At 39.7% G+C, this 144179-nt stretch overlaps 4 protein-coding genes and 1 long non-coding RNA gene across 9 annotated transcripts; 4 read left to right on the top strand and 1 right to left on the bottom strand.

Annotated features, from left to right (window-relative positions):
• Positions 1–28007: 28007 nt before the first annotated feature.
• Positions 28008–124255, top strand: frmpd3 (FERM and PDZ domain containing 3). 4 transcript variants are annotated; one of them, XM_075481187.1, is made up of 18 exons: positions 28008–28324; positions 28417–28537; positions 77982–78075; positions 106358–106470; positions 106559–106713; positions 106818–106920; positions 107212–107257; positions 107819–107923; positions 110695–110802; positions 112486–112617; positions 113268–113387; positions 114741–114877; positions 115404–115530; positions 115886–115975; positions 116179–116358; positions 116583–116718; positions 117370–118260; positions 118938–124255. In XM_075481187.1, exons 4-18 carry the CDS (start codon positions 106430–106432, stop codon positions 121754–121756), a joined length of 5190 nt encoding a protein of 1729 aa, XP_075337302.1. In that variant the 5' UTR covers positions 28008–28324; positions 28417–28537; positions 77982–78075; positions 106358–106429; the 3' UTR covers positions 121757–124255. The 4 variants fall into 4 exon arrangements, with proteins under 4 accessions (XP_075337302.1, XP_075337300.1, XP_075337301.1 ...); XM_075481185.1 differs by having other exon boundaries at positions 116550–116718; XM_075481186.1 differs by lacking the exon at positions 77982–78075 and having other exon boundaries at positions 116550–116718.
• On the bottom strand, positions 34946–36464 carry LOC142397252 (uncharacterized). Its single transcript, XR_012772687.1, has 4 exons — positions 36309–36464; positions 35685–35850; positions 35338–35523; positions 34946–35251 (listed from the first exon to the last, which is right to left on the bottom strand). It is a non-coding gene; the product is annotated as an uncharacterized LOC142397252 (long non-coding RNA).
• A 2726-nt stretch (positions 124256–126981) lies between the features above and the next one.
• prps1b (phosphoribosyl pyrophosphate synthetase 1B) lies at positions 126982–131117 on the top strand. Of its 2 annotated transcripts, none has more exons than XM_075481184.1 (7): positions 126982–127314; positions 127731–127914; positions 128441–128539; positions 129093–129217; positions 129322–129495; positions 129631–129790; positions 129993–131117. In XM_075481184.1, exons 1-7 carry the CDS (start codon positions 127193–127195, stop codon positions 130083–130085), a joined length of 957 nt encoding a protein of 318 aa, XP_075337299.1. In that variant the 5' UTR covers positions 126982–127192; the 3' UTR covers positions 130086–131117. The 2 variants fall into 2 exon arrangements, with proteins under 2 accessions (XP_075337299.1, XP_075337297.1); XM_075481182.1 differs by having other exon boundaries at positions 127731–127920.
• Positions 131118–133463: 2346 nt separating this feature from the next.
• LOC142397251 (solute carrier family 25 member 53-like) lies at positions 133464–138313 on the top strand. The gene is made up of 2 exons (XM_075480595.1): positions 133464–133692; positions 136289–138313. The coding sequence occupies exon 2, from the start codon at positions 136296–136298 to the stop codon at positions 137175–137177; it is 882 nt and encodes a 293-aa protein (XP_075336710.1). The 5' UTR covers positions 133464–133692; positions 136289–136295; the 3' UTR covers positions 137178–138313.
• Positions 138314–139562: 1249 nt separating this feature from the next.
• tmsb1 (thymosin beta 1) lies at positions 139563–143286 on the top strand. Its single transcript, XM_075481181.1, has 3 exons — positions 139563–139666; positions 140615–140729; positions 142839–143286. Exons 2-3 carry the CDS (start codon positions 140627–140629, stop codon positions 142880–142882), a joined length of 147 nt encoding a protein of 48 aa, XP_075337296.1. The 5' UTR covers positions 139563–139666; positions 140615–140626; the 3' UTR covers positions 142883–143286.
• Positions 143287–144179: the final 893 nt, after the last annotated feature.

The following is a 144179-nucleotide window of genomic DNA, read 5'->3' as shown; positions in this document are numbered from 1 at the left end:
TCAAGGAGTAGACGAATGCTGGTAATTGATTGACTTGCGAACATTAAAGTTTGAAGGTGGAATCAAAAGAGCAGTTCAAGAAAACTCCGAAAAAGTCAATTCCAGTTCTATACGGGCACATTTTAAGTATATATGTTTATATCATTTTATATATCTGCTTAGAACTCTTTGGAGTTATCCGAGACCTCAGTATAAAGACAGTTTGAGAAGAAAATTCAAATTCGTTTATGTATTGACCACAGGGGATTATTATTAAGAGGTCACAGCGAAGCTGATAAATACACGTCAGCATTTGTTGCATTGGTCAAGAAACCATATCACAAGGCTTGTAGGGAAAACACATTTTGTATTCCATATATTGCCGACACCAACATCTCCTGAAAAATTAAGTCTAAATGAAAGAAATTGATAATTTAAAACTGTGAAGATTTGAACGGTGACTGACACAAAACTTTGATCGACTGACTTGGTGTGAGTGTGTGGGACCGGTCTCTGTTTGTCTGTCAATGTGTGTGAAATCCTGCTATTTTATGTGAATCTAAAAAAAAGAAGAAAAGAAAAAGTTCTGACTCATATCATCCCTTGACTTTTGAGTAGTCGTAGTATTTTAAGTTACACTCAGATTTGCTTCATTGTTATAATTTGCTTCATTGTTATAATTTGCTTAATTGTTATAGTTGCCACATTAATAACTTGGGGAGATAAGGTGTTGTTGCAGTAATGTGCTGTGATTTTTAAACGCTGTGTGTTTATTTCTTTAAGATTCTGTATTTTCGTTGAGTGCATCTTGTTATTAGTGAATTATTGAATACTGCTGTGATTGGTGTTAAGTTTCTAAAGTTCTATTTTCAACAGGCGAGTGAAGGTGTTTTGGATTTCAGGGGGACAGAGAGTGCTGCGCGCTCACGCGGCTGGTGAGGAGGCGCGCCTCTGTCCTTGACAGTTTTCTGCTGCTTCAAATGTTCGTGCGTAATCACATTTTCTTTCCTTGTGTCTTCCAGGGGCACTTTATGGTTGAACTGTAATAATTATTAGTTTTCTTTAGGTAATGTGCTAATTGCGGAGTTGTTATCAGTCGAGTGATGAGGGTTTCGCAATTCTAGAGGAGAGGTTCTGTCTCTAGTCCATTTGAATGTGACATTCCTGATAAAGAAAGTTTTTCGCTTATGCATTGTTTCTGTATCTTTTGGTCTGTATTTTCCCTGTCCACAGCGTGTTAAATTGTGTTTCTTTCTCTTTCTTAACAAATGCCATTTTGAGGTGAAGAATAGTGCAACTGTTATTTCTGTGTTTGGTTTGTATTTTTTTCCCTGTCCAGCTGGAAAGTTTGTATTTCCTCCTCTTTCTTAACTTGTAACAAAAAGTGTGACAAACGCCATTTTGAGTTGGGGTGTGGTTCAATTGTTATGTCTGGTTCAATTGTTATGCTTGGGAGGAGTTAGGAACAGTCTGGGAAGTAGACTTAGTGGTGTGTTCATATTTGGTTGGTTACAATTCACGTGGTTCGCTGGAGGCGGGCTTAGAGGTGTGTTCATATTTTATTGGTTAGAAGTTACGTGTCTCAGACGTGTTTCATTGGAGATAGATTTAGAGGTGTGTTCAGATTTCATTGGTCAAAAAATATTTTTATTTCATTGGTCAGAATTGACGTAGCTGTGACGTGCATTGGATCATCTGGATTGGTGGGAGACATTGGCCCTCATTTATCAAACTTGCGTAAGACGAAAAACGTGCGTAGGTCGTGTGTACGTTCTTTTCTGCGCAAAGGTTGGCATTTATCAAATCCATCGTGAGCGCAGGAAAGATGAAATCGCCACGACAGGTCTGAGGCCGGTGTACGCACTTTTCCATTTTGACTTGCGGTGACTGCAATAGCATACATAAACAGCAGCGTCACTAGTGCGTGCCTCAGGAGTCGCAACAAATCCCTAGGTTAAAATTACAGACTTATCACTTTAAAGAAGGCCCATGTTTTATTTGACTTCAACATAAATATAAACATAAACGCAAATTAAATAAATTAAACAAGTACAACTCCGTAATTGGAAGAGTGATGGCTCATTATTCAACCGCGCACCCTCACACCGAACAGGAGAGGCGCTTTAACACTGCGCATACGCGCACGCGTGCCACTGTGGAGAGGTGTATAGGGCTCCTAAAGCTGGATCTGTCTCTCGGCTGCGGGGGGAACCCTATACGCCCGAAAAGGTATGCAATATTATTATTGCATGCGGGGATCTCCATAACATTGCCCCAAAAAAATGGAGTGCCATTTCCAGATGTACATCCAGAGGACCCCGCACCCAGAGATCCCTACCACCAGCCTGCACAGCCAAGAGCGCTCAGGAGGAGAGAGGAACGTATTCAGCTATTCTGACTTTTGGTAAGCATTCTGTTATTCAAGGAAAAAAGAAAGGAGAACAACGATTTCTTTCAGCATTTATTCTGTGACTTCAGTGTTTCATTTATGTCTTTCAATGTACTGTCGATAGATTGCATGGTGTGTGTTAAAGCCATCATCCACTTCACGATCTCTGTTTGTCTTTCTAGGACCCCTGTGGTCAACACGGCTGGCCGGTGTGACGCTGCAGACCGGGGGGCAGGGGCAGGGGCAGAGGCAGAGGCTTCGGATGTTGACAGGGCCGCGTATTCGTCGCGCGGGTCAGGTTGCCCGGATGCCCGGATGCCACTTCGGATTCATCTGTGAATGAAAATTATTAGTTTGATTAGGAACCTCATTTGTGTTGAATATTAAAGCAACTGTTTTATTTAAACATCTTGGGTGTGCAGTCATTCTTACCATTCTCGAGCTCTGACATGGGCGCATCAGTGTCAAGTTTCCCTGGCACGCCCGATGAGGACGTAGCTCCGATCAGGCCAGCCACCCTCTCCTCCAAGGCACTCAAATCCAACCCCCCCCCCCCGTTTGTGACATGCTGCGTCGGACAGCTGCGACCTTCGTTTTTTGGCCAATTTCATATCGGACCACTTCTTCCTGATCTTATTGGAGAAAAAGTAAAACATCGTTCAATTTTAGATTTCATTTAATCTGGAGTTTATCACATTTTATTGACCATCACAGTAGAGGAAAATACATAACTCGTCCGGTCTGCGATTTACATAGCCAACGCTGTTCACAGCCGTCCCAGCTGTCAACAGAGTTGACAGCGTTTCTTTGCCGCCTTTCGTCTATCCATGTCGCAAACTCTAGAGGTGCGGCCTCTCAACCCCCTTTTGTAGAAGGCGTGGTTAGGATCATTACGATGGATTTCGGCCGCCGGATTTATCAACAGCCGCTCGGTTTTACGATGGGATTGGTCAGAAATACAATTAGCATTGATTAGCAACAGCAATAAGGCAAATATTGGTTTAAATCTTAATTAGCAATAGGTTAGCATTTATTAGCAAAAGCTAGGAAGCTAACAGCAATTGGCATTGGTTAGCAAACATCAACATTAGCAATAATAGTAACCGAACTCCAAACTAGAAGTCAAAAAGCTAAAGTAGCCTAACGTTGAATTAACATTGGTTTAATTTAAAAAAAAAAAAAAAAAAAAAAAAAAAAACAACCTAGAGCATAAGCTTTTAAAGCTAACATAGGCTAACCTTAACAGTAGCATTGACAATATCCAATCCAATAATTAGCTGCATCTAAGCTAAATTTAGCCGAGCATTAAATTAGCATTGATTAGAGTTAAATAATTAGTTAATTTAAATTGACTTTCAAAAAAAAAAAAAAAAAAGGGGGAATAAGAATAATGAATAAGGAAAATTTAGAAAATAAATAAGTAAATAAAAAGAAAAAGTCAAAAGTCAATAGAAGGGAACTAACTAGGTGAAACAATGGATGTAACACCAACAATAACCATCAGCGCCAAACATCCTGAACATTCCAAAGATATTAAAAAGATATCTCTAAAATGGGAAAAACGAACAAAAAATAACGTCTCACCCTGGCCAAAAGGTGGCACTTTCAATGTAACTACCTGTAAGATTATGGAACAAAGGATTAAAGCTTACAAACCAAAGGACAAAAGCAAAAAGAGACAGGAAAAAAGAGAGCTTGAATTAAAAGTTTTACATTTCTTTGAAAATGCAGAGCTATATCCAACACTGCCAGGAGCAGTAAACATACAAGGAGATTCTGAAATAAAAGATCACAAAATATCTCATGAACGTCCAGAACCACAAATAGCTACATCAAGCAGTCATGGAGCTCCTGAGCCAGACGCCGTCTGTAATTCAGATCAGGCAAGGGGACAGCTCCCACAATATCAAAAATCACCAGAACTGGCATCTCCAGTTCAAAAGGCATCTTCTGAAGAACATAAGAGTCCAACAGCGTCAGCACCGAGTTTGATAGAAATGACGCAGAGACAGTATGTGCCGTGCCAGACGCTCGTCTGGCTGGCTGGTTGCCAGACTGCCGGACATTCACACAGGTGCAAGTAGATGGATAAGAGCTTTTGAACAAGAGACTGTGCATAAACTGTTGTCTGTGGGACACATTAAGGCAGTGTGGGCACTGTGTTTTGGAACTTCTACCATGGAGGGCATTTTGAGACACAGTGAGAATGACTGGATGTTAAGCCACCGAGCTGATGGAACTGACTTTAATGCATATCGAGCTGCACTCTGGAGAGCGTTACGAGCTGAGTTTCCTGTAAGAGTGGACCTCAAAGCATTAAAGGGGGAGCCACTGTCAGGAACAGAGAGTCCAGCTGTGTACATTGCACAACAATTGAGGAAATGGAGACAGGAGTCTGAGGGGGGAATCGAGAAGAGCCCAGCTTGGGTGACATTGTTCAGAGTTTCCATCAAAGAGGCTCTGCCTGCCCCAGTTCAGGGGAGGCTGGAGGATGTGGTGGGGTTGAATTCAATGTCACATGGACAATTCCGAGACCACGTGGTGCATGCAGTAAACAAATACAGAAAAGAACTGAAACGGAAGGAGCAGGAAGAGGATATGCAAAGGGAACTTGCACGGTTGCAGTTAGAAGAACTGCAAGCGAAGCAAGAAGTACGAAATGAGGCCATGACAGCGGGGGCCGCTGAACAGCCATCACAGGGGCAAGTCCATCGTCGACCCTGTCAAAGGTCAAGAAGAGGTGCACCTGGAGGACGAAGGTCCTCGGGGGCATGTTGGGCCTGTGGCGAGAGGGGACACTTTGTTTACAGCTGTCCAAGGGCACCGAGAAATCCGAGTGTTCGGCAGGACCGTGGCCAGTCCCTGCGGGGCGGAGCAAGTGGCCCGGCAGGTTCAAGGCGTTCCTCTGGCAGAGGAATCCCAGTATTGGTTTACATTAACATATAGAGGTAAGAAGTACACTTACATCAGACGTACTCAAAAGGGTTTAAAAACCGCCCTCAGGGGTGTCATTACTACAGAACAAAACAAAGTTTTTAAGTTAAATGTGTCACGATTACTAAGTTTCTAAAACTTGAATTTAAATATGTCACTATTACTATTACAAAACTATGACTAAGTTTCTAAAACTTAAATGTAAATAGGTCACTGTTACTAGAACAAAACAAAACAAAGTTTCTGAATTTAAAATTTAAATGGGCCACTATTACGAAGTTCTAAAATTTAAACGGAACAAAGTTTCTAATTTAAATTTTAGCATTGATAGCCTAAATTAGAGTATCTATTTATCCCATAGGGAATTACTGATATCTCTCCATCCCACTTGGAGGGAGTAAGAAAAGCGCCATGTCCAAAATAAATAAATAAATAACTAATGAATAAATAAATAAAATTAAAATACAACAAGTATGATCTTCTTTTGGGAGGATTATGCAATAAAATGCGCTTCCTCTGGAAGGAATCATGAAAAATCCACAGATCAAAGGTTGAAAGCACAACTGGAGAGGACAACCGAGGCTAAGTTAGCCTTTGAAAATTTGAAACGAAATTAGCAAAAGTTATCCAAAACGGCCAACACGAGTCTATGAGAAGCCATTTTTCTTATATGTCTCCAATAAAAACCATAAGATTTCAGAACTAATAAATCAGAGTAGGTATGTTGTGACTCGGACAGGATGTTTGCAGGTTGTGCATCTTTTGACACGTCCAGATGTGAATACAGCAGGGTACTACATCGGGATCAGCGGATGTCATTCCACGTGAGTTTGAAGGAGAACCACATGAGCGTGTGTCAGAAGCTGTGAGATACATTAAACTGAGACCTGACTTAGAAGCAACTTCACTTGTGCAGGCTGATGTCACTTATGTTGTGTATGGTTCATGGTGTGAGACCATTTGGGTGATCATGCAGGTTTTGCAGTTGTGAAACAAGAAGGTGGAGAACTTTGTGACGGTGAAAGCTGAGAAGTGTGAACAGCATATTGGATAAATAGTCGTAAAAAAATTTTTTGGTAAGAGAATTGATTCATCTGTTTGTCATTCCATCAGAGATTAGCTCAAATAATGGTTAAGTGTTGGTTAGAAAAGTGCAAGAGGCATTCTGCAGCAGCTGCGAATCAAGCAGCGCTGTGGGGCCGTTTATCATCCACAGAGTCAAGGGATGGTTGAGAGGATCAAAGGAACCTGGAAAGGGAAATTGAATTGAATCTGTGCTTCAACTAAACTAACTAGATGCTTTGCTGCTTGCACTAATGAGCTTTCGTATGCAGACTCATAGAGTCACGCCCTAACACCGCATTAAATGCTAACGGGTCGACCCATGCCGGCACCTCAGTTGAGAGGTTCCTTTAAAGGGCCCCCACTTGAGCAGGTGCAAACAGAGTGGACAGCTTACATGAAGCAACTAACTGCAATCCACAGAACAATCTATCTACAGGAGGAGTCCAGAGACTTGAGTCTCGAACAGCTGGTTGAGAGGCCAGTGGTGCCAGGCGACCAGGTGCACATCGAAGTGTTCCGAAGGAAGTGGCTTGAGCCAAGACGGAAAGGACCGTACACAATGGTGCGAGCAACGTCAACAGCAGTTCAAGTGGAAGGTATCAACACATGGTACCATTTGAATCACTGCACTAAGGTTCGGACTAAAGACACAGACGGAGTCGAGTCCGAGGGAAAGGATTAACAAAAGGAAGAGGTTAAGATTTCTGACACTGTGAGCATCCAGGTGTGGGTGTTGGCCGACAGCATGGGCTCAGGAGAACGAAGCCTGGAGATGTTGGACGGGATCCCGCAGACAGGAGAGGCTGGAAGGGTCCCGTGATGAAGCCACCCCGCAGGGAAGTAGCCAGCCTGGGTCAGATGAGTATGATGCAACAATACACACCCACTCAGACCATGCCACGCCACAAACTTTGCCAGCAATACACACTAGAGCTAGTCGTGAAGAGGTATCTGCTAAGCTTGAATTTAAGTACGTGGGAATAAAGGGTGAGGAAGTGTGAGGAAGGATGAGTAAGTATGAGTAAGTAGGGGTAAGTGTGAGGAGGGGTGGATCATGGGTCCGGTGGAGGAGACGACCAAATCACCGCCTCCGGACGCCACAACGAAGGGACGATCTGGGGAGATCATGTCAGATTGGGTCAGAAGAAGTTGTTCACAATGGTTGTAAGAACAGAAAGATTTCTCGTGGAAGGCTAGGGGGATTTGATACCATTAGCACTACAGGACAGAATAATCATGTTAACCCAAGAACAGACGGAGTGTACATGCACAGGTAAAGTCAGGAAAACAGTGTAACTGTGGAAAATGGGTTAAGGCAGCACAGGACATGTGGTATAGATGGGCATGGTACACTACGAGAGAACTGACAGCGACGGAGTGTCTCATATGCGCAGACGCTCCAGGAGCATTGCCTGTTGTTGTTCCAGAGCCACACACCTTCAGGGACTGTGCGGTGGTCCAGCAACGGGAATGCAGGAAAGGTAGGTTCACATCGGAGGAGGATAAATGGTTATTGTTTCCTATGTGTGGTATTAAGTGTAGATTGATGTTTGGGACAAATAAATTACATAATTGTTTTCAAAATAAGGAAGGGCCACAAATTGGAGTCTTCTTGTGCGGAATTTAATCATAGTACATCACAGGATGGGCCTCCCACTGATAATAGAGTAGATGACGATGGTGAGTTTGAATGCTTTTGGAACTCACGTAAGTAGTACTACTGTTAAATGAAACCAATATGTATTAGGATTTATTTATTTGGATCAATAATGTGGAAATATAGAAATTATCATTTTAACGCTATATCTTTTTGGGGATCAGACACACCCGGTAGCTGAGAGTTACTGGATGTGTGGAGATGATGTTTTGTTAAATGTGGTACCCAACAGGTGGATAGGTCTTTGGGCACTGGTGAGGAGGAAGACATCAGTTGTGTTAGTGTAGGACAAGGTAAACGGGATGCAAGGTTTGGATGTGGAAAAAGGGAGAGTTAAAGATCTAGTGGTGACTACATCAGGGATAAGCACGTTTACTTGGATGCAACAGGGGAGCCGAGAGGGATTCCTTTTGAGCTCAAACTACGCAGTGAGATTGCAGCTGGATTTGAGTCGTGGATCATATTTAACAAAATGGTGAGTGGATTAATTACATATAATACAACCAACAGAGAATTCTTAACTACACGAGTGAAGGGTTTGCAGGCTTTGGAGAACAACTACATGAGACGAGTATGATGGCTTGGTAGAACAGGCAAGGTTTAGAATGGATATTAGAAGGGAAAAGGGTGTGTGCCAGATGGTTGGGAAAAATGGTGTGCATTTATACCCGGGAACACTGCAGCTCATGGAACGGTTACAACGGCCGTGAAGAAGATCAGAGAATGGAGAGAGGAGCTGACGTGTGATGCTGGTGGAGGTGAACGGTGGTGGACTGGTCTGTTTGGGAGTTTGGGAGAAGGGGGAGCGATGACAGTTAAAGTGGGAATAGCAAGATTGTTGATAGTGATAATGGTCTCCCTATTGGTGTGTTGCATTATACCCATTCTGAGAAGGTGTTTGCTGCAAGTGATGTTCAAACAAACAGGGGAAGGAATCTGGAGGCAGATGACCATGCGAGACCAGGTCTGAGGACCAACGCATGGGAGAGCGGGTCAACGAATGAAGGTTACCAACGGACGGTTCACATGATTCTTTCCTCGGGTGTGGAACCAAGTATAGTCTGACAGGGAGAAGAGATGCTGAAGATCTCTTTGATTGGGAGTGACGTACTGGCGACCTCTCCTCCCAGAGTTAGCTTAGCAGTTCCAGACCCAGCCGGACGGATGTTCGGCCAGAAGCAGACGACACCAGAGTACGGGAGATGGGACGGGGCTGGAAAGCTGCATTACATTGCATTTTATTACTATTGTTGTGTGATAATCCATAATTTTATGTATTGTACTTGATACAAAACGGTGATTAACTGATTTGATGGTGGTGTATTCAGTCTATGTGTATTATCAATCAGAACTGATCACTAATATGTGCATTGCCAGTTGTGTCAGTCAACTGTTCGGAGTGCGACCTTGGTAAAGTGGTCGGTCGCCAAGTGGGGTGGGGCCGTAGGAGAGTTTTCCCAAGATAAGAACATGAGTTACGAAAGTAGCAGCCGGTGGGTTTTTCGCACCTATGCACTGCGAACAGTGGACAAGTGTGATGGCAATGTAAAACTTGTAGTGTTGTTGAATTCAATATCGTTTAATTTAATTTAATCATTTAATGTGATTCGAGTACACATATATATATTCCTTTTCATTTATTCAAAATGGTCCCGTTGATTGATATTGTAGAATTATTAGGATGATTTAGTGTTGATTATGTTAATTAATTCTTAATTAACTATGTGGGATGATTTTCTTTCATTTTAGATTATTTCTTTATTAAATCACTGATAAGTGATTTCAGGGGGGACTATGTGGGAGAAGGATGTCATGACATTCTCATGACTTCTGGCCTAGTTACATCCTGTGCCTTGTTGACTGGTTCATATGAATATTGTTGATAGTTAGAATGAGCGTGTTTATGATAAACTGCGAAAGCTAGGCGCCTCCAGAGAGGGCCACGTACACTTGTTATGATAAAACGGTATAAAAGGGTGTCACAAGATGAGCTCGTCGGACATTTTGTACATTCTGTATGCATATTTGCTGTGACAGTTTGTTCAACAAACTCCCCAATGGACGGCTGACCAACGCGTGATTCGACTCATTTTCTCCACAACACTGCTCATTCAGGTGGATTCGAGTTCCCGAAAAAATGGGAACTCCACCCACTTTGTCGGGAAGCAATCAACTTTGAGCAGCGCCAACGGCCCAGGGTAGAGGCGTGTTCAAGGTTGTGACGTGGTTGAACTGCCACTCAACCCATGGATTGTACACGGAAGCGCTTCATTCAATATCAACATGGAGCAGCGTCAAGCTTTTGACACTGCTGTAGATGCTGTAATGAAAGTGTTCGACGGGAGATTCTCGTTAAAAATCGAGCAAAGAACAGCCCTTGAATCATTTCTTGACAGGAAAGACGTTTTCGCCTTGCTCCCTACTGGCTTTGGTAAGAGTTTAATCTACCAGTTAGCCCCGCTGGTAGCTAAATCATACGTCAGAGGAAAGAGTGGTGTGATTGGCTTAAGCTTAGGCACAGCCTTTTCTGGCCACAACCAGTAGCAACCCGAGGGAGGCGGGTTGACCAGGCCATTTCGAATCGTATTCGTTATGGTCTTGGTCAGACCAGAATCTCGAAGAGATTTGAAAGTCTATGTTAATCAGGCTAGCTGTAGAGGGTGCTCAGGACTTTGTGCTGCCGCCACATAACCGCTGTTGCACACGGGCAGAGTTGTATCCTATAGGTAAAGTAGACGTGTAGCAAATTTCATATTTAGTAGACTCCCTTCAACTCACCTCCCATGCTTAAAGTGTAACAGGTGTAAAGGGGTATTTCATGACAACTCTCACAAATTATAGTTGAGTGGGAGGGCTACATTGAGCTATGATTTTATATGCATTTCAATTCATTTTAACGACATTTAAAAAAAATGTTTTTGTTTTTTTCAATGTCATCATTAAAACATTGACAGATGGAACATTTTGTTGGTTCAGTATTACACTCCTTAGTATCTTTCTGGGTAAGTAAATACACTGTTAAATAGTATTTGAATACATATTATAATGTTCCCTGGTTGAAATTACCACAGTGGCAGATTCAGATCTTTCCAATTTTATTAGTTCAAATTATTTACAGTTTAACATAGTAATAGCTAAAAGTATACTACTATTGGCACAGTTGATTGCATAAAATGTACAGGAAACATGGTTGCTTTGAGTTCAAAGAGAGGTGATGCAAATGTTGTTTTTTTTAAAAGAAAACCTGTTCGTCTTGTCTCATTAGCTGCCTGGCTCAAACATTTTTGAAAGCTCAGAGTCGTCTCTCAAATGGTGCTTTCACACAGGCTTTTGATGGTGTTTGTCAGACCCCTGCTGCCGATTTATCCTCTAACAGAAAGTTCAGCCAGTATTTGTCAGGATAAAATCTGAATTCTTCTTTGCAAGGGTGCCAACTGTAATCAGTTACAACCAGACCTACTGTCTTTCTCACAAAAGGAAGAGGGTGCAAGATTGTTTGATGCATTGTGTAGGTTAAAAAAGACCTTTAAATTGATCTGGGACCAAAGATCTAAGGAGCCCAAGCCTCTGCGCTAACAGCCCTATTTTGTGTCTGTCTAATGTGCTGCTTGAAGTCTCTGAGGATATTTTTAGATGAATTCCCGTGTCAATAACAAGTCAAGTCCTTAACACGCCTGAGCAAAGACCTATTCAGAGAGCTGTCCTGTGTTGTCTGTGAATGTGGACATCATGGACAGACTTTCTTTTAAAAGACATGCGCTCAGCAATATTCTTTTATCAGTTTGGTGCACAACACTTCATGATTGCTCTTTCTTACTTGTTGGGATTTGGTGGATATCTATAAAGATTTGAACAAAGCCCAGTTGGGAAACACCATGGATGCTTTAACACAACACAAAAGAGCTATCTTTCCTATAAAAGCTCCTTTTGAGCTTCTGCAAGAAATACTGGCCTTTGTGAAACTACCCTTAAGGACTTCTGTGGATCATACACAACTCAAATATATGCATGTGGCAAAGGACAATTACATATTGTTGTTGAATTAAACTGCAGAAGTAACAGTCTACATGTCCAAATGAAAACATGTTATGGCCAATGTTACATGTTTTTTAGAGGTTGTAATGTAGTACATGGAGTGACTCCAAAGATTTAGAGGGAGTACATTTGAGTTTCAAATCATTAAAAGACCTTTTTCCCTTTTTGATCTCTTTGTTTTGTGTTTTTATCATTTGTGGACATTAGGTTTTTTCCACTAAAGGATTGTTTTTTGCGTTCACTCTCGCAGCATTTACAACCTTTAGATTTTAATTTTCAAAGTCACCAAGAAAATTGAATTGGAGAATTTTCATACACCTTTTCAGTCAGTGAAAATTCAATTTTCAATATTCCTTTTGCAAATTCTTCCTCTTACATCTCAATAAGAGGAAGAAGCATGGATGGAATGTCTATTTTTTTTCTTCTTGAGGCCAAGCGTTTTTACTTCAGGCCTCACAATATCCAAACAGTCAGTCTATAGCAATACAGCTGGCTATCATGTCAGTTCAGGCTGAGGTCAATGTGGATATCAACAGTCTTTTTTCTCATTCTGGTTTCATTGCTCAGCCACTCATGAAATCCAATTGATGCAGCGAAGCATCAACTCCAGGCTGTGCAACACATGACCCCTGAAAATTATGAACTGGATGTAGTGGATCGACATCTGTGTATCTAAATCTGAAGTGCAAATTTGACAGATGAATGCAGTATGGACTGTATATATGGGCTGTGCGTGTTGTACACCACATGGATCAGGAGAGATCAAAGGGTTAATTGACTGTCCAGCCTGACTGCTGTTAAGATCAAACACTTTCAAGTCTTATGATCACAATCAGCCCCTTCTTTGTCTAAGCTGAGGATAGATCATTTCTGGCAAGGTCACTGCAGACACTGCTGGGGATTTGTTATATCTTTTGTGGGTTCCTGTTGGTACCAATGTGTGTCAGCGTGTTAGTGTGCATGAAACTAAACTGTCATTCTGTCCTGAGTGTTAAGGTGGCCCAGTCATAGCACATCTGTTGGTCTTTAAGCAAGCAGGTCTTCTGTTCACTTTTTACATTTCTAAAAGTGATGTATTGTTTTCTCTTATAACTTTGGAGACAGCCCGTTTTACTGGAATATAACTGTAGTGTAAGTTGCAGTCTTGTTTCCTAATATTTATTTGTTAGTTTAACTGAACTCAGCGATGTAGATGTTTATTTCACAGCTCACACACAAGGTATCACCAAAAGGTTTAAACAATAATTCTGTGATTCAGCTTAATTGTATCTAATCCTACTAGCCATTAAAACTCAGTATCATTTTCATTTTTCTTGACTGTCAATGCATGGCATAGGCTTCTCTCTTTGTTACTTGCTTGATGAAAGCAGCGGTTGAACATAAAATTTGGAAAGTATAGAAAATTGCTGGCACATTTTGCTGGCTGGCATACACTCAAATCAAATCAATATCAAATTATCTTGAATAAAATGCATCATAATTTTAGTATTGTTAGTACTATTAGAATAATCAATAGTATAAAACTAATACATCTATATGTTTGTCACTTATGCAAATAGAATTTGTCAGACTGCAAGAGCAAAGAGGTAAGAAATTATTGATTTATACACCAAACAATGCAAACCAGTGCATTAAATTATTTTCACTGTCAGATCTATGTGATTGTCTTTGTTGCTCTGTCTCCTTGTTCACTTACGAAAACTGCTCAGAGTGTGTCCAACTCAAGTTCCAATAAATGACATCAAATTCTGCTCGAACACAGCATCGTCATGATTGGTTCAACTGACAATTGATACAAGTGAGAAGAGAGGTAAACTTTTTGATCACTCATCATGCCAATGCTCCAATTGTAATGAGCAAGGTAAGCAAGGTATCTGCATCACCATCATCAACAGGAATGTTCTATGTGAAAATTATGACATGCAGCACCATACGCAAATTGTATTCAGATGCAACTATACTGGAAAATCTAATTTATGTGATAATGATGATTTTATTTCAGAGCCTAATGTACTCTAGCTTATGCAGACATTTGCAATACAGTTAGCGTAAAGCAACAGTGAGAATGCTTCAAATAATGATTAATGACGCATTTGGAATCTTGCTCAATAACCCAAGTTGGACAAGTGCAAGAAGGACTGCTTCCACCTTTCCTGTTGTATTAATGTGTGCTAATCATAGTACTGAGCACTGTTGGCTAGATACACTAGATATTTCTATTGGTTGTGTAACTCTCTGCGGTGTAGACTTTGTATTGTTTTAATATTCTATGTATTCTATGTTTTTTGGTTTTCCTCTCCTAAATCACTTGATTTCTGCTGTCATTTTACAAGTTTCAACTCCACATTAGCAAACCCTTGCCACTACATAAACTTGTTTCCACTCAGTCAGTCCCACTTGTATTGTACATGTGTAGCTGTGTGTTTGTGAGAATTTATTATTATCATATGAAACTGCAATAGGCTGTCAGTTCTGCTGCATTTACGGGCCATTTGCTTTTACAAAAAAATGAAAATAAAAAGAGGTTTGCAGTGTGCTTGCTTTGTGCTCAGCAATGAGAGATCGTCAGATCAAAACACCAAATGTAGCACCGTAAGAGGTTGTAGGCTATGGGTTGATGTGATATTACTTGAGCTGTCAACTCTGTATCTCCATAGAGCTACAACGTGACAAAAATAAAGAAGGGATTAATTCAAAGTCAAATTTATTTGTATAGCACATTTCATGTACAAAACTATTTAAAGTGCTTTACATAAAATAAAAGCATTGCAGCGGGGAGAAAGAAATAAAATAGTTAAAATTAAATTAAAATTATTAAAAACAAGCAAACAGTCTAGATAAATTTAAAGATACCGTGCAGATTTCATGCATAGACACATGAGAAAAGAAATGTTTTTAACCTGGATTTCAATTCAAATTTAAATAAAGAAAGGAAATACTACCAAATAAAATACCAACAAAAAAAAGCCTGCTGCTATATTATTACTTTGGGTTCAATTCATCTGACCTTACACATCATTACAAAATGTTCCCTGAAAAACCTGCAAATAAAAGATGCAAACATAAAATGTCGCCCTGACACAAATATTAAGATCTATAAAATCAATTCAGTATCCATCCATCCATCATCTTCCGCTTGTCCGGGGGTCGGGTCGCGGGGGCAGCAGCTTTAGCAGAGGAACCCAGACGTCCCCATCCCTGGCCACTTCCTCCAGCTCTTCTGGGGGGACCCCGAGGCGTTCCCAGGCCAGCCGAGAAACATAGTCTCTGGGTCTTCCCCGGGGCCTCCTCCCAGTGGGACGGGCCCGGAACACCTCACCAGGGAGGCGTCCAGGAGGCATCCTAACCAGATGCCCGAGCCACCTCATCTGACTCCTCTCGATGCGGAGGAGCAGCGGTTCTACTCTGAGCCCCTCCCGGATGACCGAGCTTCTTACCCTATCTCTAAGGGAGAGCCCGGACACCCTGCGGAGGAAACTCATTTCGGCCGCTTGTATTCGCGATCTCGTTCTTTCGGTCACTACCCACAGCTCGTGACCATAGGTGAGGGTAGGAACATAGATTGACCGGTAAATCGAGAGCTTCGCCTTCTGGCTCAGCTCCTTCTTCACCACGACGGGCCAGTGCAGAGCCCGCATCACTGCAGACGCCGCACCGATCCGTCTGTCAATCCCCTGTTCCATTCGTCCCTCACTCGTGAACAAGACCCCGAGATACTTGAACTCCTCCACTTGGGGAAGGATCTCATTCCCGACCCGGAGAGGGCATTCCACCCTTTTCTGGCCGAGTATCAGTATGATCTTTTTATATCATGTAATCAGATGATATCAGTATCATCATACTATAACAAACTGATGCAATATATTCCCAAATAGCTCTTCTCAAGTTTCCATTTTAGAACTTTGTACCTTAAAGATTTGTAAATAAAAAAATACCTTTTTTTATTGTGATGTCATCCTTGGCCTTTGTCCATGGAGCCCTGCTGGGTTCATTTCATGGTATGTGTTGAAACCACTGCACCAGGCTGCTTCAGATCAGCCTGAGGCAATTAACATCTGGTGTATAGTTTTTTTTTTTCTCCATAATCTGCGCAAACCTTGCAGGCTTCTCATTGAATATCCTTCTTCGCACCAAAACCTGGGAGATTTAACTGTAAAACTTCTCGGTAATATTACAAGCTGTCTAAACAGGGATTGTTTACAGACAGGGAGGAAGCAGACTTTTAGCCTTTGAAGATGACAGGTTCTATGATATGAGCACTTCTGATGTTCTTAAAAGACTTTTTCGTCATTATCAATGTAGAAAAGAAACTGGAAACACTGAGCCCCATTTTTGATGCAGCAAAAACACAATTTGTTGGTTAATGTGGGTCATGTGAACAGTGAAAATTCTTGTGTTCTGTTTGTGATAAATTGTTTAATTTCCATCCATATCCGGGGAAATTTTAAAACCTGTCTGAACATACTTTATGTCTGGACAGGCTGTGAGAGAAAAAGACACAAACACACTTTGTACTACATTTAGGCTACATAATCACCATCATTATCTTCCAACATATTGATTCACTTTGATGGGCTCAGGTCCATGAAGCTTTGGCTGCATGCAGGAGACATGTTGTCTGACAAGAACAGATATAATCTTCACCATATGCATCTGTTTGAGTAGTAGAAAATTGGCTAAGGCAGATGAATGGAATGAATAAAGATCATCCCCATCTGACTGTATGACAGCTGAGGTAACAGAATGTTTGTATGTCAGCAAAGTTTAACAGAATGCTAACTACTCACATGACTGCAACATTCTTTGCAGATAGGCCATCCTTAGCTGAGAAAATCTAACGAAATACAGCGACACCTGACAAATGTTCTAGCTCCTGTTTGGCATGTCTCCCCCAAAAAAAGCTTGGCACATTTACAAAGATGCTAAGGTTTAAGTTATGTGCTGCTAACAGTAGTTTTGAGAGCTATTAAACTAAATACATCACAAAAAATCTGCTGACAATAGCTGCTAAGAACAGTTGAGTCGAGCACCTACGGCTGAAATGCAGTAATAGTATGGACCCCAGAGTTGCTGTCAGTCTTCATTTCCAAAAAGATCAACACCCTCCAGTCCTTCTGCCTTATTCCACCCTTATGAAGAAGTAGCAGGTGTGATGATATAACCCGGCTGCTCCCTTGGTCTTCAAGAAGCTGCTAACCCTTCACTTTTGAGATGTAGTCCAGCAATGATGTTGAAGGTCACTTTATTCATATCTATTTAGTTCCCCTGAGAGCAGCTGTGGATCAACCTGAAGGGGCAGATGCTGGACTTCTTTCACTAAAGCCTTGTAGCTGTGTAGGAATTAGACATCTTCTGTCAGCTCCTCCTCTGTAACTCTCACTACTTGATCAAAACTCTTTTTAACTTTATTAACAAGCTCCAGTTTGTCCTGTCAAGGTTTCAGGGATCTCTGGATCTCCTTATTGCAATTCTGTGCAACCTCAATGAATAGTCTGTAGTCAGTGTGTGAGGCCTGCTGATGTGGTACACTGACTACTGATAATCCACGCAGGGGAATTTAGGTTTCTCTGTGTGGAGATGGCAGCAGTCTGAACACAAACTTGTGGCATATTCTCCAAAATCATTCTTTAAATCCGGCTCATTCTTATGAAAACTTCTTGTACAAGTGGACATAAATTAGCTTCTTTCTCTCACCATCTGTTCTACAAACAATAGTCGCAGAAGCTGTGGCTATATGCTAGAAGGACAGAACTGTTAATGATTTCAAGCAAAAGAGACATTTCTCTCTGGTAGGATTTCTTCTCAGAAAACCTGAAAACACACCAGACAGAACTGTCAGAAATACTTCAACTAACTCATGTAATAACTTCAGTAAAATGTCATTTTCCTGAAGCCTGCAATTTTACCTTTTGTGGTCTTTATCTTTTAAATGCACTCCCATGGTCCAACATGTGCCACACTAGTGAGTACCATGACGGAAAAATGGAAAAATATTTTAAACTTAGGCCTAAGGTGATTCACAGGTCTCATACAGCCGAAAACCAGAACTCAAATCCATCGATCCATTCTCCCATAGTGTCATTTTTCAACATAAGGTGTGTTTTGTGTGCATGTAGAAGCCTTCTTTAATAAAACAGCGTATTTCAAAGCTTAACCTCACCCTAACCCAGCGGTTTCATGAACCTGACCAAGAGCATTTAATGCCTTACCAAGTATCAGTGGGTTGACTGTATGAAAATGGATTAAAATCCAAGTAAAAAAATAGTGATCCAAAGGTTGTCTTGAACACAAGTCCAAGTTCCTGCATCCTGCATCCTGCAACTATCCTCCACACATCTGGCCTACATATGAGGCAAAACAGTCTCACTGCAACACGTGAAATGATAAAGAAAATTAATCTACTGACTCTTGTTTATAGACAAAAAACAATGGTGGTATGGCTGGTGCATTCATTAGGCCTGATTCACACGTATGTTGTTCAGGTGTCAAGGTTCTCGTCTTTCATTCACTTTGAATGAGGCGATATCTTGCATTACCAAATTGAATTCTGGGTCCATTGCTTTGCTTTGCAAACATAGCTTGCTGTGGGAAGCTGAGACCAGTTCAGTTTTTTCCAAGCAACAAGCTATGTGCCAAACAATTAAATGACCTTACTGACCACATGTCTGATCTTGTTACTGATTATTGCTACAAAAAGCATTAAAGCATTGCGTCCTGCCTAGGTGATGCAAATGACCACCAGCCAGTTTCAGGAAGGAAACAAGAATATGGAGTTCCCTATACAACTAAAAAATTATGCCAAATTGGGATCCTGAAAGTTAAAAACCAATGGCTCATGACCAAAATTCTGTATGTGACCAGCCAAGAATGAGACAGTGTATTTGTGGAGAGGTTGAATGGGTAGAAAGTTTTAACACCCACATTTTTTGATCTGCACAGAGGGGAGTTTAGTTATTTTGTTGCAGCCTGCAGTCATTTACTTGTGACTCACTGAAAGTACAAAGTGAAGCGTATCATAGATTTATCAATACCTGCCCTGGTACCATCAGATGATTGCAAGGGATTAATAACTGCATGAGGTGTTATGTATTGTTAAAGCACCTGTGGATAATAATGATTATAATCATCACCTCCTTTTATTAACAGAGCAGTGAAGACTAATTTACCACAGTTCATGGGGGGTTGGAAAAGAGGCAGGTTATGCCTCGGAAAGGCGTTAAGTACATTTTTTTTCCCTGTTTGTGCTGCACATTGGGAAAACATACTCAGAAGAATAGCAGAGCAACTTTGTTCCTCGCTTGTTTTGTCAAAGCTCAAAAGGAGATGTGTTGTAAAGGGCTCGGAGGTTGCGGACTCTAGGGACTCTGTGTCATTGATTATACTTCAGAACGTAATTGCAGACAACATGTGGACTTGTTTTTGAAAGTGATAAAACATTCTGGGCTTTGATAAGGACTTTATTAAAATTTGTACTGATGGCCTTATCAGAAAGTTTGACCTTATACCCTTCATTAATGAATGACACTGAAGACTTGAAGTTTATTTAAACTGAGACAGCAACGGGCTTTTATCTACATAATGTAGTGCAAAGGAAAGACCAAAGAAACATCTTGTGTAATTCTGATTTGTGTTGCTTTTCCAGCAGCAACAACAGTGTAACGCTTGTGCAGAATCACATTCAAACAGGACCCATGTGACTGTGTACATGTGAATTTATAGTTAGCAGTGCATTTGTATTACAGAGATCTGTCATGAATGAAGTACTGAGAGGGAATTACCATCTGTTAGTCCTCTGCCAACATCTAATATAATAGTAATCGTCTTCTTCATGCATAATTACTCACACATTCTCCTAAAGCCTGATTCTTCCCTGCAGCATTGCCTCAGTGCACTCTAAAAAGCCTGAATTAGTAGTAGAATACAGAGTTAGATTAACACATCCATGTTTTAGGAATACCTTTCAAGGGCAGACCTCAGGCATGACGTTTTTTCCCCTGAGGGATCAGGTCAGGATTTTCTTAAGGCTACACTGAGCTCAGCTTTGGGATGAATTACAAAGGGCAAACCATGAATGAATTTTAAACAGTTGTTAATTTAGTTTATTCACATCCATGAATAAACTAAATGAATTAATAAGTATAAAATCCAAGCAACTCATATGGGCTGTGGTCGGTCATGTGTTGATATGTTGTAGAGTGAGTGGGGTGATGACGGAAACCTGAAGCAGAAGAGTGACAGATTGCTTACACTACACTTTCAGTCCAGTCACATAATGCTGGAACCACAGCTGTCTGCAGGCTGATCCTCCTGTCAGAGGAGTTTTTCAAGTACTTGCTTGGTTGTACTAGCTAAAAAATAACAACACCCTAAGAAAAAGGTTGTGGAAGCCTGTAACAGAGTTATTAAGAGAGTTATCAAGACTTCCAAATGATTTGCAACAGATTAACACACTGACAAGAAAATATTACACAAGTGTGGTAGATTTTGAAAAGTCTGCTTCATTTCATAACAGGATCCATGGGTAACTTTTATGGATTTTGGCTTCAAAATACACACATCTAAGACAGAAATTGCTCATACATGGGGAAAAGAAACAACTACTATTTCTGATCATGGAACCACTCGCCAGCCCTTTTGGAATGATATGCTTTTAAAAAAACTAGAAAGGGTTATGCATTGATATTTTTGTTGAAGATCATTTTACTCACACCTTTTTTTTTTTTCAAAATAGGTAAAATGCTTGTCCAAATACATCACAGCTAATAGTTTTTGAGAAGTACATTTATTATTTCACATGGCTGTTTGTCCAGATATATTCTTTCTTTCATTGTCAGTGGTCTTTCACGTCAATTGGGCTATCAACTGTTTTTTACGGCTGTTTCAACATGAGTGTTGGTTCCACCCTGAAAGAATGAAGCAGAGCCAGACAAAGGGAAAGGAAATGAGGTGTCCACCTAAAGACAGCAACATGATAAGATAAATATATGAAAAGATGAGACAGAAAAAAAGGAAAAGATGAAAGAGTTGTTTAGATCTCTCTTCCTGAACTGTGTAATTGTCCTTGCTTTCCTCTCTCTGTCTTGTTATTTCTCTCTCTGTTGATTCCAGAGGCCTTTCCTCCTATCTCCAGATATTCACTCTTCTTCATTTTATCCTTTACTGCTTCGTTCTTCAATTCCTGAGGCTGTCAGAGCATAACAGACAGCATGCTCCAAGAACAAAACACAGCGCACTGTCAGTGAAACTGAGCCTCAACAATTCACCACATCTCTGTCTCATTTTCTTTTCTTTCCTTTTTCTAATCAAATGCCCCACTTCTTTTTCAGCTCATTTTGGAGCGTTGTCACACTGCTGGGTTTTGAGATTTATTCATCTCTTCTCCACTCTTCTCTGCTCTGCATGCTGGGAGTTGTGTTTTGGACGTTTTAGCATTTTGCATTCTGTAACTGTTATAATTCATTTAGAAGCCTGTCATTTGGGATGAAGGTTTGCCTCCCCTGTCTATCTGACATGGTGTTCAAGTTTTGGCTGACCCTCGGTAGCACCTGGAGCAGATTCTCCAGGCTATTGGAGAACAAATTGGTCATGAAAATACACAGGCCCTTGGATGAATGAAGCCTTTTTAAAAGCAGAGCATTTGGTTTATAAGCTGGTTGAGAAAGGGATAACAGTGGATTGCCTGTCTGTAGCTTACAGCAACTTCCTGTTGTTTATACTGACAGCATGGTGAGCTAACTGAGTGAGTGAGTGATGTTGTAGTTGGTGAGGCTGTGGGTCCCGCTCCATCAGTACAAAGTGAAAAGGAGGAAGATGATGTCTCAATTTTCCTAACACTGTGACACAAGACAATCATCAGTGCTACATAAAAAATAAAACCCCCAGAAAGATTAATGATTTTCTGGATGACACAAATGACAGACAAAATGTGGAAATTGCAGAGTTGTTCTCCTGATGTTGTCACATTTTCAATTCTGTAATCAAAGTTGGAGGGACAGCAGGATATGAGATTTCAGTTAAAAAAAAAAATTGACCAAAGCAAGTAAAGGAAAAGAAAAGAGAAGCTGCTCTAAATGCAAAACATCAAAGGATGGGTGGGAAATGAAAGGGGGTTTATTCTTGGAAAGGGATTGTAATTGAAGAAACACAAAGCTAGCTGATAATAAAATTGATCTGAACTGGAGAAGACATGTATTTTAAAGTCATGGCACAAAATGTAGTGCAGGTGTAGCAATTCCTTTATAACAGCATTTGAACTTAACAAGCATTTCTCATTATGAAGTACAGGAAGAAAAATTCAAAATATGTACAGGCCACCACCAGAGTCCCGAAGTCATGTTTGTGCTTATAATTCTGGATCTGAGTGAATAAAATTGTTCAACAAAATTGATTCATCCATCCATTTACTAGACCTAATTCAGAGTCGTGGGGGGGCTGGAGCCTTTCCTTGCTGGCACTGGGCGAGTGGCAGGGTACACCAGTCCATCACTGGGCCACACAGAAACAAACGAGACAAACAAACATGGACGCTCACACTCAATCCTAGGGTCAATTTATAGAATATCCAATTAATCTGACAGTTCTTTGGATGGTCAGGATATATACATACGGGGAAAACATACGAACTCCACACAGAAAGGCCCCTGCTGGGATTCAAACCAGGAACTCTCTTGCTGTGAGGTGACGGTGCTAACCACCACTGTGCAGCCCACAACAAAATAAATGATTAATTGAAACAGTCAACTTAGTTGCAGTAGCCTCTAAGGGTTGGATTGTACTGCAGAACCAAAAGAAGACTAATGAAACAGATCCAACCTGAACTTCACCTCTATCAAGCGTTGTGGTAGAAAATCATTTTACTGATTTATGGAAAAAAAACCTAACAAAACAGGCCGCCAATATGCTTAGAATAAAATCCCAGAGGGCAAAGTAAATGCAGTCAGGTTAAACAGGATTTAGATAAACCAAATTTTTGATAATTGATTAGGACGATAGCATAATTTATTGGTTTCTCATATTGTGGAGCAGCAACAGCAGTCATCATAGATAGATAGATAAATACTTTATTCATCCCAATTTGGGAAATTGTTTTGTTGCAGCAGCATACAGTAAACAGTAAAATATATGAAAACAATTAAAGTAGTAAAAACAAGCAAATAGATTAGAATAAAAGAAATATAAAATAAAATAAAATAAAAATAGTGAATAAACATTCGCTATGTACATATCTACAGTATGAAGAGGTTTTCTTTTTTTTTTGTTATTGTTTTTTAGGAGAGAGTTCAAGCCTATTGAGCTTGAAGTTCTCTTCCAGCCAGAGGGGAGGTGTTGAAGATGGTGATGGCTGCTGGTAGGAAGGATTTCCTGAATTGGTCCTTGTGACAGCGGAGCTGGATGAGCCTGTTGGAAAAGGAGCTCCGCTGTCCAACCAGCAGCTGTTGGAGAGGATGGGTGGGGTTATCCATGATGGATAACAGTTTGTTCAGTGTCCTCCTCTCCACCACAGATTCAAATGAGTCCAGTTTGCAGCCGATGACAGAACCAGCCTTCTTAATGAGTTTATTAAGCCTGCTGGTGTCACCGGCTCTGATGCTGTTCCCCCAGCAGACCACAGCGAAGAAGAGTGCACTGGCAACAACAGACTGATAGAACATCTCCAACATCTTGCTGCACACGTTGAAGGATCTCAGCTTCCTTAGAAAATAGAGTCGGCTCATACCCTTCTTGTAGACAGCATCGGTTTTGGTCCTCCAGTTCAGTCCGTTGTCTAGGTGCACTCCCAGGTACTTGTAGTCCTCCACCACTGCAACGTCCTCTCCCAGAACGCACAGAGGCTTTGGAGCCGTCCTCCTCCTTCTGAAGTCAATGACTATCTCTCTAGTCTTTGCCACATTCAGAAGCAGGTGATTTCTGCCAGACCAATCCACAAAATCCTCAAAACATACACCCAACAACTACAGAGTCATCCGAAAACTTCTGCAAGTAGCATGACTCTGAGTTGTATTTAAAGTCTGTGGTGTACAAGGTAAACAGGAAAGGAGACAGCACAGTCCCCTGAGGAGCTCCTGTACTGCCAACCACCACATCAGACAGAACACCGCCCAGCCGGACATACTGTGGTCTGTCTGTCAGGTAGTTGGCAATCCAGGAGATGATGGATGTGTCGACCCCCATGACCTGCAGTTTGTCCCTCAGTAGACCTGGCCGGATCATGTTGAATGCACTCGAAAAATCAAAGAATGTGATTCTCAGAGTGCAACCCGATCCATCCAGGTACGAGTGAGCACGCTGCAGCAGGTAAACAACAGCATCATCCACCCCCAGGTGAGGCTGGTAGGCAAACTGTAGAGGGTCAAGGGAAGAAGCCACCTGCGGTCTAAAATGCGTCAAGACCAGTCTCTCCAGCACCTTCATCACATGAGATGTGAGAGCTACTGGTCGGTAATCATTGAGTCCAGAAGGAGTAGTCTTCTTCGGGACAGGAACCACGCAGGAACCACCATCATTGCTCTAGTACACCCTCGAAATTATTCTTATTGCGACTTCACACGTTCAATGAGAAAGAGATCTATCGATCTTTGTCGATCTATTTTTAGAGTCAATGGAGATTGATGAAAAACACTTTCTAACATTAGCCTAGTTGTGAGAGGCAGGTTTAAAAAAAAATAATCAGGATCTCCTGTCAGCAATCTGCCAAACATAGACAAGAAACTGTGTTGCAGAGCTTTAAAGATTTCAAGCTTTAAAGATTCAGATGTTACATAGCAGGATCAACAGTGGGAATGAGAATAATAATAAAGCTTAAGTGCAAATTGGGACACATAAATTAGCACAGGAGGCGTCGTAGTATGTCCTCTATCTATGCTCTGTAAAGTAAGACTACAGCCTTGTGAAACAAATTAAACTCATTGATAGGACCTTAACAACTAACTCAACAGAGACAAGAGGTATGGCGCCAAAGTATAAACAGGAACTATTCAGCATGGAGGACTGACACTAACTATAAAGCTGTTATACTTCAGGAACTCCCTAAGTTTGGTGAAGCACAGGATGCATCTCTGGAATTATTCCCTTTGAAATGTCAGCTGCTGTCAGCTCATCTCAGCAGGTTGAGCTTTGGTTATTGATGGACTTCCTCCAGAGTTTTACAAAAGATTCTGACCTGGAGCCTACCTGGGAAATACTAACATGAAGTCTTTTATAGACTGTTTAGACTCCAGCATGATGCCCCTGAGCTGTATGAAAGCTGTCTTCACAAAAAAAGAGATCAAATATCATGCTTTGATTCTCTGTACAGTATACAATGTTGTTGAAAAATGTTACTAATGTTATCTAACTGTATTCCAGAAGTCACAATTATGGGAAATTTGTTTTTGGTTTACAGCATAAATAACCTGTCAAAGTTTTAAGACAAGGGTGAGGGATCAGTGTGTGTAGGTCAAGGAAAGGAATTTAGTGTGGATCAGTCATTAGTTAAAACACTGCAAGTTTTTTTGATTTGGAAAAAAAAGTGAATTTTGTGGATGTGGATGTGAGAAGGGTTCTCGTAGCATCCATGCTGACAGCTGTAAGACTTGGGGAAGTGGAAAGTGCTCCGATGCTCAGCCATGAAATTCGCTTTAAGTTGTTGTGTCTCCCGGAGAGGTTTTTGCAGGTGGTTTTAGGTGCGAGTGGCATGGTGGTGTGGTGGTTAGCACTGTCAGCTCACCGCAAGAAGGCTCACATTGTGACTGTGAGCATTGTTGCACTGATGTTTTTCTCTTTGTTACACCTGTGACCTCTCCAGGGTGTACCCCTCGTCTCGTCTTATGACAGGCGGGATAGACGTTTCCTGTTTGCGATCTACACGTTACCACTTTTGTGCATTTCTGGAAATATGCTTAACTGGCAGAGACGTTGTGTAGAGGAAGGATGGGCGTTTTAAATATGTATGTGTTTTGTGTTCAGCTATAATAACGTTCTCTCCCCTCCTCTCTTTAGTGTTGAGGTGTAATATATCAGTCCCCTGAGCATTCAGGGAGGCAGGCAGCCGACGAAGGCTGTAGATTCTGCAGGAGTGTTGATATACGGATCGCCGGAGGAGATCCTCAGCTGCTATTTAAGTGTTTTCTCCTCTTCTATGTATGTTTGCCCGTGTGAGTCTAAGCTGTGTGTGCTCTCGTGAAGATAAAGGTTAATAAAAGAGAGAAAATACTTTAAAATTCTAATTTCGCAGAACTGTTTTGCCCCTTTATTTGGAGGCAGGAGTAAGTATTTTTTCTTGATTTATTTATTTATCATGTTGTCTCTCTTCATGCGATTTATGCCCAGCGCACGAGAGAGCAGGGATTCTTCCAAATCCTCCTCCATGATCGCTGCTTTCATGACCTTTTGAACTGCTGCAAACTGAACTGGAAGTAAATAAAGTAATAAATAACACTTTGCGATATATCGCGCAGATTTTTTTTTTTCCAATCCATGTACCCTTAGGGGCTCAGTAAATAAGAGCAAAATACAAACATAAGGATAAAAAAGATCAACAAGTTAAATAAAAGCACTATGAAGGAGGAATGTTTTTAGTTTAGGGAGTTTGAATCCTGGATAAAAAATGGTTCAATGGGAGTTGAGCCTGAAAACCAAAGCCTCTGTCTCCCATTCTGATCATGGAAATGCTATTAATAACAAGCAGGTCAGCAAAAAAAAAACTTCACCGACAGTGACGTGCTTTGTCGGTTAATATGATACATAAAATGAGATCTTTAAGAAATAACGAAAGTATGGAATTTCTAAGATAGTATGAAGCTTGGCCATTGAGGGCTTAGTACGTGATAAGAAGAATCTTAAATTCTTTTCTAAGAAATTAAAAATGAAAAAACGTGTTCTCTGTGTGGTCCCACTCAGTATTATGGCTGCAGCGTTTTGGATCAATTGAAAGATTTTTGAAGAGTTGTTTAGACACCTTGTTACACGATCCATGTCCCCTTGTCTTGGGGTGGTGTGGTAGTTAGCACCATAACCTCCAAGCAAGACATTTCCTGGTTTATTTCTCAGCTGGGGCCCTTCTCTTTGGAGTTTGCATGTTCTAGAAATGACAGATAAAAGGAACAATGGAGGTCAAGTGCACCATTCTACTGTGGAGGAACACCTACCTGAAAAAGATCTTTGTGGAACAAAATTAAAATGTGATCTCACAGGAATAAGTCTGATACATTTTGGGAAGAAGTCATGTGGTTAAAACAGAATATTTGTATATGTATTATATGGAGAAAAAAGTGTGCAGAATTGTATTAAATGAGCACCTCTCTAACTGTTATGAGCTGAATAGCAGCTGATCAATCATTCATTAGCACAGGGAACATTTCACTGTTTGAGGAAAGAATGGTTTAAATTGAATACAAGAAAACCCTGAAAGCAAATAATAAAAGTCTTAAATAAAAACTGAAATGAAAAGAGAATGTTTTCATTCCAGGATAATAATGAACTTACCTCAAGCAGCACGAGCTGATAGTCCTGCTGCCATGATACAAGGACTGACAATGTTGGACTCTCAAACTTTTGTGTCAGAGTCTCCTTTTGTTTTTTGAAACGGTAAACGATGGTAAGAATAATCAAAGAATTCATTTAATGTTTTTGATTTATATTTTTTTATTACTCAATTAGATTTTCACAGGGTCATGAATTTTGACAAAGGGTCCCCAAACGTTTGCATGCTACTGTGATTAAAAGGCACACTTTGCATTTGTATATCTCATCCTTTGTTTCTTTCTCTCTGCAAGTCTCACACAGAGAGAGACTGGTGCAGATTCAAATGACTCATTAACTCAGCTTTGCATTTGCGATTGATTGATACCAATAGCAGGAGGGGGAAAAAAAACCCTTTCCTATAGTCGCTCTTTCTATCGTCCATCCTCTGCTCCAACATACACACACACACACACACGTCTCCCTCTCTCTCTTCCTCTCTCACACAGCCTCAGCATCTCGGAGCTGCTGGCAGCGTTAACAGTGAGGGAATGGACTCTGTTTCCACATACAGCACAGAGAGGAGCCGGCACTGACTTGCAAACACACAAACACGTACACGCTCACACACAAACGCAGGGACAGAACAGGAGGTGGACAGAGACTCCAGCTGTAGCATGTCCACTGACTGCAGTCAGACATGTAGAAGGAGGAGCTGCTCTGCTTGCCGTTCCATCTCCGTTCCAGTCCTCTAAGCACCTCCCATCCCCGCTGAATGCCCGCTCCCTGGCTCTGCGGTTGATGAGGGGCTGGCTGGAATGACCCGGGTAAGTAGGAGACACAAGGAGATGCACTAGATGGGGCTGCCGTCAGGAAGGACTCTCTGATCCTTGATCATTCCTCTTCTCCACACTGACAGATAGACAGAAGAGCTCTGATCTGCCATACAGATGCATGCCCATATAGGAGGGCACAGCTGTATAGACCAAGGGTCTTCAACAAGCACAGCTTGAGAGGAGGACCACCACAGATACACGCAGGTAAGAGGCAGCACTGCTGGGGCTTCTCTGTTGGATTTCTATCCATACTGATTTGCACAGATGTGAAGAAATCTGTATTGTGTCTCCTGAGATCACTTCATTTCTTTGATTCTCATCTGTGTTCAACAATTGTTTGATTATTCACTGAAGGTTTTACAGTGTGTCATGTGTGTGCATGCCTACTGTGCTACATGGTCATTGATTAGAAAGGAGATGGATATGTGGATGAGCGCTATGGCAGCATGATAATGGAATATGTCTCCTGGAGGACATGCTCTGATATCCATCATGTGTCTGGGGAATGTCAGTGGGAATGAAGACGGAACAAAACGAAGGTAGTAGGACAGAGGAGAAAGAAGAAAAGACTGTACAGTGACTGAAAGTCAGTGATATTTGATATAATTCATTAGAGGGCCATGTTATTTTTCACTGGTTATTTCTATCTTATTTCCACATTATGTATTTGGCCAGTTTCAGATTAAAGTCTAAAGACTTTATTTCATGATGTGGCAGTGTAGCTACGAGAGCTTCTGGTGAGGAAATGTTGTGAAAATAAAAGCTTCGGGAGACTCTGCAGAAATGGTGCTCATTGAAGTTGGAGAACTGGAATAGCCCAAGGGTATAAATGTGGTGCTAGAGTAAGCCAAGAAGGATGAAAGTTGAGTTAGAAACCTGTAGGCAAAAATGAAACCATGATTTGCTGCATAATTAAACTGAACGGTTGCAGACAGAGAAAACAAATGTTGGACCTGTAAGAGGTTTATACAGAGGATGCAAATAAAAATGCACCATGTTACTGTAAGTAAAATGCTACTGCATCCTTGATACATTTAAGTTGCCACCCCTGAAAACAAGGGAAGATGTCAGTTTACAAACTTTGCCATTTGAGTATGTTTATTCCAAACCCCCCCACGAACACAAGTTGCATGACTTTTAAATGGTTATGGTGCTTTACTTTCTCTGTGCAGCCCCAAAGAGTATTCAGAGATCGGCTCTGGCAAACATGCTTATGCAGAGGTGCCGGTGGCTCAAAGAGATGAGCTGTCCAGTGCCGTTGCATGGAGCATACATCACTGAACACAGGGCCCTGGACCCAAGAGGAATCAACAAAAAGAAATCCATTACTTAGATGACCAGGCTCCCCTGATCTCATCACATGGGTGGGCAAGTTATAGAAATAGTGGATAGAGGCAAATGAAGGGAATGAGAACACCAAGGTAGGCTGGCTGGCTGACAGACAAGAAGAAAACTCTCTCATCAAGGCTATTATTAATTCCAGAGGCTGAGCATTCCAAACATGTCAAGAAATATCAGTGTTTTTGTTTGCACTGTGTGTTTTTTTTAAGGGACGTTGATTTAGAAGTTTATTTTAAAAGCTATACTGCAAGATCTGTCTAAATGTCACAGGTCGACACTGCATGTGGTTTGATGGAGTGGATGTGTGAGGTTGATTAGGAGATATTTTGCAGAAATCCATGTGTAAGTTGATTGTGGGAGTTTTTGAGACTAAATACGCAAGCATCACTAGTGTCAAGGATTTGAATTTAGCTTTGGTCAATAATTGATATTCTGAGTTTCAAAATATATAAGATACCATTAAAAGCGCGTCATTATTTCGGTGATCTCGCAGCACATTGTACTTTCAGAGGCGCCTGCTATTTTATCTTCTCTGTCAACTTCTGCTTAGTCATTAGAGAGAGAGCTGAACAGCCCCAAGGTTGCAGGGTAGAACAAATTAACACATTTTGTGGTGCAGCCCTTGCCCAAGTTCATAAACTTGCCAACTTCTCATTATAAGGTTCATTGATATGTCCAGAATACCATGACTGCCATCAGTAAATACCAAGCCTAGACATGCTTCCAAAATCCAATCAGCATCAAGGTGACGAGGTCTTATGCACATGTAGGGAGAATGAGTTGGAACAGGCTGGTAGCTCTGCAGACACACATAAGAGCACAGTATAAAAACAGAGCTGGCCTTAGATAAAACCTACAGATAACATCAGTTACAGCAGAGAACATTTGAGGGGAAAGTACATACATGATTTCCATCTTATCCACATGTTATTTTTTTTAATTGCTAAGCAGTAGTGTGTAGCTCTGTTTCAAGATGTACGATGAGCACTTTTTTAGATGCACTTAAATAGGCACACTAACACTGACTGCTTTCCCTGTTAGAGCTAATTTTCAAACTAAGCTTTGATTTCATTCTTCATATTGGGCAAATTCATTTCAGTTAAGGAATTAAAGCCACTTGATATTGAAGGATGGGACTAGAGATATTTTATGTTTCTGTGACGGTCATTAAATCTGATGAAAAGACCAATGAAGAGATCTTGCAAACAAGAAGATTCCATGTCTGTGCACCCTCAGTCTGATGAAGCTTTTGCCTCGTGTCATTGAAATCTACTTTTGCATTTGGTGTAATGTGTTTACTTTAATTGCATTTTGCCTAATAAATGACATCCGCCACGTGCAGATGTATCCTGGAGGTAAAAAAAATGTAGTCATGAAAGGATATCAAGTTAAACTGTATTGTAACTGTTTACTGGGCACACACCAGGGTTTTATCAGCCATTGTAAGTGTAATGCTGTAATGAAGATGCAATTGCATGGATTTCAGTGAGTTGAATTTGACTCGATAGAATTACTTTTAGTCTATTCAGACTGGAACTATATTGTTTATACTGTTCTGGTTATCTTTTTTAAAACCTCTATATTTTACAGTTGTGAACAAAGTTGCATATAGAGCAAATGAGTAATAAACTTTGTGAATCAGATTCCTATCATGCCATGTTTGTTTCTAAGGTACTTTGAGAGAAGTTTCTCATTTTTTTGTCTTCGGTTTTTAGTACCATTCCTGAGGATGGCAGATCCTGATACCAAAGCATTATATATAACCAAGGGAGTAACTTTGATTTTGACATTGGTGGGGACATAAAAGTGCATTTTTTTTTTTTTTTTTGCATTACCAATCATAAGTTAATGGCATGCAGATACTATATGTTAACGAGCCATCCTAATTTTTAGGGAGTTGGTCTTTAAATCACAGGGTTGCAAGCTCAAATCCCACGATTAGGCTACCTCTGTTTACACCTGGAGTGACCTTGAGCAAAACAACTAACCCATGCAGTCTCATTATTGGTTATATGTAACCAATAATGTGTTCTTATAAGTCGCTTTGGATAAAAAAAAAAGTCAGCTAAGTGTTATGCAATGTAACTCATATAATGCAGGGTATCTGCACATTTTTTAATCAACAAATTTAAAGACTTTTAAGACCTTTTTAAGACCTCTAAGAATAAAAATTAAGACCATTACCACGGCAAAAATATATATAAAAACTACACTCTAGGCTGTTCGGTGTTGAAAAAAAGTCCAGTGTGAAATGTGTGCTTCAGTGATACTGAATCAGTGTGTCAACATGATCGCATAAGATTTGAACGCACAAGGGAACACCACACACTACAGGACAATCGTGCCCAATTGTCACACCTCTGCGAAGGAGCATGTTTTCGCTGCCATTTGTCTGTCTGTTTGTCTGAGGCTCTGAGCAAAATAAATCCATAATTTAACCTAATTTTCGAGTTATGTCTACTGTGTTTTTACAACTAGCAAACAAACGATTTTACTACCCAAGTTAACTTAAACCAGAACTTTGGACAACTCACGTGAAGCACAGACTGGTTTATGCAATAGTCAGCTGTCCATATATGGACAGTGACTTTGCAGCATAAACCACACGACAAAATCAAATTTCCTTCGGGATTAATAAAGTATCTCCAATATAATCAAATAAATAAAAACGAGCACAGACCGCTCATACAGTCAATGGCACGTAGCCTACCCATAGAAAAAATACACACTCTCACACACATCATACAACCTGACTATCGATTGCTAACAACCATGATCAGTAACCTACACAAACCCAGACACATAATGGCTCGGCGGCCAGCAATCGGATAAACCAATGAAGTGAATCAATCCTGTGAAAGAATGAAAACAAGTGAATGAAACCTGCACTCACCCATTATGACGTTAACTCTGCACCTCCATAATCTTGCCCCTGCTCAGCCAACACCTTGACGTCAGGTATGTTTGGTAACGTTACTGCGGCTAGCATTAGCAACTAGGCTGCTAGGCTTGCTAAATCGGTAAACATTAGGCTACAGAAGAAAGCTAGTCTTTTTAGCTACGTTATATTATCATCTTTCTTCTCGGCTATAAGTTAACCTTTGTTTACGGCCACTGGCCCTAACCTGACGCGCTAGCTATCAAATCACCGGAAGTTTTCACCGGAAGTACTGGCGCACACACAAAACGTCAGCGGTCGCCATATTGTGCACAGAGCGATAGAAAATCGTCTCTCCAGACATATCTTTCTTTCATTTCGCCCAGATGAAATTTAATGCCACTCTTCGAAAATCGGCGAAATTTAATACATTTTAAGACCTTAAAAAAAGTATTTTTTATTTAAGACTTTTTAATACTTTTTAAGGATCCGCGGAGACCCTGAGTAGGCAAGAGAGTCTGGCTGCAGACCTGCACTGTCAGGACCCACAGACCTGCACTGTCAGGACCCTGTTGGAGACCAGAGAGTCTCTATTATGAGGAGAGGGAAAACTGGCGGCTATTTCCGGGTGGTACTGCACTCTAGGGGCGCCAACGAAGCAGTGCTGAGCACGCCGAACTCTATGGTGGTACTATGAAATCCACCTTAGATCCAGCCATTGCTTTGGATATAATTTTTTATATTTTTTCATTTTAATTTTCCTAAAGCCAGGATAAATTATCCTTTCAAACGGCACTTGGTTTGATTTTTTTAGACTCACTAGATTTGTTTAAAATACACATTTATTGTCAGTATTGCATCCCGAGTGACGTCACGCATGTGGCATCACTTTACGGCATGGTCAGTCCTAGCGCTGAGCTAGCAGAGAGGGGTTAGCTCAAATAGTTACAGATTTCAGCACAGCCCTTTTACATACTCTCTGACTAGCCTCTGGTTTAGCTTTGGTTGTTGTTAGCGGCACCAGGTTAGCACTCTGGCACAGTGGACGAGTGCCGTAAAGCAGCCGGTCGTAATCAGCCGTGCGTTCTTCAGATTCCGTTAGCTAGATGCTAGCGGATACTGACTCGCAAATGCCAGACCTGTAAGAAAACAGAAAGCTATAACTCCCAGGTTATTGTACTTTCGATATAAATCCACATCCCTCTGTCAGAAATCACAGTATTATTTTCAGGTTTCAGCCGCTAGCGGGGACATTTTTTGAGTTATTAGCGCCAGCCCTACGGAAAATGGTCATTCTGCACTCGCTCACCAGCGCCCCCAGAGAAAATCAACTGAACTGCAGCCAAATTTTTATAATGGGGCGAATAGGAAGTGGAACGGCTGTCTGTAAAAGGGCTGTGTTGGAGACCGTCACCTGCACTGTGAGGACCGGAAGTGCACTGTGAGGACCGGAAGTTGATTCGAAGCCTTTCAAAATAAAAGCGTGTGTTTCGGAAGCACGTATTTTTAAACGATTTTAAACGCTATATTTTTCAAGAGGTCCTCACAAATGAATTAATTAGTTAACAGTACGACATAAAATCTATCAACTCCCGGTCTATTGTTTTTATTTGTATTGTAAACTTTTGTTTGGTCACTGCACACATTTTCTCTTAGGCTCATATTCATAAGCCAACATCTCACAAGATGCCACAGGCCTATACTGTACATTTTATTGTGTACTATAGAGTAAGTCACTGCTATTTCATTATTATTTCATTTTGACTTTATCGCACTGGTCTTTATATATATATTTGTTTCAATTAGTTTTTCTGTTGTATTATTCTGTATTTTTATCCTTAACCACCATAAATTTCATGTTTGGTTCTATGTCTATGCCAATTATGTTCTTTTTTTTTGTTACTTTGTTTATTGGTAGACTTGTACAACATATACAATTTCATCATCATCATCAAAATAAATAAATATATATATATATATATATATATATATATATATATATATATATATATATATATATATATATTTTTCCCTTTCTTCTTTCTCTTCCTCCAGTTCACAGTGTATGCCCATACACGACTACAGTTATTTTCCATTATATTTCAACATACCACCATATAAACTTTTTTTTTTTTTAATCACACAAATATACACAAATGACACTAGACAGTTGACGCATAGACAAACACATAAGCATACAAGAAAATGGGGCAGAGAGAGAGAGAAAAAGTAAGAGATAGAGAGAGACGGCTGCTGGAACACCTTAGTACCACTAAATAGTACCCTAACTCTTGATATCTACAGTATAATCTTAGTCAAATTATTAAGGGATCAATGAGAAAACATAAAAAGCACACCAACTCACAACATGATCAAATGTTCTGTAGTGTTTATTCAGTCAAACATTCACAATATGACAAAAAATCTTTGTTTTTGTCGACTACCTGTTCACAAAATATCAACATGTCGTTAATATTGTGAAATATCATTTTGAAAGGCTCCAGGATCGCTTCTCTTTCATCCTCGTCCAGTTCTTCGTTCCACAACCTCCCATACTGTAGAGCAGCCTCTGCCTGTTCCTCTTCCCCCATGCCCAGAACGTCAGGCAGGTCCACTCTGGCAGACAACAGTGGTTTGTTGGCCTCAGCCCACTCTGCTGCATGTCTGCAATTTTGAAGAATGCGATCTTCAACCGAGTCCTATGGAAAAGACAGAAAGAAAGATGTCTGTACTATAGCTGCCACACCAACAGTATCTGACCAATAGATACTGTGCAAAAGCTTACGCCTTCCACTGGTGTGTCCACATCAGCAAGTCTGGCTCTCTTGGAGACCTCTGCCTGCTGCTCTTCTTCCTGAGTACTCAACTATTAATATGAATACATGCATTATACATACTTTATACTCTTACCTGAATTTGTAGTCCAGTTTTCTCTGTCCAGTTGCCAGGATTTAGTGACTGGGATAGGTTTCTAAAAGACAGAAAGTGAGGTGTCAGATGTTCTTTACTGCAACCTACATTCCCTTCATTTTCCTTTTACCCTTTTACAAACCAAACCACAACCTGCCAGAAGTTAGTAGCGTTGGCTAATACTTATGAGTACAAACAAACAGACAAATACATTATGCTTACCTTTAAATAAAATGCCACCTTTTGTATGTGCCTCTAAGTGGCTCTGCAGCTTGGACAATTTTGCTGGTTTAAATTGTAGGCACAGAGGGCAGTGAAACAGTTTGCAACATGACGTGCAGCGTTCGATTTTGGGCGTAGTGCCGGCGGTTGTTATTGAAATATGCATCTGTAAGAGACAAATAATGTCGTGATAAGTAAAACTAAATTATATATATATATATATATATATATATATATATAAATGGCGCATTTAAGTGAGCACTATCGATACGATAGACAACGCTAAAGACTAGCCAAAAGTAAAAAAACCTGATTCTTTAAAATTAATATAACTTTACAGTATATAGTTATTGAAATATGCATCTGTAAGAGACAAATAATGTCGTAATAAGTCAAACAAAATTAAACAAGTCAGCACTATCGATACGAAAAATGGCACATTTAAGTGAGCACTATCGATACGATTACAACGCTGAAGACTAGCCAAAAGTTTAAAAAAACCCTGATTCTTTAAAATTAATATAACTTTAGAGTATATAGTGTGCAACGTAACGTTAAGGTGAATAAAGACTGTTTCTGTTTCTTCGTATGAAAGAAAGTTGTTTTCACTCGACTTTTACTCACCTCGTCGTCTCCACAGTTCAAATGGGGAACGAAAAATACGTGCTCCTCGCTTGTCGCTTCGGGTCCTCACAGTGCAGGTGACGTCACAGTGCATGTCTCCAACTAAGGGTCCTGACAGTGCAGGTCATGGGTCCTGACAGTGCAGGTCTGCAGCCAGACGCCTCTCTGAGTAGGGGGCTGAATATTGGTAGGGACGTGACCCTAGCGTCCCTACCCAAAATTACGCCCTTGTATATAACTGAACATTACAGGTAAAACACAATCAAGATCAACGGTGCAGCTTGTGACTGGTTTAAGACACACTTATCTGATATATTCCAGTTTCTACATGTAAATAATGGGTTTTCTACACATAGTAGAGTTAGTTACGGAGTTGCGTAAGGTTCTGGACCGGGAAGCATACTGGTATCCTTATATATGCTTCTTTGAAGCAGGAAATATTGCCTACATATTCATTGTTATGCCGATGACACCCAGTTCTATTCATCAATGAAACATGAGGAAACCAATCAGATTCTGAAGTAACAGGCTTGTCTTAAGAGACATTAAGGCCTTTATGACCTACTAAAATCAGACAAAACTAAGATAGCTGTTATTGTCAGAGATTCACTATCTAGTTGAATTGAATGGCATTACCTTAGTTTTTCAATACTGTGAGGAACCTTTGAGTTATTTTTGACCAAGATTTTACTTTTAGCACACATATTAAAGAGGTCTCTAGACCAGCAATCATTAATGTGCTGCATTAACCAGCTGAGAGGCTGCAATAATTTAGACCTTTTAGCTTTCCAGCACATATCTTTTCTATCAGCTCCACGTCTTGGTGCTAAATGCTGGCAGGATGCATTAGGCGATATGAGATAATTTTACACCAATGAGGACTAATTTTTGAATGAATATGTTGATTTGAGCTACTAAATGACTTAATATATTACATAGTGTCCCTTTAAGTTCAGAAGGTTTGGGCTATATTTGACTGTATAACTATAAAAAATAAAGATTCTATAATTCTTTAAACAATGTTGCAGTTATGATTCAATTATTGCCATTTTTACTGGAGGCTGGCAAATATAGAGTATGGTTTTAAATCTGGAAGAGTATTTTGCACATGCTAGATAAGTTAACTGGTAACTTTTAACGTAGCTGTCGGTGTGAGGATGAGCATAGCTGGTCCCTCTGATCTGTACTCAGCTTTTCGCCCAATTGCATTCGGCTAGGCTTCAGCTCTCGAGATTAGCCCATGAACAAGATAAGCCGATATGGCTAATGGATGGATTGATTTTTAGTCAAGCAAGGACAAGCATTGGTTGAATGCTAACACTGATCCAACATTTATATTTAGTTCCATAGACCGACAGACCGACAGCTAGATGAATCATTCTTTCTATTAATTTTTAGTTTGGCAGGATGGTAAAGTAAATCATACCACCTCCCTGTGTGTCACGCTCACACTCTTTTTTTTGTGGTCACCCCTGACAACCAGCTGTTTCTGGTGCTGTATCTCAGGGCCATCTAACCAAGCGGGAGACCAGACATGAGGCACGCACACAAGACAGATAAAAACAACCACAATAATAAAGTGGAAGTGTTGCTGAAGTGATAAATATTTGAGCAATGACAGGCATATTAATTGGTCTTCAGTGCCAGCAGATTTCTGAGAATCATGCAATGTGCTCTGCAGGAGAGCAGTGCAGTGAGAAGTCATTACTTAAATTGGCCAGGATCCCAAACTATCAACTGAAGAAAAGACGAAAAAATATATCTATATATATATATATATGGTGATAATCTGAAGAAAAGGCAAAAACAACAACCACTTTTCAAACACTGCTTTGTGTGTGCACAATATACTGCGCGTGTGCGCTGTTGCCGGCTTTTAGCCACAGTGGGTTTGATAATGTATCCTGAAATCCTTTCCACATGAATGCAGCTACACTTTAACATTAGCATTCAGCTCCAAGCAGTTCCTAGCCTGCAAACATACTCACACCACGGCTGCAGCCTGGACCAGAAAAAGCTCTGCATTAAAATAAAGCACTGTGCTTCAGGTACTAATGGGGCATGAGGTCCAGTCAGAAACATTCCAAGGTGTGAAAGCCTTATCGGAAAACAAGGCACAGCTGACTTTCCTGTAAAAGTTTGCTGACTCATCCATCCACCCTGACCTCACCTCTGCACGAACTTTGTCTTTCTGCGAGAATCATTTTCCTCCATACTTGGATCAAAATTACCAATGCTACCTCAGGGTTCTGACATTTGAACGTTACCATGCATCATTATGTGGCACTTCTGACATAAAAATTAATTTCAGTTTCTTTCAGCTAGAGCATGGGCTCTAATGTCTTGTTCTTAACCACATTTTCTCCGTGATGTTGTGTTTGTTTCAGAGCCATACATGTTGATGCGTTCCTCTTTAACTGTCAGCACATGCAGCGGGAAATAGTTACAAGAATCAAGATAAACCATCAAGGAATGAAATCTCACTTTGCTCTTGCTGGAAAAACTCTTAAGGTCAACACTTTAGGGCCGCGTATGCATCGTGGGGTAAAAACAGTGTGATGAAAATGCTCAGGGACATGAATGGTTTGGTAAGTATGTGCACTCTTTGGGGACATATTTGGATTTTCACACACGCATTAGCTGTATAACTTTGCATGTTTTACTCAAAAAAGCACACGTGAAGGCACAATCGTTACCGATAGCATTGTTTTTTCTTTATTTTTTTTATGGTACAAGCATGCTGCAGCTGAGCAGCGGAAGCTAATTGCTTGATTAACTATGGTTTTATGTTCCTGTCTCTGTCACCATGGTCTTCCAAAAGATGCGACAAAATATGCATAGCAATTCATGGTTGGGCAGAAAACGCCCATCCAGTCCACCTTGTGACTGTCTGCACAAATGTGTTTCTGTAGCTACACAAAGAAAAGAGATGGCTGCAGACTTTCAGGCAGCACCTCTCTTTCACCTGAGGATATTACATTGTTGTGTTTGCTTTTTGGCACTTTTCATTTATCAACAGCGATGATAGATGGAATAGATTTGTGTCCTGTGTAGAAACCCCTCTTTGCAGGTGAGGACAGTTTTAGAAAATAAGTAAGAGGAGAGGCTGTATACAGAGCAAAAAGTGGTGGGTAGAAATGGTGCTTGCGGGTAGTGAGGACATCAGAGAGGTCGACCAGTGAAGAGCCATCAGGAGTTTTTCTCTTTGTCCACGTGTGGAAATCTAAAATGAACTAAATCTTTCAGCATAGTAGGTTTTTCACCAGAGAAATGGGACACATACTTGAAAACAGAAATATTTACTGAATATTTCAAAAGATTTTAATGGATTTCTCTTTCTGTCTTTTGCTCCCCTTCAATCCTCCACATCTCTAGTTTCTCTTGTGTTGTTACTTCCTCTTCATAAAATCTAGTTTACATGATGTCTAAATACAATGATGGTATACTGTCGTTGAGGGACAAGTCACTAGAAAATTCATCTCAGAGACTTGGCATGGTTACAGTCTTACCTTATTAAACCAGGTTCCCAGATATGGATAAAGTTTGGTACTTGACTAAAAGAAATGTCTAAAGGATAACTTTACTGACACAAGGTTTTAATATGGGACGAGGTTTAAATCCACATTTGGGAAACCGAGACTCTGGGTATTAAATGGAGCTTTGGTTCTATACAAATGTAATTTCATGTTCATTGTAGTTTTTTTTTCTTTTTTACACATGAACCAAAACAATTGTGAGTATTTTGCCATCTGTCTTCACATAGTATATGGAAAAGAGTTTCTCATCAACATACAAATGCAATATTTTCCTTAATTCTCATGCAAGTTAGAGAAACAGGCTGGAGACAACAACAAGGATATGGAGTAAAAGATGATTGATGATGTTTAGTTCTTTCCTCGCAAAGGAGAAAAGAATGTGCGCAGTGTAGGAGAGTACAGCTGATTTTCAGTATTTTGAGAATAAAATATAGTCACTGTAATCCGACATATAAAACAACCTTGTCTTACTTTAGACAAAGCTCACAAATCAGGAGATATTTTAACTGTCAGACAGATGGAAGCTCTAAAGATGCATTTCCTAGTACGGATCATAACTGAATGTGGGGTATTAGCTAACGAGCTTTCAGACACAACGCTGAATCACACTCAATTCAGATGTGGCTCTGTGAAGTGGAACCATCACATCAGCAGTAGAGGCAGAAGCTCTCTCAGATTCCTCTGAATCAAGGCCCTTAGTGACCCCCCTGCTGCTTGAATTGCAAAAGGCGGCACTTCTGACAAGTCTGGAATTAAATACATTATTTTCTGTCTGGACCTAGTCCTGAAGATTTCAAACCTCTTGGTTGTTCGTGAGATGGATGTTTGATCCTCTGTGTTCAAAGGATCAAACATACAGCATGTGACATGTGAACTGCAACAAGAAGATATGAGCAGAGGTATTTCTCAGGAGATATTTGCTCTGTTTTAAGCAAAACAACCTCCTGTTTAAAGAGAAACTTCAACTATATATGTAGAGAAAAATAGCTCACTTTCTTTTTTCCTACAGTTTCATCCTATGATAACGTCTGTAATTTTAGTAAAGCACAAACACAAAAACAGCACCCAAAAAAATGATTCACTAGACAACAGTCCCCTGATGACATGAAATGGAGGTTAAAGGAAACGTGTACGCTCGTGAACAGAGGATCACACAGTATTTCTGCCATGCAGGAAAGAATGTTCTACAAAGTGATTCACATTCTCTGTCAGGATTGCAAGCAAATTTCTCAACTGGGCTTCTCATGCAAGGGGAGAAATCAATTTTCTGAAAGGCTTAAAGGTGTCATGTTTTGGGTTCTCACCATTCTCCAATGTTCTGGTCAGTCAGCCTGCCCTTTGCAAACCTCTCTGCTACCGGTATTTGGATTTTCTGGATTGGTTTTGATTTTTGCTTTTTGCTTTTATGTTTTGGCCCTTCCTTTTAATAAACACTGGATTTTGGACATTATCTATCCATTACAAGGACATTTCCCTTCATATTGTATAATAAGTACATTTATGCACAGTGCAAAACATAATGTTAAATCAGAGGTCAATGTTTTATGTTGTGTATTGTTTCGTTTGGGGCTGCATTTTACTTGACATAATCCCTAAAATCACACTTTTTAATTTTCAAACCTAAGCATTATTCTTTTTTTATACCCAAGCTTATCCTTGTATTATTTTCATTTTGTTTTATTCCCAAACCTTTCCGATTGTGAGAGATAGCATCGTAGTGTGTCTGTAAAATGTGAAAGAACTGGAGAAAGGACCAAATGGGGCAGTCCACAGATTAACCCCACACGTATGCAAAACATAGACATGGCCACAATTTCTAAAGGCAAACACTGGTGTTTTCCAACTTCTTCCACTGTGGACCAATGTAGCTAGTACAGGATCTGTTGCAAGATTGTATTGATTATACTGTAAAACTGCACTTGATTAATGGGTAGTACTGCCCCATGTCAGGATTGTTAAGTATTTACAGTGGTTTATAATGAAAACTGCATTTGACGCTGTGCTCTGGTTATATCTGCACACTGAACTGGCTTTTTTTTTCTTCTGTGCACCGAAACAGGATGTTAAAACAGAGTACGGGGACTGGAATCCACAGTAAGCTTGAATCTAAAAAGCAAATGATTGATGTGGAGTGAAAGGACAAATACTATCTTCTGTTTGGGTTTTAGTATTACAAATTACGGGTTGTTTCTTCTCACCCTGGCACTTCTCATAGAATGTTCCTAAATAAAAGAAAATAGTCAAGACAGCATCTGTATTTATTTTATGTGTTGTTTTATTTAGGTAATTAAATGACTGAATTCACTCAACACTTGGCATTGTTTGCTGTCTGCATTCTGCAAACTGATTAAACAACTATACTCATTACACTCATAATTAAAGAGTGCCATGATATAAGGCAAAGCCAGAACAACAATGCTAACCTCAGAGAAATGATTTCTGTTATGTTTAAACATCGTTGCCTCGAAAAAAGCAGCTAATGATAGGGAAAACTGAGGGAATCTCTCCTGGTACCTCTGATTTGTTGGTGCAAATAAGTCTCAGGATTCCTCTCAATCTTCTGTTGGTGTCTTTCTGTTGAGATTTGAAGGGTTCTTTGATGTGCACGCTGCTCACTCCCTGAAGCAGTGCAATCCAAAGATAAAACCTTTCCCTCATAATACCTTGCTTCACTTCAAAGGTCTGAAAATGAAACACACAGATGTGTATATGTGAGGTTTGCGTGTGAAAATTAACAGAACTATTAACACAATCACTGAAGTATTGTTTTTTTTTCTTTCTAAATGAATGAAATGCAGAACGGAAAGAAACTACAAAATAGTAACACTTCAGTTTATTGTGTAAGGATCTAAAACATACTGCCCAGATTATGCCCAGTGCGACAATGCCGGTCATTACATTCATAGTTTTTAAGGTTGTTATAATATTCAAGACATGACTATAAATTTTTCCCTTCTCAGCTTCAGAATCACGGACAATAGAATATAGAGCTTTAATTTTACGTACACTGTTTGTTGAATCTTTGTCAAATTTAAGGATAAGGAGTGTGAATGAGTCTAATACTGCTCATGGGCAAATCAAAGACCCTGAAATTTCTCTATTAGTAATGTTGTCCTTACGTTTGTCACTAGTGTGAAGTGGATATCAGTTGGAAAATGTGAATGTAATATACTGAATTTTTGTACAACAGTCTGAGAACAAAACCTGATGACAGTTTTGGGCTCTTAGCTTATCTTGCCATCCTTGTCCTTCCCTTGTTAGAGTATTGGATTCTTCTTAGATTTTCCAAATCACAGTCAAGACTTCAAGTTATGCATCGGTGGCCAAGAAACAGTAGGTCAGACCACCTAACGTCTTCCGCTACGGATGGATTTAGATCTGATGGCAATCAGTGTGATAGGTCCTACAGATCAGCAAGTTATTTTGTTTTGCTGACATTACTTGTCTTTGGTCATTCATACAGACTAACTGGCATGGCACAGCTCTAGTATGTGTTTTCAAATGAGAGAATCTCTAGAATAATGTGTTTTGCTTTGCCAGATCTTCCTTATATGCACACCCGGCAAATCCTTTTTTCCCCGATTACTCCCACTGCTGGCCATGGGGTGCTTTAATTACGCAGAACAGTGGAGTGAAATTGTCATGGTCTATGGATTTTGTTTAGTTTTGCTTTGTCTTTTGGTTTCTGGAGATGTTGACCCATGATGGCGATCATGTTCCTCTGATTTAATCGGGTTATTCCTGGTTTCTTGGTGTTCTTTTCCTTTGTTCAGCTCCTATTGTACATTTAGTTATATTTGCTTAAGTTCTTGCTTTAGTTTGTGGTGCCTTCTTTCTTGTATGTTGCATTTAATCTTTGTTTTAGTCTGTTTCAGAGTGGTTTTCTGTGCTACCTGTCATTAATTCGTAGATGTCTTCAGTTGCCTTTGTCTTGACTCCATGTTTCCACCTGCTCCCTGCGCTCCTTTCTCATCTGCATCCACTCATCTAATGGTAAGGTTTACAGAGATGTTGACCACTCTTGTACAGTTAATGCCCACAATTTTTTTTAATTGAATCCTCTTTATTTTTAGTTACGTCTTACATGAGATTCTTACCCTCACTTGAATGTCTTTAAATTCCCCACTTCAGGTTGCGACCAGCAAACACACAGTATTGTAGTTTCATCTCTGTTTATCGTTGTATTCCTTTTTACTTTGTTTTTTTGTTTTTTTCTCATACCTGCTCAGAAATTGGGCTCTCACTAGAATTTTCACTTTTTGATCTCCGTCTATATAAAGATCCTCGAAGCTGGTTGTGGTTAACATGGTAAAACAGGATGTTTTTAGTAAACGTTCAATAACAATGTGGTTTCACATCGATGTGGATGTTTTACGAAACCCCATCATAGCCAAAACAAAAACTAAAGCCTTTAATGATGCTTTTGTCACTGCAATTAGATATCATAATGCATCACTAGATGACTATGTGGAAAACAAATATGGATTTAAACATGTTACAGATAGCTTCAGTGTGAGAATCTTGGTGTCTTGCAAAATATATTAACATTTTTTCATTATGTTAATGGATTTTTTGTGATCCTGTTTTGCATTTCCCATTGACGCATATTTGCTCTTGTAAATTGGTTCTAAACATAATTTCTAGGAGAAAGAATTTCAATCCATTCCTCTATTTACATATATATATGCTGCTTGTCTTGGCCAATGATTGAAAAAGTAGCATAGTCTTTAAGCTATGATGTATTTATTTTGCTACAAGGCTTTTTGTGCATCAAGTTGTAAATATGCTGAGAATTAATATTCTGCAGTCCAGAACAGTCCAGCCACACACTGTGATTCACCTACAGATTTTTATGCTTCTTTGTACAAAGCCCTGTTAGATTCTGCTGTCAGCACAGCATGCCTATGAACAAACATGAGCTCAACAAACAGCTCAGATTTGTAGTTGGAAGCTAATATATCAGAATCTATTTAAATTAGGCTGATTGCTTATGAAACTGAGTAGTTTTGAAAACCACATAGACATGACTTTATTTTCAGCCGCAGTCCGTTTCAGGGGTTGTAGGTCTGTTGCTGTGGCATGCATACAACATTTGTACTTACAGCTGGAGCCGCCCACAAGGAGTTATTACTATAAAAAACACGCACACACAGATGCATACTTACAAACAGAAAAGCTTTACCAACACCATGATTGTGTGCGGTGGTACATTCATTCTCTTTAGAAGAGCCTAATTTGAAATTTTAATGGACTCACTCTTTCAGAAAAATAGAGAAATAGCTTCACTGAATGCTTATGAGCCCCAAACCTTCCTTCCCATAACTTGATTTCTACAACCCTTAGGGAAAGATGCAGCCCAGACCGAACATTTAATGTAATTGGACATACTAAATGTAGTATTATGCGGAACATGTCCTCACACAAATAGCACTCCGAAATGCAGGAATGACTGACTTGTGCTGAAATCTCAATGTCGTCCATCTGTCTAGATATGTATTCCTCATAAGCATTTTTTTTTTGTTTTTATGAATCTAAAATCTTTGTTTTTATGAATCTAAAATTTTGACTTATTTTTCAAGCGGTGCATAACTGATCATTGCAAGTTCCTTCAGGTAAAAAAATACATTTCTGTATTATACATATGTAAATCTATCTATCTATCTATCTATCTATCTATCTATCTATCTATCTATCTATCTATCTATCTATCTATCTATCTATCTAATCCTTATTTCTAAAGCACTTTTCATACAAAAAAGAAGCAACACAAAGTGCTTTACATAGCCAATAAAATAAAAATTAAAAGCACTCCACTTTACATTACATTACATTACGGTCATTTTGCAGACGCTTTTAACCAAAGCGACTTACAATAAGTGCGTTCAACATCGGTAGCCAAAAGAACTTCAGGTCACAAGAAATCATAAGTGCATTTCCTTCCAATACCAAACAGCTAAGAGCAAAACATCCAATTCCCCAAACCACAAGTCCTACATAGACACACACACGCATGCACACAAATATACACAGGATGATGTTCTCTAAAATATATACATATATATATATATATATATATACACACATTAATGCTTTATTGATTTTTTTTTTTTACTTCATTGATGTTTCTAATAATGTCCCAAGCATTTCAGTCAGGTTGAGGTCATTGCAACACTTTGATCTTGATTCTTTTCTTTTTCAGACATTCTGTTGTAGATTTGCTGCTCTGTTTGGTGTCATCGTCTTGTCCCATGACCCAGCTTCACCCAGGCTTTAGCTGTCAGACAGATGGACTCATATTTGATTCCTCAATACTTTAGCATGCAGAGGATGTTCATAGTCAACTCAAAGACTGCAAAGTCCCCAGTTCTTGTCGCTGCTAAACAAACAAATCACCACCCTATACACCACCATGCTGTAGTCAACTGTATGTGCTGATATGTTGTGTTTGTCTTTTACCAAACATGGCTCTGTGCCTTATGGTGAAACATCTTCACTTTGATCTAGTACAACGAACATTCTTCCAGAAGTTTTGTCTTTACAGACCTAAGCTATCCTGCCATAGCCTTTTTAGAGAGAAGAGGCTTTCTGCTGCAAACCCTTTTGTTCTGGGTGGACTTTCTGAGATATCCACTTCTGAAAAGATTGGCAGCAGTCTTAAATTGTTTCCACTTATGAAAAAATCTTTCTCACAATACAATGGTTGACTAAATTGTTTCGAAATAGCCTTAGGACTCTACCCAGATTGATAAACAACAATAATTGCTACTCTTAGAAATTGCCTTTCTTTCCTCCTTGTGTTAGTACACACATGCTCCAGACCACCAACTGCCAAAACTTCTGCTCTTATATAAACGGTCCCACTTGCTGATGATTGATTAATCAAGTGTTCAACAGCACCTGGCTGCTACTTAAACTTCATTAAGACCTCTTGCCTAATATTGAATATCCTCCTCATGCCCCCAAAAGAGGTCTAACCAGTCAGAGCTTGGCCGAGGTACTTTTGGGGGTGTTCTACAGTGTCTGGTTCTGGGACGTTAGCAGTAGATCATCTGGGCCACGGATTGCGGCATGGGTTCTTTATGGATTTAGTCTTAATTCCCACTATTCAGTTCCCAATGAATAGATCTCTTTCCCAGCAGAATATTGCATTGTAATAAGAGGAGCAGTGTTACTAACTTTAAGTTTCAGTGGTTTTAATGTTGTGGCTAATTAGTGTATGTGTCCCAAATGAAATAGTTGCAAGGCTGACATCTATAGTTTGACTGCACAGATTTACAATATTTAGATATTCAGTTGACCAACTGAACACTGTGACTGGTTTTGCTTACTGTAGTTATTCGTAGTATTTATACAGGCCATTAAGAAATTCTTCCCTAATGCGCTTTCTGTGCAAGCGATGATCCGCAAAATCCACTGCCCTCATTAAGTTTAGAAATGTATTCCAAAGTTAATTTGAAGCAGTGTGAAGCTTAATCAATGTGAATTAGTCAGATGCAGAGGGCATCTGGTTAAAGTCTTATTAGTGTGAAATCCCCTTTTTGTGTGTCCTGCAAAACTTCCTTGCAGCAAAGGCAAAGAAATAGGAGCATGAAGTTTGTACTAAAAAGACTGTAAGCCCTTCGTCTGATTAACTGCGAGAGACAAAGCCTCATATAAATGCAAGATAACGTTTGGCGAGCACTTTTGCACAAAAAGAGCACTCTGTGACATTTATTCTCCTTTGCTTTGGCTTATATCTTTTAAAAGGATAGATATTTCTAATGTTTATGTCTTTATATTCAAATCCATGAACATTTACTTGCTATTTACAGCAAATTTGAATTTCTTAATTATTCAAGCAAATTGCTTGGAAGTAGTAAGTACATTTGTCTGCATAATCACTTTCACATAGCTTGCTGGTCACAGTCCATCCATCCATCCATTTTCTTTACCCGCTTAATCCGTCATTCGGGTCGCGGGGGGGCTGGAGCCTATCCCAGTGGTCATCGGGTGAGAGGTGGGGTACATCCTGGACAGGCCGCCAGTCCATCAAAGGGCCACACAGAGACAAACGAGACAAAAAAAACCACACACACACTCACACTCACTCCTAGGGACAATTTTAGAGACACCAATTAACGTAACATGCATGTTTTTGGACAGTGGGAGGAAGCCGGAGTACCCGGAGAGAACCCACGCATACACAGGGAGAACATGCAAACTCCACACAGAAAGGCCCCAGCCGGGAGTTGAGCTGGTCAAAGTCGATTTGTTGATTCTAAACAACATCCAAATATGGCATTCAGTTACCAAAGTCAGTCTGATATGTCTGTTACATAAATATCAATATGTGCCAATTTAGCAAATTACCTGCCAGGTGACAACAATGAAACAGAGAGATCATAACCAGGAATGACAAGAAACAGCCTACAGTGTTGCTTTAGTTATGAGTCTGAGTTCAGTGCAACACATGTGGCCGAAATGTCATTGAATACCGAGCCAAAACTGGCACGAGACTCAATGTTGTAATGCAAGCTGTGGACACTCAGTTTCCAAGCATTGGGCTCAGTAACAACCAACTTGACCTACTCTTGCTGAATACTTCTCACTCTTATTCATCATGTAAATAGATTTAGTACGTCCATATGTACCAAGCTATGTCCCTGTGTGGCACAAGGTCACCCACTATCCAACCAACATTGCTGGCGAATGGTTTGCTGTGCACAAGACGAAAGAAATCTGGTCAGTTCTGATGGAGCATGACAGAAAAGTTCTTTTCACTTTGAAGATGGAAAGAGAGACCGTCAGTCACAATATTAGATATAAGATTACATCACAGTGATCATCACAGATCAGTGTCTGATTTCTCCCATGCAAGATTTATTTTTTCCTCTCAGCATTGGAACTTGGTATCCCACTTACGCTGTTCCCCCTGAAGTTTTCCCTGCACTTCACAGGTCTGGGTATACTGTACTGGGGAAAAGTGGATGAACTGGCAGACGACTAGGATAAGAAGATTAGAACCTCTGGTATTTCTAACTAAACTGTTTCAGGTTGTCTATGCTCTCAAATTTGTCAGAGGGAAAGTTTCAAGAAATTCAAGAAAGACATAAGGACTGCAACGTAAATAGACCTAAAAAATGCATGCACACACCCAGATATAGTGTAAGTGTAGTAATGCAGCGATGAGGGTCATCTTCCTCAGATGTCCAATTCCTTCAAACATGACTTGATGATCACTTCCTGGCTGGATGTCTTTATATTGATTTATAAAAAAACTGAATCACAGTTGATCATGTCCAGAAATTTTACAGTCTCCACCTGATCTCAGGTTGTGCTGTTAAGTGGCCGCTGCTGAGATGGAGCTCTCCTCTGGTTAATTAATGGTCTGTAGGTAATGTGGGCAGCACTGTCTTCAGCAGGCAATGGAGCACATTCTCTGGAGAGGGATCATCCTGTAATGAAGGGCACTTAGACCACCTGCCAGGAGACCAGAGCCATGATTAAAAGTCACTCAGAGTTTCCTCTGACTAAAACAGATCCATCACACATGAGCTACTGAGATGTAGTGTGGCAGTAATGCAATATATCCCTCCATTAATATGCTTCCTTCCGGTGTATCTGTATTTCGACTTTGGAAATATAACCACAAAAATGCAGTAAGAAAGCATGTCTGCTTATAATCACATGATTGGTGATGAAGTAACTGTTGTGAAGACTGCAGCACTGATGAATTATGCTTCATCAGGGGTGTTTTCATTCAGCAAGTCCAAGGTGAAAAGTCAGTATTCAGACAGTCTCTGCTAATGGCCTGTCATTCCTGCGAGGAACACAGCAAACAATGGCTCTGTAAAGTCGTATTTCAGAGTGCATGTGTTCCAAGCAACTATGCTGACATCACACGGCACAACAAATGTACTGGAGATGACAAGTGCAGGCACTAATGAAAGGAAAGAGTCAAAATAAAGCAATAATCATGCAAAAGGCTGTAGGGATGTATACATATGAAGCTTTGATTTGAATGTGTAAACTGTAATCAGTTTATAGAGTTTGCTGCAGCAGTGCATGGGGGTTTGCTGCATCTAATTTGTGCAAAAGCACTTTCATCCAGCCGTGTTGTATTATCACAGCTGCTGATTTGCAGGTTTTTGTCTTTCTCTCCAGGAAACACAACAGGATTAATTCTACCTTGAGGGGAAAAAAAAGCCAAAACAGTAGCATACCAACCTCTGTTGCTGTCAAGCCATTTTAATCCATTACACATGGACATTATGCATATGAATTTGCCTTGATTCTAAAGTGATAATAGATTAATCTGTAGACTGATATTGTCTTCGGTCTAATATTTGTATAAGTAAGCTTCTCCACTTTGCAGTGTGGTAGAGATAGTAAAGCTTGTTGACATGTAAAGTGCTGCATCAGCTATTACGGTGTCCTCTTTGTCACAGTCCATGCTTTAGTCAGCATATGAGTTATTGTTCTCATAATTTGCTTGCATTTGCCTAACGGCTTAGAGACTGAATGTATTAATTTCACAATTTCAATTTTGTCTTTGATTTTTCTTTCTCAGTGACAGGGTTTGATTGGTAGGATTTGGCTAAAAAGAAGGACATTTTCTCAAGAATAAGCTGATGAGGTGTTGCTTGCAAGGAGCGGCTAATCAGAGGAACCAGCAAATGTGAGCATCCCTATAAGAGCTGAAGTTCTGGCAGTTTTGTGGTTTGTAGAATTCAGGTATGCGTTTACACAACGCCAAGGAGGAAAGACATCAGCAATGATCATAGAGAAGCAACTCTTGCTGCCCATCAATCTGGGAAGGTTAACAAGGTAATTTCCAAACAATTTGAAGTCCATCATTATACACTGAGAAAGATTATTCACAGCAAACATTCTACAAAAAACATAGTTGCACTGCTTGTGTTTGCAAAGGTGCGTCTGAAAAAAAAACACAATGTTTCCTCAATAATGTCCCTTGAATAGACAAGAACAAAGTGGAGATGATCAGTCGTAATGTAAAGCGTCAAATTTGGAGAAAGCAAAAGCACAGCATATCAGCACAAACAACTCATACTAACTGCCAAGCACGGCGGTGGAAGGCTGATGATTTGGGCTTGTTTTGCAGCCCCAGGAGCAGGCCACCATACAGTCATTTAGTTGACCATCAGCTCCTCTTTAGAACAAGGTAATGCAGGGTCAAATGTGAGGTCATCTGTCTGGCAGCTAAAACTAAACTAAAACTAAAATTTGGGAACAAATCCCAAACACAGCAGCAAATCACCAACAGAATGGCTGAAAAAGAAAAGAACGAAGGTTGGAATTGCCTGGTTAAAGTCCACACCTCAATCCGATTGAAATGCTGTGGAGGAACCTTAACAGAGTGTTACACAAGCAAATGCCTGTGAGCCCCAGTGAACTGGAGCAACGTTTTTAAGAAGAGTGGGCAGAAAATTCCTCCACAACAACGTGAGAGACTGATAACGTTAAATAGGAAATGATTACTTCAGGTTTAAGGTCATTCTACAAGCAACTGAACCGTTGGATGTGCGTCATTTTTCACACACTGCTTCTGCATCTGGCTTAGTTTTTGCTCTATAAATGATAACATGACATGAGCTGTTAATCTGAGATGGAATTTCATTAACCGATAACACAATTTCACATCAAGTTTCAGTCAGTGGCTGTGCTTTTCATTTCACACGATGGATACTGAAACACTGTCAGGAATTTGTAGAGACTCAAATGTCTGTTCTCTGTAACAATTCTATGACCTTATAAAGCTGAAAAATGGTATTTGAACTTTAAAGCGGTGATCTCACTATAAAACCAATTTAGTAGTTGCTGTATAGGTGATTTTGAGAAGAAAATCTGAAGATCCTTATCAACGCCTGTATGAGATTTAGTCCAATGACCAAGTAAACTCTTTCCCTTTTGGTAAATATTGACTCTCCATCTTTTTTAAATGATTGAAAGACAGTTCGAGTTGAAATTGAGGAAAAATGAAGACGAGTTAATGTTGTCAGTGGTAACAAGAAACAGATAAATACTTATCATTTTTTAAATAAGTGCTTTGACATTCGACAGTAGGCAGTTTGTAACGGTGGGAGGGCAGCTCTAAGAAATGTCCAAATATAGGTCTGGTTGTCCATCTGGTGTTGTGATATTTGCAAGAGTTATTTAGAATGGCTAAAAAATTTCATTTTATTTTGTGTCTCAGTTCATGTGACCAGAAAGCATGTGAAATCAGAGGAGGATGGAGAAAGAAAGAACCTACCGAACCGCCATATCTTATTAACTAGATTGTGGTAACACTTTTTATGTGCAGTGTACTGTGCGCCATTTACATCAGTCTCCACATTTCATTCACATGATGTTTTTTGAACATGGTAAGATACAATCCCACCTTAGTATTCAGTTTGTGTTGGCAGCTGGCAATTTCTTGTATATCTTCTGCAATTTGAACATGTGGCCAGTCTGACTTTAGCCAAACGTTTCACTGGGCAGAGGTGCTGCTCCAAGCTAAAAGCTGTAATCTCTCTAAAACTTGCCAAGTGTGGCCAATAACTGTGTGCGTCTCAGGCTCATCAGTCTGCCAGACGGTAAATCAGCCTGGTCTCCTGCAGGAGCCCCGCAGCTTTGCTGCACATCACATGCAGCACTTATACCTTCTTACAGGCTTACCCCTCTGATTGGGGATTTGCTTGCTCTGCAAACCTAAGTATTTAAATGAAAATAATTGAGCGTGTTCACTTTTACCCCCACAGTGGGGAAAGAAAAAAAATACAAAAACCATTTAAATTATTTGTTATGCAGGAACAGATAACAAGCATACATTTCAATCCAGAGGGAACTCTTTCAGCATCTCTGAAAAGGCTGTGTGATTATTTTGAATGCAGCTCCTTTGGTAGCCTTTTATCAGAGCATCAGGGAGAAACTGGCATACATTCCTTGTGTTTCTACCTCTGCTAGATTTTGATGTGTATTTGTTATCAGCTTGTGCCGATGCTTCAATGTGTTCCTGTGTGAGTGCATGTGTTAAGTGGATTTCTTACTGAGCCAAATGCTGGAGTCTGGTATGACGAAAGCTTATAGCTTCAGACAGACAGATGTTCCTCTTCAGATAACGATCTCAGCGTGGAAAATGGCTGTGAGAACAAAGCTATCTCCTGTGATTATGCTCCCCCTATATCCTGAACCTGGGGAATACTTAGTGCACGGTACAGTCAAAACCCAGCTGATTGGAGTCATACAGAGTTAAATGATTAATGCGTTTATAACGGTTTCTATTCTTATACCCACCACAGCAGTGGCTGTTTGAAGCAAAAATCTGTGCGGAGTCACCATTTTATTTGCCTTGTTTTTGCTGCGAATTTTAAAGCCCACTGAGATAAGAGAGTGGGGTATCTGGCTGCTGCCAGAGAAGAGGCTGTTTTTGAAAAGGAGAAACTTCAGAGCTTCGTTTAATCTCCACCGTCTTACCTAAGTTGTCCCATGCAGCTAAGAGAGGAGGACACCAGCATGTGATTACCGATGGCAGCGGCAAGGATGAGACCAAATCCCACAAAGGCCCAGCTGAAGTGACACCAGTTTAATGAAATTTTTTTTTTAAAACTTGCACACCCACATAAAAAGACCGACATACACAAATGCTCCCAGAGTATTTAGCATCTATCGGTCTGTGACTGACAGTTTCAGGGCTGTAAATTAGAGCCATTTTTCTGATAACTAGAGGGGGAAAAGGTGAGGGTTTAGAACATCTTTGCAGGCATCAGCTGACAAGCTGGCCACCACATCTTGATGCATGAAGGAAGGAGCATTAATGTGACTAACTGCCTAAAGGTTTCGGTTGTAATAGGAGACTGCAGGGCTAGGCTGTACTATAAGTGCAGAGAGAACAGAAAATCTCATTATGGAGAGAAAATGTATTCATCTGCGAGAGGCCTGTATGCATTCAAATTGAATCATTCTCTAATATACTGATTATCCTTTAAGAGTATAGATAGTAGCTGATGTTACATGGTAATGGTATTTGTAATTTATTTGTATTTTTAGATCTTAATGATGAGTTGAGGAACGGTGGGAGATTTTTGGAAGAATTTATAAAAGATCAACCAAATTCATAACAACTGAATTTTAATTGTTTCTTTTCTTCTTTCTTTTCTTTTTTTACATTTTCTTTTATAAACAACTATATTGCTCTAAAAAGGGGGAACAAAAAAATACTGTTTATAGTAACATTTTAGTTTTCAAGTATATTTTAGCTTCACTACATTAATCCAACAAACTACAATAAATTACCCTTCATTAGAGAGTGAGTATTTTTTCTTGGATATTGAGTTTAGAACTATAGAACTATAGTTTAGAACTTTCATTTAAAGAAAATGGTAATAAAAAGGTACACTTTTTTGGAAGTACAATCAGATGTACTGGTCTGTTGTTTCTTTTTGAGTCCATCAGATTTAACTCGTGAACCTTCGAAGTTGCCTAAACCTTAACTTGGATTCCATAGGATGAACCTGGAAAACTCAATGCAAACCACTAATGAAATTGCACAATTTAACAGTAAAATGTAATTTGCACCATGTCGAATCAATATTAATGATTCAATATATAACAGTACATCAGTCACAGTGGCTGAAAAAATAGTGCTTTACTATTTTAACTAAATTTAGCATATAATATATGCTCCTTCACTTTTACCAGAATAGGATGTGAAATGCATGAATTTTACATATGATGGAGTCCTGCAGTATCTAAGATTTCACCTTAAGGATCCAAGAATGTCTTCCACCACTGTTTTTTTTTCTCATGAATGTCTTTTGTTCTGGTCAGTGTTTTGTATTATCTGCTTGCATGTTAGAAACATGAGGAGACCATCTAATGATGGGATCATACCAGCCACAGCGCCCATATTTTTCTGCTCAGGTTATGTATGCACTATTGTGACAGAAATCTGTCTACAGACAGACATATAAACACTTGCCACAGTACTCAAAATCCCCTTAGAGGTAGAATATTTTAGCAGATTTGAATGCGTACAGCACAAAGAGAGCTGGATTAGAGAGACATGTACAGTATCTAACAGAGGCTTTAGATGGGAGCAGGGTGTTGTTATTAGCAAATGTCATCTAATGGCCTTTTTTATTGTTTCTCAAACAATGTATCACATAACACGACAAATCTCCTATGCTTTTAATAATTACCATTTATTCTACAAGTATTTTGCACTGTGGTAGAGGGATAGAATGAGAGATGATTCTACAAAAAAGATATTCCTTCATTTGGTGTTTTGATGATATGGTGAAGAGCACTTTGTAACTTACAGTCTAATCATTTTCATACTCATCAAACAATTCAGCGACCCCTCGTGCCCTCTGGACAGAGGTTGTTCTCATCCTGGAAGAAACCTCTTCCTCCTGGACACAAATGCTCCATAATGGAATAAAAGTGATCACTCAGAACAACTTTGTATTGATTTGCATTGACCTTTCATCTTAGGGGACAAGTGTATCCAAACAGTGTTAGCACAATGCTTCACACAGCATAACAGAACCATTGGATTCATTCACTGTAGAAGTTAAGGGTTCAGGTTTTTCCTTTGATTTGTCACCTGAATGGTTTTTTTTCATTTAAATTAAAAGGGTAGCTCCATAATTTAGTCACTGGTCCAAAATGTTAAAGCCAAGAATTTCAGCCCAGCAAATGTGCACAGACTTGACATCCAGAGATTTCTAGTCGCAGCTGAGACTGTGCAGAGTAAAAGGGCATCTCTGATGTATTGACACAGCGTCAGAGCATGACCTGCTTTCTTGCCACTAATCAATGTTCACCTCAACCTTAAACGTTTCCAGTCCCATGTGTGTCAGTTCAATCTGACTGCGTTGACTGACTGGACCATTGAGATTGGAATTTGGGTCTGTACCTTCTTTCGTTCTAATAAGAGGAAAGCTTTGGTGGCCCAGTGCAGGTGCTTTTAATTATCTTGGTTTTATGGCGCTGCGTAAAGCATGACGTTAAAGATGCATTGACAAAGATGCTGATGAGCCAGAAGGGTATGGCGCACAGCTTCGCAACTACGCCACCTCATTTCCTAATCAAAGCCCTTGTGACCTCCTCCCAGTTGTTCACAGAGAATTTATGGCTCTGCAGCATGCAGGCTGAGTTGTTTTGCATATTACCCATCAGCCCCAGGGACAGTAGTATAGTACATTGTTTAGCTCAGTAGCCGCAACTGGGTGAACTTTGCAGGTGAAAACAAGAAAAGAAAGAGCTGTTTCAAGTTTCGCTTTAAAGTTTCTCTACCTGAATGACTGAGAAGACCTTGACTGAGTGTGAATGGAGGGAAACTAGCAGAGAAATGTCAATGAAAGCTCACAGGGGGGTTAGGGATTTCATTCTGGGTTATTTTTTATTACAAGACATGAACCAAATATACTTTTGACATTGTTTTACAAGCCTAAAAATGTTCATAAAAGTATCCACGTTGTCTGAAGCTGTATATTGCTTTCCAAGAAATAATCATCTGTTGTCATTGACTGTGTTTTATCGGTTAATAAGAAGAAATGTGCATGTTAACAGCCAGTCATTAAACACAAACAATTGGAGCTAAGCTTGTAATTAAACCCCCGCTTCAGTGCCCGACTTTCTAACCTGTGCCACTGCCACCCACAAAGACAACCACAGCAAAGCGAGGATTAGAAGTTTTACGACAGCTTTAAAGACAGGCCTCTTTCTTCATTTATTCTAACGGTTAGGCCCTCCTAGCACGCACAGTTTCATTTTAGATGGAGAGCAGCACTCTTTCAGTCATTAAGTCCTCTCTGTGCGTCAGCATGTGAAGATCACTTCAGAGTTATCAAAGAGGATACATCATCTTGTTGAATTGAGAACAATTTCCTGACATGGAAAGCAGAGGCTTCTCTTTACACTGCTGTAACAGTTAGGGGATCATACCTACAGACATCTCTCGCTAAATCTTATCACAGTGTGCTACTGTATTTGTTTCACACATAAAGATAAACGTGAAATATGTAGTGTTAAAAAAGACAGTGGTTCTGCAAACCGTTTCTGTGGCAAAATTTCTTTCCTCACGGTATCATAAAGGTTGCCTCTTGGTTTACATGATACAAGTTATTTCAGAATTCTTGCCTTCCTGTTTTCTCAGTGTGCTTAGACTACATTTCTTTGACCCTCTCTGTGTAATGGCTTTCTCTGGATGAGCAGTACATGGCCTCAAGCTTTCCGGTGGGTCAAACCAGTTTTGATGCAATGCTTTTACCACTTTCTCTTGAGAATTGACTTTTTAAGAGGTCAAAGCAGTGGCCTTTGAAGTATAAAGTATCAAGTTCTAGTTTATGCAACAGAGTTATAATTGGTTGCCTAAGATTACACTTTACTTCTGCACAGTATGTCAGTGGACACATATTCCCAATGGGAAATGGGCCACCGAGAGGTTTGTAGATTTCAAATGCATAATTTATTTTACTCAGGAGTGCATTCAGATGAACTCGAAACTGAATAAACTTAAAAGGAAGTACTTGTACACTAGTTCAGAGGGATACAAAATATGCAACAAGTGAGGCGTGACAGAGAGTAAATACAGTCAGAGGCAAAAACAGACATCTATTTTTAAGTTCTTTTTTCAAATTTTGACCAGCATTTAGGAGATGTGAATAAAAAAAAGGGGGAATGGACTTGCATGGAAAATGTTCCAATAATGCGCAAAATGGTTTATAACCTCGCTTGAGGTGGTTTTTCCCTGTTGTGATGGAGACGTGCATTACAGGGAAAGGAAACAGCTCTGGGAAATTAGTTCTTAACTGTATCAAACAAGCAAACAATTAACTTATGTGACTGACTGGCGTCCTCTTCGATGTGGTATAACATTCCAGATGTTTTCATAGATTTCAATTAAACTGAAAAGGAGCTCTTTCCATTTTCCTCTCGTGGATACAGTTGTTTAGGACAACTACTTCTTGTGTTTAATTACAAACACTACCAGCATAGGCTATACTGCTACCCACTGGTGAAGCTAGCCTAGTTCTTCACTACTTAAACAGTCGAAGGAAACTTGTCTGATTCTCAGTTTTTTCGCAGCTGTTCAAAAGATCCCTTCAGATTTGCTTTGATAGTGAATGCAGACCCGGCTGGTGACTATTGTTTTAAATGACTGTAGAGCTTTTATATTTATGTCATCAGATTCAGAATCTGTATTCATCCAGACTGTAATCTCTACAAGTTGTTGAGTTGTTACCTTACACTCTATTGCTGTTTTTAAACAGACCATTTCACAACATTAGAAATGTGTTAAAAGGCAAATGTCTGCCACCTGCAGCAAGTGTCTTCTTCATTTTCTTGGTGTGCCATGATGAAGAGTCCCACAAAGAGTGACATCACTGCCTTGGAGCCTTTTATTTAGATTCACTGCATTTGTGATAATCATGACATCTTGATCATATTTGTAGATGACTTTCAAATCCCATTAATGCTTAAAAATAAAAGTTTTATGGTGTGTAATGTTATTGTTTAGAATGTGTTAAGTATAGTAAGTGCATCAGCAATTTGAAAAAATCTAAGTCTAAATTCCCTCTTTTAAATTTGCAGACTTGTTGACACCCAAAGCCAAGGGAAGCAGTTTTATCTCTAGTTTTTGTCAGGCTTACTTGTGTTAGCATTAAGAGCTTCAGTTAGTTGCTCTTTCAACTTGCCAGGTGTATTCTCTTTCACCAGAAATGTCGTCACCCTTAATCGATGGCTGAGATCTACTTCCGGTCTGTACACCAGACCAGGAGTAGATTAACAAGCATTTCTCCTTACCCACACGACTTATCTTGATACAGGTTTTCATGTTAATAGCAGGAATGAACAGGGATAATCGGAGACAGAGGTGTCAATCTAAGCTCTGAGATAACTAATATGTGGACTGTGTAGCCTCTGGTTCAGTCAGAATAATCATTTAACTTGAGTGCCGTTCTGTAAATAAAAGCCAAGCTGACTGTTAGTAATAAGAAGCGTTTATGAATTCCTTCCAATTATAAATGCAGATCAGCAATAGCTGATTGTTTCTGTGTGCCTTCTATATTGCAAACCTTTGTTGTAACACCATTGCAAAGTACAGCATGAATAATAGTCATTTTCCCAGCACAGAGTATGTAAGTGGTGGTGGTGCGGAGGCGTATTTTGGGCACTGTTTGACATTAAAAGAGAAAAGGGGAGAGTGCAGCGAAAGACATGATTAGTCACAGGTGTTCTGGCTGCTGACGTAAACTCCTTATGCTGGGCACAGGGTACGTTCATGTAATAAAGGACAGATTCCAGCGCTGAGATGAGTGGGCTGTAAAAGACACTATGAGGTGTGCACTTAGGTAATAGCAAACTAAAATAAAAAAGGGTAGAAAGCATTGACAGTTACTGTTCGTTTAGATGAATATTTTACTGAGAAGGGGCTTTGGAGTATTTTATTTGCATTCACACTTGGTGTAAAGACAATTTCCTGTTTTCTTTGCATTTATTTGAGGAGTTTATTCTGCATAGAACAGCGTCAGAGATGAAAGCAACATGAAGCTGCCAACTGGATGAAAAACTAAGTTTCTCTCTTGGCTCCAAAAAAATCAATGAAAGCAATACCCCTACAGTTGTTTTTATTGGACCATGATTGATAATGCACTATTCTTAAAAAAAAATACAAAAAAAAAAACTGTGGGATGAAGTAATGCTGCACCAAAGCATACAAAAACTTATCAAACACTCACTGTGAACAAGAGATACAGCTCAACATAGAGTACAGCTACAGCACATTTTAATGTTACATTGAAATGTGCTGTTTCAAATGGGACTCACTAATATAAAGAAAAAATTACATAAACAACAGGGACTAATATTTTGAGCACCATGTCTCTTAATGAAAAATGACATCTGTGGTGTATTACATTACTTTTTCATTTCAAATTCTGTCAGATTTGATCCTGATGAAGGATAAAGACTTTTCTGAATAAATCCATGCCACATTCTGTTTCCTAGATTTAAATGGGTTCTCAAAGGGGAACTCCGGGGCATTTGAAGCGCGTTTCCATTGCTAGAGGTTGTCAAATACTGATAGTAGGACACAGAGAGGTGCAAATCTGCGCTCCCTGCTGTTCGCACACCCTGTCATGCGAGGCTAATACGTGGTGGCTAAGGGGCAACTGCTAACCCTTCCACGTAAAACAACAACTTGCACACAGCAGAAACGTCACACCACTTTATAAACCATCCGACAATAAAGTCACAAGCCTTACCATCAAAACCAAATGCATGGTTCTCACATTACTGGCATGGGGACGTTACAAAACAACTTTATAAACAGCATGTAACTCACCCGCTGGTTGTAGGCTCGCGCATGTGAAAGCCCAAAAGAGTCGATGGACGATAATCCCATATACAAAACAATTATTTTCTCTAGAAAAACTGCGTTCAAGTATTTAAAACATTACAACAATACATGCCCAGTAATATTGTTGTAATGTTTTAAATACTTGAGCACAGTTTTTCTAGAGAATATAATTGTTTTGTATATGGGATTATCGTCCATCGACTCTTTTGGGCTTTCACATGCGCGAGCCTACAACCAGCCGGTGAGTTACATGCTGTTTATAAAGTTGTTTTGTAACGTCCCCATGCCAGTAATGTGAGAACCATGCATATGGTTTTGATGGTAAGGCTTGTGACTTTATTGTCGGATGGTTTATAAAGTGGTGTGACGTTTCTGCTGTGTGCAAGTTGTTGTTTTACGTGGAAGGGTTAGCAGTTGCCCCTTAGCCACCACGTATTAGCCTCGCATGACAGGGTGTGCGAACAGCGCGATCTCCACACAGGGAGCGCAGATTTCCACCTCTCTGTGTCCTACTATCAGTATTTGACAACCTCTAGCAATGGAAACGCGCTTCAAATGCCCCGGAGTTCCCCTTTAAGTAATTCAAAATACTACTTGCCTTGAGGTGAGGCACACATATGAGACAGATTTAAACTAGAAGGGCACTTAGAGAGAGTGCAGTCCTCCACAACGGCCAATGCATTATACTGCACTTTTAACGTGAGTGATCCAGATGGACAGCTACATTGATGCCTTCTTCCTTTACCTACAGTCCACCTCCTCAACACATTTCTTCTGCTTGGTGGTTTTTGTGTAAAATGGCTGACAGACAAAAAAGACTAAATACCTTCACAGATGCTGAAGAAAAAGAATCATAATGACTTTTAGTTGCTATTTGAGTCTGTTTAAATCCTGGAATTTATACATGAAATATTTTCCCTTTATGATAATTAATCTAAATATCTTTCTTTATCATATCCAATATCCATCCATCCATCCATCCATTATCTTCCGCTGCTCCGGGGATTGGGTCGCAGGGGCAGCAGCTTGAGCAGCATATCCAATATGTCTATCCAATATATTCAATATCTTATCTGGGACTGGTTCATGGGAAATTCTTGGCAGATATCCCCAGACCTTCCTCTCCCCTCAGAACTCCTCCAGCTCTTCTGGAAGGACACAGAGCCAGCCGAGACATCTAGTCTCTCCACCAAGCCCTGGGTCTGGTGCTGGTGGGACATGTCTTTAGCATGTCCTGGGAGGCGTCCGGAAGGTATTCTATCCAGATGTCCAAACCACATCAACGGGCTCCTTCTGAAGGAAAGGAGTCGCTCACAGATGACGGAGCTACTCACTCTGTCCGTCACTACTAGCTCTTCTAACTGTAATTTTCTTGCATTCTTTTGACAAGGCCTACACCTGTGTTTCTTGAGTTGCCCTCCGGGACCTGTTGGGCCACCCATTGTTACAGGTTATTCTGTCCCTGTGCAGATACAGTGAAAGCTTGATTCACAGTGCTGGCATTAAGTCAGAGTTGTTGCTGGGGCATGTTGAATCGGAACTGTATCACACTGCCAAAGTAACAAGAAGCTTTAGTTGTCATATTCATGTGTTTAATGAAAAAGTACAATTTTACCAGCCGTATTGTTGATGGACAAGCATGCATCCAAAATCTCTGTCAGTTTTTAGACTAACAACAACTACTCATCGTTGGGTCCATACCGGAGTCATGCTGATTTGATTTTCTGTGTCCTCCAAATCCACCTTTGTCATACATTGTGAAAGTGCACAATATCTTTACACAAATAGAAGTGCAAACACTTCTGTAAAAAGAAGAAGGGATGTGGTGAATAAATTCAAGTTTCTTATATTTTTCATATAAAAGTAAAAACTAACCCTTGAGGGACTATTTCACCCGCTGTTTCAATGCGAAACCAACTGAAACTGACATTCACAGTCGCCCTGCTATTGAGCAAGTATCAGGGTACATCCTTAAATGTGTCGCCAGTCCATTGTAGGGCCAACAAAGAAACCAAGAGGACAGAGAACCCTGCATACTCACATACTCCTTTGGTCAATTTAGAATCACCAGTTAATTCAATAAATGTTTTTAGTCTATGCACCTGGAGTATCTAGAGAGAGAGAACCCACACACGTGAAGGGAAATCATGCTAACTCTACACAGAAAGGCCCCATTCTATCACGGGGTGGGTGCAAAGGACTCAATTTCTGGACATACACGCACACAACAGGATATGGCAAAGAGTGTTATTTTTCTTTTAATGTAGCTTGAAGGCGAGAACACCGCAGGATTGATCAGCGTGTGCATTTGCAGACACACCGTAGTTGGGTCTGTGGCAGAGGAGAATAGGACACATGAAGAACAGGCAAAGTTTGGTAAAAAAAAAAGCAAGTTTCAAAGTTTGAGGCTTTGATTACACGACAATACAACGTAGGTTAACAATCAGGCGAAGAGTGGAAGGAGAGTCCAGGTTAAATACTGTCGTAGATTAATGATGGTCAGGCGTGCAGGAGAAACTGGGGCAGCCACGCCCGCTTCTGGCTGGGTACACAGAGATGGTGCTCATGCCCACAGACACACAAGACAGAGGGAGGAGAGAGTAGGAAAGACAGATAAGGTAGAAGGAGGGTCAGCACCTAAGAAGGCAAGGGGACCATAACAGATTCAACCTTCTTTTAATGAAACCTTCCTTTATTGAGACAACAGTGCTAACCCACTCACCCTCACAGTATTTGTGCTTAGCCATTTGCAACCTCTGATCTTGAGTAAGAAAAAAAACGGTATTTACAAAGACTGCATAGCATTATCATAGGATCAGGTGGGCTGTTGGCCCAAACCGAGTCATGAATTACCTTGGTAATTGGTAATAATTTCAAAGATAAGCATGTATCAGGTGTCCCAAGACTGCAGCCAATTCTACCCTATCTCTAAGATGTGCAGGGAATAGGTAATAGGCAATGATCCAACTACGATCTAAAACACACACAAGACTATGTTTTGCTCTGTGAAAAGACTATTCTAATTAGTTGCCCACCTTCCCATTTACTGTTCTCCTTCAGGCTTTATTTCCACTCTGTTCGTTCGGTAATCATGTATGATTGTCCTGGGGTGTAAATATCAAGCTGTAAACTGAATCATCATAATGAGCTTCATATGGACTGTGCTACTGGCCCTCAGGGGACAACATTCTTCTTAAGGTTTGCAATGAGCGTTATTCAAGTTATTTGTAAGTGCGCTGTATTCAAGAGGCCAATGGAGTACACAGTAAGATGAGTTAAATGTTTGTAATTATCAGAATGAGCCATAGAACCAAAGAGTAGGGTGTTTTGTTTTTATCTGTAAAATAATTAAAAAAAAGATACATTTACATGAAATACTGTTTAGCAAACTTTGGCTGAGTGAGTCTGACATTTCCTTCAAACACAAATTAAACTTACTTTTCCGTTATTGCAATATTGGAATCTCATCTCAATCTCAAAGAGAAGCTTTTGCTCCACTGCTGCAGCATCAGTAAGGGGACACCAAGGACTTTGTTTTCAGCCTTATATTGTTTGTCTGTTAGGAAGCAGGACATCTGAACACTTCTTTAGACCATGACCAATGAAACGTGCTTAAGCAAAGCAACATCACAACTATGAGTGTGTGTGTGTGTGTTCACCGCTTCCTATGTTCTTTTTCAAGACCGTCTTATTAGAATAGTTTTGTCATCATTCCTTCAGTGATTTTCTTTTTCAATCAATTCAAAATCAAGCTATGCAGTTGTTTTTTTGATATGGAAACACAATTTACTATAACATGTTTCCAAGCTCTTGTGGCATATTTGATATAGATTGTTATAAATCTTAGAGCAAATGCAGTAACCAAATTTGGATGACATATCAACTGTGAGCAATCTTGCACAATGTAATTGCATTCTGCTTGTAAGTAGCTTTGGTAACACAATAAGTTTGAATTGCATTTCCCCCTGTGTCATAAGTCAGTGTCACAGCTCGGGACACAAACCCACTTCTCATAGATACAGATCATGAAAGATTTGTGGGTAAAAAAAACAAGTAAAATGGTGAACCCAGCAGGGGTAAAGTCCGTGATGGCAGGGGCTGGCAACAGGTAAGAAAATGCAAGTGCAAATAGACTGAAGTAGCAAAGGTAGAGTGCAGAAAAAAAAGGCTAAGGTTATCTGTCAGGAAATGGCTGGGAAGATTAGGACACAACTGGGGATTTGCCAAGGAGTGAATGCAAGTCAGCCTATAAGATTGGGGCTGCAAATGAGAAAGAAGAGAAAAAATTAGTCAGTAAGTGAAGGAATGGGGAGAAATTTGGGGTTACTGCAGAGAAGATGGGAGCGGTAGGGTATGAAATGTTCCATCATTTCAGATCTATTTGCAATGACTGATCAAAACTCCCCACACGTGTGTGTAATACAATAGGAAATGAGCAGGAATTGGGAAGATTAGTTTCATTAAAGCCGTATAAAGCAATTCTACCTTATTTTTTTCTTTTTCAATTTTTGTCCTCTCAAGGACAGAGAAAAAAATACTGAAACCATCATCGGCATATTGTCCCTCATTATAATAAAGGTGTTAGCAAACTGCTGCTTAAACATTCAACAGAGACAGATCATCAAATGTGTTAATCTGAGTCATATAAATGCCAAGTTTCTCTACATGCATTACTGGGCAGGTAGAGCGCATAATAAGTTGGTTGTGCAAAACAGCTGCTGGACACTTAAGTTAGAATATATCAGCTAAGGTAATCATGTCCCTTGTTTCATTTCTTTTTGAGTTGTCCATGTTTGTCAGATTACTTAAGGAACATCTAACCTTGTGTCTTCTCTGATGACAAAAATTGTGCGTAATGACACTAATGAGCTAAAAGAAATTATTTTGAATGGTTTTACAGTGAAATCAGGCATTGGGTTTGGTTGATTAGTCAAAATAGTTAGTTCCTGGGGCGGTCGGTGGCGTAGTGGGTTAAGCAGCCACCCCATGTACAGAGGCTACAGTCCTCGCTGCAGCTTACCCAGTTCGCCTCCCGCACTAAGCGGCCCTGTGCTGCGTGTCTTTCACCTCTCTCTGCCCCCTGCTTCCTGTCTCTTTCCAACTGTCCTCTCATTAAAGGCATAAAAAGCCCCAAAAAATACTTTAAAAAAAAATAATTACTTCCTGTGGCCTTTTTCCCAAGCAATCTTATTCAACCTCGCTGGAAAAAGTCATGAGGTCAAGAAAAAGACGATAGAAGAAAAACCACGCTGAATGAGAATCTGACCACACTTACACAAAGCTGGGGTTCGGGTCTACAGCAGAGAAATTGCTGTGTTAGAAAAATATTACACAAAAAGCACAATAAGTACTATAGCTGCTGCGATCACTTTACAATATTTTCACGAAGGCTTTATAATATAAATCGTATTAGTACTTATCGAGTTTGGCAATTCAAAATCGTGCTCACTTATGCTGCCCACACTCACCAACCCCCATAAATGGACCTCATTTATGTTATGTTCTATTACTTAATGTTTTCATTCATACACAGTTTCTATTTGCTCCTTGGAGTAATTCAATGCATATGCACAAATGAATCCACTCTATTATCCTGCCATTTTCAGGGGTACCTCCGGTACCTGCAGACCAGTCGGCATCTCACTCCCACTGTGAGTAAAGGCTGGCTAAAGAGAACAAGCCCTGGGGATGAACTCTCTTAATTAGCAAGTATTCCTTTTTGTAAAGTGAAGCATGCCACAGCAGAGGGCACAGCAAGAAAAGGCCAACCTGCAGCTTTGCTGTAATAGTGTTGGGTGGTAGAAAGAACATCTAACAGCGAGCTGATCAAAGATAGAACACACCAGTCCATGTGGTACATGTGTGGGAAAACACCAACTAAACAGAATTGTGAGCAGGTCTCCAGAAGGGACACACACGTACCTGCAGTGCAAACCAATAGGATTGCATTAAATTGGAAGAATTTGTCTTTGAAAACGTCTGAACCACTGATATATTACTGAGTCTGGACACTTCAGGTCTGTTATGGATATCCACATTTAAATAGAGTTCTATTTTTATTTTTCCTGTTCTTATGCATCCAGCAGTGACATCAGCCATTGCCAGGTATTATCTAGTAAAAGAACCCAAAGCACCTGCTCTTACAACCACAGAGCCCCCGAAAGCATTCGGATGAATATTGACAACAGGACCTTGAGCAATTACAGGCCTTATCTTCCTTCCTGACAAACAGTCTGCTTCATTATGAGCTTTTAGCTGACACCTTCCCTCAGCCTTCTCTATTGAATCATCACTGCTAATGCAGAAAATGAAACAGCTAAGAGGTTTATTAAATATATTTGAATTGTTTAACCATCATTTTCCTCTTTGTTAGTTCCTTTAAAGATTCCATTAGAGACTGGGTGCAGTGAATGTTAATTGAGGAAAAAACACTGAGTGATGAAGATAAAGAGGATTAAGTAATGCTCTAAAATTCAAAAGATAAAAATGATTCAGAATTCTTACAAATGGATGTCAAATTGATAAAAAAGTAAGTTGTCTATCAAACCTAATTGTATGGAAAAAAAAATCCATAACAGGCATTAAGGTTTTTGATTATTTACTGATCGAGCAATCATTTTCTGTCTGGAACCACCTTGAGTGTACAGAAGACTACATAAAAGCAAACTCCAGCTGGAGTAATTAAACATATAGAGCTGTCTGAAAACAAATGAACTGCATGCCTCGGCTAAAGAGCTGTTGAAAGGATTTATCATGTGTGCAGGAAATGGCTAGCAGAATCATATTTGCCTCTGCCATCTGATGTAATTCCTGTAAAACAGTGGTCAAGAAGACTGGTGCGCTCCTAAAAAGCAAGGTCTGCAGTGATTGATCAGTTCCACAGACCTGACCATCATTTCTCATCAGTATCTGCTCAGATTTTTGTTTAAGTTTATAATGAGGGAAAAGCGACACGAAAACTCCAGATTTCATTGGATGCAAAATTGTTGCATTATGGGAATTCAACATATAATAAGAAATATGCACAAATTTATATTTTTGTTAATGGTGGACCAGCAACTGGTATATGTTGAATTGACTAAATCGTACTTTATCAGTTCTTAAATGGGGAAATTATTTCGGCAACATAATGTGAATATAATAATCTGCTAATAATGTAATGTATACATAAAGATACATATAGCAAAGACAGACAAATACTGTTATAATTCAGAGATGAGGGTTGGGATCAACTTTTTCTTCAGGGGCAAAGGGAATTGAATACAGCTCTTCCACATGCTTCTTTAAACTGAATTCTTATCATTTTTAAAGTATCTTGCTTGTTTAAAGTAATGTTTGCAGTCGGTAGATGATGATAGATCATGTCCATTACAACAGCTCAAAGGGCAACTATTGTTGTCAGTGGTGTCCAACACAGTGTTTTAGTGCTAAACTGTCAACTGGGTCATGTGAGACCCACACACAACAGCAGGTCAACATTTCCACTCAATCACAGACCCACACAATGCTGTACCAGCATTAAAGTCAAAATCATCATGAAGAGTTTGGCAAGTTTGTTCACAGTCCAGCAACTAGGCCTGTGTCTGACTACCATTAAAGGCATACACCACCAAGTAATCTATATTTTACAGCTGATGTCTTCATCTGGAAAGTCTAATTTGTAAAAAAATAATTCAAATTGCACTGGTCCCAAGACCAGATTAAATTGTTAGGGTGCAGTTCAGTTCACAGCCTTTAAAACCAGATACTTCTAGATGAATGGGTCATAAGCTACACTATGTACTGCTAACACCTAATGGAGAGAAACTGTGTTATCTCTGTGTCTTATCCATCTGATACAGTCTTCTTAATCTTCTTCACATCTCCAGCTAATTCTCTCATCTGTTCCTTCTTCAGTCTTTTCATCCTCTTTTCTTTGTCCTCTTGGCTCCCTCTCCCCTTTCCAGTCCTGTCATAAAACCGATGCAATCACACGCCAACCATAATCCTTTTAAAGCTGTCATTTTTCCATGAGATGATTAGATTAAAAAAACATGCTATTTATCAATTTATTGCATATGTATGCCGATCGAACTGGTCGCTTGTTCACTGTTGCCTTGAAAATGGTCATATTTCACTGATTCTTGAGAGTACTGGACATACTGGAGCATGTCAACTCCATCTCTCCGTTATGATACTTTTTATTAAACCATAGTGGATTCAGTGGAAGTATTTTATTGAGACTATGGAGACAACTAGCAATAGCCAAAAAACTAGCTAGCTAACTGCAGTGTTTTTTTCTGCAGAGGGAAAAAACATGCCATTTCGTCAACTCCGTCAGGTTTTATGTCTGACAGGGTTGACATGTAAGCTGACGGAGTTGACAAATCCACCAATAATCGCTTAATGTGCTAATATTATACTATTTTCGAACATAGTAAAGGCTGTGTCTTATCTCCCACTACTTCCACTGGACATTGATTTTGTCTGCACAAGCCAGTGTGTAGATGTTTTCAACATCTGGTTATAGGAACACACACTACACCTTTAAGATTTGACATCAATCATTCAATCAATCAATCATGTTATGTAAATGGACATCTGATTCCATAGTAATATTCAAATACATTTTCATGACTTTTGTATTAAAGGAAAGCCTAGCAGCTGACTTAGAACTGGTGCGGACCAGGGGAATCCAACTGTTTATCAATCGGCCAGATCCGGAGCTGCTCCGGCGTATAGCACATTGGACCTATTCTAGGGTCGGAACCCTGGCCTATCCATTTTCTTGGTTCTTTCCTTTGGTCCAAATCAAAGTTGGTATCAAGGGCCTCTTTTCAATTGAAAGTCGTAACAAAGTTTCTGTAGGTGAACCTGCGGAAGGATCAACTTGTACAGGATCTCCAACGCCAAGTGGATGGGGCCTTGTGGGCCATGCTTTATCCAGCGTCCGGACACGTAGTCTTGATCTGGTCGGCTGGGGCGTTGCGGTTCATGGGACCCCAACTCTGGAAGGTACAGATGGCATAATATGATTATAATATCTCCAAGGTACAAAGGATGGGAGCGACTGCAGCTGTCTGTAGTGGCCTCTTCCCACTCTTCCTCTAACTAAATCAAATTGCCTCTGAGCAATGTCAGTTCTGCCCCCACCTGTGCCTTGGTGTGTTTGGTGGGGGGCCTTCGGATCTTGGGCTGTTCGCCATTCACTAAGCGTATCAGTATCTACTGGATGATGAAGTGGGTAAAGATGGTGGCCCACAGACAACGAGAGTCTTTAAAAACCTCGGAACCAGACCCACTTGGGTGGCTCTGTCCGGTACTTTGATGGGGCCATATCGGCAGGTTGGTCTCCCCCCTCATCCAAGCGGGGTTTGTGGTCCGCCACTGCCTCCGCCCAACTTGTTGTGTCCTTGGATTACAGGTTGCTCGTGGATATCTTTTGCCTAGGCTCTGAATTTCAAAGCTAAGATATTCAGTGAAATGCTGGTAAATGGTGGGAGTAACATGGCTCACTTAAAATGGCGATAGTTATAGTGTTGGAAACAGGGCAATTTGTTATCATTTGAAATGGTGTATTTACAGTTTGTTTATTACAGTTGAATTAAAAATATGTTCAGTATAAGACAAGGAGTTGTTATTTATTAATATTTTGTCACTTCCATCTGTTTAAAAAAGCATTTGTTCCTTAATCAGAAATGCAATTTTGTCAACTCCGTCAGTTTCCCGTCAACACCGTCAGATCTTCATCAGCACCGTCAGATCTATTTTTTTGTAATTTTTTGAGGGGAAAAACTAATACTTTTTTTCCGTTTTTGTTGTTTAAGTAATAAAGGATCATCAGATCTACATCCTCTTGTGTGTTATTCACTTAAGGATTTGTTTTCTTTAGTGGCAAAATAAAAGATAGAGTTTGAAAATGCAATTTTTTAGAAATTTGTGTATTCATAATAGTGTGAAATTAAGCCTTCAGTTTATATATTATATTTGATTGCATATCAGAGTAACTAAACACTATTACAACATCCATCAGAACTTAAGATTCTTGTTGGGCTATTATAATGATATAATTATATACTTTTAGTGTGTCTGACGGAGTTGACACAAATCCAGTTTTTAAGGTAAACATGTGAATTTGTTAGAAATTTTTTTTAACCTCCAGCCTGCACCTTTACATGGTTAAATAGCACATATCTTTATCTACATAAATATATAACTTTAATCAATATAGTGTAAATTTTCAAAAAAGGTTTTTCAGAAAGTGTTTTGTCCCGAATCTAAAGAATCAGGGATTTATAATTAGTAAAACTTCTGTACTGACAGCAGAGCTCTCACTATAAATAGTTATATCTCTCTTTCCTCAACTCACTGTGTACTCAAACCAACTGCTCACCTGCCAGGTAGTGTGAAGAATGGCTACTTGCTAAGACAAAGAGAAACCAACATGTCAGGATGGGGAGATGTGTTTCCGGAACACTGGAATGCATTACTGGGGCTCCGCAGGGTACTGTTTTGGCTCATTTTCTTTTCACCCTGTACACATCGGACTTCAGGTACAACTCAGAATCCTGCCTCATGCAGAAGTATTCTGATGATACAGCTGTTGTGGCATGTGTGCATGGTGGACAGGAGAAGGAGTACAGGGACCTTGTGGAGGCCTTTACTGACTGGACCAAAAATAACTGTTTGCTCCTGAACACCACCAAGACCAAATAGCTGGTGGTGGACTTCAGGATATCTAAAACCCCCCAGTCAGTCTGCATTGATGGAGGGGAGATAGAGACTGTTCAGACCTGCAAATACCTGGAGGTGGTGCTGGATAATAAACTGGAGTGGTCTGCCAACATAGAAGCAGTGTACAGGAGGGGCCAGAGCCGTCTCAGCAAGAAGAGACGGCTCTTCACACATACACACACCAACACTCCAGAAATGTCTGCTGGTCTGGTTTTCTTTATTTTCCTTTCAAGGTTAAAAATCAATGTTTAGGTAAATGAGCTACGGAGCTATAATTACTAATAATGACTACCATGAGACGTCCCATGATGTTACCATAGTAACACTGCAGATGCCATGCTAGTGGGTGTAGTGTTGATATAGATAATGTGTACAATATGCTGCCCATTAATTAAACATGGCAAAGCCTCAAATTTATAGGTAATCAGATGCTCTATATCTGATTTTTCTCCACAATGTGGACAACTCTATTTACTCCAGTTTATTGTTCAGGATAAAATGGACAATATTGGACAATTTTATCCCCCCAGTATCAGATGTATCAGGCTTCTAGAGGGTCACAGAGTTGAGGATGTGTTTGTCACAGGAATAACCCCAGGAGGAGGCAGAGACCTGAAGATGCACACAGATGTTGTTTGCACAGCACAAATAAGCATTTCATATGTGTCGCCAGAAAGAAGGGAGGATGTGAGGAAGGAAAATGGAGACTGAAAAGGACAGATGGCTATTTTCTGTTTGTGGAATATTCGAATCAAATGCTGGGTGGAGGACAGAAGGAAAATGAAATTTAAATGAAGGAGAGAGAAAAATGAGGCGCAAGAGAGTGAGAAAGGTTGCTCAAATGAGGAGGCACACAGGTAAGGAGCCTTCTAAACAATGTTACCACCTAATTCAATAAAGAGGAGTGAAGGTCTATCATTCTCTCTTGAACTCTTTTGAAATCCAACAAAGCAAAGCTTGTACTAATGTGGCTTAGCACCTTCAACAATCAGTTGACTGATCCTGAAGTAAATCAAATTCACTTGACTTGAACAAATTCCCTTTTAGAAGGCAGACATACAGACAAAAGAATCTATTAGATCTATTGAAGAACAGGTTCTAATAAGGAAAATTAAAACATCTATACTGTGGAGATTGTGTGGAGGATGAAAGCAATAAAAAAGAATCACTTAAAGTCAACATACTGCAGAGGTTGTCTACTTCTACAGTGACATTGAAAGCTCTTGAACTGTTACACAACCAATTGTCTTATAACTCTGGTCTCAAATTATTTTGAATAATTCTGCATCTTCTTCATGAGTACCCATGAAATTAAGTAACTGAAATATTTTCTTGGACTAACAATATTTTGGCGGTGATCTGACTATGGTTTAGAGATGTGCTGTCTTGAATAGCATAGTTGTTGTCAGCAAAAAACAGAAATCCCTCCCTCCTCTTAAATCCTTAATTCTTGTCAGATTATATTTTTTTCCCATTTCAGCAAATAAAAAGACATGTCAGTGCTGTTGATAAGTGAAATATGTTGCTGACGCAAATCTTTATACATACTTTAAACAAGCCAACCACAAACTATTGTTATCTGTGGATTATTGAATGTGCCTCAGTGAAAATACATGTGCTCCTTCTTGTTCTAAGTATTTACATGAAAGTTTTTTCCTACTCTTGTCCATTTCTTTGTAAGTGTTCTTTTCACTTTAAGTTAAAAAGCCTTCAGAATTCCTGCACAAACACGTCTGCCTTAAGAGTCCACAGTGGTTTAAAACTCTAATAAGGCTTTGTGGTAGAAGCAGCTCCTGCTCTTGAAACGTTTGAGATTGACAAGTATGAGAATCACCAGTGAGCCCAGTTGGTGTCAACAGAAGCAGAGTATTTCACCCTGTCTCTCTTTAAAACATATGCGATGAAACATCAACAGCACGATTCAATGATTTGTGTGAATAAACACTTCATAAACAGTTTATTGCAACCAGCGGTATCTCCCACTAATGTGTCTATTGCGGCTTTTAGGGTTAAGCTAACTTTGTCCTCCTCAGCTCTGTTATTTGAGAAAAAATTCAATTTACATAAAAAACACATGAATGTTTATGAGGATGACTAGCATGAGCTCCCTACTCCTATTTTTTTCTTGAATCATTTATAATCTTTTCATTTTGACTTGGTGAACACAGAAACTAGCCACCTGAATGTGGGAATTAGATCAGTCACCATTTTCACCTCGGTGTATGTCAACAGAACTTTCCAGCAGTGCAAAGCCATATGGGTTTATCCACTATGTCTAACAGCTATATCCTTGGCCGTTAGGTAACACAACGCGTCAACACATTACAACCCAAAAGCTGTCACAGCCTGAAAGGATATGGGAAGAAGATCTACAAACTGAAGTCTCTTAACATACTCCTACTCACAAAAACAGACCTGCAGCGGTGTGAATGAGCAGAGTCAGGGAAACATAATAAAAGTACTAAAGTGGTATTGTTAAAAAAAACTGCATCCAGGAAATAAAGACAGCAAACAACTAACAACATGGGGGCATAAAGAGAATGAATTGCCTCCAGAGACTCAGACCAGCTGTGATAAGTTAGCTATGCTGGTTCAGGCCATAGAGCACCAATAATTCAGGTGCCAGACAGAGAATAAATTAAACAAAAAATTTAACCAGCCACTTCCCTCCTGACTGGTCTGAAAAGTTTCCTGTTGGTGTGCAGTGCCGCTCTAGGTTGTGTATATGTGTGCCGCAAGTCTCCTATTTACACACAGTGTGAGAACATGGATGTGTGGGTAAACTGAGGATGAAAAGGTCGTCAGGCCTTAGATACAAAAGCTTTTGCTACAACACAGTATCTGCTTGAATGTTGAGTTTAATTAAGTTGATAACTGTGGAATCTGTTGAATTGGAAATATTTTACATACAGTAAAAAAAATATGACAGATCAAATAGTTTTAGGACCCTAATATTTACCCCGAGTGTAAAAATCTTTGGTCAAGGATGAAGAATAGAATTTTCATGTCTCATAATAACATGAAAGAATGTCGGAGAAATACCTTAATTCATGGAAGTATTAGTTGTAACTAAGTTACAGACAAAATCAGCTAAAACATCAATCTGTCAAGGCTGTGTCATATTTTACATTCAAGTTTTATGATTATGTTTAGCCCAACAGACTCTGATGCTGCTCTAAAATAGTGACAAGCTAATTCAACTCTGCTCAGGATTACTTACATTTAATGGACAATGATACCTCTGAATTGCTGGTTTTCTGTGTACCCTAATGTCAGATTTGGTCTTCTCATCAGTAAATTTACAATAAAACGCTTCCATTCCAACTCTGGAGAATCAGAATATCACACCTGGATCACAGCTCCAAAACATAAACTAATGTTTGCAGCACTTTCCTTTGCTTCTCTGCAGTACATCATGATGCAGATTACGTTAGCGGACTCCAGTAAACTGTTTTTTTTTCGTGGTCATTTACTGGCTGCGTCAGTGTGTAATGCATTATGACTGCAGGGAGATAAATCAAAGTCAGGGCATCTTAGGAACCACTATTATATAGGCAGCATAAAACGTGTGTGCTGTGTTTCGCGCCCAAGTACAAAAACACATTTTACAGTTTTTTAAAGGATTGCTTTCCTTTTTCTTTTTTTTTTCTTTCTAATTTACTCTTAATCAATGAAGCCTCATTTAGATGCAGTCTAATATTTAAGAGACCTGGGAGCAACAAACATTTACAAGAAGCCAAATAGCAGACACAACAATACAAACAGTTAATTGAAAAATGTTATGAGATAATAAAGTATTAAACTTAATAAGAGAAATATGTGTCTCAAATATAAAAGCAGTTCTTAATTCATTCCATTTATAGGATGTATAGTACCTAAAACCAATTCTGCCATTTATGCATACAAAGGGAATATCTAAGGTAAAGCAATTACTAGATCAAGGACTATCTTTCCAACACTTCAATGAGAGAAGAGATGTGAAGCAGTTTCGAAGCTTCAGCAGTAGAGCTTTATGAATAAAATGAGATATTCCTTCTCAACTTTTAGGAAGTCCTTTTAACTGTTTGATGCAAAGAGTAATGATGAGTACAAAATTTGTAATTGATGATGAAGTGAAACACACGATGGGATGCAGGATTTATCTGCTGGAGTGCTGATTGGGAAGTGTGATAATGCAGAATATCTTCATAGCCAAAGGCTAGACACACTTATCGCAAATGCTTAAAAGGATGAAGGACTGAATGGAAGACGGATGGAAGGCGTTAGTCTACGGAAGACTGAACACACTTGTGCTGAAGACTGCTAGTTTGGGACACTTCCTGCTCAACTTCCACGATTTTGCCAACTGTCTCACTTGTAATTTCTAACATTTTTCCAGCACCAACCCATAAATTGTTCAGGATAGACGCTCAACTTTCATGGTTAGGGTTGGAATTAATGTGAATACCTAGGTCTACACGTAAAAAAAAAAAAAAAAGTGGTTAGACAACTTTAAAACGTTGACATGGTTACAGTTTACACATTCACATATTCATACATCAAGAATCCCCTCGCGTCACATGAGGCTGCCCGACAGAAAACAACACTGTGACACTACTAGATATGGGCCATGTAGCGTTACTTGATCAAATATAAGGATTTACCAGAAGTTCTCACTGTCTCAATACCCTTAATTAATCTCTGATGTAGGGCACCACCTTCAATGAAGGAAAAACATAGAGTCTTACGATTCTGGTATGTTAAGTTAATGTTTCAATTAATAATCAGTCTCATATCTCGCTACTTTCGTGAATTCTCGTTTGGTTTGACAGACATTACGTAAAGAAAGCATACAACACAAGCTGTGATTACACATATATATAGATAAATGAACTATTTATTAAAACGAAATGACCAAAGACATGAACCTTAAAACAAACAGGAGATGCGTTGAATATGGGTGATTATATACAACACTTAGTGAATTGAAAATAAAATATGGGGAATGGAGAGATACTCAAATAGTTTAGGTTGGCTTACTATTTGAAGCTAAAGACTGACGTCTTGGATTCATTTATCATTCTAATAGTGAAAGTCTCGACACACCCATCTAACCGTCTGTAAGATGAAAAACGGGTCGACCTTACTTTACTGAAGTCCTGTTTGGACAACTCGGAACACAGCAGGTAGTAGCCACGCGGGGTTCGAGTGGATTTCTCTCGGTTCCGCTCTCAGGACCTTCCTTGGTTGTGAATGACTTTCGTGGACTTTGCAGTTGCCTGGGCGGTTGTTTCTTTCCACCGGGAAACGGGAACTTGCTGGTATCAAGGACAGAATGACAAAATCGTCCAAGTGTCAGAGTTGGTCGGTTGCTGACCACTCTGATGAGGTGAACTGAAGTTCACAAAATGTTAACAAAAGGTTACTTGACACTGGCTTTCTTGGTAGGAAAACTATATGATGGCGTGCAGCAGCGGTGGTTAAAACGTGCAACGTAAAAAGACATGGATGACGAGGGACGAACAAAAACACAGAAAGCGTGTTTCTTCAGACTACTTCATTCTGTTTCTATCTTTGTTCGGATTTTCTTCTTCTTCCTCATCTTTCTATCCTGTCTCAGTCTTTTCATCTTCTTCTGCATCGTTCATCCTCTCCGCATCATTCTGAAGACTTGTTCTTCATTCCCTTATCTTCTGTCTCGTTTATCTGGCTCATGGATGTATGGCTTTACTCCATGTTTTACTCTTTCTGCTCTGTCATCTTCAAAAGGGAAGAATCCCAAGTAGATGGGTCGCGGGTTCCGTGGTTTGACTCGCGGAGGCGGGGCGTGACGTAGGCTTACGCTACACTTTCAGCCAATGATATGCCTGAAACAGTTATGACGTCTGCCTAGGTGTATTTGTAAGGCGATCTGTTCTAACGTTTATAGAGATTTTTGGATAAAACAAAGAAACTCTGTTTCTCTATTTCTTCCGTCTCATAAAACATTTGTCTCGATGATTCTGAAAACACCACAACTTGTTAAGATATGCGGATTAAAGATATAACATAGACTTATGATATAAAAACATAAAATAACATATAACATGACATAAACGATGATTATGAGTCTCAAAATTCAGATGAATATCTGTAAAGTTTTGACATATGAATAGCGAACCAAACAATGTTATTTTCCTGTGTTAACAATGGATTACAAAAAGATACAGAAGGGACATTGTTTAACAGTTGGATTACTGCATATAACTTGTCCAGTTTACTGACTCCGTGTGGATTTAACTATTCAACACTACAGACCACTAGGGGGCAATGTGGTTCCATAGGCGGGTTAGTCGATTCTCCAACAAGATCATTTCTTCGTCATATTTTCAGTTACGATCATGAAAATCGTCTTTACATGCACCTCGTGACTTCTCTGAGAACCTGAAAGAACTTGTACAAAGATATCAAACACATTTACTACAGTTTTAAGATTTGGCTGAAAGTGAATCTAAGTAAAGTCATTTCCAGTTCAATTTAGGTATCTGGTTCTCTTATCTGGGGGGAATGAGGGTAAAATGTCAACTTCGATTTATTGGTCCAGATAAGATAGGGAATGGGTTAGTCTCCCATTTCTCCAAAAAGGGTTCTTTGTTTGTTCAGTTGAAGTTGTCGATGCATCTCTCAAGTTTATGGCAAATGTCTGTTAAATGTCTGCTAAATCCACTCCCAAAAGCTTTCATAGGCCAAAGGTGGTTGTAAATTAGGCAATTTCAGTCCCTTTCCTTTGTGTAGACTTCCCACATCTGGTCCTTACCCAGAAAAACATCCCCCACAGGAATGCTTGTATCGTACAAAGGTTTTAAGGTATATTAATTCCACACTGGAACTTGCTACAGCCACGTGGACAAACATGCTTATTACAAGTTTTCTGGTATCAAACCTCTGATATCATTGACTAGATTTAACGGCATGTACTACTTCCCATTTTGCTTGATTTCTGAAATAATCACAAATGGACATTTAATGGTCTGAAACTGCAGGAGAGCATAAGTGGGTTGTTTGGCATTCTCTGACAATAACAAGTAAGGCTATCTTTTCTTATTTGTCTCACAACAGATAAACAACCCACAGTCCTGACGCTGGTGTGTGTTTGTGGCAGTTCCCTGCTTAAAGAAAGATCCTCTCTTCCATCAGTCAGCTTTCAGAGATTGTAAGTGAACCTGCTGCCCTCAATTCGACATATCGAAGCTGTACATGGTTCCTTAGGAAGCCATGTGTTAACATCACGCTTTAAGATTGTTCATATAGTAGCATAGATCTAATCCAATACCTAATCCAAAGCTAAGATGACTGTCAGACAGAATGTGGATCATACAGAACAGATTTCTCAGATTTCCTTTCCTGTCAGTTTAACCTAATAAAAGCAAAAAGAGCCTACTTCTACAAGGATGAAAAGCCAAATCCGTTATCAATTAGGCTCAGACAAAAGCTACATTTTGCTTAAATTCATAACCTCTCTCTCAATGACTAATCATGCTATAATAATCCATTTAAAATTAGTCATTAACAGCAGTGTGTTACCCTCTAACCTTTTAGGTCTTGCTGTCTTCCTTCAAATAAATCCTTTCAGACACTGTGGGCTCTGAAGGAACCCTCTTATTTTACGATATTGCAGTAAAGGTGTGAACAGATGCACAGCAGTAGTGCGTTTGTGTGCGCACGTCCCCTGCAGCTTTTGCTCACATCTGCAATCCTGTATTGATTCCATGCCAGTGAGCAGAGGACCGATGCAGAGTGGGGGCTTCACTGTGACAACCAGGTGCATCAGCTAGTGGCCACTGCCATAACAGGATGAGGGACTATAATAACGTTAAAGGGTGAAAAGTCTGTAGTCAAAACAGTTATCAAATTTACAGCAGTCATAATTAATCATATGGAAATGTATTATAAATGCCATTCTAATGCCATCAGGATTATTGATGTCTTTCCATTTTTGTCTAAAATATTTAAATTTGAAATGGTTTTCTGACATCCATTAGTAACTGTATTAGTACAGTTCAGCAACACTGGATTTAGCAGAAGAGGCAACACTTAATTAGCATATGAAACACAATGTTCAAAAACATTAAAAACATTTTGTGTACTGTATATCCAGATTGCTTCAGTGTTATAATTAAATCATGGACCCACTTATTGTCCTGGCGAGGTTGCCACTTATGCTTGTTAAGACCTCCTCTGTGCTGAATCACTGCCACAAATTTCACCTCACTTTTCAACATGGGTCAGTAGCAGGGAAGATTACAATCAAAACGTTTCCTGTACATCTCATGAGCAAGCTTACGGAGAGCAAGATCTACACTGACAACATCTCTGGGAGCTATTAAAATTTGAACTTGAAATTGAAATTAGGAAAAAATGAATGAACCTTTGTGTTCCCTGAGCCTGCTTCACATAAAGCCTAAGTTTTTACTAGCATTCTCAATGTAACAAGTGGAGCTTTCTAATGTAGCTCAGTCTGTGATTGGTTAGATTTAGACAAGTTGTCACACTTTATTGAAGAGCGGACCCCGGTGCGGCCACAGAGTCAGGAGAAGCAAGTCTTTAGTTTGAACAAAGTTTATTTGTAAACAAAAAACTCTCACAGAGAGAAACCTGGCCTTTTGAGCAGAAAAGTCAGGATCGGAACAAAAAACGGTGGAAATCCAAGAACTGAAAATAATCCACAGAAACACTAAAGGTTAAGGTCCAGGGTTATTAACCAAACAAGCATAACAAAAACATGAACACACTAGCGAAGAATGGCAGAGAAGACCAGAGCTGTGTTCGAAACCGCATACTTCTCCTATTACTCCTACTACTCATACTAACTTTAACTTTTTTTAAGTTCCCGGATGCATACTAAATTCGCCGAAATGTTGGGTATGCACACAGATTCTATAATAGGACAGATACGCCACTCACGGTGCATTTCCGGTTTCCAACGAGGCGATTTTAGTTGCAGTTCCACCCTCTTTCCACGTGGGGCGCCCAATTTTGGAGACCAGAATGAATGGAGTCCTATGGAGCTATACGCCCTTTCGTGCCCTTATCTCAAGATATAATTTTTTCTCTAGTAATTCGAATGTTGTTTTCGAAAGAGGGTGTTTAGAAAATACCCATGGCTGAGTTTTAGATTTTTAGAGCCACTCATTTGCTTAAAAAAAGGATTTGAAGTGTATATGACGTCATACATAGCTGGTCGACCAGCTGTCATTAGCACAATGCTAGCGTGTTGTGGACAACAAGAAGCCAACCTGTAAGAAATCAAAGGGATATATATACTCGTTCAGTAGATTTTTTACTTGAAACCCATGTTGAGCTCTCAGAAACTACATTCAAATCTGAGCGCTCTTGAGGAGACTTAGGTGAAACTGACCATTTGTAGCATCTAGCTCCATTGGGCCCCATTCATTCTGGTCTCCACCGACGCCCCCAGTGGAATTCTGGTGGAACTGCAGCCAAAAAGCCGGTACAATGGGGCTTAATACAGAGTGGCAAGGCTGTTCGTTATAATGGCTGTGGTATGCATCATGAGGTTACTACCACAGCCATTATAACGAACAGCCTTGCCACTCTCTATTAAGCCCCATTGTACCGGCTTTTTGGCTGCAGTTACACCAGAATTCCACTGGGGGCGTCGGTGGAGACCAGAATGAATGGGGCCCAATGGAGCTAGATGCTACAAATGGTCAGTTTCACCTAAGTCTCTTCAAGAGCGCTCAGGTTTGAATGTAGTTTCTGAGAGCTCAACATGGGTTTCAAGTCAAAAATCTACTGAACGAGTACATATATCCCTTTGATTTCTTACAGGTTGGCTTCTTGTTGTCCACCACGCGCTAGCATTGTGCTAATGACAGCTGGTCGACCAGAATTACGACCAGAGGCATCGCTTGACGGCTGGCTCCATACCAAGCGACAACAGAATTAAGATGGACTTTTTCCGCTTATGTTACCACAGCCTAAGAATCTGTGATGTTACCACACATTCTCTCTTACTACAGCTCTTCCTTGAAAACGCTGCTGCCTTTGAGACCAACAACAAGCAGGATTGTTGCCGTAAAGCGGCATCTCCGGTCGTAAGCTATGTATGACGTCATATACACTTCAAATCCTTTTTTTAAGCAAATGAGTGGCTCTAAAAATCTAAAACTCAGCCATGGGTATTTTCTAAACATCCTCTTTCGAAAACAACATCCGAATTACTAGAGAAAAAATTATATCTTGAGATAAGGGCACGAAAGGGCGTATAGCTCCATAGGACTCCATTCATTCTGGTCTCCAAAATTGAGCGCCCCACGTGGAAAAAGGGTGGAACTGCAACCAAAATCGCCTCGTTGGAAACCGGAAATGCACCGTGAGTGGCGTATCTGTACTATTATAGAATCTGTGGTTACTACTTATTCTCAAACTACCCAAGATGCAACGTAACGTGATGTTGCCGATCGTCATTTCCTATCAAAACGGCAGTTTCAAGCTAGCTACAACGAGGGTAGGTTCACTTCCTGTTTTCAAAACAAAAGCACCAATTGTATCGTAATGGCTTTCCCTATGACAAAAGTCAACGGGTATTTTATTTTTGTGAAAATAACCGGAAGTGCGTTGCTCACTACGACTAGCTTTAGTAGCGCCGATTTCGTCAGAACAAAATTGTAAATAGCCGGTATTTTGTCAGATTTTCAACACGTTGAGGATCTAAACGACTACTTTCTTACCTGAAAATGTTTCAAATGTTGCTAAAGTTTACAAAGTTTAGAGCTTAAGCGAAATCAGCTTCAGGCCGGCTGATTTCGGCTCGGGCAGGAGTGAAATGCATTGTGGGTAAACGCTCTGCATACTGTCTGATCGATGAGTATGCCGTATGCAAGTATGTAGTATGTAGTATGTAATATGTAGTATGTAGTATGTAGTATGCGGTTTCGAACATAGCCCAGGTACTTAAACTAATGGGGCAATCAACGGAAGATGGAACACAGGTGAGTCAAGGACCAGGCGTCACAGCAGTGGCTGTGACACAAGTAATTACTTGGTTAGGTTTAGGCACCAAAAATTGTAGTGTCTGCTCTCTTGAATGTATGAATCTACTGTAGTTCACTGAAGCAGCGGTGTTGTCACCAAAGCCCAAGGAAATCCTCAAATGTTCTTTTTCGTAATTTTAACACATTATGCACCTCCACCACATAACACCAGTTACAGTCACTCAATTCATGACGTTCTCTGGGAGTTTTCTTTAGACATAAAGAAAGAAATTGTTCAGTGAGTAGTAGTAGTTTTTCTTGTAAAATGCTTTCGCTTCCCAGATAATGTGCTATTGATGCTGACAAGCTGATGTTTATCACTTATAAGTGCAACAAGTCACATCACAGTTTAGCATTAAAGCAAGATGGCATCTGCTAATTAGCACTAAGTGAGGAGGCTCTATGGAATTATTTTGCAGGTTGTAGCCAAACTAAGCAGCACCAAAGAAACCTTTTCCAACGCAGTCAATTCCTCAGCCCTGTTTGTTTTGTTTGCTGGAACCAGGGGTTGAAATTAATTCTGTGGAGAAATTTCAGACCCAAAAAGCATCCTGTTTGGGAGGTAGTAGCTATAACATGCATCTGTATAATAGCCATTTCACACTTTGAAGTGAAACTAGGCAAGGAATTGAATGAAAAAGAGACTGACCAACTCAAATGCCAGTAGCACAACCAAAAACCTTAACTTTGAGCGGTGAAAGCATTTGACATTTTATTCTAGCTGTGTCCAACAATAACAGTGCCACTTTTACCTCTTGGTGACTGCTGGAGGACAGAAGCCAGTGTCTCTCACCAATTTCACAGAGATTTGGGCAAATTGTGATGAGAGAAGAAGGCCAGAGAGGAATCGGCATGACAAGAAAAGACAGCATAAATTAAATAAAAGCAAAATGCTGCCTGTGATCTGCTAAACGGAATGTAACCTGCTACACAAGCATACGGAAGGTGCTGCTATCATTGGCAGGGAGCAGGTTGTATGGTGATGCTCTAGCTGGAGAATTCTAGGTATTCTTTTGCTCTGCCTTTAAAGATCTCAGGGTTCATGTCAATAAATGCTTGTAGTAAACAGCAGCTCAGGATTCAGGTATGGATTAAGGCTATGATGCAGACATTTATGAACTTTACTGAACTTGATAAAAAAAAAATGAAAAAAAACTGCTGTGGTTGCATTTAATAACCCAGGACTACAAAAAATGTTAAATATGAAATAAAAGCCTCCATTATTAAACTGGCAAGCTAGAAAACATGCTTGTCCATTGAGCTAATGTTACCTGCCCACTAATCACCGCGACAGCCTTGACTTATTGTTTCTTTATGTAGCTTCTTTTTCGACCTGCACGTTTTGCAAACTGAAGTTCACTTCTTGTTAACAACTTGATCATTTATGTAGGCAGATTAAATTAAGTAAGGTATCATTTTTCTTAACTGGGACCCAGTAAAGTCACGGTAAATCTTTGTACATCTATTCTGTGACTTCATTGTATATTGTGTTGGATCTGGGAATTCTGGGTAGCTAATGTAAACGGACTGAAAATTAATAAAGCTAAATGATTTGAATTTTGAGTTAGTTGATTTGAATAAGGTGTTTGAAACTTTAAAAAAAGATACTTAAAGCTTTTTTTGCTGTCAAATATCAAGTATTCTCAAGTCAAAGTTGAGTTCAAAATCTTCTCTGTCCAGTAAGAAGTCATTAAAATTACAACTCAAGTCCAAGTCATTGGACTCAAGTCCACATCTCTGCAGATAATCTATTTTCACGTTATCAGAAATGCTTCACTGACAGCTAATCATTTGTCAGTATAGTTTCATTGTTTTTTTCTGCTTATGATCCCTCCCAAAATGATTCACAGGCAAATCCTGATTATCAGTCATTAATAACGTAGAACTTGCCAGCAAAAGTCAGTCCAAGACATGCCAACGAAAAGTAACTGTTCACACACACGCTACATGCTCTGAGGCTGTAGCCTGACTCAAATCTCTTCAAAAGATTTTCATCTAAGATGAATGTACTTTAATACTATGAAGATGCGTTTGACATTGACTTATGGTCAAAAGTGTCCTTTACTGTTTTGCTACGTTACTTTCGTGGGAACCGACCCAGTACAATGGTTGCTTCAATAAAATTGATTTAGTCTATATTTACTCTGTGGAGATCTCTCTTTCTGACAAGTTGAGTTCTGCTGCAGGACCGCGATGTATTCCCAGCTAAAACCTGACTCCAGACACCCTGTTTAAAGTTCAGTCAGATGAACTCACCACTCAGACTGGTTTTCCTAGTGGGAAGCATTTACCAGATCAAAACCAGCTGACAGCTTGTGAGCCTCGGGTAGCTTTTTCTTACCTTGACACCGAGACCCTTGTCTCATTTTATCCCTAACTCTCTGTGTGAATCTCCTGCACTCAACTGTAGTTTACTATCCACTGCACTATCCACTGCACCTTGCAGTGGAATGTTCTGTGTTAGAGAGCTCACAGAAGTCATCAAACGCAGTGGATTTTCTTATCTCTGGCCCCATGAGCTCATAGGCGCAGAGACCTCACAGATACCTTTTTTTACCTGTTCATATAAAGAGATGCCAGCAACGTTGTGATGCTCACACAGCTGGGCTTATGCCAACATGATACTAGAAGAATAAGAAGAAGAGACAATGTGGTAAACAGTGAAACAGATATTGCTAGTACCAATCAGAGCTGTGTAGTGTGAGATAGCAGATGGTTGTTCATGTGTAATCTGTCCCTCCCTTTGGTAAACTTGGTGAAGTTGACTGAATTTAGACTAGGTCTTTTTGTGAAATGCTGCTCTTGATAATAGTGGGACTTGTGTGCTATAATAAGACAGAGTGTGTGTGATGATACTGCTTATTCATGGCTGTGTGTGTCTTACAAAGTGTACACCAGTGGGTGTGATCGTTTCCAGACTCATGAACACGGTACTTGTCTCCTGTCATGGCACTGTCTGGCATCAAGCCTCTCTGTCTCACTGGGTGACACACCACTCCAATTAATCATCGAAAGGGACCACTAATGAAGTCATTATGTATTCTGAGTTTCATCTTGGTACCCACTTTTCCAAGTTAAGAAGTGACAAACACAGAAAAAATGTAAAAGGCTTAAATACTTAGTAATGAATGAGCAAAATGGTATTTGATAAGGGAAATGTAACCCTGAACATTACGGAGCTGATACGAATTGGTCTACCTCTGCAAGTTAATACAGTTTTCCAGTTTACAGTTTACCACTGTTGTTCATTTTTGTCCTTGTCTTCTTGTTGCTTTTCATTTTAATGGAATCTAAGAACAAAGAGCCGGTGGCCACAAAATCAGAAACGTTATAGTTACAGTAAAAATCCATGAGATATCATAGCCAGATTCTCCGTGCAGGCTGTGCTGTGTAATTTTTTACTGGTTTTAGTGTCGTTTGGTAGTAAAACTGAAATATCCACATAAACAATGAATTGCTGATGGATGAAATAATAAAGTCTTGACTGCATGGAGAATAGGTGTGTGTATACAATGTATTGTGTGTACATACACTTTCATACATATACTTTCATGCACATTCCCTTGTTTCTCAGACTACCAAATGCTATGTCCACGTCAAATGGAGTAGTCTCTACTACTCTGCTCACATTAACATACATTCAGAAATTTCTGGATCTAAAGCCCAATTTCCAAATAGGAAATGCTTTTGAATTTGGGTGAAGAAATGACCAACTGCTGAAGTTTTGAAGGGTTTTCTGATTTTAAATACAGTAAATGTCAATGAGTGACAGATCTAGTCTGCAGGTAGGCTGTTTAGGCACCTGGAATCTTTTATTACAGAGCTGGCTGTTGCAATACACAATGTGGTTTGGAAATGATGTGCTGAAAAAAAGCAAGACCTTCCCTGAAAGAAAAGGCTGCTTCACAACCTCTCTCTCTCTCTCCTTCTCTCTCTAAGATATATATAAATATATATATATATATATATATATATATATATATATATATATATATACATATATATATATATATATATATATATATATATATATATACAGAAATATATACACGTATGTGTTAATGGTGCCTTCAAGTTACCTTTGGAATATGTGTTAATGTACCCCCATACCATCTTGCTGGCGGTGATTATTGAATTGTGTGCTAACACCAAGCTGGATGGTAGCTCTCCTCCTTAAACTGGAGGACACAGAATCCTTGATTTCAAAGAAGAACTTAAATATTTGATTTGTTAAACCACAGGACAATTTCCACTTTTTCTTTAATCCATCTCAAGTTAGTTAGGGCAAGGAGAATTTGGCAAGGCATTTTGTTTGCATATGCTTTTTATTTCTTGCATATGTCTTCTCTTTTTTCCGTTTTAACTTTCATGGACGCAGCAATTAACTGTGTTCACTGAACATGTGTTTTAAGAGTGCTCTGAGCCCATGCTGTGATTCTTATTACAGAATTATATCTGATTTTTACACAATGCAGCCTAGAGGCTTCATGATCATGGCAAATCAGTGCATGTTTTCAGCCTTGTCCCTTCGATACAATGATTTTTTTGGATCCGCTGAATCTTTCTGTGATGATGACACCCTCAAACCATCTGCAATTTTATCTCTAAAATTATTCAAACATCCCCGCTCACTATATTCCATAATATGGTGAAGTCTTGTATTGCCTCAGCTGCATGTTTTTCTACTTTGTTTTTTTTTAATGCTGCTGGCATTGAATCAAAGAGCTTTAGAGCCATCCTTACTTTTCTGAAAACAGTTTTATACAAAATGTGTCATTTGTCACAAACCAAACAGGAGAAATATACAGTATTCCCTCCTGAACGAGCACATGTGGGGGATTGACCGTTCAGAATACTTTTCCCCGTTCACTCGATGATGGAATTCGGCATGCAGTCTTTGTGGGAAACCTTATTCATTAATAGACCTTTAATCCTCTGGCTGCTCTGGGACAACAAAATTAGACCTAACTTGGAAGGTTTAATGTCGATATAACGTGTCTTAATTGGCTATTTTGCATTCATATCACAGTCTTCAAAATTAAATGATTTGTATAAAATGTGTTTTAAATCACAAGCAGCAACACTGAGCCTAAAGCATCAAGGTGCTCAGTTATTCCACAGTACATGAAGCTCAGCCTTGACAAACGTTCTTGGTGGCTCTATTTTCTGTAACTCCTCTGAAGTCAGCAGCTTGACTGCGGGCAAATACTCCCACAAAAACAAGTGCACAAAAAAACACAAACAGGCAGAGAGAAGAGTGGAGGGAGAAGGGAAAAAAACTAGCCAGACAGGTTTGGAGCACAATACAAAGAAGTGAACGATTAGGGCTTGATCTGCTTCTATGCACATAAACAAATCACCACACACACACACACACAGAATGTAACACAAAATTAAAAGTTTTTTCATAGGTTGAGGAGCAGTAATAAGCTTGATATTAAAACAGTTTGTTAATATCAGTAGAGTAAATAAACTAAAATAATTGCTTTGTATACTGATGTAAATCCTATATCAATGCAATAAAAGGCCAATTCCTGGCAATAATTGAGAGTGTGTTTGCAAACATGCATTAACCTCCAGGAAAGCAGGGAGACTTTGACAGATGGAGGCAGAGAGCTTCTGTTCAAGACAAGCAAGTGTATGAGGATGAGGATGTACTCTCGGGGGTTTGTGCAGTGTATCATCTTATGCATAACTTCTCCTCGTTCCTCCTCCCTGAGGCACACAGACGCTACACTGGAGAGACAATACTTTGCTCCTTGATCCACAGGTTGCTATGGTGATTATTGGCCTAAGGAATATGTAAATCACCCTCTGAGTCCACAGGTATTTAAAAAGGTGTGGGAGGCAGTTATTTTCTTTGTAAAAAAATAACAGATTAGGAAAAAAATACTTTTTTACAACTGAGTTACACAAATCTCCCCATCAGAAGCAATTGCAGGCACAAAGCTTGATAATTGTATTTACTTTTACACATATTTAAAATGGTTTTTCAGGAAATATTTGCTCATATCTCATTTATGGCCCCTTTTAAAACATTCAACTTTTCAAAACATGGTTCTCATTTATAAAATGATAAAAAGTTAAGTCCAAAATCTCCTCCGTGTAAAACCTTCAACTTTAACATTGCCCAAGTTGGGACAAATAAAGTTACTTACTTACATGCCTACAACGTGCCTTATGTTGAGACATTTGGTCTGGAATTATCTGCATCTTCATCCGAATGTCTAAAACATGAAAGTTCAAAGGACATGCAAATTATCAGCTGGGGAGGTGTCAAGGTGACACATATCTGTTAATAAATGTGACCCTTTTCAACTATTGTGCCTCTGATTAGATACCACTTTTCAATAAATATCATATATGTGTGTGTTGGTGCTTGTGGGAGTTTGTATTTGTGCAGCTATTTTTTGCGAGTGCAAATTTCAGTATTAGACCTTTACAGATGGAACATTTCATTCTTTCATTCAAGGGGCTGTCTGAGTGTTGAAGATTGATTTTAGGTTGGAGCTGTGGGCATTTTCCCAGATGACTCTCTATATCACACAGATGGAAATGCTAATAAGTGTGGATCTAGAATATAGACACTCTGATAGGGTTGAAAGTAATGAAGCAATCTACAGTTTCAATGCAATATCTGCATAATTCCCAACAGTATAATGTCGCTAAATGTGTCTGCAAACAGTTCTCTATGTGTATAGCACAGAAATTGTATTTGAGCTTGCATTTACTGGATTGGGACAAAAAATCCAAATTTTTTGTATCTCTTTGTCTTACACAGATGCATACAAGCATACAACCTTGTGCATGTGTATCATGTGAAGGTTTTCTGGAGCATGAAATAAGCTTTCCAAGGGAGTAGTGAAGAAGAGAGTGGCTGGCGTCCCCTGCTATTTCTTAATTAAGTACACACAAGTCTCACGTTAAAATCCTAAATGTCACCTCATAGCTTCTTGCTACTGTCTTTCCTCTTGGCACTGCGAGGTAGTTAAGATAATGTAGTTTTAGGCCATAGTCTTAACGAGACAATGTGAATGAGGGGCTCTTTTGCTGTAACAGTGGCTCATTCATTTTAAAAAATACCTTGGATATACTGTGTGCAGTCAAAGCAGAGCATAAGTCTCATGCATTGCATCAACTGTCAGAAATATTTTTATTTCCAAAACAGTAAACAAACTCTTAACTCATTTCCCCTTCTGTATATTCCGTCTGCCTTTCTATTACACTCGAGGATACGTGATGTTGTCATGTGCGGTGTGTGACGTGGGTGTTTGTGTGCAAGTGCATGATGTGCCCTGGACTGATGAGCCAAGAGGAGGTAGCCTGACGATAAGAAACATATCGGCGGTTACCACCCGTCCGCCTTCTTCCTGATTGAGTGCACGAGCTGATTGCATGTGGAGTGCCTCAATAAATAAACTGTAAAGAGGAAAGATAGAGTAGTGTGCAGATTTAAAAGCTCCGTTCTTCCAGGGAATACATTTTCCCAAAGTGTGCCACAAATATCATTCAGATGAAAAAGGTTTTAGTTCATACTAAGTACAGAATTTCCATTTTGTTTTTGTTTGATGACCAGGAGGGTTAAAGCTTTGATGATGAAGCAGCTTCGAGCCGCTAAAGCAACCCTACAGAGCAGTGATATTTGTCTCTGTGTAACAAAAAGCTGCGGTGTTTGTGCTGCTGAGGTTAGCTTGTGTCGGTACAGTTACACACCTTTCAGCTCATTTTACCTGTGCTGTAATAGGACTGCCACCTCTGATACAGTTCCTTTTAAGCACTTATAAAATGACACAGTATATTTTTGTCTCCCCTGTAGCTCTTCACCTTATCACCTTGAGTGCATAATCTGTCTTTCTGGCCATTTTTGTGCTTTATTTGGTTTGTGTCTGCAGCAAGGCAACAGAAAGGAGGCTGTAAATTATTTAGATGCAATCACTTTAGGGTCAACGATATATTGAACATACACTTCAGTCAGAGGTTTACATGTCTTCTCTTCAGCTTTCAGTTATTCTTCGGAATTGTTCTTCTTTTTGGAAAAGTGACGGTCCCATTTATTGCAGAAATTGCAGATTTTTATTACAAAGATTTCTATAAGCTCAATTTTGTACCAGACCTTACATGAAAGACGTAAAAGGAGCATAGCATAATTGATTGATGATGTTGGACAACTCAACATCAGTGCACCTCTAAGATTTCAAACTCTTTGTGGTTTTTGTCTGTGAAGGAAAATGTGAACATCTGCTCACATTAAACATCAACTTTACAGTCTGTCATACATGGGCTGTGTAGCTTTTGATGAGCAACAATACCTTCCCCACTTGCTTCGATGTTCTAGGTTATTTCCTGCCATCATACAATAAAACACTAGTTTTGAAGAGCACAAATATTTGCAACTCAGCTCCAAACATTCAAAGCGAGACCTTTTGTAAGGTGACTCACGGGACTGACAGGGTAGATTCGGAGCTTAAGAGCTGTGCTCACAGCTGCTTTGTTCCCTGTTGTAGATATCAACACCAGTTTTCTGTGAATGAAATATTCTGGGAGTGTGGGCATGTACTGACTGTATTTGTTTTCTGGAAATAAGAAGAACGAAAAAAAATCAGCTGGAGTTGCATCAGTTCAGTAGGTGGTCCTTCAATGTAGCCCAGTACACATTTGCATTCACACTGTTTAAAATAATGTGGCCAGAACTTTCCCAGACCATCTCTGAATTTGGCCTGAGCAGTCAAATCTCGATGCCTCCTCAGTGCTTTCTGATTGTGTTCACATCTGTATTCAGCACCATCCACTTCACAGATCTTCACCTTGGACAAGTTAACTACCTTTTCAGATGAGGTTGACACTTTAGGTCCTATTCTAGACCTGATAACTTCTATCTAAAACTGTGTCAGTGTTCAATGCTGAACCTGTAGCTTTTTAGAAATGACTCCAAGTGGCATTCCTGCATGTAAATCTATAATCCCTTTTCTCAGATTTGCACAGAGCTCCTTTGGACTTTGGCACTATGTGCTAGTCAGTCCAATTAGTGCTGGAAAAGCTTGTTTCATATTGGTACAGAGTTAACAGCTCTAGCCAATAATGATCAGTGACTGGATACTAAAAAGCCTTGGAAAATGAAAAGATATTTAAGAATGTTTCAAACAACTGAATTAATAAACCAGGTGTAGCAGATACTTTCATATATCTCTTTTGGGGTAATTTTAGAAAACTCACAACACGTTAAAACTTGTGCATAAAATGATCTTGGTTTTCTATTAAATGTGTGTGTTGTAAAAGCACATTTCTAAAAATTTCTAGTCAAAACTGAAAAAGCCCACAAATGGCTGAGTCCAATGTTATCACTAACGCTCATAACAGCATCTAATCAACTTTCAGCTTTATTGGATCAATTCATACATTTTTACCTTTACCTTTATCTTTACCTAATTTTAAAGCCCAAACCCTAAAACAAAAACCCTTAAAAAGTTATCTAGATGCATGGAAATCACTTTCCCCAGTGCAACAGGAGGTCTCCATTGGTTGGTGCGCTGCCAGTTTAAATTCCCTACTGGAATATAACAAAAAAAATTTTTAAAACACACACTCGCACATCCATACACACGTAAGCAAACACTGCCTCGTGTAAATCTCTCACTGCCCCTGTCATAACACCACCACTTTGCAATCAACATTGCTTTCTCAAACTTCACACACATGGCTGAGCACAAGCTATCACAGTGCTGGAGAGGGGAGGGGTGGAGACGAGCTGTGACAATTAGCTGAGACAGGGTCCCGGCCTCAAGGAGCGAGGCGGTGAGCAGCCAATGAACACTTCAAAGCTACTCCACCTCTGCAGGTTCAATACGGACTACAAATATATAAAAGATTACCATAAAATGTTGTGATAGACAGCAGCATCTTTTTCCATCTTATTTCAATTTTGGCACCCAGTACACGATAACACGCACATAACCGTGTAGGAGCAGGAAAAGAAACATAATATAATTCTAATCATTGCTCAAATACTCGTTTTTTTTAACTATTCTTCCTTTCACCATCATGACACAACTGCTTCCAAATGCACCGTAGATGCATATGACCACTCGTGACGCAACAGTGATTGATTTTTTTTTCAAATGATTCTGCAAGAGGCTCAAAATGACAGACCTCCCACAGCAGTCCCTGCAATCTTGTTGATTATCTCCACATTCATATCGATTGTCACCCCCATACTTAGTTATCACTCTGAGGTTGCTGATACGAAACGACGTTATTGATCACACCCCATTAACAGGGATAAAAGTGCACAGTTTCAGACTGATTCATCACAAGTCAAGGCAGAGCCATCACTCAGAGGCCCACCTACAATTAAACCTGAGAACAACATCTGACAGTGATATAGTTTCCACCAGCTACTTTCCACAAAGTAAACTTGGAGAGTTTGGAGCATAAAATACAAGGGGAGCTGAAATCTAAGATGGTTTATATACTGTTTACAAGTCAAAACGTCTATACTGCGGTGTCATTATTAATTACTCTGACTCACAGCTTATAGTTAATCTCAAAAGAGTAAAAGCTAAATCCTACTCTGCCATTTGGAAACAACAAGCAGTCAGTTGTTAAAAAAAGGGTCAAGATGAAGATATTAAAGCTGCAGTCTGCAGGATTTGTTGTTGTCATATGTAAAGTCCTAATTTTTGGCATTTTAAGAGTTTACATGATCTATCAGAACGCTTGAAGTTGAAGAAATGCTTATTTTTTAACCGAAAAATAAAAGTTATTCAACTTCCTGTCCCGCCCCATCAAAACACATGAGAACTCGTGCACGTAGATGCGCGTACACGACTCCTCATTCATCAACTCACCTGTCATTTGCGATCATGGAAGACACAGTAAGTAGACTAGCCCGTAATGAAGTTCAATAGTCTGGATAAATAAGCGTGGGGACGAGCCTACCTTGTATCGCGCGTGCACAATCGGTGATTGACAGGCAGCAGAGCCCAGCTCGTAACCTGATTGGTTACCTTTTACCGGTCCGGTCTGCAATTTTGTAAACAAACCTGCTGGCTTTGGAGGGACCTAGCGGGACATATAGGGGACCTAGAGAACTCGTTTTTTTTTGTATTGGGGTATTTAATGTACTACTTTCAGAATCCCCGGACAGTTCCAGGCATTATGCTTGAAAAAGAGTTGCAGACTGCAGCTTTAAGACCTAAGATGGACGTGAGAAGCAATAAGTTAACCCTGAGAGAAATTCCCTGAGCAGACATTCTTTTTTTTTATTATTCAAATATGGAACACCCTGACAAATGTGTGCGAGCAAATTACACATGACAATGATAAACGAATCGCGAACTGCATACAGTCAGCGGTTCTGCATCAATGCAACAGTCAAGCTTTTTAGATGTGTGCACCACAGCAGGCTGCATATTCCTCCTTTACCCAAGGTGCATTAAATGGATTAAAGCACCAAGAGCAGCCAAGCATGTATTCATTTCTTCCACACTGAGGGTGAGAGCAGACAGCCGACAGCATATTATGGAGTGTCACAAAGTCTCAAGACCATCTTTCTAAATCAAAGACAGAAAATTAAAAATCTTCCTCATTAAGCAGCTTTTTTCCCCCCAACACAAGTAGGATTTAACATAGTTATATCTGAAAACGTTAATAGTAAGAATAAAGCAAAGCCTAGGGTTAAAAGTCAAAGTCATGACTTCTGTCATTCACAGCTGATTTTCATTTTCATTGACGATTGCTGTTTGGTGAGTGAAGTAAACAGACTTTCTCTGACCTTCTTCAGCAGCTTTCAGTTGACTGAACCTATGAAAACTATAAAAACATCAATCATTCTTCAACAATAAGGGGCAGGACACAGCTGTCTATTTGTGCGTGCCAAACTGGAGAAATGCATCAAAAAATACATTTTATACAAAGGGAATACAGCTGATGGATGTTTGATTAGGGATGATGCAGTGCCACTGCTCGTGGGATTCAGTAAAGCCCTGAATAGATAAACATGGTGATCTGTTGCAGAAACCTGTGCTAATATATCAGAAAACCTTAAAAAGTACAAAAGCTACACAGCTGCAGCAAAGCCTTGGACTTTGGTCCATACTATGCAGCAGGAGATGAGGGGAGCCTAACTGGACCCAAGTGAGCAGGCAGCAGCAGCACAGCAGCCCAGCAGGCTACATAATTACACACCCCGATGGTGCAGCCACTTGGTATGCCTTGCACACCTACTAAAACATACCGGGTCTTGGTAAGTCAGTAAGAAAAGGAAAGAGATGGAGAAAAAGAACTGTTTCAGAAGCTCCCATCAGCAGCAGGGAGCCTGGGCCATGAATCAACCCCTTGCTGCGGTCTGAGCCTGAGGTGTGGATCCTTCTGACAGGCAGATCCAAAACGCTGTGTTAAAGGAGAAAATTCAACTTTTTAGATATAATTTTACCTCATCATTTAAATGCACACGAGCACTCTCCAGGCCAGAAATTGTTGGCAAAGTAGCAATATCAAACTCAAAAGATGTTCCTCTGTAAGTAATGTGATAGTCAAGGCAAAGCTAGATATTATGATCACCAACTTGTTGTACTGCCGTTGAAACAACTTACAAGTATTACATGTAAATGAAAAACACATGTGAGCTGTTGTACCAACTGCTGTTACAGGCGAGCTTATTAGCATTCTCTGTTGAGCTTATTGGGCTGTAGTGTGAAAATTAGCAAGGGAGCTGGTAACATAGCTTTTACAGAGAGAGGGTTTGTGCGTCTGAGCCAGAGAATTTCTTGACACTGTGCGAAATGAATATTAGAATGAGGCATAAAAAAGTAGGTACAAAAAGGCGGAGTTGGGAGGGCCATGTGAGTGATCTCTCATGGGCGATGAGGATAGCAGGAGGAGGAGCGAGAGGAGGAGGATAAAGCAGCCAGGCTGTAGTTTGCTGAAAATGAGTGTCACTCTATATCGTTCCGCTGTCAACCAAGCTGCAGAGAACTGTGTGCTTCACTGAAGGGTGACAGCAAAGAGACAGAGCTGCTCTGCCGCTGTCACAGCCACTCTGCCTCTCACTTTTTCAACTGTGGGCAGCTGGGTAGCGTAACTGGCTACAGGCTGCTGAACCCGAGAAGCTAATCATGTTATTTTCCCAATGTATGTGAAAGCTAAATTCATAACCAGCTTTGAACTAATTGTCTCATTTAAAACCTTTTTGAACAAAGAGAAAAACATAAAGGTTTAGTAAAGGTCAGGAGTATTAGTCTTTGGTGGTAACTTGGTCTCACATCCAGCACTTAAAACGTATGTGTTATTTACAGTTGCAATGTAGCTTGAAAGGTTAGACTTGTTAAATAACGAGAATAGATCAGGTATGAAAGTTAAATAAGACACAAATACAGTTTAGTGTGGATTCAGACTCCTGCCAGAGCTGCTTTGTGAACTTTGCAGGGAGTGATGCTATGCAGACACAGCATTCTCCTCCCAGTTCCTAACAGATTAATGGAATGCAGTCACGTGGAACAACCCAGACTGAGAGCATAGATTCAAAATAAACAACAGAAACAGAGCCTGCTCCCCATCTGAAGAGGGTGACGGTCAATCGCCTCCGTGCATTGCTTTTTCAATGAGGAAAAAATTTATTTCTTACATCTATTCCCCCGTATTTCAAATGGCATATAATTATTTTCTGTTTTACTGCCCAGTAGCCTAATTTATTCTTTAAAGCAGTTCCCTATTGCACCACCAGACTAAGACTTAAAAGGACGTACACAAATAAAATGGCATGCACACACAAACACCAACAGAGCTCTTGGTGTGAGGAAACAGTAAATCACGGACAGTGGGTTATATAAGAATTTGTCATTTTTTTCACAGAACACTGCAGCATTTGTCATTCTAGCTATTCATTACATTTTCATTCATATTCATTGCACAAACAAGCAAAAATCGTAACCTAGACATTACAAAGGGGAATTTTATTGGTGATTTGGGGTTTTCTTTCTGTGTGTGTGTGCCTCTCATGTGCATAACAGTTTGCAACAGACCCTCGGCAAACCAGTGGGCAGGCCGTTTCACGGATGGGTACAATCGGAGATTGCCTCTACATTCCCTGAACCTCTGTGTTAAGATGATGCAGCTCAGCGTTTGGCTGGTCCTTTGCATTTAAATGCTTTTTTTGCTGCTAAAAGTTCTATCTGCTCGTACTGTACAGGCTTTGTGGCATACTGTGATCAATCACAGGTGCGCAAAAACTCCAAGAAACAGAACATGAACAGACACCAAAGAAAATTCATCAGCGACAGTCCATCTAACATTTTCCTTATTGATGGGGAAGTCAGGAAACATCCAAACAAGCTGGCACATGTGTCAGCAGAATTTTTTGACCTCCTCAAATATTTATCAAAGGAGATTGTACGCAGTAAGTAAATATCAGCTCTGCAGTTACTTTTATCAGGGGCACTTGCGATGACTTTTAGCTTGACTGGAGGCTACTCTGTGCTTTGTAAAATTAATTAAATTAAAAAGCCAACCACCTGTCTATGTTATTATTATTACTACCTCTTATTTCTACAATGCAGCACGCTATCAAAATAATTTCCCCTTGGGGATTACAAAGCACATCTGAATCTGAATATAAGGTATCACAGTGTATGTCAGTCTAAACCAAGCCTTTGAGGTTAAAAGCCCCTAAACTCTGAAACAAGCGACCTGTTGAGATCAGATCACCAGAGTCTGTGTCTTCTTTAAAATCTCTTCTTGAGACATACTTTTATCGGAGAGCTTTTCCTCATTTTACCTGATTTTTCTGATTTTCTTTATATTGATCGGTTGGGAAACTGCCCTACAGTTCTCATTACATTCTATATAGTTGTATTGATTTGTTTCAAGTTGTTTTTACATTTCATTTTTTTACTATTTCATTTTTATCTGTATCTATGTGAAGCACCTTGTAACACTTATTCAGAAAATACTAAAAAAAAAAAAAAACTAGGTTTATTATGGGTAGTAGTATCAAAAGAATTGTTATTAGACCTGCAAGATTGGATTGTATTGAGGCACAGATCTGTGAAAAGAATCAAGAAACTTTCTGGAGCCAATGAAAGTGCCTGAAAGTGTGGTGACCTCCGTCATTATCTTAAGGAAGACGTTTGCAACCACCAACAAAATGGCAAAATCAGGCTGTTTAGCAAAAGTGAGTCATCAGTGATGAACAGTCTTATCCAAATAAGTCAACGGCTGCTATAAATGACTTAATTCGTAGGGATGAAAGAGCATGAAAAAGAAATAATTGGATTGAGCATTCAGCTAACCAGGCCTTAATGGTAGAGTGGCCAGATGGAGAGCATCTTTGAAAAATTTATGGCAGCCTGCTGTAAGTTAACAAAACGGCACCTTAATGACCATCAGAAAATCTAATGGAAAAAGAATATATTGTCAACTATTTCCAATAGAGTATATGGAGAAATCCAGGTACTAAGCATTAGCTTATTAATATCATCCCATAGTCAAACATGGTAATGGCTGCATCATGCTAGGGGATGTTTTTCAGTAACACTGACTTGAAGACTGGTTAGAATAGAGAGAAAGATTGATGCAGAAAAATACAGAGTGCTCAAACTCTCCGGCTAGGGGTAAGTTTTACATTCTGAAATGACCCACCCCAAACCCTACTGGCACGAAAACAGTAATAACTTCATAAAAATTCAGTGAAAGTGCTAAACAGCCCCAACTCGAGTCTGGATCTGGACCCGGTAAGCATCTCTGAACAGACCTGAAAACGGCTGTGCACTGATGCTCGCCAAGCAGCCTGGCTGAACATGAGCATTTCTGCCTAAACAAATAGGAGATGCATGCAATGGAGTGAAAAGCTTGTAGGCAAGGCAAGGCAAGGCATCTTTATTTATATAGCGCATTTCATACCACAGGCAACTCATTGGTAAGAAGTATTGGGGTTGTCAAAGCCAAAGGACTTTCACAAAGTCCTAAATAAAGGGTCTGAATACTTCAAAATGGGATATTTCAGTATTCTTTTTTAATAAATGATCAAAATATGCTAACAACTTGTGATTGCTCAGTCATTCAGGAGAAGAAAAAAATGCACCATGAAACCATGATACTTGAAAACATTTTAATGTCAAGTAAAGGTAATCCGATTTACTGGTGATTAATTTTCTGCCGATTGGATCATCAACTATTTGACTATTGTCAGGATTTCAGACAATTCTTTGAGAACATGGTCAAATAAAAGTCTTGGAAATTGCCTTGTTATAAAACTGACTTATTTTTCTAAGTACTAGTTGTATTTTGTTCCACATTTATGGACCACGTCAAAGCTCACGCAGCCTGCGGGTGAGTTTGATCAAGATAAGATTGAGGTTTTTGTTGAACGTAGATCCCATTCTGCTTTTAACCTTGTATTCCCAAACATGTTGTTGAATCAGAAAACAATGCAAGAAGTTATACAAGAAAAGCATCAAATCTACACACCACAGGAGATTTTCTTGATATTGTGAATGTGGCTGAGAGGAATAAAAGGATTTTTAAAGTCTTAAATATAAACAGATTTTTTCAATCTATTGCTTGTTTTACTGAGTGGGAATACTTTTTTTTTGTCACAATCAATCAAGAAGGAAGTAAATTCACTCATTTCTATAACAACCTTCCACAGATAACAATATGCCTACAGAAATGCACAAGAAAGTCAGGTAGGTCCACAGCAACATATGAAACAAAGAGACGGCACAAACAGATACAGACCAGGTTCTGCCAGACTAAATACCTTGGCTGGCACCAGCATCTTGCTGCTCTTTAGCCCAGAGGTTGAGGGGTAAAGCTGGGCTGCAGGGTATGGACTTTAGAACGTTGGATATTAATTTCGTCGCAGTGGTGAAGGTCATGTGTTGCAATGGTCACATTAATGATGTAGGAGTGAGTCAGAGGAACAACTAAGCGCAAGACCAGTGGGTCAGCCAAAGGTTTGTCCTGTGGCACCAACAGCCCCCATGTGGCCAAACAGATATTGCTATTTCATTTACCCCTCCCAACCACACCAACCCCCACCCATCCCCCTTTGTCTGGTCTCCTGTCTGTATTTGGCTTATTCATTGCTTGGAGATCTCTCTGATGCTAAATTTACTTATTTTAATCATTTACTGATACTAAATCACCTAGTCATACACAGCATGCCATCATATCATGAGTCCATTGCATAAAAGAAAAAAATCAATCAAATCAAAGATCAATGGCCCTTGACACAATAAAGGAACATAAGAGAAGTGCACACCATTGGAGGTATGTGTAAATTATTGATGTTTTAGTAGTATAACAAACCTTGTCCACTACAATTTATCTTCATTGGTCTCAAGATTTTAACAAAACAGAATGACTCATTGAAAAGGAGGAGGGAGAGAGATGAAGAGGGAGTTCAGTGCAGATAAGGATGACAGCATATGAACAAAGCTGCAGCTTCCAATGAAAGCCATTTCTTGAGGGACGCCACATCTTCATGTCTCTAACTGTTACTTAAGGTAATATGGAACAGTGTCATTGTGATCGGCATTGAAAAGATGATACATTTGCCCTGGTCCTTTAAAGGGCCAACATAGGTCTGTAGGCGTCAAAATCGCATGTCTACGTGTTATGGTGTTTTGCTGCCATCGGGGGCCAGTATCAGAAATATGTGGAACAATCTTAACTGTGTGAATCGGCTGCTTCTGGTTGTGTCGGTGCCATTTTTGGACATCTGTGTTGTGGTGGAGTGCGAGGAAGTACTAGATATTGAAGATTGTCAGGTGCAGCAGTTGGCTGTGCTTTTCACCTGTTCTACTTTGCTATTTGTCATTTTTGATGCTTTGTCCTCTTAATAATGAAAATTGGTAATTATTGGCACCTCCCAGTTCCCAGTACCCAGGACACTAAGAAATATATGCACCCCTCTTTGTTTTTATCAAGTTTTATCAAGTTTTTATCAAGAAGTTACTCAACTTCTACCAAGAAGTTGAGTAACTTCTGTTTGCTTGCTCAAGTTAGTTATAAATAATTTTTAAAATGTATTTTGTCATTTTCAAATCATAATTTCTGCCCGTGTAAAGTTCATTGTACTTAGGCAAGTACAACCTGTTACATCTGAGAATTCACAGAGTAATCTGTGCAACTAAGCAGATGGACAAGCTTTTTTGAGATCATTTACACATGTATAAATCTGTGTAATTTAATTTTAACTTTACCCGCTTCCTCGTTCTGCAACCAGATCCGACATCGAACGGTACAATAAAACGGTTATTTGTGCGGTGAGACAGTAAAAGTAAGGAATTTCCCAGTTCAAGCAGTTGTTTGGTAATATTCAGAGGTAGTTTGAACACAAATAATCGACACAAATGCCTGCCCAAAGAGGTGGGTTTGTGTAAAGAGAGAAAAGGATGCAGTGATGTCAGTGAGGTGAACACAGACAGGGGGATGGGGCCTGCAGCTGCAAAAATATTTTCTATTTATATCTCTCCTCCGCAGGACAGAAATCACAACTGCGTGAACAGCATGACGAGTGTGCCTTACTGAGATTCAACTTTTACTGTTTACCAAGCAACAGGGATGAGAGGAGCATGGGACATCTACTTGTAAGGGGGAAAATTTTTTTTATAAAGTTTGAATATTACGAAAAAACAAAATCAATGGAATTTTTTTGTTTTTTTAAAAAGAGTTCATGAAGATACTGCAGGTTCATGCAAGATACTATCACAGGTACTTTCTGACTAACTCAATGAAACTGTGGAATATTGATGGTGGAGGCCATTGAGAGATGGAAAGGCTAAAAAGATGATAATAATCATGATAAGAGCTCCATCCAATTTTAGCCAGAAGACTGTAAAGGGTTTTAACTGATTTTCCAGATAAAATATACAATGGAAAGTTTATCTGAGAGGATATCCAGGACTGATTTTCATATATCACCCTTGACTTTCCACACCAAATGAATTGGTTGTGTTTTCCTATGGTATCTCTGCGGGTTGGCCTGCATCTACAGAGAGGATTAGGGCTGGTGCCAATGGGTTCATTTGATTGGCTCTCTCAGTGCAAAGCTCTGTCTATCATCACAAGTCACACATCTCAAATCCTGTCAAAAAACAGAACACACATATTTAGCAGGAGTTTTATCACAGCATGTAACTGAAAACAGATTGAAGATAGTGACTGCCAGAGTGACTCTTTATGCCTGCAAACTCCTGGAGGCCAAACATACGACAGGAAGAGTATCATTGTCTGGGAAGGATCATTTCACAGTACACTGGAGAGATTATTGAGTCGCCTCTTTCATAATCCTAACAGGATTTCTCAAAAATCAAGGATTTGCTACATTTGTTACAAAATGTTGGCAGCCTGCACTCAAGGCTGGCAGGGGATTTTTATGTGAATGCTGGGGAAGTATCAGTCTGCAACATGACTTTGAATACATTTGTATATTAAATAGAGATATGACAGCAGTGGAAATAAGATGTAGTGTCTTCACAGTGTTTCATCCCAGCTAGGTTTTATGCATGACGTGGTTTCTCCAAATTATTGTCGTTATTTTCCACAGGTTACAAATCCTTTATCGTTTATTAGAACCAACCAAATACTTAGGTCAAGTTCAAAATAGATCAAACACTGAGCACGGACAATAACGCTCGACCGCTTGACTGGGGGTTACCTCTGTGTCTGGGTAAGTGAAAGGTCTATAAATGCAAAGCTTTCATTTATTTTTCCATATTGAAAATTGTGTTGTTTTTGTTGTTAGGCTTTCGTCTGCCAATCAAAGACTGTGCTCATGAGTTGCAGACCAGTATGTTGCTCTCTCATTATGATATTGACAATCTCAAACACATAGTGCCATAAAATAAGAAGTAAGCATCTTGATTTGGGTTTAAAATGTAAATGTTGTTCCTGGAAAAGTCTAAGTTCCTGGGGGAAAAAAAGGGCCAATAAAACAGAATTAACTGATGCAAAAAAGCAGGATGGCTATACAGAACAACCAAGGTCATTTCTCTTGGAAAAAAGTTACCCTGGGTTTACTACTATTAGGCTAAAGACACAATGTTACTCAGCAGGAGCTCTCAAAGAAAAAAAGACATGGAAATGTAAATAATATTCATAAACAGCTTATTTTGGGTCTTTTTGTCAAATGTAAATAACTTGTCAAAGAACAGTTTCATAGAATGGAGATGGAGTCTTATTTCAGTCATTATTTACAGCAACTTTACAAGATGATACTCTTCATTTTGGTTATAAAGTGAAAAAGAAAAACGGACAACCTGATTTGCACAGTGCTGTCATTTTTAGTGTTTTGTTATTCTGGATAGATACAGGTTTGATGAATATCTAAATGTCCATGTTAATCATATAATCTAAACACAGTGGACTCCCATCGGACATTATCGTGAATTTGTGATTTCTCATGATCATCCAACTCTGTTGATTGACTTTTGTTTTTCCATTTCGGACTTGCAAATTTGGGTCCTGGTCAAGTGAAACAAGCAAGTGGCTCAAAAAAAGCTTAATTGTCAGGCCTGTTGAGAGTAGCTGTCTTCACATTTATGTTTGTCATTTGAGCTCAAGTTGAAGAAAAAAGGAACACGCTCACCTCAGGCTCCCTTCGCTGCAATGAACTGATCACAACTGAAAATAGAAATTGGAGAGTTATATCCATCTAAGCCATTCAGCCCTAATCTTTTAACCCTGTTATAGGAATGAACTAATTTTAAACTACACACTGATTAAACAGCATCTATGGATGTAAAGAAATGGTTGATATAATGTCCATTGGTACTGGCCATTATTTGAGCATCTATTGCTGGATAGAATCAGTCAACAAAAGACACACAAAAAAAGACAGGTCAACTCATGGATGTACACTGACATCCAGAATTGGTCAAGAAAAGGCATTCTAGCTGGATAGAATCCGGTTCATATGCTAAAAATAAAAATATTTGTAACAATGTATGCTTGGAAATGTTTAGTTGCAACTCAAGCTGTACCTCAGGATATAGGGTACCCATCCTGCAGTTGGAAGATCCTTTGTTCAATCCCTGCCTGTCCTCTCAAGGCAATGACTCAGTAACATGCAGTCATTTACAACTCTCCTCAGTTTTCAATTACTGCTATACAAGTCCCAAAGTTTCTGAAATTGATTCCATCTGATTCCAATAACAATTTATTATTTTGGCATTTAAATTGACCAGACATAGTTAATCGGAGAGATTAGCAATTAGTGTAACAGAAATGAGGGGAAACCCCTGATGCGTAACAGAGAGCAGCCTGATCATTTAGAGTGACCTGTGAAAGTGCCGGGCTTATTGTTGCTGAAATGGACTCTTTCATTTCTAAATTAATGTAATAATCAAACTAGAACCAAGATCAGCATTGGACATCCAAAGTTAAGTTGCAAATACTGCAAGTGAAAGAAGCCTAAAGTAATTATGTCCAAATAATATTTAATTAATTAACTCTAAAAGCATAAATTAGTACCATTATTGGTGTGCCTGTTGGCCAGATGGCTACTTTTCTACAATGTTCACTATAAATGTCTTGTTCATGAGAATAGCTCTGTTTTTAATGCCGTTGTGACCTGAGATTTGACATTAATTAAGTTATTCAGAATCAGCATTATCCTCTATGGACCCAAGGTATTTCTTCTTAAAAAAAAAAAAGAAAGTTCCACTTGACGGTTTAAGTTAAGTCTAAATTACATTAATTAAAAACAAAGAAAGAGAGATAGCTGAGCAAACCAAGCAAATGTAATTTGGCTCACGGTACAACTGTAAGTGTGAGATGTGAGTGACGAAAGCACTGACCGTGACAGGAGAGGCTGCTTATTTACTTTCTCCTCAGATGTTCGCAGTCGTTTGCCTTAACTTGACTGCTGCCTTCGTCCTTTACAATTTCTATCCACAATGACTGAAATGTCCTCCATCTTTGTGCTGAGATTTGTTTATGTTTACAATATATTTCCAGTTCTAACTGTATGTGATGAAGAATCTTTTTATATATATATCTTTTAATCCGTTTCACTTAGACTTAGTTTAATTACTGACAGTCTTACTGCTCTACTGTAGTGCTCCACACTGTCAGCCAACTCTGAAAGAGCCGCAGCTCAGAACAACACAAAAAAAAACGTAACTTATTTGGTTTAATGAGGATGAGAAAGTTTCTGACCATATGTGTGACTTTTTGTTTATTGGTTTATTTATAGAAGATGAAATCCTTCCGTACCAAAGCCATGTGTGATATGAGGCAGCTGACAACTGCCGTGTCCTGAGCTAAAACTCTAGTTTTAGCTCTAGTTTTGTTTTTTTTAGATGAACAATAATTTCAAATTTCAAATTAATTTTAAAAAGACAAAAATTACAACGACAAAATGTTAATTAAAAGTTGACTGAATCAAGATTAAATGGATTTAAGGTCAGCGAACACTGACTGGTTGGTCGGTACTGCTGTTAAATGACATGCAGAGTCCTTCCAACCTCATGACAAACCTGTCACAGTGCGGGCCAGGAAGATTAATGCTTGAAAGGTCAGTCTTCCCACGCCCCGAGGGCTGGTTAGCTGCTGCAGTCTGGAACACTGAAGCAGAGAAGGTATGTGGAGCCATGACCTCTCATGCCTGAGGAAATGCTGGCATCTGGCCACAGCGGCTGATGGTGATCAAAGGGTGTCTGGTTCGTCTCACTCACTCGTAGCGGCCACATCACTATTCTTATCCGCCCACCAACCTTCTATCTGCCGAGCTTCATCAAGCGAACGAGAGCTGTAGTCATAGCAACGAGAAAGCCTGCCGATGTCCTTGCGAATCATTTCTTGACTGTATTCCTTGGTGTTTTCTGTCAGTAAAAGGTTGGCCCATCTGCTGAATAGCTGTTTATCTTTGCAGACATGTAAGCTTTTAGTGTCTGCCGACTACCTTCATCGCTCTCTTGTTAAATTCTACCTCACCGCTCATGCTGAATGTTAAAACTAATCGCTACATTGTGCGATGAATTTAAAGCTGTAAATTCTGTGTTATATCCAAAAAGCCACAGGACAATGAACAGAGGAGGGGGGGGCATTTTACTGTTGCTGATTCACTTGTACTGTAACAGTTTCTTGAATAACCAAAAGACTAAATCTCTAAAAGACTCTCAGAATCTGGGTTTAAATAAGGACTACTCACAACAAGGATACTGTCTCCTTAGTGAGGCCACAAATCTGGCCTTTTCTAAATCTGAAAGACAGGTGCTAAGGTTCTAACTTCACTAACGATAATTATGCATTCCTCACAGTCAGTCCATAGCCAGATCCAACAGGATGGGTGTCCTTCCAGCAGCAGATGGTGGAAGGAGTATGACATTAGAGGAACACAGAGAAGAAGGATGAATGGGAAAAAAATGAGCACTGCCAGAATCCATTAGGAGAATCAAAGGGGAAACGTATCATTCTCAATCATAAACATGTAATCCTTTTTAGAGGCAGACCCAGCGAGGGCAGCATCATTTGTCTCCGCTATGCACCTTTGATACAGACAGATCATCCTTTGTAAGTCACATGAATACTGAAAACATAGTTTTATTCAAATCTAATCTTTTTAAATAATTACTTTCATTGAGATTCAAAGCATGTGTAATGTAATGGATTTTAGTCAAGGACTGAGCTCAATGTGAGACCTATCTATCATACATCAACGCTCATCTGATACAACGACACAAGGTAGAGATCAGCACTGCATCACTGGAATTGTAAATAAACCATGCACCCTTATAAGCCACTGTTATCAGACACAACAAGTGACAAGAATATGAATCTGAACTATTGACTATTGGGACTCACCCTCCCTTTACTGGCAGTTTGTTCTCTGCTTGTAACAGTCAGAAAGGTATTTGTTCTCAACAATGTATCAATGCATAATAATCCTGAGCAGCACTGTCCTGCTCTTTATCCGTGCCTCTCTGTTTTAGCTCATCTGCATCATTAACATTACAATCAGTCTCTCATCTTTAGTCAGCAATCATCAGTCCTAAATCACAGATATGAGCATAACTATCTGGCTGGCTCTCCCTCACACAATCATTTCCATTTTTCTGCCACAAACACAGAAGCTCACATGCCATAATCACACTCACTCTTTCAGTCATCTTGCTTTCACTGCCACCCACACAGGCATCTGTAAAAGAGCACGTATGGTTCACAGCATTAGGGTGATCAAAACTGACAGACTCAGAGACCTTAATGTGTTACGTCCTCTGTTTGGATAATGTTACCGGTCCTTGATAAGTGCAGCTTTTCTGCAGGCAATATATGCCAACATAAACCCCTATATTTTGTAAACTTTCATCTTGTCTATGTAATACAGTGTTAGGCCCTCATGGGGAGCAAAACTCGAAGATTGTAGCCTCGGAAAAAAATAAATGGGCATCTCACTTCATTGCTTGCATGCCTTCTCTCTTTCTCTCTGTTGAGCAGGTGAATGAGTGCGAAACAGAGAGCAGCCTTTGCAGTGCAACCCTGTCCCATGTTGCTCCCTCCTCTCAGGGGATGGCCAAGGTCCAGGATGGACACACAAATGCATGTGACAGGTAAACAGTGCTCACAGATAGAAGGAAGTGGATTTCCCTCTATAACGTGGGTGTGTGTCCATTTATTTACGAATATGTGCATCTACAGCTCTGCCATGTTAGAGGAGAGCCAGGATGGTATGGACAGTGGTACCCTAAGTCCTGCCTCAGCTCGACAGGTCACCATTCAGCGCCACCCGACTCAAGGCTTCGGCTTCATCGCAGGCAGCCAGAGGCCCGTGATCGTACGCTCCGTCTCTGCTGGTAAGTGTGCACGTATGTGAGATTGATGGATACATTACAGAGTGAGAGTGTTGACACAAATTAAACTTTACATTTGTTAAATGTGTGTCGTGATTTATCTGCAGACGGCCCCTCTTTTGGCAAGCTTCTCCCTGGGGACCAGATCTTGGCCATTAACGAGGAGACGGTGAGCGACGCGCCCAGAGAGAGAGTCATTGACCTTGTAAGGTAACATCCTTTACTGTCCCAGGAGGGAGGGTGGGGGTAGCAGGGGTTCCAACAGGCCAGGTGACCAGCAGCACAGGCAAAGTGGAACAAAGAAGGCATGGGTAAAGAGAGTGGATCAAAAGGAACAAACTGTTTCTTAGTGCTGGTGAAATGTTACATCAACAGAAACCTGTGGATGAGTCAGTCCTTTTGCAGCAAAAGAACAGCAAGGAAATGGCAAATACAAACCGCTCTCTAAGCATCATGCTGTCTGTGGCATTATCTAACCCATTCTCTACTGTCTTTCCACAGACGCTGCAAAGACACTATAGTTCTCACTGTGCTGCAGCCCCATCAGGTAGTACAATGGGAAACTCACTCTTTTCATGCTGCTCTCCCTCAGGGTTTCTTTTATTCCTCATAAGTCTCAACACTGTTTTCTTTCACTCCGAATCAAAAAGAAACACTGTACAGTATTCTTTTCCAACAGTGCTCACTAATGCAGTAGAGGCGGAAATTAGTATTCATGGGCTTGCTTCACACATTGGAGTAATTTCTTTTTCTGGTAACCCCTCAGAACAACTCCAAGTGGGCACTTAAACACCTACATGAGACTTTAGTAAACAATTTTTGTGTGTGAATACATCTATCATTGCAGAAACAATGGAAAGGTACCACTTTTTTACTTGTGTGCTCACTGTGCTCAGACCAACAAGCACAACAATCTCAAATGTCTGAACATTTTGCAGGTGAGCTTCAGGTGAATAAGCTTGAGCTTTTGTAGACGACATATTGCATCAGCATTAGACAAGTCTCTTTAGAAAAGACTGTCACAGGCGCTTTTCTTTCATTTACATCTCATCCTTCAAACTGCCTTCTGCCTCAGAGTAACTCTCCCTCTTTTTCTTCTTATCCTCAGTCACCTAAGTCTGCCTTCATAAGTGCAGCCAAAAAGGCACGCCTGCGAACAAACCCGCCTAAAGTGCGCTTTTCAGAGCAAGTGTCAATCAGCGACCCAGACTCAGTAAGTTCCACTTGTCACGCCTCTTTGTGACACATGCATGAAAATACATGCTGTACCTTTTTTTTTTTTTTTTCTAATTTATTTTTTCAAAAGCCTCAACAGCTTCTCCTATATGTGTGTGGGACATAGAGAGAAAGCCTGGTCAAATCATTTGACCCTGAATAAATTGCTTTTCAGAATGATTTTGATTCTCTCAAGAGCAACCTGTGCCTCTTTTCAGAGCTATTCAATGTTTTAGAAAACAGCCACAATATCATTCAGAAATGTTTATGGTCTATGGCCCTTCTCAGTTTCACATGGCACAGCTCTCACATTATTAACGAACCAATCTACATTTACTAGCTATGAATGGTATTTATGTGGAACGGTTCATAAACATGAGAAGTATCATAAAAAACACTTGAAAATCGAACATTGAATTATCACATTTCTTTTTACCTGAAATTCATAGAGGAAGAAAGAAAACAGCATTACTCATCACATCAACTAGTTTTGAAAAAATACAAATGCAAGGGGTTGTGCTTAGGTTTTCATTAATCCTGACTTTAACCATCTACTCTAACCTGATGGTACCAGCAGTCACCATCATGTTAACCCAGACCTCTCCTTCTTTATTACCCAAGGTAATTTAAACAGTAGATGGAGATGCTGAAGTTGGTAATGACCAGATGCTTAAACAACCATAACCCAACCTTTGCCAATTTGTCAACCTTCCCCAGTGATCAGGAGCTTAAGCTTGGTATTAATCATAAAAAGGGATTATATTATATAACGTCAAGCTAGGTGACACTATCTTGACGTCAAATAAAATAAAGAGAGGGGATGAGATGAAGCTAATGCACAGAATTGTGATTTGCCTCTCAGGCACGTTTTGGCTCAGTTTTACTTTACAGTTTTGCACCTGGCACAAACTCTGTTTTGGTGTAAAAAACGGCATTACCAACTAGGCCTCATGGTGCGTTTAGGCCTGAAAGGCACGGGCACAGCGATCTTAGCACCTGAATCCATCGCAGATGTATTTTTAAGAGTTTCACTTTCAGATTACAGAATTCAAGAACGTGATTATTTAAATAAATCATGCAGTTTGACTAAACTTATGGCATGCAATGAACAGCAAACTGCACTGTTACTTAAGCCCGGAAAAAAAAGCATGTTCTAAACACTTAACATGCCTGTGATAGTTTCTACATGAAGGGCGCAGAGGTGTCGATCAGCACTGGGAGGAGGAGGGTGTGCGGAGGACGAGATTCTTGCTTGGAATGCCACAAGATTGCTCTCATTGCTCATTGTTATTCACTCATGGAGGAACTTATTCATGAAAGTAGACCTGACAGAAAGTTTTTAGTTTTTTTTTAATCTGAGCCAAGGGCACATTTTAAATATTATAAATTAACTGCTAAGCCGTGCTTATGTGGCCTGTCTTCTAAAAAAAAAAAAAAAAAAAATAGAAAAACTGCAGCTATGTCATCAGTGAACAATAGGCTTCTAATTGTCAGCAGGTCTGTTTGTTCTCAAGTCTGTTCTGTTTTGCGCTGCTCCTAGTAGACCATCATTAATGTAATGAGCTGGCTGCATGTGTATGTAGAGCAGCGTAATTTTGGGATGTCATGAGCAGAACTGGATGCTCCCATTAGCGCTGTATACTTATGATTTGTGGCCACACTCTAATTTGACTGCTTTAGTAGATCTGCCCTTTAGTCCGCTTGTGACAATATGGCTCCAACTCAGCTTTACTAACAACGACAAGTGTTAGGGCTTTATACAGGACACGACAGACCTGTTTGCATCACATCTTTACTGAGCTCTTAATTTAATGCTGCAGTATGAGGAAAGATTTGTTCACTTACAAGTCACCTTGTAAAGAACCACAAAAGAACAGTTGGGCATCTGCTCTGGCCACAGCTCTCTATCTAAACTAAATGCATTTTCTGAGATATGTTGTTGCGATAAATCCACTTCCCTTTCTTGCGCTGAGCAATGCATGTCAATTTCTTTTTTCTTATCTCAACATCAGATTAGGAAAAAAGAAAAACGAGGAAAAAAAATGGGGAAAAGATGAGAATTGATTTTGTCTTGGCCAAGAGTTTGGAGGATTTCACTTAGGCTGCAAGACCGTCTCCTGCTGCATTACTGTGTGTCACATTTAGACTCTCTGCTTTATCTTATTACATTAAAGATGCCTGGTTTTCTTCTGATCACAAATGTAGCTACATATTGAGGATCTGAGCCATTTTCTTAAAAATATTTTTTTTTAAAAAGGAGACAGTGAGGGGAAAGTGACCATCTCATCTTATTCGAACCTTGAAGAACTTTACTGCGTATCATAATCAAATTCCTTTAGAGAGTGCTTTGAGTACAAGCGGTAACCTTGAACCAGGCCTCTCCTCTTTTGCCTTTCCTCACACAATCCTGTTGTGAATGCTTTCATTCCCATCATCCAATTTTCCTTTCATGGCATACACAGTATAGTGAAAGGGTAGAGAAAAACTGAATAATCCCTTCTTTGATCAATGCATGGGGTGGCTGTTATAGGCAGTGTTTTTCTCCTCCTCACACTGACCGAAGTTCAGCCTAAGCATCTCTTCATTCTTCACAAAAGGCATCTCAACTTCTTGAATTCTCCTCCACAACTTCCTATTGATTTTCACTCACGAGCACTGACCACCCATTACAGCTGAATGTGTCCATTCCTGATCACCTTTTAACACATTAGTGTAGCCTTTTTTTTTTCCCCTCAAGACAAGGCTTTTCTCTCCTCCGTTCTCTTTCAGACAATGCTCAAGGACGACTCCTTGCTTCTCATACCAAATGTACTGAAGGTATTCTTGGAGAATGGACAGATTAAGTCTTTCACGTTTGACAGCCGCACCACTGTAAGGGTATGTATTCCCCACAGCTATGTACAAAGACAACTTAATTTCAACCTCACTGCAAAATTTGTTTAAAGCAGCTTTAAGCAATATTTCTATATCAGTGATGGTTCAAATGACATGTGCAATGACCTCTATCATGTGGTTAATGGTCAACTTTACTGTTTTGATTCACTCTCTGTAGTGTCTTTCACTTTACAGAAAGGAGGACTGGTGCTCTAAATGAGTTTCAGTTAGCTACTAGCTGGTGAACATAACAGAATATTTTAAAAAGTCAAACAAATTTTTATTAACAAGTGTTTTTTAATTACAAATTAATTAATGCTCTGGTAGGATAACGCCTCAGAGTTGCATTTACAGCTCGATGCACCACGCCGTTTTGGTCAAGGAAATCCATTAGTATGAGCTTAACATACAGCTTAATATTATTATTTTAAAAATCTGTGAAAGATGAATTTCTATTCTGGAGCTGAATTGCTGGCAAACTAAAATAAATATAATCTAGACACTCTCCACATATGACGCATACTAAAACAAATCATTTAAGTGTGAATTATGAAAGAATGCATTAAAAACATCTTTAATACTGTGAAATCTCATCCTTCCAGTTTCTGGTTGGTAAAAAAAAATCTCATTAACGTCATTAAGGTCATAAAGCAACAAGTGAATTCAGTCAGACGGAGGTCATTTCTGTCTGAATGTCCGCCTCTAAGATGAGTCTGACATCTTCCAGTAGATTCATTAAATGCACTCTATTAGATTTCACAAATCTCTCTCCAGCTCACAGACGGGAAGAGAGAGAAACACAAGAGGCACTTTTAAAGAAAGAAGGATGAAGCTCTCTCCTGTCAGCCTAATTAAATGAAATTTCAGCATAATAAGAAAGTTCGGATCAATAATACAATGCCACAGATTAAATCAATGGCACGGTAGGACACCCAGTTGCGTGCCCATTAGACTTGTCTTGTCAACAAAAGAAGCTGCCATCAATGAGCCCAACACTTGTGGTTATGTGCCACTTAATGCAAACCATACTTGCCAATACTGTTAAAACTGCTTATCCTTGTTTTTCATGGAGAGCTATTGCTTGGAATACATCAGCAAGTATCCACTGAATTCTTTATGATGACCATCTCCTTATTATACATGCTTTATTTAACTGCTTTAAATTAGCCTTCATATTGACATTCACTGCCAAAATATAGTAACATATCTCTACAATGGCATCCTTTTTATGGTCCGTGGTTCTTAAATATTGTGAGGACAAAGAAGTTAGGAATTTGTCCTCAGGCGTAGCTCACTGTTAGATATGATATGAATTCTCCCTTAGATTGTGCACTATGTGCATTTTAGAGAGAGGATATGAGAAAATCTCTACATCATTCCGATATACTGATCTGCAGAAAAACTTTACCCTGCACGTTCCAACACGGACATTATTTTTCTTGAAATAGATCTGCTCACCGTGTAAAGAATCTCTTTAGAAGATCTCTATTGCTCAAAGCAACAAGCATAATATCAAAATAGCACACGATGAACACAAAATAACCACACTGTATTGTAGAAAACATGGAGGGATTTCAGGGAGAAATAGCTTCCATAAATCAATAACTTTTTGTTGTGGTGTAAATGTATTCTTTTTGCGGAAATGTGTTCCGAGTCTCTTATCTGCTTTCATTTGTCTCCTTCCAGGATGTGATCTCGTCGCTGCAGGACCGCCTCTCACTGCGCTACATTGAGCACTTTGCCTTGGTGCTGGAGGCAGGTGGTCTGGACCAGAATCAGAAGTTGCATCTGCTGCAGGAGAACCAGCCACTGACACATGTGAGAAACCCACAGCGCCGAACGACTGCAAGATGCATCTAGAAACTTATGTACCTTTAAAGCATCAGCTGTATGAATGCAATGACAGCAACCCCAAATCATGATAAGCACAAAGTATAACAAGCTTAAGTCAAATGAAAAGAAAAAGAGAAAATATAATTTTCCAAAGTTTTTCCTTCCTGTAGATGGTTGGTTAGTTTCACTTGCGTTTTTTGTATATTTTCTGTATTCTGTGTTTGATATTAATGGGGCAAATGCTTTATGGAAGTAGATATTGTGTGACAATCATACTCTATAAGGAAAGCAAAGTAAGCAATGCTCATTGTAGCCAGGCTGAAAGACTACCTTATTACACTGGTTGACAACAGATGGCGTTTGGTTTGAAATGTCGGATATACTTTCCAGCTCCGTCATATTGATAATAGTTCTAGGTTGTTGCAAATGTTGGCTGGTTTATGGCTCATCAGTTCAGTGCATTTATTCGCCTTGAGTAAAACAGCTCTGCAGAAATAACCCACTGAGGCACTACGAAGATGCGTATCACATTCAAAAATCAGTCATCCATGTTCTCTTAAGGAATATGATCCTGTGGTACTATAAGTCACTAAAGATGTAGTTGTTATCTAACTGATAGGGTCATCTTCCCTCAGGTGGTGCACAGAACCTACTTCCAAGGGATGAAGTGTTTGTTCCGCATCTGCTTCTTCCCCAAGGACCCTGCAGACCTGTTAAGAAGGGACCCTGCTGCATTTGAGTATCTCTATATACAGGTAAAGCATTGGATTACAGAGGGATTTATACAGATGTCATTCAATCTCATGATACTTGACAGCTGTCTCATTTTGAAGTGCAGCAGGTGCCAAGTGGGAGCCAAGGCTTCCACATTAGAATAATTAAAACAGCTACATTTATTCCCTAGGATTCTATTGTATTACGTTCACTTTTGCTTCCTTTTAATTTAGATTTAGAAATGATATAGTATCATGATAAATTAAAGGCATTTTTTTATCCTTTTTTAAAAGAAAAGAAAAAAGAACCCTTACCACCCGCTAAAACCTGGCTTAAAGGGGAAGTTTGTTTTTTTTAAACCTGGACCTTATTTCTGGTATAAAATACGTTTATCTACTCACCGATAACAGTTTGGTGAAAGTCGGCAAACGCGTGTGTAGAAAGCTTCCTATAAGCCCCCCGAACGCCCCGGATAACAACAACATGGCAGCTATGAGCTGACGGTGCAATAGTATGCGTTCATTCATTCATTCGTCTTAAAGTATTAGTGAAATAAAGACAGATAATGCCTCATTTAGAGGCTGCTTTGTCTATGCCCCGTTCTCTCCCGTTATATGGACATACGCGGATCTCAAGTAATCTAAATGTTTTCCGAAGGACGCCGACTTTCACCAAACTGTTATCGGTGAGTAGATGAACATATTTTGTCAGAAATAAGGTCCAGGTTTAAAAAAAAAAAAAACTTCTCCTTTAACAACGTACCAGCCATAATGTACAAAAAGAGGTAGACAGCTGGCAGATCACTTTCAGTCCAGCTGCGTAGGGCAAGAGTAAGTCCTATGTAGTAAGGTAAGTCCTGTAGTTAAGTCCTATGTAGTAAGGTAAGTCCTGTGTAGTAAGGGTAAGTAAGGGTAAGTCGTACATGGTCCTGTCAAAAACAATTTTAAAAAAGTCAAATTATCTCAGAAAGTCATGCTTGTCTGAAACTGCGGTTCAGTAGAGCCCCTAAAATATAATGTAACACCATCCCCTCATCCCGTCATAGCTGCCAGGCTTGTCCCCTGGGAGGTAAAGGTAAGATTGTGATTATACACAACAACTGGAAATGAGAAAGGATTGAATCAACTTGTTTTAGCAGGTGTGCCCACGTTTAAAAAAACAAGTTTTAAACACATTGTGTTTGGTGTATTAAAAAAAAAAACAATAAAATAGCATATGACGCAGTTTCAGTAAATAGACACAATGGGTCTGTGTAAGGTCTTCTTAAACACCTTCACATTAACTGCAGATGTGCCCACTGTTGTGAATTCAAAAGTGCTCTTTTGCATTTTAAGTAGCGATAGGTTGTTTGCAGTCACCTGGGTGTGAAACAACATTTCATTGTGTCCTCTCAGAGTCGTAACGACGTCATCAAGGAGCGTTTTGGAATGGACTGGAAATCTGACATCACGTTACGATTGGCCGCGCTCCATATCTATATTACTGTGTCCTCTGCAAGACCCAACCAGAAGATCTCTCTCAAGCATGTCGAGTAAGCTCACAAACTCAGTCAGTTTCAAAAGACCATTTGAGAAATGGTGGAACGATAAAAAATCCATTCTTTCTTTCTTTTTTTTACCTCATTAATAACGCTGACCAGCACATCAATGAGGACAACAGTGTAGTCTGCTTGTTCAATAATATCTTAATGATTAATAATTCATTTCAATAGTATTAAAAACTCAAATTACTCAAGGGCCATTTTGCCAAGGTCGTTATGAGAAAAAAAATTTCACTGCTTTGGGAAATTACATCTCTCCCTCACATTGCCCATTTATTTAAAACCTCCACCTTGCAAGTAATTACCTTTTTCTATCCGAAACAGAGCAGATCCAGTCTGCTTGTAATAGATTTCAGGTGCCCATGACAAGACTTAAGGTTGTTGAATCTTAGCAGGGCTCACCGTTGTCTTGCCATTGGATAAGAAAACTCCTCTGTCGCCTCTCAGTTGCCACCTGCCATGTAAACTGTTTTTGTGTGTAGAAATCTGCCATCTTTCTTTTTGCTCTTGGTCACAGAAAAGAGTGGGGACTGGAGCCTTTTCTTCCACTCACTCTTCTTCCAACAGTAAAGGAGAAGAATGTGTGTAAAACCCTGTCTCAGCTGCTGAAGACTTACCAACATCCACCACCGTCAGGCAACAAGGTTTCCTCATTTAAAAATATTCAAACATTGATTTTAAACATTTTACATCCTAATCATAAGAATGAAATATTTAGAGATCTCTTACTAAATTGTCACACTCTTGATTGTAATCTGCATACTAATCTCAGCACTCAGCTGTTTCTTTGCAGGATACTTTACTTATTGTTGTATATTGTTATGCCAGCTTGATAACTAATCCTTTGGGCAAGCCCTTCAACTATACAGATCTAACTGTTGCATAAGACTTTATTAGCAAGAACTGTGGCTCAACAGTGCCCCCAGGAGCATGTTGGCTGCACGGAATAAGGATTTCTCTTTCAAGGATGACAATTTCCTTATATTGTTATGCTGACAGGTCCCTCCACTCCAAGGAAAGCTGCAGTACATGAGGGTACTTAACGACCTTCCACCTTTTGGTGGAATACTGTTCCACACTGTTGGACTGGTAATATTGTTTAAACTTTGCATTGAAGAATACATCTGCATGTCTTTTATTTAATCCTTTGCTCAATTCGATGTTTCTGCATGTACTATAATTGCTCAAGGAGTCTATTTTTAGAAAGCACACATCTATACAAAGTGTATATACTGTAATGCACTGATTCTGAGATGTATAATAGTTCTAAAACTTCCTATGTTCTCACACAGGATGAGAAACAATCTGCTACGACACTATTGGTGGGCCCTCGACATGGCATTAGTCACGTGATTGACCTGAAAAACAACCTCACAACAGTTCTGACTGAGTTCAGCAGAGTTTCCAAGATCCAGCTCTACCGAGAGAGCCAAGGAGTTGCCCGTGTGGAGGTGACAATTCACGAGGCCAAGGTATTACAGCATTGGTTTCTAAAGATGCACAATACAAAAAACATCTAAAAATAATGACTAAACATAATTTCAATGCTATTTGTTTTAAGGTTTCATTTCAATTTTATAACTGCTCTACAGTTTTATAAGTTTTATTTGATCAACTTATAACCAAACAAGCAGGCAATGCTCATTGCCTGTCCCCTAAACAGTCTCCTAATTCCCCTCCCTACCACCTCCTACAGCCCTTGGTCCTCCTCATGGAATGGCCTGATGCAAGTAACTTTGCGTGCCTCATCTCTGGCTACTACAAGCTATTCGTAGACCCTAAACGAACCATCTACTTTCGGAACCCTGTTCAGTCTCAGCTGACCAAGGCCGGTAAGTGTTTCATTCTGATTAACTGTTTTCACATGGCAATATCCATCAAATACATAAATGTAAATCAACAATTAAATAGAATTCTACTGGTGAAATTGTCTTGATTTCAGCATCACATCAGACACTGCATGTCTGAAATATTTGGCAATCTTCATTATATGTTCAGTCAACATGGACATTGATGACCACTGCTTCTTCATTGATTAAAATCATTATAGTAACCAGGTTATTCTGCAACTACCATCCCATGGCGCCCTCTGCTGTCTCTTCCCTCATCTTCATCATGACTTATTGGAATAGAAAACCATATTTATTTTTCTCAAGACAGACTAACATTATGAATTTGTAAAGTGAACTGTGCTTTTGCTGTAATTATGAACTATTACTGCCAAACATGAACAGATCCTTTGCCATCTGTTGCATCAATTTGTAGTCAACACTAAAGAGGGATTGTATCATCACATCATCACATTCCACCCGTATCTAACCCTCTAACTTCAGACAAACTTCAGCTTTCAACATCCATTTTTGAAATAAATAATCCCCATCTGACCACCAGCTGTCGCCTCTGCTTGTCCATCTGGATCTTCTATATCCCCAGTAGTTCTTAACACCTCAAACTATCCACTGCTTTGACAATTCTATCCTTAGATTACAGAAGCTCCCACCATCCCCACCCACGCTCTGGGGCAACTGGATTGCAAAGTGGAGGACGGCGAGGGGACGAGAGGGAAAGCTCACACAGGGAGTCAGGATGTTCAAGAGCCCTAGTTCCTGCAGAGCCTCAGCATCTAGGCCTGTGTCATGTTCACCTTCAAGAGCAACAGCAATTTCAAGAGCTGCAAACACATGCTGAGGCTGAACTCGACATCAATGAGAACTTTATTTCCCAGGAGACCCCTGGCCGTCCCCGCACCAAGTCCGATCCCACGCAGGGGAGTACAGAGGAAATAGCTGGAGTTTTAGAGAGCCCAGCAGTGGAGAAAGTGGGATTTCGAGTCAGAGCTCAAACAATGGGTCAACCGCAGAAAGCCACACGTTACTTCTGTGACTCCTGCAAAGCCAGGCTTAGGGCAGAGGGTCTGTCGACAGCAGGTAACTGCAGTGGGAGTTCGGGGAAGCACTGCTCCAGTGCTTGTGCCTCCCGAGATGGAGATGCTGTTGACCTCATGGCCCTCCCACCCCCTGGGAATGAAGAAGAGGAGGAGGAGGAGGTGGAAGGGAAAGAAGAAAAGCTGCAACCACCACCACCTGCTATTGCTGCCCCACCACCTGGCTTCAGGGACAATAGTTCTGATGAGGACGATCCAAAGAGAGGCAGGAAGGCTAGAACCAGTGCCAGTATTGGTGTTGCTTCTGGGAAGCTGGCCCAAGCCAAGGAAGATGTGCCTGTTACACTGATTGATAATGTGGCCACAAGAACAGTCAGAGATCATGCCCAGGAGCTTGATGACGCTCTGGTCTCCACCTTACAGGCACTTGAGGCTTTGGCAGCCTCTGAGGACTACCCACATCACCCTCAACAACCAACACAGACAGCAGGTCAACAGCCTTAGTCAGGCCACTGCTCACATCTTACTCAGAAAATTACCAACACTAACAGTATTAACTAAAGTATTTTTCTAATCAGCAAAATTATATTGATAATAAATAGTACTACTGATGTATTGCACATTCATATTTTTCTTATTCTTAAAGCAAATATATATGCATATATGTATATATAAATATGTGTGTGTGTGTGTGTGTGTGTGTGTGTGTATAGTGAAATGGCAAGCTATACTATAATTAAGGTCCCAAACAAAAATAACAGTATAATGCAACTGAAATTTTTATTGACCATGTTTACTGAAATACTGCAGGTAAAATCAAATGCTTTTTTTTTTTTTAAACCCAAATTATTTATTGAATTTTGATTGATTTATGCAAAAGTCAGAAAATGGCTCATCTTTGCAAATTTCTCAAACGTTTTCAAACATAAATTTGCATGCCAAAGCTGCAATACTCTGCGGTGTCAAGTAAAGCAATGCTACTAGTGCATGAATCAGTCTGGAGAGGGGCCTAAGAATTTGAACCTGAATGACTGATATTGTAAAACTTACATGAAAACTATTCCCAAATGATTTATGCTAATTGCAGTCACAATCAATACATTTCTGCATTACCATTTGTTTTTTCTTGATTATACTAACAGTGGACTATGTTGTTCTTTTTCTCAGGGCTGATTGTCTTAGCTGCCATTACACCAGAGTCATCACTGGATTCAGGTCATGAGACCAATTCCTCTGAATTGACAGATGTCTCAGAGATGGTGTCAGCAATGAAGCAAAACCAAAACCAAGCCTACCTGTTGGCTCACCATATCAACAAGGAGCGTATTCTTTGTCGCCGTGACTTCCCCCTGGCTATCCCTGGCTGCACAGCAAAGACCATAGGGACTGGGGCCTTCTCTCTGGGTCAAATACGTGCTGGCTGTCCACCCAAGCAAGTAATTCTTAGCAAGACTGTTCCCTTTAAAGTTAGCCCCAGCCAAGATTCAGCGATAGTCAGCGTTGTAACAGAGCAAGGGAGTAATCAAGACATTACCAACATGAAACAAAAAGCAGAATTAAAAGCGATCTCTGAGTCTGCCAAAGCAAACACCTTTGACCCCCCTTCAAAACCACCTGAAAAAGTTAAAGTGTCTGATGCTTCACTGACATCTGTCAGTACAGATCAAAAATTATCAAATGCTTCAGGAGAAATGAAAACTCAAAATCTCCCCGATGGTATAAAGGAGAAGACAGCAGCAACTCTTAATACAGATCCTATAAACAAAGCCTTACCTATCATCTTGCCTGTGGTTCGAACTTCTTCTGCCAAGATTTCTCCCACTAATATGTGCCAAGATGCCAAGACTGCCTCTAGTGAGACCATGAAGCCTTCAAGCTCTACAGAACTTGTGCCAGTTGATGATCTCTTCTGCACATGTCCGGTGAAACAGGATCCTGCACCTCAACTAAGACTAAAAGATCCACAGGTTCAGAAGATAGTGGTGTTTCAATCCTCCTCCCCCACAGATGATGAGCGCCTTCGAGCCAAAGGTCTGCAGTTGGCAAACAGCAAAGAAGGCAAAGAAAATGCAGGAAAAGTAGGAGCAGATCCTTGTTTGGCAAAACCAAGCCCACAAATACAAACTAAGTTCTCTCCTCGTTTGCCTGTAAAAGTAGAGAGAAAGGAAACAGCTGAAAGCAAGACTGATGGTAACCAGAGCAAATCCCACCTCGAGTCACAAAAATGTCACGTGAAATCCTTACCTATTTTAGATGATCTAACAACTACATGCCCCTCTGTAGATAAAGTCTCCACTCTCCCAGCCAGAGACTCAAAAAAGTACAGCACAGGTAAAGGCAAGTCCCAGCGCAGTGCCCCCTTCTTGAGCTTTAAAAACCTTCTTTCAGCAACGTTTCCAGCCCGAATGCGAAAAGAAACAGATGAACGAAGGGCTCAGTTGCAGAAAGTTCGCCAGTATGAGCTTGAGTTCTTGGAGGAGCTGCTGAAACCCAAGACATCGCAGGGAGAATTTTTGCCCCAAGGTTCCTCACCTGTGCCCTCAGGGACTCCTTGTGCCTGCCAACTCCGCACTAGTCCTGTCCTTAAGGCCCCTGGGATCTCCAGGGAGCAGCGACGTAGCTGTGACTGTAAGCGAATGTGTAGGGGAATGCGACTACCTGACACCCCAGTTGGCACCACAAAAGAAATACAAAACAGAGGAAGAGAGAGAACCATTGCAAAGACCCCTCCGGCAGTCTCCAAAGTCCCTCATGCTCAAAGTGCCACAAGGAGACCTCAGACCTTGGAGATCAAGACAACACGAATACGATCAACAAGCCTTGAGTCGAGAGAGCCAAGGGGAGACCAGGGCTCCTGCTTGCCCACGTGTACTTCTCAAACCGATTGCATGGGAGCTCCTCAATATAAGAAGCTCCAGAGACGATACAGCATTGGGGAGCTGGATAACAACACTAGCACACCAGTGTATGCTGAGGTGAAACCGAAAACCAAAAGTCTGGAGAAGGAGATGGAAAGAGTGAGGGCCACAGGACTTAGGCTCCCCACCCCAGTAGAACCAGTCCACACTCAGTCTCATCAGGCAGACGGGAAAGGGAAAAAGGGTGTGTTTTTCATTCAGGGGGAGGAACTACTGCGTGAAAGCAAAGAAGGAACTGGGGAAGTCCTGCTGAGCCTGCCGAGTGAAGACATCGATGACAAAGACAAATGCTGCTCATTTTGTTTCTGTTACAGAAAGTGTGAGGCTGCAGATGAAAGCAGTGAGAAAGAGGAACTCTCATACTCCATACCCCTTCAGGTCCTCCCAGGTATGGAGGTGGACGCGCATACTTTTCCTGTTGTAAGCAAAACACTCCAGGTTCTTAATGCAGAGGACTGCAGTGGGGAAGAAGAAGAGGTAGAAGAGGAGGAACCACAAACACAGGACATAGACCTGAGATCCTGTGGTACACTGGAAGGAAGCCTTGCACGGGTACAGGCTCTCCAGGGGAAAACGTTCAGCTTGCCTGATGGTTTTCTAAATGCCCAGCTGGATGCTAATGAGTTGCTAGCTATCCTGCGACAATGTGCTAACAGCCCACAAGCTGAGGGTGAGACTCGTCTTCAGCCCTCACGGATTACAGAGTACAAACAGGAGCTGGCAGTGCGCTTTAAAGAGTTCAGAGCATCGTGTCGGAGAGTGGCAAGTGTTGAAAAAAGCCCAACACGTATGCTTGCTGTTGTCTCAGCCAGCTTCCAAGTGTTGTGTGAACTAACCCAGACCTTCATTCAATTGATCCGGGGGGTTCGTTCAGAAACCCAAAGGCTGCAGCTATTGAGAAAAGTTGAGGAGGTAGCCATCAACTACACTTTACTTCTGCGTGCAGCAGAGGAGTCCATGGGGCACTCCAGCAGTTTGCCAACAAAGACAGTGAGCCCTCAAATTTCCACCAACACCAATAACATGAGCTCACTCACACGACCCATCAAAACTCTGCCTGCCCAGTAAGAAAAGGTCTGGCAGGAATGTAATCAGAACAGTCCAGAATGTGGGTGGCTACACTATCCAAATTCATTATTTATTTATTGTTTACAATTTTTACAAAATGTGCAATGAATCATCCTCAGTAAAAATTGCAATGCAACTGTTTCATCCCATGTTTACAGGCCCTGAGGTAGCCTTGTTTAGAAAAATAAAGATATGCCAAACGGATGCACAATGGAATAAGAACCCTATAACAGACTGGGTAATACAGGGCTAATCACCTCATATCAATATACATAATATAAATAAATCATTATAGTATAATATTTTATATGTAATATATATTTGAGTTGTGTCTACTTAGCAAATAATATGAAGTTTTGTGAAGAAAACAGGTGAAAAATATATTTGAAATGTATTGAGTTGAGAGAACCATAAAAATTATAACAAATCAGATATAAATGTATGTTTTGGACAAAATAATTAAGGAGATCTTGTTAAGTAGCGACTTCTGTAAACTGCATAGTCCAAAGGGTCGGTTGGTTAGATGGTGATGTGTTTGTTTGTGGAATTTGCTAACTGTTGTAACTCAAAACTGATCTATGTTGGCTGTGATGGCAGTGCCTGACATACTGTTACATCAGTCAAAATGTAAGTGACAAAGTTGGAAAATGAAAAGCACTGAAACACAAGTACGGCATACGTAACAATACTGACTGACAGAGCTCCACTCTCTCATTTACAAGAGTGCAGGTAGAAAATCACCTGCTCAGGGCAGACAATGTAGCAGAAGCTCAATTGACAGTCGTATCCAATGTACAGTAAAGAGTGTTATTACCTCACTCAACTGCAAAGAAGACATGCCCACAATATAATCAATAACAGAGTGTATTTTACACCTCCACAAATCCATGGCTCACTTACATCTCACTGGTTGTGAATCATAGTTTTAAATATACAGTAGACTTCTACTAGCAAACGAGTAAGCTTGTAACTAGGATTTTGCACAACCTCTGACATTAGTTCTGAAGCCTAAATGTACCTTTTAATGTTTTATTCTGTGTTTTTCGATTCATCCTGCTGCTGAAAACAACACCACTCTTTCATAATTCATCTTCTAAAAGCTGACGTTGGCCCATTTCAAAATATTCCTATGTTTTTATTCAGGTTTTCAGATACAAAATAAAAAAAAATGCTTTCTATGTGCTGTTACACAATGTGCAATCTAGCAAATATTTAAGAAACCCACAAAGTAGTTTTCTATGTATTTTAATAAAACTAACACATCATTTCCTGTCTGAAATTCTTTGTGTCTCACCCACTTGTTATTCCAGAAAAAAAAATCTGAGGTTTTATAGTTGTGTTGGCCTATAATGTATGCCGGATATACTATCAAAAGAAAGTGCTATGAAACCAAATTAACAGTGACAACTGTTCTGCAACAATGTTAAAGGCAGGAAGAGCAATCTACTATCTCTTGAAATAAAAAAGTTTTGGAGTAATTTGACAAATACAGAAGTGTCGTGCTAAAATTGAACTTAACTCAAATGTTTTTAAAGTACTATTTAACATGCTAAATTCTCCCCTCCTGAAGTTATATAATCATCTTATAGTAAATATTATAGTTAGGACACTGAAACATGCAGTGTTCTGTAGTTACAAATAAATCAGAAATGTTCAGAATTTGACAAAAAGCATCACCCTTACAGTGTGCTTAATCATGAGCGAAAGCAACACTTCAGTTTTACCTTCAGCTTTGTTGCACTTTCATCTTGGTTTCAGAACACACTTGCGGTGTGTTTACAAGTCCTCTCTTTTAACAGTGTTTCCTCTGCCGCTAATGTGGCCTCTCCAGAACCATTACGCGGTGTTTTCTCCCTCAGTGTGCTGCATGATTTCCCCTGAGACTTTAAGGGACAACCACACTGGCATTGGACGTGATGATACTTTACAGATTTTGAAAGTGGGATAAACGGGTCAAAATGAAAGGGTATGGTGGATGTGTATTGATGTTTTGCAAATGGTATACGATATGGAAATGTATACTTTTACACTGCGGATGTAAATAACATAATAAAACATGTGAGGGAATAAGAAACACTTTTAAACCTGTGACATTAAGACAAATTCAGAGCCCGTCACTATTTTGTAAATAGGAGAAAACATGTCTGTGAGGTCATTATTTATAATAGTAATGTAACATAGAAACTAATAGTAAAACATATATTTTGAAGAATATATTATGAGTATAAAGCATGGGACATGTTTATTTTTATAAACAAAACAATCGGACAATATCCACTCAATCAGCACTTGAACATTTCAATCAACATCTTATGTGCTTGTCATTGGTCCTGTTGCTTTGGTAAACTGTAGATTAGTCTGTTTCATTCACACAATGAGCCCATCATGACTTGATTCATTGTTTATTTTTGTGCACTTCTTTCATTCCTGTCTTTATTTACTGTCAATAATCTTGTCTTCACTGTGGTCTTCTGTCTGTGTGCAAACTTCTCTCATGTTTTAAGAGCAATAAAGTGTATTAAATAAACTCTTTCAGAGAATTTGGAGATGACATTGTACGCACTAAACTTGTTGTAATGCCAGCGGTGTCTGTGGGAACAAGTTCAAACAAAGTGCATCATATGAAAGACTACCAGGAGACATCTCTTGCGACAACAGATGCTTATTGCTGGGATTGTTTCATTCATTTGACTCAAGCAAAAGGGGGATGTCGGCTTAACAGAGCAAACCTAAATAACATGACACAGCACCAACTACTTGCAGGAAGGTTTACACAATTTGTCTTGTGATGCTTGTTTTATCGCTTCATAGCAAAGGAAACAAACAGTCACACCAGGGAAGCAGCTTTGACAGAAACAGTTCAATATCATATATGATGAGTTTCAAAGGTGCTTGAGAAAAATAAAAAAAAAACAATCTCATGAAAGAAAACTAACAACTCGTAATTCTGTAGTTAGCAAGAAGTAAAGTTATAAGAGATGCATCTGAGCCTTATTTTGACATTTTGTTCAATTCATTGTTGTACAAAGGCAAACTGGCTATTGGGATTACCAGTTGCCCACAGGAAAACTGAGCTCTTTTAAGATAGAGAGGAAAAGAATGCTGGTTTAAATGAATTTTGTTTGTACCTTGGTGAACTGAGTCATAGCCATAATAACCCAAAACTTGGGGTGGGGCGCGATTCAATGTGAATAACTTTGGTCTACAAAATAGACTCACATTTTCCTACCTCATAGTCAAATGCTCCAAAGCCTAGATGAAATTGAAAAAAAAAAAAACAGTAACAAAAGTGAGGGATATGAAAAAATAGTGTTCAAGGCAAATCCATCAAAGAGCCAGTGGTGGGGACGGCAGTGAGGTAGTCAGTGGTAGGAAAAGCAGTGACGTGTGTCATTTTCCCATATTTTCTTTTCAAACAGCCCACTTTTGTTTTTTATTGAAATTGCGAGCAAAATGTTTCCGTTGCTCTCTATATAGTAGTATATGCAATATCACTCTACTTCATATACACATTGCCTTGCCAAAAAAATAAATAAATTACCAACTGGATTCAATTAAGCTAATGGATATGCTTCATTTTGTCAGGTCTAAAGAAGTCACCTGACTACCTGAATACACTGAATGACCAGATTTTTCCATCAAGAGTTTTTTTTTTCTTCCCTGATGGCAAAGGCATGTTCCATAATGACAATCCCAGGATTCATTGAGCTCAAACTGTGAAAGAGTAGCACAGGGAGCAAAGAAAATAATGTTCCCATATAGATTGGCAACCACAGAACCCAAACATAAATCCCAATGAGAATCTTTGCAATTTGCTGGAAAAGACTTTTGGCAGCAAGCAGTCTCTCATGTCATCTTGGCAAAAGATTAAAGCAACTCTTTTAGAAAGGACTGTTGTGACATTGCATAAGCTATTTGAAACAACGCCATATTTGCTACAATTAAAGCTAAATGTGATCCAAGAAAATACAAAAGTATGTGAATTTTCTTTTTCTTTTTGGGGCAGGCTATATAAATCAGACTCCATCAAATAGGCGCGTCCAAACTTTACTGGATCATCATTTATTAACATTAATTTACAAATCCGTGGTCTGTGCATCCTCTGGCTCCTGAAGTAACAGAGTCTATCTATGTCAGTCTAAAGTCAATGGCCTCATGAGTTGATTGCTGTACTGAAGAGAAGCTAGACAGGAATTGCTCATTTTGAAAATGCATCTTTAAAAAATAAATGGACAAAAAAAGACTCCAAAAGATGAATGCTTTGTCCTGAGAATGAGCTAACCAGGAACAAATACTTGCCCCCTGTCCTCTCCTGGTGTTGTATGTAGTTACATTAAATGCAACAGAATTACACAATCAAATAACCGAATGAATTACATTTACAGACATAGTTACAGATACTTGAAGAAACCGGAATACTGAAAGTCATTATTGAAAATGACAAAGTTGTCACTTTTTGCATGTATTCTGTTGGGAAGAAAGCTTATATGTGTATAACAGGATTCATTCTATTGCTTTGCATCTTTTTGCCATGCAGCAATATATTTTTTTTGGTATATCTATATGGACAATACGGTTCAGCAAAGTGATAAACTTGAGACCGTCAGCATGTTCAGATAACTTACAAGGAGCTGTCTCTGCATGTAGACTGGCTCCATTTATTTGAATGGACGTGCTACTCATCTGCATATAAAAACTATGCATGCTGAACAGTCAAACATAGGCTTAATACTTTAAATGCCTGTTTCAGGAGTTAATACTCATTAACAATGCTCAGCTGTGTAACCCTTAACATTTAAAAACTAATCTTCATTACACTATTTATTTTTACCTATGCAATTCCTATTATGAAACTGTAGTGAAAACATTTGTATTGTTGAACTAAGTGTACTCTTTTTCAAATTTCTTCACTTAGAGGCAGCCGTTTGATGAAGAAATTGGTCACCAAAAGGTCGCCAGAATGTCTACGAGGGGCTGAAGGAAATGTCAAGTACGTGCCAGTCTTTAACAAAATGGGAAATTTATGTTTAGCCTTTATAATAACACAAGAGGGATGTGCCGTTTCCTACTAGCAGGCTATTAATACTCGTCGAACTTGCCACGTATTAACTACGTTTTCGCATCCACTGTGCTCATAAAATGTGCGTGGCCCACCAGGTCGGCGTTCTATGCGTCACCAGACGTTCTCTGGTGGGAATGACGCCATCACGGCAAACGACAACTTGAAGCGTGCGCGCCGCCCTGGGAGGATGAGTCGTACGCGTGATGTGTGGGACATAATGGAAGATAGGTAGGAAAGGCTATCAAGCTCGGTAAGAGTAGCTCAACAACTGTTGATCTAATTCCAGTTGTCTCGGACGCTTCGGTACGTCTGACTTGATATTTGATCGCTGGCGCAGTTCGCTTGGACTGGACGACGCCCTGGACCACAACAAAATGCCGAATATCAAGATATTTAGCGGTAGCTCACATCCGGATCTTTCTCAGAAAATAGCGGACCGCCTGGGTCTCGAATTGGGGAAGGTTGTTACCAAAAAATTTAGCAACCAAGAAACATGGTGAGGTTTTTGCTGTTGTGTTCTCAACAAAGAAATTGTGCGTAGAAGTGAAATGTTGTAACCTAGCGACATGTATGCTATAAATGGGAAACGTGGTGTCACGGTCAAATTGCCGCGCAGTGTTGTCGGGAACTTGTAGTCCACGAATGGTTTAGAACTAATGCTAACTTGAATGAGTAACCTGTCTGCTAACTCGAAACAAAACAATCTTAGCAGTCTTAAGCTAAAATGACAATGTCAAACTTTCTGACTCGACACGCATCTCCTTTAGCCCCAAGTTAAACCCTTGATCAGGTGAAATCACATGTGCACACAAGCTAATGTTTACTCTTGTCTCATCTATCTCAAGCTTCTCTGGGTGTGTTAGCTCGGTGGCTCTAAGTGCTGTTTGTCTTGTCACGTCTCTTCTCTGGTAGTGTGGAGATAGGGGAGAGCGTACGTGGAGAAGATGTCTACATTGTGCAGAGTGGCTGTGGGGAGATCAATGACAATTTGATGGAGCTGCTGATCATGATTAATGCCTGCAAGATTGCCTCAGCCTCCAGGGTCACAGCTGTCATCCCCTGCTTCCCATATGCCCGTCAAGACAAGAAGGACAAGGTGGGGGTGAGGGATATCTGTCTATTTACTTCTGTCATGTCATTTGCCATCCAGCATCATGACAGGAAGCCTGCAGCCTTGCCCATCCGTAATCAGTCAACAAGGAATTTTCCCCTTTATCTTTTTGCTTGTTCGCCAGTCCCCCGATATGTGTGTTTTGCTAAACTATCCCGAAGCTCAGATTTCATTTATTTCTTGTGTTGGCATTTCCTCCCATTTCAACATATTGCATGAACTGAATGTTCCGCACTCATGTCTGCAAAAACAGGAACTCTATATACGGTGTTGTGGTGCAAGATGAGCTGGTGTCTAGGATTTTTGTGATGACTTGGTTATTTGTATGCGTTTTGCCTATAATGAGCGTATATTCTGAAAATTTAGGTCTGAATAAAAGAATGTTTGTAACATTTGGCTGGTGGGGTTGAACACAAATGCTAAACTCTCAGTTAAGTGTTATTTTTAGAAGTGAGCCATGCTTGCCAGTTTTCTTATTCCATGTGGCTGAGGAGATCTATTTTCATTGCAGAGCCGCGCGCCTATCTCTGCCAAGTTGGTGGCCAACATGTTGTCAGTTTCAGGCGCAGACCACATCATCACGATGGATTTGCATGCCTCGCAAATACAAGTGAGTTGTATGAGAGCAGACATAAACTGAAGTTTATTTCGTTCATGCCCCTGCAGTTAATTGGTCTTTGATTTAGTCTTTTTATTGGGACTTTGTAAACCCATTTTTAGCTATTTTTTGTTTTTTATACATAGATATATAAAGATATTTTATACATTAGAGAGATGCTTAGACCGGCCTTATCTGCTATTTTAAACACATTTAAAACTGTATATTAGAAATAAATCTGATCCATATAGAATGGGTGAATATTACATAACATGTGGTTTTTTTATCTGGGTTTGAAACCGTGCCACAGAAAGGCTCCCATTTTCAAATATTTTTGCAAATATTTCTTTAGAAATTGTTATTTTGGGGCCTCTTTTTTTTTTTTTTTTTTCCTTTCCTTTTTTCCTTCCTGGTAGTCTTTCAGACTGGTGACCATAAGGTTTGTGTAATTGTAAATTCTGCTTCATTAGGAATCTGATGGGTTTTCTTGTTTGTTTTTTTTTACCAAATGTTTGCATATATGTCAACAAAGGCAGACATCTGACATATTTTTATCTTTGTCCAGGGATTCTTTGACATCCCCGTTGATAACTTGTATGCAGAGCCAGCTGTGCTGAAATGGATTAAAGAGAACATCCCTGAATGGAAAAACTGCACCATCGTCTCACCTGATGCAGGTGGAGCCAAAAGGTATGCCTGTGCCACGTGTGATTTGATAAATGCAAATAAGGGTTTACAGACCAGCTTCAACCTGTGAACTTTGTACAAACCTTTTTTTTTTTTTTTTTTTTCAGGGTCACCTCAATAGCGGACAGGCTGAATGTGGACTTTGCTCTTATTCACAAGGAGAGGAAAAAGGCAAACGAGGTGGACCGCATGGTTCTCGTTGGAGATGTGACGGATCGCGTCGCCATTCTAGTGGACGACATGGCTGACACATGTGGGACAATCTGCCATGCTGCCGACAAGTAAGCCCCATTATCTATCCTTTGGAATGAATTCACATAGAACTAACAAAATAACAGGGGCCATATGGGGTTTGGCTTTATTGGTTCAATTAACCTCGAGACTCGTAATGCATTGCACTGTTTCTCTCCCTTTAGACTTATTTCTGCAGGGGCCACCAAGGTGTATGCCATCTTAACCCATGGCATCTTTTCCGGCCCAGCTATATCACGAATCAACAATGCCTGTTTTGAAGCTGTTGTAGTTACAAACACAATTCCTCAGGAGGAGAAAATGAAGCATTGTTCCAAAATACAGGTCAGTAGACATTTTCTGTGTCAAATCACTTTAAGAGAGGTGTGATTAATATGTCTGTTTAGATGAAAAACCTCAGGTTAATAATTTACTGTTTTTCTTTTTTTTTTTGTTAGAAGCTGACTTTTTATTTCAATGTGGGTTTTTTTTTTTTTTTTTTTTTAATGCATAGAGGGTGTAACAGTGTTTTCCTGTTTTTCTCCAGGTTATAGACATTTCCATGATCCTTGCAGAGGCCATTCGCAGAACTCACAACGGCGAGTCCGTGTCTTATCTGTTCAGCCACGTCCCCCTGTAGCAACACCATCATCTGTGCGCTGTTAACACCAAATAAGAAAAGAGGGAACTCCCCAAACACTACCATTAACACGTGTTCTGCTAATAATCCGTGGAGAAAAAGGAAAAAAAAGAATGAATGAACTGTCGTGTCTGTTACTAATGCTGACCCCACTTCACTCCAGCCCCCCCCCCCCCCCCCCCCCCCCCCATCAGCAGCGTCCCTTCATCTCATGGGCGCCAAAGCAAAGGCAGACTGCCTGTTTAGGTTGCCGTACTTATTGTATCTGGATAAATGAGCGTCTATCCAATGTGGACTTTGTCTTTCTTTCATAACATTTAACTTTTCCGAGTTTCTCCTGATCGTTGTACCTTCCCAGGTATCTCTTAAGTCTGTCGTCAAAGAGCTCATATGAATATATTGTGAAAAGGTTTCAGTGCTCAGGAGAAGCACCTTGCATATAAAGCTGTTACAGTGCTTTTTGTTACAATGAACGAGTCTAGTTTCTCATGTTGCTCTTGTACTTTCTGCTGTTTGAAAGATCCTAATTATTGAATGTGTATTGAACTAGTTTACAGTGCCACTGAAGCTCCACTCAACCTAGAGTGCCTCAAAAGTCTGAAATGAAATGACATTATCCTCCAGTCTTATCTCGTTTCCTTTTCATCCATTTTCTCCTTTGCTTTCTCACTGGACGAAGAACTTTCCCATTTGTCCTGGCAGGCTGTAAACCGTTTTTTTGGGTTTTTATCTTTCAGCTCTTGAGGTTCCTTCATTGAGTGGGGTTTATCCAGTGTCCAAACTTTCCCCCTCGAGAGTCTGGTGGAATATGTTGATAGAAAAAAGCTGTCAGGGATTTTTAGCTCGGGGTGTCTCCAGGCAGGAGCTTCCTTCAGAAATGTTCACCTGCTGTTCTTGTTTGTTTTTCGTATGTCTGGAGGAACGATTTGTCATTAATATGCGTAATCCAAGCCTTTGTGTTTTCTTTGACAGTAGAATGAATGCTCCAGTTATTTGAGGATGCATTCTTAATAAAAGTGAATATGCTTAAAATGATGGACGTTTTATTTCTGGTGTCTGGACTGAAAATAAATGTTGTTTTTTTTATATATAAATCGGAGTATTAATTTGCACAGAACCAAAGAACACCAACAAGTTTGATTGTATATATTTAATAGGACAACACAATAGTCTGATAACACTTAATGAATAAATGGAAATACATTGACTTGAGTGAAGCAGCTGGTAATAAGCAAAGAAGAAAAGTTGTCAGTTTTCATTGGGGTCAAACTTGTGAAAACCGTGCCAGTGACGTATCAAGATGATGATACTTGGGTTGGTTCTGCTGCTTTACTGGATATAACACACGTTAATGTAAAACTGTTCACAGTATTTTATACCTTTAGCCTAAATCCAATGCAAACAATAACATACTTTCAGGTGCTGTTAAGGATACAAAACTCCTTAAAAGGAGAAATGATGACTATTGTAATTATAATGGCTGAAAAGCACTGCATTTGCAGTGCTTTTAAAGTAGCAAAAAGCTGCATCCGGTCATAGTGGACATGCAGTCTGTCGTATCCTCTCTCTATGAGCCCCAGCCTGTGTTTGCACATGAGGTGCTTTGTTTTGCAAACACAGCAGATCATGCTTCATTGCTCTAATAAACCTGGTCAGGTTTGTTTTTCTTTTCTTTCTTCCATAGAAAGCTACAGTCTGACGTCATTTGCAACCCCCTTCCCTATAATGCACATTATATTTTTAAACATCAAATGTTTTATTTTGCACATTATTCAGATGCTCTTTCATTAAAACACCAGCAAATATAGAGGTTCAATTCTTTTTTTGTTGTTTTCGGTTTGTTTTTTATTAACTTTAGAAGGAGATACAAATTCTATCAGAGTTTGAAATCCAGTCTGCTAGAATTTATGTCTCCCACATAACTTGAGTAAAGATGGAAGGTTCTCCATATTCAAAAAGGCAATGAAGCACGGTGAGAAGTATGTGCAAAAAAAACAACTTTGGTCTGTGCTTTACAGAGATGGGATACAGATTAAGACTGAGACATCCCATTTCTAAGAATCTGTATCACTCTTTAACTTCAATTAAAAAAAAGATTAACAAAAGATCAAACTTCATCATATTTACTGGAGTTACTAAGCATGATCTAAAGCATTTATAAGATAAAACATCTGATGGTGGGATACGATCAAGGCTATATGGAAAGGGGGACACAGATTCTGACTGTAAAGCCTCGCGAGAACAAAGTGACTACGGGCAGCTGTAGCTGTTCTCCTCCGGCTGAGTACCACCTCTATGACGTCACAACTCTGCCTGGATTGGCTGCTCTATAGTTATCACGACTTTGAAGCGATAAATTACATGATTGGACTTTTGTACATTTGATGAACACAAAAGGGAGCTTTCTTTGCTCCATTAATTAGTTTAATTCACCGTGAAGCGCAAAAAAGAAAAGAGGAAAAAAATAAATGCCCTAGTTAATGCAGCACAACAAACAACAATGAATATGAAAAAAAAAGACTGGCTATCTTGTGATTTGTTAACTTCACAGATGCCTTCGTGTTACATGGATGATTTGGACTTTACTGAGAGGAAACAAAGTTGTAGGAGGTGTCGTCGCTGCTGAACATCGGGGAGTCTATTTAAAGACAGACCTGAAGAGGTCACTCTCAGATTTAGAACTTGATACCTCAGTGTGCCTATTCTTCCAGAAACTATAGATACGCTCATTTTTGGATGACGAATGATATTTATCCTGGTAATGAGTTCTGTAGAAAACATGTAACATTGGCAGAAACAACTGCGCATTTTGTGACTCTGAGGTTGAAACTGTAGAGCGTCTCTTCTTTGCTGTAACTTTATAAAAAAGAAAACGTTCTTTTGCAGACTGGATGTTGCTAGAAGATTCTCAGTCACCCACCGAAGAATGACATCCCATTCTGGACCATGCAGGATGATGATGTACGATGATGTGATTGTTGTTACTAAGCAAATTATGCAAAAATGCATGTTCATAGGTACCAGATTTTCCCATCTTCCTGAATAAGGTGGGCAGTTTTGAGAAAGCAGTGAAATGAATGTATAAGCACTAAATCAACCTAAATCTCTAATTATTTAATTTATTATTTTAGGCTGCTGTTGATGGTGAAGATGTCATGCCAAAAGTGATGCTCTGGCCGGTGTTCCCTGGGAGAGGTCCTCGCATCCCCCGTTGTGCCTGACAAGACTGCGGCCGCCTAATAAAATATAATGAAGACAGCCAAAGGCGGCGGCGCATCCGAGCGCACCCAAGATGTCTAACCAGCATGCATTGCTACAGGACCGTCATGCATCACGTCAAGTCGATGCTCCATAATACCAAAAAAGGGCTGTGATAATACCGAGAGCACCTGCTTTGCTCGCGGCTTTTGACATTTAGATGTGATGGCATATCACCCATTGTAGGAGCTGCAACCGTAGCTGCAAAAATGTCCGGAAATTAGTCGTCACGTTTGAATTAAACCGACGCCTGTTCTTCCTCATATTTGCCAACAAACAAATAGAAGATTAAATTGTTACAACGCTTGCATTTTTTTTTTTTTTTTTTTTTTTGCCGACAGTTGACTTGGTAAGTAGGCTACTTGTGATTATAAAACCTGCAGTTTTGCATGCGATTTTAGACCCTTTGATCTAATTTGAACGGATTTGTTCTTAAACAGGAGAAAAGGGCTGTGATTGGATCATTTATCACCACAACAATCTGTAAACACGTTTGGGTCATATTTGATCTTTGTTCGGTCGTACCTACATTTCAAGTTTGATTTAAAACAAAAATATATATATTTCACGTCATGTAGTGACGCTCCTGTGTAATTGCCACTTGGTTTCAAGGAGGTCGGTTGTGATACACGATCGTTATGCAAGGTCTGGGTACTAAAGTATAATCCGTTTTTCTGTCAAAACGAAAAAACGAAAAACGGAAGTAGCTGTCCTTTTTCCTTTTTTCGTTTTAAACCAAAAACGAAAAAACGGCAAAAAAACGGATTTTGTTGATTTCATAAAAAAACGAAAAACGAAAAAACCAAAATCAAATAACGGACCAAATTTGGTTTTTGGAAATTACTTTTTTCATTTTTCGTTTCTTACATTCGAACATGACGGCAGGCAGACCGGAAGCGGAAGTAACGCCAAAATAAAATTAGCGTGCTAATTTAATATCAAACATATTTTCCGCTTTTTATACACCCATTGTAGGTAGTAGGCTGCATTTATTTTAGTTAAGTGAAACTACAACAGCTGGTTGTTTGGGAGAACGTGATAGCCTATATAAAATTATAATACGCTTAAAAAAAGTGATCACAGGCAAATATGACAAAAGATGAGACTAGCCTTTCATTTCTAGCTGAACATTGCATCTACAAACCTTAAACAAAAACAACCGTCTTTTTTTTTTCTTAAAAGATGTTTTATATTGTTTTCATATAATTTTCTGATGGCAATTATAGAATGCGAGTGCGTGTGTTATATTGAAAGCGAGGCTGTCTATGAATATATACAAAAGTGAGTTGTTGTTTTTTAAATGTGTTTAATTTTTTCAATGAGCAGACATGAAAAAAGAGCAAAGCATATTTGTTTATAGTGTAGGCTACAGTGCTTCATTCAATACACTGATTCGGAAGTTAGGGTAGTTCAGCGTATTACATGGTAAGTGAGTGATGGCATCTTATGCTGTAAGAGTGGAGAAGGTGGGAATTGGCCAGGAGTTAGGCTACACTGGAAGTCCGGGCAAAGTAGGACATAGAGTAGAGAGTAGAGTATCATTTATTAATCCAGAGGGAAATTAAGGTGTCCAGTAGCAAACATACATCAATAGAAAATACACAAGGCAATACACACATCATTACACAAATATCAACCATATAGCTCTTCCATACATTCAGCAAAAAGGCAGATCTCTCTCACACACACACACACACACACAGTATGTGTCTATTGTCCTAGTGAAAAAGCGCAGAGTCCTAGTGCAGAGAAGTTGTTCCTGATTATTGGGGGGGGGTCTCTCTTCTTTTTCAGCTCCCGCTGTATCTCTAGCTCATTTTATACTGTATAATGTACCCGTCACATCTATCTGAAACTGATCCTTCCATTTGAGTTTTTGATTTTTCTGTTGTTGTTCCCAGCTTGTTGTTGTTGTCGTCGTTTTATTATTCTGTCTAGTCTTGTCTTTTGTATGTCTGCTTATTGAAAAAATTAAACACATTAAAAAAAAAAACCTCACTGTTGTCTATATTCATAGACAGCCTCGCTTTCAATATAACACATGCACTCGCATTCTATAATTGCCATCAGAAAATTATATGAAAACAATATAAAACATCTTTTAAGAAAAAAAAAAGACGGTTGTTTATTTTGTTTAAGGTTTGTAGATGCAATGTTCAGCTAGAAATGAAAGGCTAGCCTCATCTTTTGTCATATTTGGCTGTGGTCACTTTTTTTAAGCGTATTATAATTTTATATAGGCTATCACGTTCTCCCAAACAACCAGCTGTTGTAGTTTCACTTAACTAAAATAAATGCAGCCTACTACCTACAATGGGTGTATAAAAAGCGGAAAATATGTTTGATATTAAATTAGCACGCTAATTTTATTTTGGCGTTACTTCCGCTTCCGGTCTGCCTGCCGTCATGTTCGAATGTAAGAAACGAAAAATGAAAAAAGTAATTTCCAAAAACCAAATTTGGTCCGTTATTTGATTTTGGTTTTTTCGTTTTTCGTTTTTTTATGAAATCAACAAAATCCGTTTTTTTGCCGTTTTTTCGTTTTTGGTTTAAAACGAAAAAAGGAAAAAGGACAGCTACTTCCGTTTTTCGTTTTTTCGTTTTGACAGAAAAACGGATTATACTTTAGTACCCGGACCATGCAAGTGGTCTGTTTGAGTTTTCTGGTTCTGAATAGAACATGCCGTCCTCAGTTCATCCACCACCAACATGCAAGCCGTAAACACCTGTCTGTCTAAGCACCTCTCCCTTCTAGTATTAAGTGGTTTTTAATCATCTAAATTGGCAGGAAACGCACCAATTTACAAAGGATGATCACAGACTGATCATTTGATTACTTAATAAACACATTTATATGTATACATATATTTGGTTGTAATTTCCAACCTCTTCATCTCACCAGCCCTGGAAGCCTTACCTAATTTGTTATTTTATTTTTTTCCAAGCTCCAGTATGGCAGGAAGTCCTGACCATAAACAAGATGAAGAGCGCCTTGGAGGCACTATTGTTCACTTCCAGAGTTATCTACACGGAGGAACGTCCAGCTTGCTGTCCACCCTTCCCACCCTCGTCATCTTCCCAGTTTACAAGACCGTTTTCCGTCAACAAATCCATAACACCCTAGTTCACCAGGCGGTGGGACAGCTTTATAAGGAGGGCCCTGCAAAGCTCTACAGGGGCGTGGCTCCGCCCTTAATGAAACAGACGCTGAACGGCACACTGCTCTTTGGCCTCCAGGACACCCTCCTACGTCAGCTCTCCCTGACGTCCCGAAACATTATCCCTGCCGATGCCTTACCTGCTCTGGCTGGGTTCGGCGCAGGTATTGTGGAAGCTGTGGTCTTTACCCCATTTGAACGTGTTCAGAATGTGTTGCAGAACGGCCACAATGACCGTGACCTACCTTCCTTGAAGAGTGTTCTTGTAAGGCTGAAGGCGCAGGGGGTGGCCTTGGGCTACTACAGAGCCTTCCTGCCCATCACAGCTCGCAATGCCCTGGGCAGCTCCCTCTACTTTGGCCTGAAGGGACCTATATGTGCCGTTGTGGCAGGGCAGGGGCTCTCTCCACTGGCCTCTTCCTTCATCTCAGGAACACTGACTTCAATGACAATCAGCTTGACTCTGTACCCTTTGTCTGTGCTGGTGGCAAACATGCAGGCACAGGTGGGAGGGGAGACAGACGGGGTCATGGCGTGTTGGAAGATGCTGTGGGAGTCTCGGCAGCAGAATGTGGCTCTTCTGTATCGAGGAGGTTCCCTCGTTATTCTGAGGTCATGCATCACATGGGGAATCACCACTGCCATTTATGACAGGCAGGCGAAACGAGCATCCTGAAGAGACGGTGTCGAAAATAAGCATGTGACAATCTTATAACTAGATTAGGTTACATTTACTATTTGACATTTTGTTCCTTATCAGCCATTTCACTCTTTCAGTGCACATTAATTTGCATTTATTTTCCGATCTTTTCCCCCTTTTGTGCAGGTGCCCCAGGTTTAATCCTTTCTCACGGTGAACATGGCAGGAAAATTTCAAGTGTCACTGAAAACATCAATAGTGTCCCAGCCAGCCAGCAAGCGAACAATTCTAGTTAACTGAAACCACAGCAACTAGATGAAACTGCCTGAACTTGACCATTGCAACATTCTTTAGGAAATTATTTATCATTGCAATCAACGGCAGTCACCTGGTTCAATCCAGCAAACTGCCGTTTTTGAGTGTCAAAATGGAATGTGACAGTACCACTGCCAAGACTAGTGCCCTGATGGAAATATCTCAAGAGCCAAAGTTTCTTTGTGCACTAGAAATATAACTATGGTGCTGGTTAATCACAGGTGCCTTTGTTCTATTTATGTCTTGTAAAGGAATTCGTAGAAAGTTTTGTCATCATTATGCATACGACCCTACAATGTCTTTGGGGTAGCCTACATGTTTGTCAAGAAATAATGAAATAATGGCATTAATAACCAGAGTTCCAAAAAGGTTGGGACGCCGTGTGAAATAGTCATAAAAACATCATGAACAAATGTTGAAAACGAGACACTTTACTAGTTCAGGAAAAATATAAGCTCGTCATGAATTTTATGGGCACATGCACTGCAAAATGGGCATTGTGGAAAAAAATGTGTTAAAAGCTTACTGCAGGAGTAGCAGTTCCTCAGCATCTGATGATCTGCCTCTTCATAGTCTCTGAGTTATACCTGTAAGTGCATAAAAGATCTTGATGCATGTTTGTTGTGTTCCAATCAAGATGATATGTAATCATATACATGCATCCTAAAGATATATACTTAAGGGGGCGCTATGGCCCAGGTGATAAAAAGAACATCCCAACCACACTGTTTGCAGAAGTATCCACCAAGACACTGAATGCCTACCTAGCTCCAATTACGATCATTGATTTGTGATCGTAGACAACAAAAAAAATGGATTTGTTGAATTTGTGGTGTTTGATCAAAAGTCGGATGTATTATTGTTAATGGGTATATGAGAAACGCATTGTAAAGTACTATGTTGTCATTATATATGTTCTGGACCTATCTTGACTTGTCTAAATCCGTACTGCCTGGATGATATAAACATATAATTCTTCTTTGTTGTTCTAAGGTATGCAAAGCAAGTCAGCTCTATTAGCCATAGTACATTGCTACTTGTTGTTTGTATGACCAGTTGTGAGGTTTTTTTTTTGTATTTAACGATCCACCACAGTGTCAGTCTCAGGTAGACTTTTTAATAGTCTATTTTCTCAAGGATTGTGAATTTAAGTGAATGATGTTAGTTATTTGTTATTTTTGTACTTTTTTTTTTTCCTGGACCATTGAATATTTAGTCTTTTCTTCCTCTTCCCCATGCACTAAAGGGAATCCAGCTTATTTTAGACCTCAAAACCGGCCTTTTAAACCTTTTGTCCAAATAGTTTACACTTGTATGTGCAAACACCTTCATCGTGTATCTTGAACTGTTTCTTTATAGTTGGATTCTACGTGCAAATTGAAAGAAAGCCACCAACACCCTGTAGCCTATATAATGTACATACATCATAAGGAAAGGGCTGAAACCAATGAGACAGGCTACAGTGGTTGGCACTGTTGCCTTCCATAAACAAAGAGTCTGGGCAATCCTGTGTTGGCTAACTGAGGCCTTCCTATTTCCGGTTTTCATGTCTTTGCCATGTATTTGCTCGTGCAAGTATGCAGACACATGCAGGTTTGGTGAATTATGAACTGTCTGTCAACCAAGGCTGCACTCTGTTTATTGACAAGGGGTCAATCTATCTATCTATCTATCTATCTATCTATCTATCTATCTATCTATTGTAAAAAATAAAAATAAAGTAAACAGCTATATCCTATTATCCATGTATTGCTGTGTTTCCCCCTTTTTGAACTTTCTCCACTGGGATCAATAAAGTTTATCTTGTCTTTTAAAAATAAAACTGTAATTCTATGAGCCATCCACTAGATGGTGCTGTGGTAAAAGTCTAAATGTAAATACATTCTGATCATCTATTTCTTATCAGCTATGACGGGAGGTAAGGAGAACAGTTCCTGCTCGTGCATGTATTGTCTTGCCAATGAGACTCGTGATTGCAAAAATGTACAGTGAGAAGTTTTACCAAGGAACAACCTTTAATTACGGGTCTGAGCGTGTCCAATTAAAATTATCTCCCTGAGCTTTGTGAGCCAATCGAAAGCAGAGCAGCAGTGTCCATGTTGGTGTGCAGATGGGCGTGTTTTCTCTATTTAAACCGTGGGCTTGCACACATTGCACACTTACGCAGCTGTACCTGGTCAAGACTGAGTCAACGCGCACCTCTGCAGCAGGTAAAAAAATTTTTATTTATTTATTTTTTTAAATATTAAGGATTTTCTGTTTTATCTACTGGCGCATTGAAAAGTGACTTCCTTTAATCAGATCAATCCAATATGATGGACAATTTTTAAGACAATATTTATATCAAGCTAAGTCTCATGAGGTGTTATGCAACATTGGGCTGAAGGCCATAAAACCATTTCGTCTTTATTAGCGGCACAACACATACTGCGTTACAACAGTGATTTTGTGGAGATAACCTCGATGTGCTGCATTCCTGTGCAAGCACAACACTTGCACTGCACGTGCAGCCTCTTTATTAGTGGGACACTTAACGCTGATCTCTCAAGCTACGCGTCGAGCACAGACCTGGAACGTTTATTTTCACCTTCCACATTTTTAAGGTGATGCTAAAGATAAAAGCCCTTCACCATCGTGCAGCACCTGAGACGCAGACGCAGGGTGTGGACGTACAGATGGTCATACGCCAGACTGGCTCTGCCTTAATGACAGACTCAACTTAACAGCGTAGAAAAAACATGGTTGTCTTTTCTTTCTGAAAATGTCCTATCCTTCTGCAGACGCACAGACGTGCTGTTTGACTTGCCAGTACTTGTCGAGCACACTCAATATTTTCCTTTAGGCCGCGCATAAATGCGAGTTGTGACTTTCCTATCAGAATAATCAGATTTACTTTTCGTAAATAAGTGTACGATGACACCAAAATAAGAGTTCATAATGAGGAGGTATGTACTACATGTTATCTCCTTTGACATATCTCTGGCGCTCAGACTACTATTGTCGTTTTTTTTTTTTTTTTTTTTTTTTTTTTAAGGTGTGGCTCAGTTTTAATGCCTGTATGGACATGTCATGCATTCCTGTAATATCTAAACATCAATGTCCTATTCAGACTCCTATTGTTTGTATTCTCTCGTTTCTTTTTATTTATTCTCTATTAGAACTTTTCCAAAATGAGTGACGTCAACCCAGTAAATCAGGAGGTGGAGAAGTTTGACAAGCAAAGGCTGAGGAAGACCAGCACTCAAGAGAGAAACCACATTCCAACCAAGGAGGGTAGGTGTTTAAGAGAAAAGAAGTGCGCTCCTCACAAAAGTCTGTCTGGTTCACACCTGTTTCACCTTTTTTTTTTTTTTCTCAACTCTTCCATGCTTCAACTCCTCCCTGCCTGTTCTTATGAAAGGCAATGACTCAATCAAGTCCAATGACATGGAGGTACACACCCATGTACTGGAGAGATTTTTCCTTGTTCTGCTAAATGGCAGCTTGTAACACCACCTAAAGTGATTTATTGTGAGGGCTGTAGCTCTTTTACAGTTGCGATAGATGTAATGCAGACTGAGCCCTCTTCTGGGACTTTGTAAAGGAAAGAAAAATAAATTGTAGAGCAAAGAGGTAAAGGCCCAAATAATGAAATGCAGCATTGAGGATGCTCATTTAAGATTTGGTGTGACCTGTGGAAGGTGTCAAAAGGCTCATACTTTGAGAGGCTCCCAGCTCTAACTTTAATTTATTAAAAAAAAAAAAAAATTTAAATCCGAATCCACCCCGAGTCTGAATGTGTTGCAAAGAGAGGAACCGACACAGGAGGCATGTTGGATTTTTATGAGTCTTTAAACATAATTTTTCACTGGACAGTTCAGCCACGTGGCAGTGAAAGAAGGAACACGTGTTAATCATTGCTTTTGAACAATGGGAGTGTTGTATTTACTATCCCAACTAACTTGAAAGCCAACAAAATGTTATCTCAAATGAGAAACTAAATTAACTCGTAATGAAACACGTCTTTGGTCAGTTGACGGCAGTCAGGGTTGACACTTTTTTTTTTTTTTTTTTTTTTTTTTTACTTGGTCTTGTAAAAGAGACATCATTGAGTCATTTCACTGACGGAGTAAACCCTACAGAACATTTACTGTAGTCCTGATATTGATACTCTTTAGCAAAACCTATAAGGGCTCACTTGAACTCTAATATTAATGCTTTGAAATGATCTAACCCGTTAAATTTTTTTTTCTTAAGTTCAGTGCTGTGCCAACCATGACACGATCTACAGTTTTCATGTTGCACGTTGCTGCTTAGAGCATAGTCTGTTATTACATGAAAGTGGTGTTTTAAAGATCTTACACATGAAGTTAAGTCTGTCTAAAGGAGCACGACATGGGCTGTGTCTCCCCAATGGGAGCTGTCCTCGTATCAGACCTCATCCTGAGGATACCCTAGTGTTGTCACCAGATTTACGAGGTTGTGCATGAAGACTATCTTTAAAACAGACCGCCTCTGTTACAAAAGCCGAGTGTTGGTATTTAGCCTGCAGGCATTTATCAAGTTATCCAGTTACAACGTGGGAAATGTAAGACTCGGTGTTTTTATGTACTCTCCTGATACCACACTAAGGTTTCAGTTATCTGTGCCGCAGAGTATATTTCACCACTTAAATTGTACTTTGTGCACACCTAATGATTTGGGAAACTGAGAGATGGAGACAACCTGGCTACTGAGTAGGAGCTCCAACAGATTATTAGCCACAGAGCCAAAACCTATGAACAGAAACATCTGTCGAGCAGCTGTTGTACAGTCAAACCGTAACAACTGTCATTGATGGCAACTTTGGAATACCAGAAATATCATTGTAAATGTAATTTTAGAACTTGCAATTTCTAACTAAAATTAAGTACTTTTGCTAAATATCAATTGAGAGATTAGGCTTCCCTCCTGTGTGTGTGTTTTCCTTTTTTTTTTTTTTTTTTTTTTTTTTTTTTTTTTTTTTTTTTTTTCTCCTCTCTCACTTCTTTCCCACTGCTCACCATCCCTGAAGCCTCACACACCGATCAACCTATCTCTCAGTACATGTTTGTCAAGGCAGCAGCTCTATTCACTCCTGATGATCTTAGCTGAATAAATTTCAAGTGCTTTGGTTTGTTGCATATGCCAGACATGTATCTATGATAGAGGACCCTTGGTTTAAAAACACATGGTGTGCTTTCATTTAAAAATATTTAATTCCTCAACTTTTTACCCCAAGTCTGACTCGGGGCTTTGCCCATTCCCACCATCTGGAATGTTTGATACTGTGTTTTATACTCTAAAAGCGCTCTATATTGGACAGGAACTCCCACCTACAGCACATGATGAAGATTGTCATCTGTCTTTCTTACAATCACACAGAAATTGACGAGGAGAAGAAAGCCATGAAAGATGGGAAAAAGTGAAACTCACCCGGCATGATTCCTTCTCCTCAGTCCTGCTCTGCTACCGTCTTCCAGTTCGGAGTCCTGTCATCATCTCCACCTCTGCCAACATTTTCTTTTGCTGCCATGTTTTATCCAAAATCCTTTTCAGGCTGTTGCTACAGGGAAGGATCTGTCTGTAATCCAAAGTATAAATGCAATGGGTGAATTTTATTGTGCTCTTTCTAAGCGGTGTACCGTGCGTTGAACAGAGCACAATATAGATGGGGTGTAGGTTTATATGGGAAAAAAAAAAAATTGTATAAAAGAAATGGAAGAGACTGCATTGTTACACCATACGTTTGCCTGTAAATGGTGCCATTGAGGAAATGTGAAAAATGATACAAAAGATATTTTTGTTTTAATAAAAATCAATGTGTCAAATATTTCTGCTTCATTTGAATGATTTATTTCAAAACCTGCTGAATTTATACTGAAGTACTTTTATTGTATTCATTATGGAGATCGATACGCTATCGCTGGAATGCGACATCAGCTCATGTTTTCTCAGAATTTTTTTTTTTTTTTTTTTTTAAATAAAAAGCAATTGTGAGGAACCATGTGTGAAAATCCAGGGAGATCAGGAACCCAGGATGCTCTGCAGCCTCAGTTTGCACAGCGCTTTTTTTTTTTTTTTTTTTTTTTAAGAATGCAATCATGTTTCTATTGGTGACCAATTTTCTGTTTAAGATGCACAAGGTTTGTTGGAATCGGGACGGGAGTCGCTCTCCCTTTACAGTTCACACGGGAACTTTTCATGTTGCTCTTTTGTAGTTGTAAATATCTATTCTAAACAAAGGTCAGGTATCACTCGTATTTCATGGTTTCATTTTGTACTGACAAAGACAAGTTGGTGAACACCTGTTCAGTTTATAAAAGATGGAGCACTGCAGATATTTAATTTTAAGTGAAACTTATTTACCTGGTGATAAACCTCTGAACTTTGCAACAAGTCTGAAAAATTCCTTTTTTCAGACGGCCAATAATGAAGTTTAAGGCCTGAAAGCTGCCACCATATCCATGCCCCCATAACTGCCTTTTTTCTTTTTCCCTTGATATTCATAAGTACCCTGCTGTCTCTTCACTCACGTGTTGGAGAGCCTGTACTGATGGAGAAATGCATTACATGGATCAATGGCTGGCCACAATCCCTTTCTCAGGCCGTGTGTGTGGATTGCTCAAGAGAATGCAGGCTGTGTTTTTCCACATCAAGCGTGTTGAGACGTGCTCCCACTACAGCATGCAAATACTTGACAGCAAAGGCATGCATGTAACCGTC

Source organism: Odontesthes bonariensis, chromosome 13, assembly GCF_027942865.1.
Source record: "Odontesthes bonariensis isolate fOdoBon6 chromosome 13, fOdoBon6.hap1, whole genome shotgun sequence".
NCBI classification, from domain to species: Eukaryota; Metazoa; Chordata; class Actinopteri; order Atheriniformes; family Atherinopsidae; genus Odontesthes; species Odontesthes bonariensis.
The sequence above is the reverse complement of the archived record's forward strand: the minus strand, read 5'-3'. Positions and strand labels throughout refer to the sequence as shown.

Coding starts and splice junctions, on each gene's coding strand:
- frmpd3 (XM_075481186.1), top strand. CDS start 106,430: ATGGCCAAGGTCCAGGATGGACACACAAATGCATGTGACAG. Junction 113,388..114,740: donor TTGAGTATCTCTATATACAG/GTAAAGCATTGG, acceptor GTGTCCTCTCAG/AGTCGTAACGACGTCATCAA. Junction 116,719..117,369: donor GTCTCAGCTGACCAAGGCCG/GTAAGTGTTTCA, acceptor TTCTATCCTTAG/ATTACAGAAGCTCCCACCAT.
- tmsb1 (XM_075481181.1), top strand. CDS start 140,627: ATGAGTGACGTCAACCCAGTAAATCAGGAGGTGGAGAAGTTTGACAAG. Junction 140,730..142,838: donor CCACATTCCAACCAAGGAGG/GTAGGTGTTTAA, acceptor ACAATCACACAG/AAATTGACGAGGAGAAGAAA.
- prps1b (XM_075481182.1), top strand. CDS start 127,193: ATGCCGAATATCAAGATATTTAGCGGTAGCTCACATCCGGATCTTTCT. Junction 127,315..127,730: donor TTTAGCAACCAAGAAACATG/GTGAGGTTTTTG, acceptor CTTCTCTGGTAG/TGTGGAGATAGGGGAGAGCG. Junction 127,921..128,440: donor ACAAGAAGGACAAGGTGGGG/GTGAGGGATATC, acceptor TTTTCATTGCAG/AGCCGCGCGCCTATCTCTGC.
- LOC142397251 (XM_075480595.1), top strand. CDS start 136,296: ATGGCAGGAAGTCCTGACCATAAACAAGATGAAGAGCGCCTTGGAGGC.